At 44.2% G+C, this 131,321-nt stretch overlaps 2 protein-coding genes across 11 annotated transcripts; both read left to right on the top strand.

The window, feature by feature from the left end:
- Positions 1-16,180: 16,180 nt before the first annotated feature.
- On the top strand, positions 16,181-39,493 carry SUOX (sulfite oxidase). The gene is made up of 4 exons (XM_060252906.1): positions 16,181-16,300; positions 27,478-27,544; positions 32,173-32,329; positions 37,648-39,493. Exons 2-4 carry the CDS (start codon positions 27,489-27,491, stop codon positions 39,076-39,078), a joined length of 1,644 nt encoding a protein of 547 aa, XP_060108889.1. The 5' UTR covers positions 16,181-16,300; positions 27,478-27,488; the 3' UTR covers positions 39,079-39,493.
- Positions 39,494-49,693: 10,200 nt separating this feature from the next.
- Positions 49,694-130,865, top strand: IKZF4 (IKAROS family zinc finger 4). 10 transcript variants are annotated; one of them, XM_060252049.1, is made up of 9 exons: positions 49,706-50,113; positions 75,182-75,233; positions 89,187-89,332; positions 94,600-94,704; positions 99,493-99,753; positions 100,698-100,865; positions 120,372-120,521; positions 123,406-123,537; positions 124,373-130,865. In XM_060252049.1, the coding sequence occupies exons 5-9, from the start codon at positions 99,513-99,515 to the stop codon at positions 125,119-125,121; spliced, it is 1,440 nt and encodes a 479-aa protein (XP_060108032.1). In that variant the 5' UTR covers positions 49,706-50,113; positions 75,182-75,233; positions 89,187-89,332; positions 94,600-94,704; positions 99,493-99,512; the 3' UTR covers positions 125,122-130,865. The 10 variants fall into 10 exon arrangements, with proteins under 10 accessions (XP_060108030.1, XP_060108025.1, XP_060108027.1 ...); XM_060252045.1 differs by having other exon boundaries at positions 94,600-94,740; XM_060252041.1 differs by lacking the exon at positions 89,187-89,332.
- The last annotated feature ends 456 nt before the right edge of the window (positions 130,866-131,321 follow it).

Raw genomic sequence — 131,321 nt, 5'->3', positions numbered from 1 at the left:
GCCTCTAATAGGTCTTGTGGAGCATTTAGGGGTTCACAGTCTGTCTTGTTAACATGAATTAGTTAGCACAATGCCCTTGAAGTGTGGGATGGGGGAGAACTGTAAGGTACTCAGGGCAGAAAAAATGCATACCATGAGCCAGCCCTGCACAGAAAGGCTCCATATACTAGGAAGTAGCCGAATAACCAACTCCAGAAAGTACGAAACGGGACAGATTGAATTTGGAAGTGGATTGGCTTCTGTTTATACCCAGATAGACTTATGATCCAGTAATAAATGGAACTAGTTGACTAGGGTAAGGTGGTTGGAGGTATTGGATTCCTCTGGGTGACTATAATCTAGTTTGGTCCTGGTTTTAAATCATGAAGACTGAGACATTAACCCAAGGGTTTCAGTGGGTTTACTCCTACCAAAGTGGGATTCCTTTCACTGTAGGATGGGCAAGGGGCAAGTTCCTCACTGCTAATGGTATGGAAACTGCTAGATTAGGAAAACTCACATGGGAGGGGGAGACCTAACAGCAGCAGTTTTTCAAAAAGTTTAAATAGAGTTTGTTTAGCAAGTGAGTGTTCCCAATGAAACCTTTGCTGAAAAGGTACAAATTAATGCATGAATTTGTAAATGAGAAGCATTTGAAATAGAACCGAGATAATTACATAGCAACCAATTAGCTGAGGAGTGGATGATCGTTGCTCACTGTTCCTTGGTAAGACTTCTAAACTTCTGAAGTAGTGGCGGTAAAGAGACTAAATAAAGCTGCAAGTGATGGGGAGCGAGACTTTTTCACACTGCCGAGCAAGGATATCTCCACAGGTAGGGGTCCTTCTGAAGCTGGACTTTGGCATATACTCCCAAAATGTCAAACTTACAAGGCTGCTACGGAGTGCAGTCCATCTGCAGGGTAAATCCTTGTGTCTCTTGCTTAAAGTGGTTACCATTTATTTTGCTCTCGCATGCTTTTGTAAAAGTGTGCAGGCAATCTTGTCCTAACCTATGTGTGGGGGGTGTCTTCACTAGCTACTATCTGAGACCCCCTACAAACAGCATTTCTTCTTAATGTGTCTTGATCACCTCTTTGCCATTAGAAGTGTTCTTTATACTGTGTAGTCTAAACTGAAACAAACTGTTTCATAATAAGTTTGCTAGATTGTATTTTATAGCTATGTCATATTCTTGATAATAAGATGCTGCTTATATATTTAAATCCAATTACTGATAGCAAGTGGCTGGCCTAAGAAAAAAAGCAAGTGATACAATGAATGGGATAAACTACTGTCTGCTGAAGTATATTGTTCACTTGCTTTATTCCCTAATCAATGGGTTTGGTGATATGTCTCCAAAATAGCCTCTAGAGGACACTAGCGAGCGATCTACCAGTTTTGGAAAGCTGGTGCTTCAGAATCTTTTTCACTTCTCTTTCCACCCTATCCCCCCAGAGGGGTGGCATGGAATTTAATCTGTAAGATTGTTTTGAGCCAAGTGTTTGATGGTACAGGAACAATTTAATCATTTTAGTTAACATATTAAAATAATTAAATTGTTGGATTTACTGTCTCATAGAGGAGACGGCAATCAGTAGTGAGGGCTACCCATGATGGTTAAAGGAATGCTCCACAGTCAGAGATGGTATACCTCTGACTACCACTGCTGAGACACAACACCAGAGGGAGGTGTTGGTCTCTAAGCCTTGTTTGTTTAGCACTCTGGCAATTGGATGGCCATTGTATGAAAATGATACTGGACTAGATGGACTCAGCAGAACCCTTCTTATGTTCTTACAGATTAAATTCCATGTTCTAGCAACACCATTTCTGCAAGAAACCACAGTCCTAAATTGCTTCAGTTAAGGAGGCCTTAGCATGAACACTGAAAATCCCCAAGCACAACTGATCTTTGGAACCTTACCGCCTGGTCTGAGACTACCCCCACCTGTTCAGATATGGAGGTAGTAGGGTGGGTCATACACCAACAGAATTCCTGTTCCATCCTGTAAACTTCAGAGCTGGAACTCTGATTCAGCACCTAGAAGGGATTATTAGAACTTGTTTTCCATGCCTGATTACCGAGTCTAACTTATGCTGCACTGAGGAAATAGCTAAGCACAGTTAGGAGAGATTCTCTACTAGCAGAGTTATGTTGTTGATGTACCTAGCAGGACTTCTGTAGTTGAGGGCAGAACTTTCTTCTGCCTCATCTGGCCCAACCACATCTTCTATTGCCAGAAATGTGACCAAATAGTGTTCCTGTTCCTCCTCTCCCCCATACCACCAAAAGCTCCCATAAGCATATTGGTCCATTTGCATACATACTATTTCTCAGCAACTGGCAAATCCCTTCTCAGTAGGGGTGTTTGGCTCATGCTAGGTCAGTTCTCACCAGGACCTCCAAGCCTTCTCAATATCTCACCATGATTATAAATGGAATACTTAAAATCAACCCTTCTTCTGCTTTACAAGTAATAGGAAGGAAAAACCAAGGGAGTGCATGGTAGAGTCAGTTGGTAAGAGGGTGCAGAATCAGGCTTCTTTTACAGCAAGGAAGCTTTTAAAATTGTTTCAAGGGGTGATTACTTGCAAGGAAGTCCAAATGGAACTGACTGGGGCTGCAGTCCAAAAAAACTTAAGAGAGTGAATGAAATGGGCCTTATAATAGCCTAGTTTGCCTGAGCCCACAGGGGCTTGAGAACTGAGCAAGACTGGGCATAGTCAATACTTGGATGGGAGACAGGCCACTAAGGAAGACTGGGATTGCTATGCAGAAGAAGGCATTGGTAACCACACTCTGCTCAGCTCCTGCCTTGAACACCTAGTGGTTGTCCTGAGTGGGTTGCATCTCAACAGCATGCTATTATTCCCGAGTAGACCTACTTTGATGCAGTGATTAGAATCTTGGACAGGATCTGAAAGACCGAGGTTCAAATCCTTGTTCCATTAAGCTTGCTGCATGACCTTAGCCTAAAATGACAAACAGGTGACAATCTTGTCATCAACTGGATGTGTGAATCACTCATTGCAATTACAATTTTGGAGATGTTATCATGCAAGTGTGTGTATTTCTGTCAGAGGCCAGATTGCTAATGCCTGCCCCATGGACTTATTTACATTGCTATGTATAAATTACAGGCAAGTAGCAACCAGTAAAAAAACACAGATGTGGTCTTTGCTGTAGCACCCGAGGACTCCAAAGAGGATAGTTAAAAAATATATCAGATGTTAGTAGTTGTGAAATAATGTAATATTTGTAAATAAAAACATGAATATTGAGCAGTTGCTGATCTCACATTAAAAGACATTTCTTTGCAGTAACACAAAGTAAACTATTACTGCATTACACTGGATAAAAATCACATAAAATGTGAATCTGTTCTCATGTACCTAACTGCAGCACATCAAAATTAATTTCTTCATGTTGTGCCTCATTGGAAAGACAAAAGAATAAGCAACAATGGATTAAAATACTTTGGATTTTGAATTTTATTTTTATCCTTCCCCTCCCCCCAGCAATTGGGGCTTGAGGTGGTTAACAAATACAAAATATAGATATATATTCTATAAAACAATTTAATACTCTGGCATAACAGCCAAAGAAGCTGGCAGCAGGCCAAGTAAGATTGCCTCAGTGGAATGCCTGTTTCTGTCTTTCACGCCCTGCAGAACATAGCGACTGTTTGGATTAGATAAAGCACCATATACTGTAAATGTGGTAAAAACTGACTTTCCCTCAAAAATAAATGCATTATTAATAGTACTTTATAGGGAGATTTATTAGCTTTCCAACTGCTTTAAAATCTGAAATCAGCCACTCAGTTCAGAAGTTATAGCTCAGATTAGAAAAGGCAGGAAAAATTGGTTTTGGCCATCTTGATGACAACATCAAAAGCTAAACCCAATACACAGACATACATTCACCTTTTGAAAAATGTAAGTTTTGCTGCCTTACCTGATACCAATATCAATTTTTGGTTCATGGTCCACAGACTATTCGTAAAATTCTGAAGAACTGTGAAGAGGTTAGTAGAATTAAAGTTTATGGTAGCAGCAACCAAGAAAACGTAGTCAGTAAAACACACATCTCGGAAGATGGAAATATGAGTCTGGCTTCTAGCTCTTAAAACCAAAGAAAATTTGGAAAAGCTTGGGCTCCAGGAGTGCATGGAAAAATTATGTAGTGTGAATTATCCTCCTCCCACAGAGACGCCAGTCTCAGTGACGCTCCCTTTCAAAGGACTCTTTTTCAAGGAGGGGTTGAGAAGGATCCCAATAGTCCAGTGTTCCTTATGCACTTGCATAAATCAATGAATAATAAAGCATAACCAAACTACAGCACTCAACTCTCAAACCCAAGCCACAAACAGAATATAACTCACTAATATTTCTTATTCTCTCTCCCTCTCTCATACAAGCACTCATTCTTTGGAGATAATAATCTCAGCTAGGAGAACAATGCTTACTCTTTTATCACTGCTTCCCAATCAGAAGCACCTGAGAGCATGTTTAAAGTCATACACACGTATATATTATACAACCAATATTAACGAAGTTGAAAACATATTTAAAGATACGCCAACAATAACATAAACTACAGATAACAAGAGTAGTCAATGCTGTTACTTAGACCCAAAGGAGAGCTTTTAATAAGAAAATCCAATAGATCTCTTCATGTAACAAATTCTTTTGTACTTCAGAAGGATTTTTAAGGAACCCTGAATATTTATAAATAGCCACAAATCTAATTTCTTCTGCTAAATGGGTTTTCTCAGCATAGTGCAGCCAAAGGGGCATCTCACTTGGACCTAGCCACAGCCATGCAATGGTCACCTCCAGACTAGACTACTGTAACTTGCTCTATGCTGGCCTTCCCTTGTGTCTGATCCAGAAGCTCCAACAGGTTCAGAATGCGGCAGTGCGAGTCCTGACAAGACCACCACAGACGGCACATATTCTACCTGTGCTGCGCCAGCTACACTGGTTGTCAGTTGAGTACCGGGTTAGATTCAAGGTTTTGGGTATGTCCTTAAAGGCCTTGAGCGGTCTGGGACTGATGTATCTATGGGACTGCCTCCTCCACTATGTCCCTGAAAGAGCATTGCTCTCCAGTAGTCGATATCTGCTGGTGATCCCTGGCCTGAAAGAGGTCAGGGTGTCCTCAACAAGGGCCAGGGCTTTTTCAGTCCTGGCCCCAACTTGGTGGAACACTCAGCCAGAAGACATCAGGGCCTTGCGGGATGTTTCACAGGACCTGTAAGGCAGAGATGTTCCACCAAGCCTTTGCATAAGGACAGCAACAGTTGCGGTGCTGGCACCTTTTCCTCTCCACCCCCTCTTGGGGGGATCTCTCCACCCCTGATGTGATGTAATGACTAAGAGCACTTTAAAGACATCAGGGTTTGTAATTTTTAAATTTAATTGAATATATATATAGCCTGGCGCTAGCTGGGATAGGGCAATTCATTAAATGTAAATAATAACAATAACAACAACTACCACCACATCACCCTGGACTGATGTTCCATGATACGAATCTTAATTGGACGTGTAGTTGTCCCCACATACATTAAAAAATTGACAGATGACATATATAAGATTCTTAGACTTGCGATTTCTGAATGATTTAAGTGAAATGCTGCCATCCCTATTTGGGGGGGGGGGGGGCGGGATTTTTTGGTTTCAATCACATGAGGGCAGACCAGGCAGCTGCCACAACCAGAGGAGTGGCTGCCTAACATATCAGATCTAATAATCATGTCTCTTATTGATCTAGTGCACCTTAATCCAAAATAAGCAATCCAGGGATATCCTTAAGAAGGTGCCAATGCTTACAAATTATTCTACACATCTTATTTGTGAATGATGTAAAGTCAAAAGCACAACGTATATTATCCTGAACTTGTCTCTCATTACATTGGAACAGTTCCATTCTTCCTTTATCGTCAGCCCTTTCCCTTGGTGCCACTACCAAATTCCTAGGGTAGCCTCGAAATGAATTCTCCTACCATTCTGTCACGACCTTTTATATAACTAGGGTGTTGAGTTAAATTTTGTTTCAGTCTCAAAAGTTGAGTATAGGGCAAGTTCTGTTTAAGATTAAAAGAATGGAAAGATTGAAAATGTAAAGAACTACAATCTGTTTGGTTATGCTTTATTGTTCATTGATTTATGTAGGTGCATAAGGAACATTGGAGTGTTGGGATTCTTCTCAACCACTCCTTGAAAAAGAGTCCTTTGGAACAGAGTGATTTTCATCGTGGTCTCTGTGCAGTCCCACATATGGGTCTTCCCTTCGGCAACGGATCCTAACCTCAGAGACTCCAAAAGCTCGCTTGAGCGTTATTTTTGGCACGCTTTCCAACTCACCCCGGGGAGCAGGCATTGACTGCGCATGCCTGGAGCGAGCAAAAGGCGCCCTCAGTTTCTTCCTAACCGCCACTCGGACAACACCTACCTCGTTGCATTCCTCTCCTTAGCTCGTTCTTCTCTTCATCTCTTTGTTTCCTGTGGTATCGTATCGTATTTTTCTTTGTCCCCTACTATTTCGTCCCTATTTGTTTTTTTTTTTAAAGGACCTTATTCTGCGCTTTCCTTTCCATTCCTTTTCCCCTCCCCCCCCCCCTTGTCCGGAGCGTATGGAAGCGCCGCCACTGTAGAGCTAAAATTCCGTCCACTGATGGTCATTCCTACTGTCTTTTTTGCCTTGGGGAAGCCCACAGGTTTGACTCTTGCACCCATTGTGCTAGTTTCGGCAAGCAGGCGCAAAAGAACAGGGCCGCCAGACTTCAGAGCTTTCTCCTTGAAAAGTCTCTCCGGGCTATGCCCACTTCCAGCAATTTGCCGCCTCCCCCATCTAGAGAGAGATTTGGGTGCGTCGGCTGCTGTGGCATTGCTATGAAAGCATAAGTCTGACAAATCTGCTTCCCGCCATTCTGAGTCCGGTCACAAGTCTAAGAAGTCGAGCCATCACTTGGATCCATCTGCTTCAGCGCCCAAGAAACACTGGGAGTCTACTTCAGCTTCCACCTCGACTCCGATGGCCTTGACTTCAACGCAGCGTACAATCCCAATACTGTTGCCTGTAGAACACATGGCTCTCACTGATGTCATCACTGAGATGCCCCAGCTCGCTCAATCCGCAGATGTGATTCCGATCCCATCCAGATCTCCATCGCTCCACGGCTCCCTGCCTCTGGATATCCTGGAACCGGACCCTGGATATCCTGGAACCGGCATCTTTTGGATCCGAACGCATTCCGGGACATTGGGGTTTCTCCCCTGTATAGAGAACCGAGCACGAATTGAGACTTCGGGGTTTCTCCCCTGTATAGAGAGCTTCATGAGTCATCCACCCAACTCAGCTTTATAGAGAAACATCGACTCAATTCTCAACTCGGGACTACAGGGCACCTCTCAACAGAGAACTTTCTCACTGTTCTCGCTCACCCATCCTCACAGATCTCCGCCATGACTACCACTACCGTTATGACTATTCCTCAGCCTCGAGATCGCCTTCACCTCAGTACCGTAGGGCTTACAGTTTTTTTTCCAGATCTCCTATACAGCACTCTTGGTACCGTGATTATGCTGAGTATAAGCGCTGTAGGAGTCGACATGCTTCACCCACATATGTACCTCGACTCCAAGCCTTGGCCTCGACCTCCACCTCGGCTCAGCCTCCTAGGTCTCGGATCCGAGCTCCTCATTCACCGATCGTGACAACTTCCTCGGCTCCGATCCGAGCCCCTCACTCACCGGTGGTAACCATGCCCTCGGCTCCCATAGCACATCCGATACCTCCAGATGACTCCGACTCAGAATCAATGTGTTCTAGGTCCTCCGGCTCCAATCAACCTAATTCTCCAGCCTCCCCCGGCTCCAACACGCCTCACCCTGACCACCTTTCTCCAGCCGATGGCTCTAAGGCCTATCTCAACCTAATTTCCACCCTGGCGGAGACTCTCAGTGTCACTTTACCCTCTGACACCCTGGTGGTCACTGATGTGGTGCATGATTTAGTGCAATTCGACCTGCCTCCTGGATCTTTACTGTCAATGCTCCCTGTACATTTTGAGGGACTTAAGGAAGCCTGGGACAAGCCAGCCTCCATCACACCTACTCCTAGGAGGTTTGACTTTCTTTATTGAGTCCATGCTCTGGATTCGAAGTTTCTCTCCTCTCACCCTGCTCCCAATTCTATTATTGTTCACTCTGCTTCAAAGGCAAAACCCTCACGACACCCTGCTCCACCCAACCGGGAAGGGCACAAACTTGACACCCTAGCACGAAAAATTTACAACCTGGCTACCACCAACTCTAAGATTAATAATTAATTGGCTTACCTTTCGGCTTATGTTTTCAACCTTGCCAACCAATTCACATCTCTGATTCCAACTTTACCGGACACTTCTCAAAAGCTGGCTCATCAACTGGTTCCAGAACTCTCCAGAGTCAGTAAACAACAAATAAATACGGTTTGGCATGCAGTGTCCTGCTCCTCCAGGGCCTTTGCGTCATCACTAGCACTTCGGCGCCATGTATGGCTTCGCTCAACCAGTCTTCAGACTGACATCAAACAAAAGATTGAGGATCTACCGTTTGATGGTCAAGGGTTGTACCACGCATCCACAGACGAGGTCCTTACTTCCGTTGATGATGGCCGTAAGCGCGTTAAACGCCTAGGTGTCACCCAGCAACAGCAGCCCTAAACTTTCAACTGCTCCTGACCCTGGAAACAGCCTTATCTGAAACGTCAACGTTCCCCCAAGCAATCAGAATACTGGTGTTGGAAGGGACCCCAGGGCAAGCAACACTACCAGTCCTACCAACAAAAGATATGCCCGCTGCCAAACAAGAAGACTACACCACCCTCCAAACAGTCTCTTTGACTTTCCCCTCCTGCTCTCTCCAGGCCACACAAGGCTTTCTTCATTCCTCAGGACTTGGCAGAAGATCACCACAGACACCTGGGTACTCACTATAATTCGAATAGGCTACTCCATAGAGTTAATTTCGCCCCCTCACCATCACCATGTCATCTTAACTTCTCCGTCCCCGTTTCTTCACGAGGAAATCCTAGATCTCCTTTACAAGAGGCCATGGAACCCATTCCCCTCCACCTTCGGAAGACGGGGTTCTACTCCAAATACTTTCTACTCCCAAAACGAGACGGAGGCAGACATCCAATTCTAGATCTCAGAAAACTCAACGAACAGATAACTTACAAAAAATTCAGAATGATCTCCATTCAGTCAATCCTGCCGTTAATCCCGCAGAACACTTGGATGACATCCCTGGACCTTCAGGATGCCTACTTCCACATATCGATAAGGCCTCAACACCGGAAATACCTGAGATTCGCCATGGGTTACCACCACTTCCAATATCAGGCCCTCCCATTTGGGCTATCCACGCCCCCTCGCATTTTCACAAAGTGTATGGCAGTGGTGGCTGCAGCTCTCCGTCTTCAAGATATCACCATCTTCCCGTACCTGGATGACTGGCTCCTGACTGCTCAGTCACCTCAACAGCTCGAACGGGACATTCAAGTCATGCTATCGCTTCTAGCATCCTTAGGTCTGTGTGTGAACTTTGCCAAGTCACAACTCACTCCTACCAGGACTTACAATTCATAGGTGTTCGCTTCTGCACACACCTTCATATGGTTTTCCTTCCTCTTCCACGCAGTCTACAACTCATAGTGACTGCCACTGGTATTCTTCAATCTCCAACTCAAGCTGCTGTTGTATTTCAGCGTCTTCTGGGATACATGGCAGCAACCACATCCGTCATCAAATTTGCCAGGCTTCAGATGAGGCCTCTGCAACTTTGGTTTGTCTGCGCCTTCCATCCTCACAGGCAGCCCCAAACCATGATTCTCACTGCACCCAAGGAGGTCCTCCTCTCTCTTCACTGGTGGACCCTTCAGCCCAACTTGCTTCAGGGAATACCCTTCATGCTGCCTTCCCCTACTGCAAATGTCACCACAGATGCCTCGAAGTGGGGTTGGGGAGCCCACTTGAAAAACAAGACTGTCAGGGGTCTGTGGTCTCCTGCAGAGAGAAAATTCCACATCAACTGCTTGGAACTAATAGCGGTCCACAGGTCCCTTCAATCCTTCCTTCCCTGACGGGTCGTCATGTTCAAATCACATCAGACAACATGGCAACCATCTTCTACATAAACAGACAGGGAGGAACGAGATCTCTTCGACTCTGCCATCTTTCCACTATCCTTTGGAAATAGTGCATCAAGCACAACATTTACATCACTGCAATCCATCTACCCGGAGTGGAGAATACTCTAGCAGACTCTCTCAGCTGGGTTCAACTAGACGACCACGAATGGTCACTCAACCATGCACATCTTCACCGCATCTTCCGTTGCTTCGGGAGCCCCAGTGTAGATGTCTTTGCCACATGACTCAACACCAAATGCCGTCACTTCTACATAAGGGGGAGCAACGATGCATTTCTCCACATTTGGATGGGAGACCTCCATTACCTGTTCCCTCCATTTCCACTCATCACACACTCAATCCTCAAAATCGCCCGAGATCAGACAGACTGCATTCTCATCACTCTGTGGTGGCCGAGACAACCGTGGTTCATGAGGCTTCTTCAGCTATCCTGCCACTCCTATCATCGCCTCCCTATGGCACCTGGCCGCCTCACTCAACATCAAGGTCAAGTCTGGCACCACAATCTTTAGATTCTACGCCTCACAGCATGGAGGATCCGACCATAACACTGCTCCCAGAAATGCAACAGGTTATCCTCAACGCTAGGAAACCATCCACTAGACATTCCTACCTTCTCAAATGGAAGCGCTTCTCCACATATGTACAATCTCATGACATTAGTCCAGACATTGCTCCTATCCCCTTTATTCTGCAGTACTTATTGTCATTGCAAGCTTCAGGACTTAGTTACTCTTCACTAAAGGTTCATTTGTCTGCCATCTCATCGTTCCATGTTCCTGTTGATGATCAGACAGTTTTTTCTCATCGTTTATCTAAAGCTTTCCTCAAGGACTTCTACATCTACATCCCCCAGTTAAACCCATCATTCCTGCTTGGAGTTTATCCTTATTCCTAGCTCAGCTTGTTAAACCTCCTTTCGAGCCCTTAGCATCTGTTGACTTACGTTTACTTTCTTGGAAGACTGCCCTTTTGGTTGCCCTTACCTCTGGTAAATGAGCAAGTGATCTGTGTGCCTTCCGCTCTGATCCACCTTATACAGTCTTCCATAGTTCCAAGGTGGTCCTTCGGACAGACCCCACCTATCTACCGAAGGTCTTCTCCCCTTTCCACCTTTCAAGTGCTACCTCCTTACCAGCTTTCTTCCCAGAACCTAAGGACTCAGGTCAAAGAATACTACATACTCTTGACGTGAAGAGAGCCTTATCCTTCTATCTTGCACGTACACAACCTTTCTGAAAGGACACTAATTTGTTTGTAGCCTATGGCAAGCCCCATAAAAGCTCCAAGATATCCACCCAAAGACTTTCCAAATGGATGTCTAGTGTGATTCGGTTATGTCATGAGACTGCTAAACAACCGTTACCTGTCAGACTCAAAGCTCATTCTACTAGAGCTGTCTCGACTTCTTCGACATTTCTGCATGGAGTATCCTTAGAGGACATTTGTGCCACTGCAACCTGGTCCTCTCCGTCCACGTTCATCGCTCTCATTATGCCCTGGACGTTCGTGCTAGACGTGATGCCTTCTTTGGCTAGGCAGTCCTCCGCTCAATCTTTCACTAATACTTCTCCAGGTGAGTGCAACGTAGTGCAAGGTGAGTGCCATATGTGAAGTAACTATTGTGTTTGCTTACCAGTTGCCAGCACCCATCTCCTATGTTTAGCTTGTTAATCACCCATGTGTGGGACTGCACAGAGACCACGATGAAGATAACCAGGTTGCTTACCTGTAACTGATGATCTTCGAGTGGTCATCTGTGCAGTCACACATGCTCACCCAGCCTTCCCCTCTGCTGGCTCTTTGCTTTTCCTGCACAGATGTCAGTAGTGGCTGGAAGAAACTGAGTGGGAGGGCCGCTCGCTCCAGGCATGCGCAGTCGGTGCCTGCTCCCAGGGTGAGCCGGAAAGCGCGCCAAAAATAATGCTCAAGCAAGCTTTTGGAGTCTCCAAGGTTAGGATCCATTGCCGAAAGCAAGACCCATGTGTGTGACTGCACGGATGACCACTCGAAAATCATCAGTTACAGGTAAGCAACCTGTTTTTACTGGGGCTGGCGTCTCCATGGGAGGAGGCATGAGAAGTTCTTTACTGATTTGAATAAGTAAAAATAAATGAGCACTACAAGCACTTTCTGCTGCAAGCACCTTCCATTACAAGCACTTGCTACTTGTCAAATTTGGAGTTTGGATTGAGTTTCATGAACTGTGGGGTTGAATTTCTTACCTCATGAATTGTGAAACTGTATGTATTGTTTTCATGAACTTTGATATTGTGCATTGATTTATTAATAGTTTGTTGTTGAAAGTATTTGGATTAGTAAATATAAGGTGTTTATAATGTATGTTAGGTGGTAATTGTTTCATCACGGTATCATTACTGTTGTTTTCTCACCTGGGGATTGGCAACCCTAATATCAGTTTTAAACATGAGAGATCTCCAGGCCCCATCTGGAGGCTGGCAACAACCCGAAGTCTGACTCTACATACATGGCATCCATGGCAGCACCATAAATGAAGCAAGTGCTTCCTTGCTCCTGTAACAAAATAAAACTTAGTCAAGGTGATGACTGAACAGCTCTATTTTAAGAACAAACATTTTTTGGTCACCCAGCGTGAACTTCCTTCATTGCCCAGGACTGCTATTAAAGCCAGAAATAGTACTTTATTGCCTGTGAAAGGGCGGGGGAAAAGGGCTTCGCCTAGCATTCAGCCTATAAGGATTATCAGTCTTAGAAAATTATTCAAACAGGTACTACTACTAAATTGCTACTGGCACTCTGGAATGAAATCATAAGGCTCATTTGTTCAAACTGTGTAACCTGACATGATGGTTGTAATCTTGGACTTCTTCAACCACAGCTAGAAGCCTCTCTAGCAGGCCTTGAATTCAGCAAGAGCTCACAGGAGCACAGCTCTTGAACCTGACAGGCCCCCCCTCCTCCCTTGTCCATTGACTACTAGGTGCAGCTGCATAACAATTCCTGGATTAGGAGAGCAGGTAACCAGCCAGCCACTAGGAGCTTTGCCACCCCCCAGCAGCTCTCATTAACCCTTGGAGAAGCCCACGCCACCCTTTCTCTACTTTTTATGTGATTTTGGGTGGCGGGTGACTTGCTGACCTTTTGACAGTGGTGGGGGGGGGTGGCCAAGGGGAGCCCCAGGTTAGAGAGGCCTGCTTAGGTTGGCTGGATCTCTAGCCAGCCCAAGCAAGCTTTGCTTGCCCGGGGCTCTCCTTTCTTGCATTGGGTTGCTTTTGGCTGGGGGGGGGGGGGCGGTATATGCTAATAAGTTATGCTAATTAGCTCCACCACCTATTTTTTTTACAAAACGACCTCTGCTCTCTAGGAATCCATAACTGATTACTTTAATCATTTGAATATACTGAAATAATAGCAAGTACCCACAGCAAGAGTACTCTCATTTTTCACTTGAAACAAGGGGCTAAAACAAAGAGATAATGGATTTCTAATGAGGCTTTTCTCCCACTTTGAGTTTTCTCCTTTGCATTTCCTTACATGGGGTGGAGCAAAACTGCAAAGATAGTATTTTTCCAAGGGCCTATGGTGGCTTTTAGTATCCCTGTGGCCTCCTTCACTAACAGTCTCTTCCACTGCATGAAATCAGTACTACCAACTGTAATTTTGCTGCTTTAGCAGGCCTGGACAGCAGATGATATGAACCCAGTGGCAGTGGGTCAAAAGGAGTTGCTTGTGTTTCTGTTTAGTCAGGATACTATATTGAACAGCCTTATTTCCTCTGTGTTTTGAACTACCTTCCTATGCTACTGTAAGGTCTATGTCCTAGCAGTCATTCAGTATTTTAGGCCTTGAGCAGAGCTGCCAATTCCATCTGTGGGTGGGGGAATTCCTAGAGACTTGTGGTTTGTAACTGGGGAGAGTGGAGCTCAGGAAGGGAATGTTGTGTCACGACTTGGGATGTCACCTCCAGGTCAAACCACCGAACTTCTCCTTCCCCACTTGCGACATCAGCTCCTCCAGCCAAAATTAAAAATCTGAATTAAAACTCCCTGCCTTGTATCACTTATATTACTCCCCCCTGCCTTTTCTTCCCACCTTACATTGCTTATAGGTTTCCTAATAGGCCCCACAGATTGCTGGAGGTAAGATGATGATATTGGATTTATATCCCGCCCTATACTATGAATCTCAGAGTGGTCATAATCTCCTTTACCTTCCCCCCTCCCGCCCCCCACAGAGACCCGTAAGGTAAGTGGGGCTGAGAGAGCACTCCCAGAAGTTGCCCTTTCAAGGACAACTCCTACAAGAGCTATGGCTGACTCAAAGTCATCCCAGCAGCTGAAAGTGGAGGAGTGGGGAATCAAACCCGGTTCTCCCAGATAAGAGTCCATGCACTTAACCACTACACCAAACTGGCTCTTTGGAATATTTGGTGAAAAATGCACAGAAGTTTTAAAAGAATGTTTCATTTGTCAAAAACCAGCCTGACAGGCTGTAAGAATTCCCTCTCCCAGTGCATAGGAATGCAGCCTTTTTGGTGTACTTATATGTGATTCATTTTCCTGCTGACATAAAGGTGGCTTACATAATAGATCTAGATACCAACCTCAAGGAGGGGCCTGGAGGTATCTCAGAATTACAACTGATCTTCATACTACAGAGATCAGTTCTCCTGAAGGAAATAGCACCTGTTGTGTTCTCTCCTCAAACTCTGCCCACCCCCGGACACTGCCCCCAAATATCTGGGACTTTCCCTTTCTGGAGTGTGCAACTCTAATTTCACTATAAAAATCAGGTAAAATAAATACAGACGTAATTCTTCTATCTCCAACATCTACTAGAATGGCAGTTTTCTCCATCCCACAAGCAGGTTTGAACCTAGATTAAAAAGCGACAAGGAAGGAAGGTTTCAATCATGCACAAAAACTTGCCATCACTCCGTGGTTATCTGCTCCTATTATTCCAAATTAGGCTTCAATGAAATGAATGGAAAATTTTCTCATAACAAAATCCTTTCCAGTCTGCCAGCTAAGATCCTCTTCCCAAGATCTGCTCTGTGTGACACCGCCCCCCCCCCCGCCATACCTGTAGAGTGGGAATGGGGTTGTTTTAGTGATACCATGCAGCTTTAAGGTGTGTTTCTAGCCTGTGAACTGCACTGTGGATATCATTTTAGGCTGCTATTTTTAAACTGTTGGCTTGTTTTTATGGCATGTTTTATTATTATACACAATTTCTTATGATTTGAAGATTTTACTGCTTTCACTTCTACCAGCTGCCTCTGGAAGATTTCTTAGAGAGACAGCATATAAAATGTGGTTTCTAACAACACAATAAACCTTGTTGCCAATACCACACTTATCAGTATATTTTACAAAAAAAGAGTCTTGTGGCACCTTAAAACAGATACACTGAAGCATTCGCTTTTGCGGGTTGGAGTGCATGATGTAGGAAACAAATGCAGTCAGCAAAAATATATAAATAGAGGGAAAGAAAATAAATAGGAACACTATGTTAGAAGTCCATTAAAACATATTTTAAAAACGTCTATCCCACACTTCAGTCCCTCCCAACCCATGAGGCAGCACATGGTCATATAAAAGAAAAGAAAAAAGATCCAATGACTTTTAGGAAAATGTTTTGAAAACGCCTTTTTAGTGTCTATAAACTGTTACCCAGGTCCCAGACTATTTCCTGGCTTCTCTTTATTGATGTTAAAGCTCACCCCATTGGTCCAATTCCGGCTAAGGTCCCGAGAGGAAGACAGAGAAAAGCATACAGTAGGGCGGCCAAGACTACAAGACAAAAGCCACGTGCCACGGAACTAGGTATCTGCGCATCAGCAATTCCACGTGCCCACAGAAGCATCTTCCAGGTGCAGGGCAGCAGACACTCTCAGGAGCTACAGTCTGTTCTTAGCGCAGTTCGACTAATTACTGCGAGTGCTCCCCCCTCCCAGTTATTTTGGGACGCCGGCCCTTTAAATCGCTTCCGTTTGCCGGCATCCGCTTTCAAGAGGGCGGGGGGCCTCCTCCTCCGCGAGACTCTAAGAGCCCTTTTATTTGCAAGGCGGAGGCTCAGCTGCGGCCGCGTCACGCTTCGGATTTTTTTCTTGGAGACTCGGCTTGGCTCAAAGGTGGGGGAAGGGAAATGGGGGAGAGGGGAACAGGGGAACGGTTCAAGGGGGACTTACCTTGGAGGAGGATTAGAAAGATGACCCAAGGAGTGGGGCTGTTGCTGATTCTTTCCTTGCCCTTCCCTACGCCTGATATTTTGGGGAGACGGGATCTGAGTCGCAGCAATTTTCTTTTATATAGATTCCAATTTGTTCTGGGCTTCTTCTCGGTTGAGGCAGGTCTGAGGATCTGGGAAGGGAAAGGTTGCATGGACGAGGTGTAGTTATTTTAAAAACCCACAAAATCTCTGGTTGGACTCTTTGAAATGGGGGGGGGGAATCTCTTGATTGTAGGAGCCCGTCATATGCCTTCCTCAGCGTGGCTCTCTCTAAGGTGGCCTTGATTTCATGGCTAGCTGTTGTCAACTTGTCATGCATGGTGTTTGGCATTGGAGGTATGTTCTACTTGGACCTTTTCTTCCTTTGGATGCTGTCTTTATTTTTGCATTAAGTCTTGTTATTCTCCAAAATTGGGAACAAGGTCTCTGTGGTATGGTCTTTTCCACATAAAAACACTTTCAAAACAGTTCAGGATAATACGCAGAAGGTGCTGTTGGTCTGGTAGCACTTGATAAGACAACTGGTGGCACATATAGAGTATGTATCTGGCCTTTTGTGAATTTGATCTGACAGGCTTTTTCCGGCTGTGCAATTAAAGCTGTTGTTCCTGGAAAACGTCTGAGGAAGTGTGTGCGCACACAGAAGCTCACACCTTAAAGAAAACTTTGTTGGTCTTAAAGGTGCCATTGGACTTGAAACTTGTTCTACTGATTCAGACCAACACGGCTACCCACCTGGATATACCTGGAAAGTGTTTGGCTGATGGTGATGATCAAAAATGCATTCCAGCTTTAGCAACCTTTCCCACCAACTCAGCTCTTATATATCTTTTTACAGCAGTCTGACCTTGCAGGAATGTTAGGGAGGGAAACTTTTTAGGACGGCAATATAGTGATTGGGAAATAACCTGGGTCTCAGGCGGCTAAACAGAGTTAGTAGAGCAAAGATACTGTAAGAGAGACTTTAGTGAGAGCTCCTTGAATTTATACTAACCAGGTTTTCCCAAGGCAGTCAGGCCAATCCAAAAGGGGATTTTGTAGCAATGACTCACTCCTTGCTAACGATTAAAGAACTCAGATTTGACTGAATATTATATGTTACATGGCCTGGTGATATTTTAAAGCTCAGCAGTTTCAGCCTTCATATCTTGAGGATTCAAAAACATGCCATTTAAGACTAACCAACATGAAACAAAACAGTGTGCAAGGTTTTCAGAACTCTTGTATGCATACTTTCTTGGAAGTCCCATATTTAAAAGCCCTGGCTTCTGAGTAAAGGAGGATCAATCATGACTTCTTGGAATAATAAAGGGTCCTACTCCAAGGACTGAGCCACAGTATAGGTTAGAAAGAATCTTACTGGACCAGTTACAAGCTGGTCTGCATATACTAACTCTTGAGGGTTGTCTTGCAGTTCCGTCATCGATTTGATAATAGGTGAGTGGTGATAAAGGGAGAGGACCACAGTGTTTTCCACATAGGGACAGGCTTGTGTAGTTTACAGGTTGTTGTTGTGGCTGCCAGTACAGGACAGAAACAGCCATCCTCCTGTGCCCAAAGGCCCTTTTCTTTTTTAAGAAGAAAATTTGGCATTTGTTATAATGATATTCTGTCTGGGTATCAGGTTCTCTGAATCCCCAGCTTTAATTTTTTTTAAACGAAATCTCTTGTTCCTTTTGTTGCGGAGATATGCCTTTCTGGTAGCCCACCTTATAATACAACTGGCGGAGTGTGTAGAGTCAGCAATAAAAAGCCCCCTGAATGGCTAGGGGAGGTAATGGCCACTACAGGGACCAGGACAGGGGGAAATGGCTGCCTTAAGGGCAAGAGAAGGAAAATCTGACTTGCTACATCCACACAGCAGCCATCTAGGCTTTGCTGCAATCTTTCACAAAAAACTGGAGCAAAGCAGGTTTGGGAAAGATTGGACAGACATGGGGGAAACCCTGGGAGGTACATGAATGTAACACAATGCTGTATATAGTTGTTAGCCCTAGGAGATTGGAGGAGGGGAGAGAGATTCACCAGAACAGCATCTAGTGATGCAGTGACATAATTTCTCGCCGTGTAACCAGAAGCAACATCACTGCATAGCAGGATGCACTAACATTTTCTCAAAACTGTATAGTTTTTACCATAGAATTTTGGGGAACTGAAGTGTACCATGATGTGGTTAAGCAGCTAGAAATTATGTTGCATGTGTCACCAGGTCCGGCCCCCCCTTTTCCCCCCCACTAGTATGTTGAGTGCAAGTAGGGAATGGGGATGTTTTGTGTTCAGAAAGCAGCAGATGTACACACAGATGTTTCCTTCACACATTTGCACAGTCAAGATGACTCAGCAAAGACGACTCAACTTGTGCCCACTCTTCCTGAATGTCAGCAGGCAGGAAGATCAGCTGTATAGTGTTGATCTCTTCTGTTTTGTGCTTCCAGGCAATACACCTTTGAAAATAAAACATTATTATTTCCTGGTTGGATGCCAGGGTAGATTGGCACCAAGCCCAAGTGACATGGGCCAAAATGTAAACATGCTTATTTATGATTTAATTACTCCATGTATAATATGGAACAAGAAATGCCAGGTGTCCAAGTTGAATTCAGGAAAGGGCATGAGAGATCATATTGCAAAGTTACTCGAACATACCAGAGAATTTCAGAAAAAAAATCAGTGTATTTTGTAGATTACAGTAAAGCTTTTGACTGTGTGAAGCATGAAAAGTTATGGATGGTTTTTAAAGACATGGGAGTGCCATAATGTCAGATTGTTTTGATGTGCAATCTGTACTTTGGACAGGAGCATATGGTTGGGCAAAATATGGGGGACACAGAATGGTTTCTAATTGGCAAAGGGGTTAGACAAGGATATATGTTATCTCATAAGAACATAAGAACATAAGAGAAGCCATGTTAGATCAGGCCAATGGCCCATCCAGTCCAACATTCTGTGTCACACAGCGGCCAAATATATATATATATTATATATATATATATATATATATATATATATATACACACACACATACATACACACACACACACACATACACACTGTGGCTAATAGCCACTGATGGACCTCTGCTCCATATTTTTATCTAACCCCCTCTTGAAGGTGGCCATGATGGTAACACTGATGGCCATCTCCTTATCTGTTCAATCTATATGAAAGACTTCGAAGGAAAACAGGATTTGATTTAAATGAAGGTGAAATGAAAATTGGTGGAAAGAACATTAACAAAGTGAAATATTTAGAAAAAGCTATGTTACTGCAGAAAATAGGAAAGATTTGAAGCGACTACTGATGAAGTGCCAAAGCAGGATTACATCTGAAAATCAAGAAGACAAAAGTATTGACTGCAGAGAAATTACACAATGTTAAGATTGACAGTAGAGGTGTGCAAGACCTGAACAAGGTTATTAACATTTTGGAGGACTTTAAGTTGCATGGTAGCCCTGTCGGAAGTGGCTTGAGAGCACACAATACACTCATAACATAAAATGCTCACCTAGGCATTTGTAATGTTGACACAACTTTGTGTTAATTTCCTTAATTTCCATACTAATAGAACCTGTATCCTATATCCTTACCTACTACTACGGAGTTTGAAGCTGCCCAACATAACTGCCACTTAAGATAAAGACTCCTTAGGTTGGAAGGAACACCCACTGTAATGAAAAGATGTGGCAGTCGAAGTGCTAGTGTAGCACCCTAATGAAATGCAAATAACTTATTTAGGATTTGAAGAAACAAGCAGTGACTCATGAAAGCTCATAAAGGTAGAGTCCCCTGTGCAAGCACCAGTCGTTTCTGACGCTGGGGCGACGTTGCTTTCACAACATTTTCATGGCAGACTTTTTACGGGGTGGTTTGCCATTGCCTTCCCCAGTCCTCTACACTTTCCCCCCAGCAAGCTGGGTACTCATTTTACTGACCTCAGAAGGATGGCAGGCTGTCAACCTGGAGCTGGCTACCTAAACCCAGCTTCCGCCAGGATCGAACTCAGGTTGTGAACAGAGTTTAGGACTGCAGTACTGCAGCTTTATGAAAGCTCATACCCTGTCACAAATTTTGTCAGATTTTAAGGTGTTACTGGACTCTTGCTCTACAGAGAGATTAACACGGCTACTCATCTTGATTGATTTAGGATTTATTATATACCCTGCTCTGTTTCTCCCAGTTTAACCTCCACACCAAGTTAGCATATGTGTTTTGAAATCTTTTTTTTTCCTGGTTAGGCTCTTCCTTGGCTGTTTTGGAGGAGGACTGCTTCCGAAGCTGATCAGGACTATTCTGTTATGTTTAAAACAATTTTATTGGTAACATATGGTAATAAATCTATTTCTTACATCTTTAATAACTTATTTTATCTATCCCATATATTACTTTCTACCCACCCCTTCCCCCATTACTTGACCCCCACCGGTGTTATTTACTTAAAATGCTAATATTTAAAGTTACCCTTAACTATTAAAACAAAAATTTATATTCTTCTTCTTTCTAAAATTTAATCATTATCAAAAATTGTCCAATGTCCTTTTATTTTCCACTCTTTTTCTACATATCTTCTAAACTTTTTTCACTTCGTCTTAAATACTTCTAAATTATAGTCTCTTAAAGTTCTTGTTAATTTGTCCATTTCACTCCATGTCATAACTTTTACAATCCAATTCTATTTCTCTGGTATTTTTTCTTGCTTCCACAACTGCGCATATAATGTCTTAGCAGCTGAAAGCAAGTACCAAATTACAGTTCTATCTTCTTTTGGAAATTTTTTTCATTTGTAATCCCAATAGAAAAGTCTCTGCAACTTTCTTAAATTCATATCCCAAGATCTTAGAAATTTCTTGCTGAATCATCTGCCAATACTTTTTTGCTCTTTCACAAGTCCACCACATATGGTAGAAAGAACCTTCATGTTTTTTACATTTCCAACATCTATCTGGCATCTTATTGTTCATCTTTGCCAATTTTTAGGAGTCCTATACTATCTATACATCATTTTAAAACAGTTCTCTTTAATACTATGACACGTCGAAAGCTTCATAGAATTCTTCCACAAGTATTCCCAAGTTTCCATCTGTATTTCTTTATTTACATTAATTGCCCATTTAATCACTACTTCATCCTCCGTAGACCATTTTAAAAGTAATTTATATATTTTTGAAATTAATTTTTCATTGTCTCCAAACAGAACTTTTTCCATTTCTGTTTGCTCTTTCCTTATTCCTTCAGTTTTAATATCATTTTCTACCAAGCTCTTTATTTGTTGCATTTGGAACCAATCATATTTATTATTCAGCTCTTCAGCAGTTTTCAATTCTATTTTGCCACTTTGTATTTTTAATAATTGATTATATGACAACCACTTTTCTTCACCTATCTCAGCCATTATTTTTATTACTTCAGCTGGCACTATCCATAACGGTTCTCTCATCTCCATATTTCTTGTATTTCATCCATGTATTTAGCAAATTATTTCTTATATAATGGTGAGAGAAAAAACTTTTTTCCATAATACAAATACGCGTGCCAGCCAAATTTATTTCTGTGACCTTCCAGCACTAAGAGTTTTTTTGTTTAACAGTGTTATCCATTCTTTTATCCACACCAAACAAACTGCTTCCTGATATAATTTTAAATTCGGTAGTTGAAATCCACCTCTCTCTTTTGCATCTGTCAAAATTTTCATTTTGATCCTTGGTTTCTTACCAGCCCACACAAATTCTGAATTTTTTTCCCGCCATTTATCAAATTGTTTACTATCTTTCACAATGGGAATAGTTTGAAACAAATACATTATTCTTGGTAGAATATTCATTTTAATTGCAGCTATTCTACCTAGCAATGACAAATTAAGTTTATTCCATTTTAACATATCTTCATCCATTTTACGCCATAGCTTCTCATAATTATTTTTAAACAGATCAATATTCTTCATTGTTATCTCCACACCCAAATACTTTACCTTGGAGGTAACTTCACAGCCCATTAGTCTCTGTAATTCTTGTTGCTTATTTATTTGCTTATCTTTACATAGAAGTTTTGATTTTTCTTTATTAATACAAAATCCCGCCAACCCCCCATATTCTTGTATTTTAGTTAACAACAAAGTTGTGACTTGTATGGGGTTTTCATTTATAAACATTATATCATCTGCAAATGCTCTGTATTTGTAAGTAAATCCTTTTATTTTTAAACTTTCTATTTCTTTATTTTCTTGGATCTGCATCAGCAATATTTCAAGAGTCATTATAAACAACAATGGGGAAAGCAGACAACCTTGTCTTATACCTTTGCTAATTATCATATCTTCTGTAAGATCTGCATTTATACATAGCTTTGCATGTTGTTCAGTGTATATTGCTTTTATAATACTTATAAAGCTTTCTCCCAGCTCCATTTTCTCCATTACTGCAAACAAAGTCCCAGTTTAAATTGTCAGATGCTTTCTCTGCATCCGCAAAGAATAATGCTACTTCCTTTGCTGGATGTCTTTCATAATATTCTACAATATTTGTTCTAATATTGTCTCTTATTTGCCTTTGGGGAAGAAACCCCGCTTGATCTTCCTTTATAAAATTTATCAAATGTTGTTTAAGCCGTTCTGCCAAGATTCTTGTATATATTTTATAGTCATTGTTTAATAGCGAAATTGGTCTGTAATTTTTAACATTCGTGACATCTCTATCTTTCTTTGGTATCAACGAAATAACAGCTTCCTTCCATGTGTTTGGTATTTTCCCTTTCATTCTTATCATGTTCATCAACTTCTGCAATTTTGGTATTAACTCATCTTTAAGGTTTTAAAATATTTAGCTTTAAAGCCCTATATGGTTGAGGACCTGCCTACCTTAGGGACCGCCTCTCTCCATATGTTCCCCAGAGAGCACTGTGATCAAGTTCAAAAAATCTTCTCGAAATCCCTGGGCCAAAAGAAACCAAATTAAAAACTACCAGAGAACAGGCGTTCTCTACAAAGGCCCCCCAATGGTGGAATCAACTGCCGGAAGAGGTGCGGGCCCTACGGGATCTTAACCAGTTCCGTAGGGCCTGCAAAACTGCCCTCTTCCAGCTAACTTTTAAAGATGGAACTCCTGATAATATCAATAACACCGAGCATATTATAAATTTGATTGTACCATAATGTCATACTATTTTATTGGTTTTACTGTTTAAATTATTAATTACATTATATACTGTTTTATTGTATCATGGTTTTACCATGTCTTGTTAGCCGCCCTGAGCCTGCCTAGGTGGGGAGGGCAGGGTATAAATAAAAGTTTATTATTATAGCTGTATATCCATCTGGCCCCGGTGCCTTTCCATTTTTCATTGCATTAATTGCTGCTTCAATTTCTATTTTTTCAATTGGATAATTTAAAACTTTTCACATATTTTCTGTTAAGGGTTCTATTTTTATCTTTTGTAGATACTCATCCATCTTTTCTTTCTTTAAAACACCTTTAAACAACTTGGCATAATACTTATATTCTCTTTTTATTCCCTCTTGGTTAACCACCTCTCTTCCATTTACCACAATTTTATTAATAATTTTATTTTCTCTCTTTTTCTTCAGTTACCAAGCCAAATACTTTCCAGGTTTGTTTGCTCCCTCAAAAGATTTCTGCTGCAGTCTTTTCAAATTCCATTCCAATTCTTTACTTAACAAATGTCTCATTTGCATTTGTAATATTGTAATTTCCCTTATAATTTTCTTTTTCCCTGGCCTTTTTCTCAACTCCCCTTCTTTTTTCTTTATTTCATTTTGAATGTCCAACAGCTGCTTTTCTTTTGCTCTCTTGTCTTTATTATTCAAAGTAATCAATATTCCTCTCATTACTGCTTTATAGGCATCCCAGACCGTCTGAAATTCTATATCCTCTTTGTCATTCACTTGAAAGAGAGCTTTAGTTTCATTTTCTAGGTATGTCGCTATTTCTTTATTTTGTAGTAAATCTTCATTCAATCTCCATCTTCTCAACTTCTTAGACAATTTTGTAATCAACATTATTGGGATATGGTCAGCCCCAATTTTGGGTAAAATCTCTATTTTCCTTGTTATAAGACCTAAATCTTTAGTGCCCCACAACATGTCAATTCTGGGAAAAGTTTTATGTCTTGCTGAAAAAAAGGTATAGTCCTGCACTTCAGGGTTAAATTTCCTCCATATATCCTCCAAATGTTCTTGTTTGACCAATTAAAAAAAAGACTTTGGCAATTTTCCTTCTTTGTTATTATTTTTCCCCCCAGACCTATCCAGTGAATTCTTAATTGTTCCATTAAAGTCTCCCATTATCAAAACTTGGTCATAAATCAGTTCATCAAATTGTTGTATAATGTCTTTTTAAAAAAGCATCCTTTGCACCATTAGGCGCATACAGTCCCAATAACAACGTTTTTTTTTGCATTTAATATTATTTCTACTGCAACAAATCTTCCATCTTTATCTTTAAATACTAATTTTGGCTCCAATTCTTGTTTAATATAAAAAATCACTCCCCTTTTCTTCTGTTCAGCCAATGAAAAAAATTCTAACCCCAATTGTTTATTCCATAAAAATTTGTAATCCTTTTGTTTAATATTCACTTCTTGTAAACAAACTATATTACAATTTTGCTTTTTAATCCAATGAAACGTTGCCCTTCTTTTTTGTGGTGAATTTAGTCCATTTATATTCCAGGACAATAATTTGTAATCCATCATGGTGCTAATTCTTTATGTTCTTCATAAAATCTATGCAGTCCCTGTGCATTTGTAATTGTGATTCTTTTCCCCTGAAGTTCAAAGCTCAAACCTTCAGGTATTATCCATCTAAACCTCATTTCATTGTCCCGTAATTTTTCTGTCAGTTTTTTGTATGTTCTTCTATAATTTATCACTTGCCTTGGCAACTCCTTCATAATTCTTACTCTGCTGCCTCCCACTATCAATGTCTTTTCAAAGTTTTTGTTCATGATCTTTCCCACCATTTCTTTTGTCATATATCTTACGACAACATCTCTTGGTAAATTATTTTTCTTGGCATAGAGTGAGTTCACTCTATACATATAATCATACATATTTTTAGTCTCTTCAGGATCTTCCTCCAAAAATTCTGCAATTATTTTTATTGTATATTCTTTCAGGTCACCATCTTCCTTTTCAAGTACTCCTCTCAGATGTATCTGAGTCTCCATCAGTTTGCAGTCATGGATTGTCACTTTTTCTTGTATTTTCAACAAGGTGGAGTCATGTACTTTCATTCTCCCTTCTACCTCCTGCACTTTCTTAGATGTTTCCTCTGTCTCCTTTCTGTGATCTTCCATATCTTTTTTAATCTCTTCTATAATTTCTTTTTTTGATGCAGTTATCTCTCTCATGCCTTTCATCATTCTGGCCTCCATTGACTCTAATTGATCCTGCATTTTCTCCAATGAAGCAGCCCTTGTACGGGTTTATTTGTGTTCTGACATTTAAAAACACCGAAAATTTTGATCTTACCAATTTGAAATTTGACTATCAAGTTCAAAAGATTAGAGCTTGCTTTTTACAACAAGCCTAATTTCGCCATCCTTGGAGCTTCCCAGACCAAAATATTAATTTTTAAAGTTTTTAAATCCTTCAAAATGGCCGTCGCGACTTTTTGCTTCTCTCTAAAAAAATTTTTCCTTTTAAAGGCTTCTAAAGTCCATTATAAACAATATGTCCAATAGTATTTATCCTCTTATCTCAATTATTTCCAACAGTTTTTAATGTCCCAAACACTTTAAAAATATTATTTTAATTTTGACCTCCAGTGGCGCTATAAATATGTAATTTGTCTCAATTGCTCTTGACAATTAAGCAAGATACTTTTACACATTTTGTCTCCTTTTTCATATTTATTCTTTGCATATGTCAAAACATCTTCATTAAATTGTATGCTAATTTGCTGTTCACTTGTGTAAAGCCATATTTCTCTATATACAAAATGTTAGCTTCCATTTCTGTGTGTCTGAAGAAGTATGTGTGCACATGAAAACTCATACCTTGAATAAACTTTTGTTGGTCTTAAAGGTGTCTCTGGGCTCAAAATCTGTGAAGGAATAGGAACACTCAGGAATGATGGCAATTGGATTATTAAGTGATCTCCAGACGACAGATATTATTTTTCCTGGAGAAAATGGCTGTTTTTCAGGGTGGAATGCATGACATTATAACCTGCTAAAGCCCCTGCCTTCCTCAGTCTCCATCCTCAAATTTCGCAGCACAGAGCAGGCAACCCCAAAAGAAAGGCAGGATAGAAATAAAACTGGGCTATTGCTAATGTGAGCAAACTGGGTAACTCAGAGCAAGTCACTGCACTGCTAAAATATTCCCTATTTACATTGTTCAGTGCGTTTGCCATGGAGCTCTGACTGCCTCTTGGATAGCCAGGATGGAATAATAAGGTGGATGCAATTTAGCCACAGACCCTGGCAACTGGAGAAAGCTGTTCTCATTCTTTTCCTCATACTATTGTGTGTGTATGGGGGGTAGAAGCGGCATATTATTTCAGCACAATCAGTGGAATCTCTGGGTTGCAACCTAGCAACTTCCATTGTAAGTCCCAACATGATGGCTAATATAAAGCATTTTGTTAATTTCATTAAGTTATAGTAAGGTGAAGACAAGCCCCTTCACTGAACCTTAGACAAGTCTGCCCTTGCTATTGGGGAAGATTATTTCCTGTTCCAGTGGAATGCTATACTTTTTGCAGAAAGGTATCATATCTTTCTGGGAATTTGCCAGACCCTGCACTGGCATGGAATCTAGTCCCTCAAGATGAAGAAACTACACTGTTAAATGTTAAAATACCCCCTTCTGCAACAGGCTCCATAGGTAGTCACTCACAAACGCACCTGAATTTCTCTGTGGCTCATTACTGCTCTTAAGCGGTTGCCAGAAAAATTTGGCAAGATAGTGCATGCTGCCTGATACAAAGCCAAATCTGGGCCTTCACTGTGACTTACTTGGAGATGGCACATGCTTTCTATCTCTGCATCTAATGGTCTGCTCTAAGACTTGCAATATTGTTTGGTTTGACTTTGACACCACTCTGATTCTCTTTCTTGTTTGCAGGCTTGGACAAGATGCTGCCAATCCGAATCAGCAGGAGTGGCTTCTGCACCCTCCAGAAGACTTACTGGTATGGAAAACGTGATTCTATGCTGTAAGGAAATGAAGGAAACCCTTGATTTGCAGCCTGCTACCCATCCCTCTGTTTCCCACTCCCAGTTTATTCCTGCTAACTATCCACTTTCCAAAATCCTAGCCCAAAATCTGCTGTCTAGAGTGCCTGGGAAGATAGATAGGGCCACAAGGGGTGAAAATAATTTTAAATTGCATTAGATATTCTTGATTAATTGAATTGACTTACACCTTCTTAATTGACTTGAATTATAAATTAAACAACTGCCACATTGGTAAATTAGCATGGCAGGCTTTTGAGTTGCCCTGCTTTCACACCTTGTTGGATAATGCACTCTCAATGCACTTTAGTAATTGTTTGCAACAGGATTGCTGTAGTGCATTACAATTGCATTAAGAGTTAAAAATTACAATAATAAGATTTCATATTCAATAGTATGACTTAATCTTTTTTACATAAGTATAATAAAGAACATTTACAAAGTAAAAATTTAAATAAATACATATACACAAAATTATATATGACTATTGGCTGAACTTCAACAGCATTGAAATGCATTACGATCTAATGGATATCTGGTGTTTTAGTAATATTTATCTTGTTGACTGTATCTTTTGACTACAAAACTAAGAAATTCTTCTGTGACAATCACTTCTAGTAACACATATCTACCATCACTTTAAAGAGTATCTTTCATAGCCATTTCTGTAATTGGGATCATCCACCCGATATGAAGTTTTGATTTGCCCAGTATTCCAAAATTAGTATTAGGGAATTGCAAAGATTTATTGATATGATCTGTGATGTTTTCCATTATATACTGGTCCTACAGTTTGCTGTTCCATAGAGACAAGGTTGGTAGATGTTGGTTTTTCTATCTGGCAGTTATTGAGGTCGCTGTTACAATTCACAATTCATTTAGAGCCTTGTGTTTAGAGGGGTAAGAACCATGGGGCCAATAATAGGTTGTTTCCATTTTCAGCAGTGAGTTTAGTTGACTTCTGCAGGCCCAGGAGTACATACCTTGTAAACACAAGTTTACAAGGTGCTTGTGAGGGGTGCAGTGGAAGGGCTTCTAGCTCTACTGGTGGACCTCTAGATGGCACTTGGGTTGGTGTTTTGTTTTGTTTTGTTTTGCCACTGTGTGACACAGAGTGTTGGACTGGATGGGCCATTGGCCTGATCCAACAGGGCTTCTCTTATGTTCTTAACGCCCCAAAAAGGTAGCAAGATTCAGAACAAACATTTTCTTTGTTCCACCTGTATTAGCACTGGGCTTTTCAGAGATGTTTGGGAATGGAACAACAGTATTAAAAAGATGAGTGCTTTGTTGGATAAGAGCTGTTCTTGAGTTGCAGCTTTGTTGCTCATCCTTCTTAAGTTGCTCAGCCCTGGCCTGAGCATCTCAGAAGTGAGTATGCCCTTCCAACACCAAATCCCATCTTATACCTATTGCAAAAGGTGGCACCTGCTGTGACTACCTGGCAGATATTCTCCGCCTTAGCTCTCAGACTAGAGCAGAATTTTTTCAGAACATCCCTGCAATGTTGTCCTCCAATTGTTCTCCTTTTGTGGTTTGACCCAGTGTTTCCCAGCTTTGATCTGATCATTTGGGACAGATTGGAGTCAAAGCAGATTTGTCCACACTGTGGACAGAAAGGTGTGATTTCCAAAACACCCTGTCTGCATCTAGTGCTATTTTCCCTGGGTATCTCCATATATCTGCTGATCACCCCACCCCCATTGATAGGCTTTTTAAAAATAGCACGTTAACAATATACCTACTACAGGGCAAGAGAGTGGGGAACAGTGGGCATAGACGGGCATCATGGAGAACACTGGTGTGGACTTTCCATTGTGAATTGTCCCGTTAATGGAAGCAGCCTCTTAATGTGAGGCAGGAGGGCACTGAAGACACCTCGAGTGAACGTTCCTAAAGAGTCCTTTCTAGGTTCTCTTTCTTGGCTGCTTGTCAAAAGGTATGCAGCTTCTAATCTTATCTCCAGCTGCCTTTCCTTTCAAGTGTGGCTGCTGCCTTTTAGCATCCTGCGATAGATAGGGAAATCCTTTTATAGCTGACAGACTCTATCTCATGCACACCTTGAGTGGAGGCAAGAGTTAATGATTTATCACCAACTGACCCTCAGCTGGGAATCAGGCATCTGTACTGTGGATGTCAGAGAGGAAGTGTAATGTCCAGATTAAGCAGCATACCTGCAAACAGGGATGCTTACATGCCCTATATAACCCTGCTCATGTAGTATCATGTGTTCTGATTGCTGGAAGCGTGTATCCACTCCTTCCCCTTAATTAGATTTTCACTGGAGTGGGATAAGGTTGGCAAAAGTGTTGAATACTTTTTAAGGACAGTGGAGAATATCAGATAGTTCTTTGGGATGTTGATGTTCTGTCCTTAGAGTTACCAGCCAGTTTTATGAGCCTTCAGTGGAGCAGTACAGTTGTTTTACAAGCCATGGGGACTAGAAACTTGCTATATTTGAAATGGGAATTGACCTCGCTTTATCAATTTATAACATTTTTATCTTTCTGCCTCCAAGGAGACCAGGGTATTGTACATTGTACTCCCTTCCAGTGAGGTAGGTGAGGCAGAGGGAAAATGACTGGTCCAAGGTCACTTACCGATATGTATGGCTGAGTGGAGATTCGAATCCAGATCTACCTAGTTCCAGTATTCTAACCATTACACCACACTGGCTTTTAGTGCCAATGACTGCTTAAAAGATCCACAGAAATTTCCAGGTAGTCAGTTTGGTGTAGTGGTTAAGTGTGCGGACTCTTATCTGGGAGAATCGGGTTTGATTCACCACTCCTCCACTTGCACCTGCTGGCATGGCCTTGGGTCAGCCATAGCTCTGGCAAAGGTTGTCCTTGAAAGGGCAGCTGCTGTGAGAGCCCTCTCCAGCCCCACCCATCTCACAGGGTGTCTGTTGTGGGGGAGGAAGGTAAAGGAGATTGTGAGCCGCTCTGAGACTCTTCGGAGTGGAGGGCAGGATATAAATCCAATATCATCTTCTTCAGGTACTTTGCAGCCCATTGTGATTGCAAGCATACAGATCTGCCAAAATTTGAGAGGCCAGTCAGGGAACAAAGTGAGCTGCATTCATTTTCCTGCGCTGGCAAGAATTCCTTAGGTCGCTGGCATGCTCACTCTTTTTTTTGTTGAAATGGAGATAGCAGTCTGGCAAGGGTACTTTGAAGTTAAGCTTTCAGGTCATGCTGCTTGGATCCTGGGAAACAACTTTTGCAGAGCCAATACAATGCTGTAGCAGTCTTTTTCTCTGTGCCCCCCCCCTCCGCCCCATCATTGCAGTTTGCCTGCTTTCCTGTGTATTTTTTACTTTTCTGTTGTATCTCCCTGTCCCCACAACACCTAGTCCTTGTTTTTACATTGCAGCATCACTCTTACAGCTGGATTGCAAACTATGCCACATTCCAGTTGACCCCTGCTCCCCACCTCCAACACTGGGTGACTCACTCACCCATCGATGATGGTCTCCATAGGTCAAGATGGTGCCTATTTCAGGCCAGCACCGGCCTGACTTCGTCTCCTTCTGTCCTAGTCTCCTTAGTATTTACAGCCCATGTTTGGCCTTTAACATCTTCTTTATAGAAGTGCCTTTTCGGGACAATAATGGGCACATCTGGCAGCTTGCATAGTCATGACTACCCTAAATCTCATAAGAGCTGGGAAGCTCAGCAGTACTTGGATGGAAGACCTGGTGCTCCTCGGAGGCAGTCAATGGAAATCACCTCTGCTCATCTCTTTCCTTGTAAACCCCTTGAAGGGTCACGATAAGTCAGATGAAGCTTGATAGCAATTAATGAATGGGGACATCTGGTCAACTGACCTGTCTGAAGGCATTTGAAAATTGTTTAGCCATTGTTGTTGTTTGGGAAGCATTGCAAGGACTGATGGTTCGGAGAAGATGCTGAAAACTCTATAAAAGTGTAAGAGCAGTCTTAATGGTTTACTTTAGACAAAAGATCCAACTAGTGCAGCATTTTATCTTTATATCTGGATGCATCTTAGAAAGTCACAAGTCAGGCAGGAAAGCAACATCACTTCCCTGTTTGTTCTCAGCATCTGGCATCCAGACTATTATGGCTATTAATTTAATTTAATGTAATTTTTCAATTTATATCCCACTCTATCCCGCAAGTAGGCTCAGGGCAGCTACAACAGTAAAACAACATATTAAAATTAAAACCACATATCAAAATTAAAACATCATCATAAAAACATGTACTATCAAATCAGGGGCAGCACAGAAACAATAATTCAGACATTGGCAACAAACTACTAAGAAGCATGTGGATTGGTAGCTGACAACACAAGATAAGCACCAGGATGATAAGGTGGTGGGGGAAGCGGTGACTTAGTTAAAAGCCTGGCGGAAGAGAACCTAGATAAGTCCCGCAGGGTCCGGATCTCTTGTCCATAAGTTGATCTCTCACTTTTTAAAAGTTGTCCAAACTGGTAGTATCTTGTCCACTATGTGAACTATATTAGTCAGCGTCCCTGGATCAGAAGCAATGATTGGAAGCACATGTCTAAAGTGTACCATTTGCTGTCCCTTACTGTATTTGACTGGCTTTCTTTACAGGTTGAAGACCTCCCCTGCAGTCTGCTTGGCTTGGTCGCCCTACCACTCCCATGGCACTTGGAACAATGCTGGAAACACGCGACACAGGTTTCTGGTAGTAGCCGGTGCTGGCCTGGGAATAGGCACCATCTTGGCCTATGGAGACCACCGTCGACGGGTGAGTGAGTCACCCAGTGTCAGAGGTGGGGAGCAGGGATGAGCTGGAATGTGATCAGAGGAGGAGCTGGACAGAGGTTTGGTGGCATTACGAAGAAAAAGATCCTAACCCATGTGGTATAATGATTTGTGAGTCAGGCTAGGAGTGGGGGGGATTCAGGATCAAATTGTGACTCAACTGTGGAAGCTCATTGGGTGATCATGGGCCAGTCTGCGTCTCACCCTAATGTATCCAGAGAGCCAGTTTGGTGTAGGGGTTAAGTGTACAGACTCTAAACTGGGAGAACTGGGTTTGATTCCCCACTCCTTTACAAGCAGCTGCTGGTATGATCTTGGGTCAGCCACAAGTTCTCAAGAGAGCTGCTCTCTCAAGAGTAGGGTGGCCATAATGTCTGAAGGCCAGCCAGGGACACCTTGGGGGGGGGGAAGGCAGGAGTGCGCGCGCGCGAAGCGTGCGCGCCGCCGGAAACAGGAAGTGACGTCACTTCCGGCGACGTCACTTCCGGCGACGTCATACCACCGCCGGAAACAGGAAGTGACATCACTTCCTGTGACATCATTTCCCCCGCGCCACCTGCCGGAAACGGGAAGTGACATCACTTCCTGTGACATCATTTCCCCCGCGCCACCTGCTGGAAGCAGGAAGTGACATCACTTCCTGTGACATCATTTCCCCCAAATGGCATCATTTCCCCCAAATGCCACTGCCGGAAACAGGAAGTGACTTCACAGCACTTCCTGTGACGTCCCCAAAAATCCCCCAAATATCACCGCCGGAAACAATTTTGTTCTCAAATCCTGTATATACTTCATCAGTATATGGGATAAGGCACTTTCTCAACTGTGCTGCATAATGCAGCCTATTTATTTTGTCCTGTTGGCTCTGTTGGCTCTATCTGCGCCACCTTCATCACTTTCGGGGTGTGGATCCCCCAGTGGGGTGGGCTCCCGACTCCCTCCGCCGGCTGTTTCTGATAGCCCTGCGCCCCCTCTTTCATTTGATATGTGTCCCGTGCGGGTGCCACCCTCCTGCCGGGAGATGCCGCAAAATGAGCCCCCTTGAGGCTTATGGCGGCAGGGCTCGGGGGAAGCAAGCTAGACTGCTGTTCTTTTGAGGGGTTATAGAGTGTTTCGAGCCCCTCCCTGTGGCGGTCGGCGGCGAGTCGGGCGGCGGCGGCGGGTCGGGCGGCGGCGGCGGGTCCGGCGGCGGCGAGTCCAGCGGCGGGGGCGGCGGCGAGGCCAGGGAGGCGTCGGAGAGGCCTTCCTTGGCCGGCGCTGGCCCGGGAAGGCCTTCCAGAGCCTCTGGAAGGCCTTCCCGGACCAGCGCCGGGTGCTCCGCGGCCTCCCCGCGGCCTCCGCTGGTCGCTGGGGGCCTTCCAGACACTCTGGAAGGCCCCCAGCGACCAGCGGAGGCCGCGGGGAGGCCTTCGCTGGCCGGCGCTGGTCCGGGAAGGCCTTCCAGAGGCTCTGGAAGGCCTTCCCGGACCAGCGCCGGGTGCTCCGCGGCCTCCCCGCGGCCTCCGCTGGTCGCTGGGGGCCTTCCAGACACTCTGGAAGGCCCCCAGCGACCAGCGGAGGCCGCGGGGAGGCCTTCGCTGGCCGGCGCTGGCCCGGGAAGGCCTTCCAGAGCCTCTGGAAGGCCTTCCCGGACCAGCGCCGGGTGCTCCGCGGCCTCCCCGCGGCCTCCGCTGGTCGCTGGGGGCCTTCCAGACACTCTGGAAGGCCCCCAGCGACCAGCGGAGGCCGCGGGGAGGCCTTCGCTGGCCGGCGCTGGCCCGGGAAGGCCTTCCAGAGGCTCTGGAAGGCCTTCCCGGACCAGCGCCGGGTGCTCCGCGGCCTCCCCGCGGCCTCCGCTGGTCGCTGGGGGCCTTCCAGAGTGTCTGGAAGGCCCCCAGCGACCAGCGGAGGCCGCGGGGAGGCCTTCGCTGGCCGGCGCTGGTCCGGGAAGGCCTTCCAGAGGCTCTGGAAGGCCTTCCCGGACCAGCGCCGGGTGCTCCGCGGCCTCCCCGCGGCCTCCGCTGGTCGCTGGGGGCCTTCCAGACACTCTGGAAGGCCCCCAGCGACCAGCGGAGGCCGCGGGGAGGCCTTCGCTGGCCGGCGCTGGTCCGGGAAGGCCTTCCAGAGGCTCTGGAAGGCCTTCCCGGACCAGCGCCGGGTGCTCCGCGGCCTCCCCGCGGCCTCCGCTGGTCGCTGGGGGCCTTCCAGACACTCTGGAAGGCCCCCAGTGACCAGCGGAGGCCGCGGGGAGGCCTTCGCTGGCCGGCGCTGGCCCGGGAAGGCCTTCCAGAGGCTCTGGAAGGCCTTCCCGGACCAGCGCCGGGTGCTCCGCGGCCTCCCCGCGGCCTCCGCTGGTCGCTGGGGGCCTTCCAGACACTCTGGAAGGCCCCCAGCGACCAGCGGAGGCCGCGGGGAGGCCTTCGCTGGCCGGCGCTGGTCCGGGAAGGCCTTCCAGAGGCTCTGGAAGGCCTTCCCGGACCAGCGCCGGGTGCTCCGCGGCCTCCCCGCGGCCTCCGCTGGTCGCTGGGGGCCTTCCAGACACTCTGGAAGGCCCCCAGCGACCAGCGGAGGCCGCGGGGAGGCCTTCGCTGGCCGGCGCTGGTCCGGGAAGGCCTTCCAGAGGCTCTGGAAGGCCTTCCCGGACCAGCGCCGGGTGCTCCGCGGCCTCCGCTGGTCGCTGGGGGCCTTCCAGACACTCTGGAAGGCCCCCAGCGACCAGCGGAGGCCGCGGGGAGGCCTTCGCTGGCCGGCGCTGGCCCGGGAAGGCCTTCCAGAGGCTCTGGAAGGCCTTCCCGGACCAGCGCCGGGTGCTCCGCGGCCTCCCCGCGGCCTCCGCTGGTCGCTGGGGGCCTTCCAGACACTCTGGAAGGCCCCCAGCGACCAGCGGAGGCCGCGGGGAGGCCTTCGCTGGCCGGCGCTGGTCCGGGAAGGCCTTCCAGAGGCTCTGGAAGGCCTTCCCGGACCAGCGCCGGGTGCTCCGCGGCCTCCCCGCGGCCTCCGCTGGTCGCTGGGGGCCTTCCAGACACTCTGGAAGGCCCCCAGCGACCAGCGGAGGCCGCGGGGAGGCCTTCGCTGGCCGGCGCTGGTCCGGGAAGGCCTTCCAGAGGCTCTGGAAGGCCTTCCCGGACCAGCGCCGGGTGCTCCGCGGCCTCCCCGCGGCCTCCGCTGGTCGCTGGGGGCCTTCCAGACACTCTGGAAGGCCCCCAGCGACCAGCGGAGGCCGCGGGGAGGCCTTCGCTGGCCGGCACTGGCCCGGGAAGGCCTTCCAGAGGCTCTGGAAGGCCTTCCCGGACCAGCGCCGGGTGCTCCGCGGCCTCCCCGCGGCCTCCGCTGGTCGCTGGGGGCCTTCCAGACACTCTGGAAGGCCCCCAGCGACCAGCGGAGGCCGCGGGGAGGCCTTCGCTGGCCGGCGCTGGTCCGGGAAGGCCTTCCAGAGGCTCTGGAAGGCCTTCCCGGACCAGCGCCGGGTGCTCCGCGGCCTCCCCGCGGCCTCCGCTGGTCGCTGGGGGCCTTCCAGACACTCTGGAAGGCCCCCAGCGACCAGCGGAGGCCGCGGAGAGGCCTCCCCCACCGCTGCCGGCCCCGCGCGCGGGCGGGGAAGGCGGGGAGTGAGGGAGGGAGCGTCCCTGCGCGTGCGCAGGGGCCCTGCGCAGGCGCAGGGACGCTCCCTCCCTCACTCCCCGCCTTCCCCGCCCGCGCCCGCGGCCCACCGGCTGCTGGGCTGCCTAAACCGGGACCTTTAATGGTCCCGGTATAGGGAGCCCGGGATCCGGGATTGGGTGGCCAGATCCGGGAATGTCCCGGGAGACCGGGACGGTCTGGCCACCCTACTCAAGAGCAATTCTTAAAAGAATTTTCCAGCCCCACCAACCTCACAGGGTGTCTGTTGTGTGGAGAGGAGGGGAAAGGAGATTGTAAGCCGCTCTGAGACTCTCAAGTGAAGGACGAAGTATAAATCCAATATCTTCTTTTCTTCCTCCTCCTCCCCTCCCCCCTTTGCCACAAGGCTGTTGGAAAGATAAAATTGAGGAGCTTCATGGAGGAAGGACAAGATGAAAATGTGATGGATGGAAGGGCTATTTTGGAAATCTGCCAAAGTCTGGCTACCTTTTCCAAGCTGTCATAAGAGTGGGTTACAATTCATTGTAAAGGAGATTTAGTTTTATAAGTTACCTGAATAGGCCAGGGGTGGGGAACATCTGGCCTGAGGGCTGTTTATGGCCCTCGAGATCACTTGATCTGGTCCTCAGGGATTGCTGGGCCGAGCCAAGCCATGTGGCGGCTCTACAAAAAAAAAGCCCTGGACCTAGGCATTTGCCTAGGGTGGCAGGCCGTGTATGTGTGTGCCAAATTAGGCTCTCCCCACATGACTTCAAATAGAAAAACAATTATCTGTATTAATTTTGCTGGCCTCAGTGGAGCACTGTTTTTAAAGCTGATAATTTTGTATGGCCCACGAATGATGCTATAAATATCCAGATGGCCCTTGGCAGAAAAAAGGTTTCCCGCCCCTGGTATAGGCCAACAGGGCATATTTGATTAGGACAGAATGGGGCTGAAAAACCAAAGGCTCCCATTCCTGCATCTATCTGTGATGGTCCTCCTGGGCAAGTTCTTTAATAACTTGACCTCACCAGACACCACCCTGGGTTTTTCACTCCCCCTGTCATACTGGCAATATCAGCAGAATTATTGTAGGGAATAGAACCTGGTTTGAATATGAAAACCTGCAAGCCTCTGGCTGAAGTAATGACATGGGATAAACATGACAAAATTAGATCAAGAACTAAGTTTATTTGGTACAAATTCACCTGAAATGAGATAATTATAACCTTTAACGTGAAGGCGAAAGATTATGATTTAAACTCAGTAGCAACTTTTTAATTGGGTTTCCAGTCAATACGGTATAAAAGGATTTAATGGAAAATATTTTTCTTCCTCCTCACAGTCTTAGCCCCCTTCAACTGACTTAACTGTGAAAAACCTCCACCAACTCTGTTCTTTCAGCACAGCTCCTGCTTGTCTTTCTGGAACTCTGTTCTCATTGCATTTCTTTAGGGGAAGGGTGTGGGTCAGAGGTAGAGCATCTGCTTGCCATGCAGTAGGTCCCAAGTTCAATCCCTGGCATTTCCAGTAAAAGGGACCAGGCAGTTGGTGATGTGAAAAACCTCTGTCTGAGTCTCCAAAGAACCACTGCCAGTCAGAGTAGACAGAGTTGATGGACCAAGTTTCTGATTCAGTATAAAGCAGCTTCATGTGTGGATTTCCAGGTGGGTTTTCCTCTTACCTGTCATAGTGCCCTTTTCTCTTATTTCTTTGCAGGCTGCTGAGGTTGACCCCTCAGAGTCTACATCCGGGCCTCCATTTCCTGTCTTCACACGGCAGGAAGTGGCTCTCCACCACAGTGAGGCTGATCGAGTATGGGTGACCTACGGTAGCGATGTGTTCGATGTTACAGATTTTGTAGAGTTGCATCCTGGGGGGAAAAGCAAGATTCTCCTGGCAGCAGGAGGTGCTCTCGAACCTTTTTGGGCTCTCTATGCTATGCATAAACAGGAGCATGTGCTGGAGCTTCTTCAAGGGTACAAAGTGGGGGAGCTGAGTCCAGAAGAGCCTCCCCTGCCGACCCCAGGAGACCCTTATGCGGAGGATCCTCAACGACACCCTGCCCTTAAAGTCAACACTTTAAAGCCCTTCAATGCAGAACCTCCTTCAGAGCTGCTTGCAGAGAACTATCTGACTCCCAACCAGCTCTTTTTCAAGCGCAACCACTTTCCCGTCCCAGTGGTGGACCCTGCTACCTACCGGCTGCATGTACAGGATATCTTTGGCCGGACACTGACTCTTTCTCTGCAGGACCTGAAAAGCAAGTTTCCTAAGCACAAAGTGATTGCCACAGTGCAGTGTGCTGGCAATCGCCGCGGAGAGATGAATACTGTTCAGAATACGAACCGGCTAGGTTGGGACATTGGGGCTATTAGTACGGCATGCTGGGGTGGCGTCCGCCTTCGAGATGTCCTGATGCATGCTGGGTACAGGCAAAGTGATGAGGGCCATGTCAGCTTTGAAGGACTGGACAAAGATCAGAGTGGCACTGTTTATGGTGCCTCCATCCCTTTTAAGAAAGCGATGGACCCTGAAGGGGACGTCCTCCTGGCTTATGAAATGAATGGGGATGAGGTGCCTTGTGATCACGGGTTCCCTCTCCGAGTAGTCGTGCCAGGGATAGTGGGTGCTCGAAATGTCAAGTGGCTGGCCCGAATTTCAGTGGGTCCAGAGGAAAGCCAAAGTCACTGGCAGCAGAAGGATTATAAAGGATTCTCTCCTGCCGTGACTTGGGACAATGTGGATTTTTCCAAGGCCCCTGCCATCCAAGAGATGCCAGTCCAGTCGGCCATCACTGAACCATCCCCTAATGCCTCTGTCTCCCCTGGAGAACTCACGGTGAAAGGCTATGCATGGAGTGGAGGTGGGCGAGGTGTTATCCGTGTGGATGTCTCACTGGATGGTGGGAAGAGCTGGCATGAGGCAAAGCTAACTGGGGAGGCACAGTCACCTGGCCGAGCCTGGGCATGGAAGCTGTGGGAATTAACTGCCACTGTGCCTCCTAGTACCAAGGAGCTGAATATTGTCTGCAAGGCTGTGGACAGCAGCTACAACGAGCAGCCTAACTCAGTGGGACCCATCTGGAACATTTTGGGAGTGCTCAACAATGCTTGGCATCGGGTGCACGTCTCTGTTGGGGAAGACTAAGGGGAGCGGCTCTGGATTGTTTTCCTTCTGCTATCAAGGTCCCTTAAACAAGCACAGAACATGAGTGAAGATCTTCAGTGGGATCTTAGGATCTCAGTGCCTTTCTTCTTGCTACACATTGGTCCCAGCTTGTTGCAGTAGCAATTCCTTATCTTTGAACTGCTTTCAAGGGTGTATGGTGGGCTCAGAGGGTCATCTTGCTACTTAACTGCAGTAGGTATCTCTGCCTATCTTGGAAATTTGGCACTGGCCTTTTTTCACAACTTGAAGTCTCTCCGAGAGCATATCGGAACTGCTTGTTGGATGCGCTTAATTTAGGGTTTTGTTTCAGGGTTTTTTGCATTGTGTTTTTCAATCTGGATTGCTGTGTTGTCACATGGTGAGGTTCCTAAAAATATGAATGTTCCTTTCCCTATAACATTGACAAGTTTCTCCCTGCCCACACTTTTACCCCCCCTTCCAAATGGGGGTTTGAGTTCTCAGCTACTTTTGTGGTGCCCAGTTCTGTATAGGGCAAGGGATACCTATGATCCTCTCTATAAGAGAGGATTTTATTCTGGAGCTTCAGTGGAGAAACTGAAGAAATCCTCCCTTGTCCCACACTGGCAGTATGAGCCCACTGATTTGTTGGTTTGGACTTGATTTAACTGCATAGGATTGTCCTACAAGACTGACCAGTGTCTGCATATTCTCCCTTTCTAGTTATGGGAAGACTCTTTCACTACCTCTATCCTGAGCCCTTTGGGGAAACCTCCAGCTGCCTTTTAGAACCTCTGGTACCTTGAAAGGGCACTGCGCCTTCATTGTCTGCTGGATCTGATGCTCTTTTGTGGGTCAGATTGTGTTTTCTCATGCTTACATACAGTATTTCCTGCCATCCCCACTGCTTAGCAGACACATGTGCCAGATGCAAAAGTCAGAGTAACTATACATTTTAAAGACAGAACTTAGCAGCAACTCTTAAAGATATAGGGTATCCATTCCAGCTTTTGCATATAGAATAGTGGCGGCATTCAGAAAGGCTACTTTGAAGGGAATGTATTGGTTAGGTGAGGTCTAGTCCTTGGCAGGACTTCAAATGCTGTTGAGAGCAGCTTCTAAGCTTGTATAGATGCTGTTCCAGGACACTGAGGCATGTGGAGTAGGAGCGGGGTGGGGGTGGTGGTGGAGGGATGACCCCTGTTTTGATTTCCTCAAACATTACCCTCATGCAACTCAACCTGCTGGTCATGACCATCTGGTGAGCTTCAATTTTCTTTCCAGACCATGTTGGAATCTGCTTTGTCTTGAGCACTTTGTGTTCTTAATGCTTGCCTGCTCCCAACTATTTCAGTAATGTACCTTCTTTCTCTAGCTGAAAGGCTTTGCTTTTTGGCTCATTTGCATGCTCCTTTTCTATCTTCCCAGGGAACAGTAGTTGCCTCTCTTCCACTTTGCAGCTTGCATCTAGCAGTTCTCACACCAGGTAGAATGCTGACACTGTAGCACTTTGGGGCAGTTATCACTGTGAGGCTGGAGAAGGTTTCGGAAGGGCTAGGAGTCTCTTCCAGCTCTGCCTCTAAACATCGTGATGCCAAATTCCAGAGTTTAGAAAGCAGACATTCTGGTTCCGCAATGTAATCCTACCTAACACTCCTATACTTATAAGTTGTCTCCTTGCAACATTTGTCAAGCACCAAAAATTTGGGTAAGGGAGAGCTTTCTTTTTTTTAAATTTAATTTAATTTAATTTTTTTATTTTAATGAACATAACTCCCCCCTACACATTTCAAAGTTCCACAATGATCCCATTTATAGAAAGCCTGCAACTAGAAAAAAGGTCTCCCATGCAGTAGCACCACCCTAATGGAAAAGACACTATTAAAGTGCTCAAGTTGAATTCATTTCAACTTTTTAACAACTAAACATAAGACCCATTAACTCTTAATGTGTTTTTGACACCTTTAATTAGTGTTTTGACAATGACACTCATTTAGACCTGTGCCATGAATCAAACAAGGCTGGATTGTTGCCAGAATGCTAGTGTGTATGTTACATGCAAAGGTAGCAGTTTTTCAAGGATTAGAGATTATGAACCCAACAGAGGAAGGAGGGGTCAGTGGAGATACCTGTTGGGCTTCGGATAATGTAGGCAGTGTTGGTGGTCTTTGTGATGGTGGTTTTTTGGATCTAGATCTTGCACTGCCTGTAGGGTTGGTTGCAGATCTCTCCTCTCCAGAATCAAGTATGCCCAAGCCCATTGATTTCAATGACTGTTCATTATTTTGATTCATTATTGTCCAGTCCTTTCCACTGACTGGGGATCTCTGCACTCACCCTCTTCCCCATAGTTGACTCAGAACCAATCATTCTAAACTGGCCTGAAACAAGGGAGTAGCAGTGTCCTCACATTGGCTCTCTGTTACCTCTAGATCTAATAGCTGTGGACTAGCTCTTGCGCAGATGGGCACAGTTGTATAATGGGGCCAGCCATAATTACAATTCACAGTTCTGCAAACCTGAAGGAACCCTTGGCTCTGCAAGGAATATTTTTAAAGCAGCTAATTTTGGGATATAACACCACTGAAAAGTTAACATAATACTTGTGCAGATGCTGTATATCCCATAACCCACCCACCCCCCAGCAGAATTTTTGTGACAAAATGTTGTTTGAAAACTTGATGGCAAAGACCCCTACGGTCTTTGCCAGAACTACATCTTCTAGTCCCCACTATACCATCAGGAGTTGAGAAGTGTGAGGGAAGTTGGATTTGGCTGCAGTAACAAGAAGGGAGAGCAGAAAAGGGAAGATCCCTTCCCATACAGTTCCTCACAGGTCTCTGCTTTCTTCCAGTTATTGACCTCCAGAAGTGCGGGGGGTGTGGGTGGGTGTTTGTAGGGCAGTTACTTAGCACTGAATGAGGCTTCATGTTGCCATGGTTTTTTTCCTTTTTCATCTAGCTATAAGGAAGCAGAAGACAGAGAGGGTCCAACTTGGTACATGTATTTCAGTCTGCATCAGGATAGCCAAACTTGCTTAACATAAGAGCCACACAGAATAAACGTCAGATGTTTGAGAGCCACAAGGCATGGACAAACATTATACACATGTTTTTATTAGAACTCTTAATACTTTCTTTGCACAGAAAGATGAAATACATAGGTATGCACTTTACAACACGACCATGCGAGAAGGAGACTTTTAAAAACAAAAGCTGGGAATAACATTCCCCATATGACCAGCATAGAGAAAGGTTAGGGAATTTTTTTTTGTACCAGTGGGAGAAGGAAACACACATGTACCATATGAATCACTGACCACCATTTGCATCATTATGCATCTTTTTTTGCCTTGATACCAAAGTTAGTAAATACAGCTCCTACAAGAGCTATGAAAGTAAAGGGGAACCCTGCACTGCCCTCTTTAATTCTGTCCCTCCTTCCAGTGGTTCCCTTGGCTCTTGAGCTCTCTTTTCCTGCTCTAGGGCTCCAGTGGAGGCCTTTGGTGGAGGAGAGGAGCTTGCAAGCCTGCCTATTTTCCCATCCTTTCCCGTTTCACACATGGTGGAAATAATCACCTAGCTATGGGTTAGTGCTCAGAGGCTGACTGAGGGCCCGATGCTAAGCATGCTTACTTGAGAGTCAGCCTGCATTAAGTTCCTCAACTTCCAGGAGTCACACAATATGTGTGAAAGGGCCACACGTGGCTCCCGAGCTATAGTTTGGCCATCCTTGGTCTGGATTCTCTTGTGAATGGTAGGGACTGGCACAACCTCTGAGCCTGTAGACTACTGCAGGGCCAGTGTTCCCTCTAAGCTGCGTTAGCATGAGCTAGCTCACAGATTTTTAGCCTCCAGCTCACAAGAAGGATAACCCCAGAGCAGTAACAACTTTAATGCCACTAGCTCACACCTTTAATACCAGTAGCTCACAAAGCAGAATTTTTGCTCACAAGACTCTGAAACTTAGAGGGAACATTGTGCAGGGCCTACTGTTATCTGCATTCTTCACTGTTTATATTTGCTGCAAAGTTGATGAGTAAGTTAAAAAAAACCAAAACAACCCTGACTGCTTCTTGTGATCAGCTGTTGGAATTTGGAAATCTGCTCCATTGCTCACCTGTTTTAATAACTAGTAGGCTGCAACTGAACAGCACAAGAATCTGGATGAGTCTGCATCTCTATATCTATTTCTCAAGTGTGGCCCCCATCTGTGGATACCTAAATCCACAGACTGGGGCCACACTTAACCAAAAGAGATTTTACTGTGAGCTTGGGTGATTCCCTCCCCACTCTGCATTTGCAGAAAATGTGCAAACTTGTGAAAAAAATACATGGTGGGGTGTAATTCCCCCCAAAGTAAAATAGCATTCTCTGTGCAGTTGTAGAGAGTGCACCTACCTCCAGTGATTGTCAGAGGAACCCAGGAGATGCGCTGTGCCCAGTGGTGGCAGTACCAGTGCCCAGGAACTGTGTTGTGTCCAGCAGTCTCACAGCTGAGGAGCCAAATTGGGTCCAGCCTGGCAGTGCACCCTGGGAGTCGCACTGGGCCCACTGAGAAGTGGGGGGAATCCCCTCAAGAGTCTTGTGGGCCTCCACTTGTTATTGTTTCTGGTAGCATACTTTTAACGGCTGTTGTGCAGACAGAAAACACATTGTAATGTCAGACGTTAGATTCACCCAGAAATAGACAATAGTAATATATAACTGTCCCTGCTGCTCTGCTTTTACCAGCTGATACTTTCCCAATCTTTTATGCAATAACGCCCAACATTCTCCAACAGTTCTAAAAGAGGAATTAACAAAAAACCTGATACAGAAATTGTGTTACAAACAGACCCAAGGAAGAGGGAGAGTCAACAAAGTTGGTCATATGAATACCCAGCTTGCTGGGGGGAAAGTGTAGATGACTACGGAAGGCAATGACAAGCCATCCCGTTAAAAAAGTCTGCCATGAAAACGTATTGATGCAACGTCACCCCAGAGTCAGAAATGACTGGTGCTTGCAATAGTACATCCGGAATTACAATAGTACATCCAGAATTAAGGTTGGATAGATACTATTTCCAGAAGGTGTGAATTGAATGTATGCTGGGAAAGTCTGGCTCACTGTAGAAGCTAGTATGAATGGCAGTTTATTAGTCTCAAATTGAATTTAAGATTTCTGTATTGCACAAGATAAATTGCCTTTAACCCCCTCCAATTATAGGAAACTGGGAATTGTAATGCAAATATTACTGCTGTTACCTTGGAGAGCAAGAATCCATTTTCCTAGTAGCTTGTACATAATACATTGTATTAAGTGTAACAAAAATTGACTTGAAAGTACAGAAGCTTTACACACCACCCTGATCCTCCTTGTTTCTCTGTTAAGAAAAAAATCCTATTCAAACAAATTATAAAGATGACATGATTCCAATGGTAAAAGAGAAGGAAATTTTATTTACAAAAATAGAAGCGCATATTTTATGCTCTGTTAATGTAGGTATATTTAATTTATTGTGAACAGATTAACTTCAAAAAGGTTAACTCATTACAGCTCCAAGCCCAGGTAAGAGAAGAGGAGAGGTCCTATATAAGATGAAACAGAAGGCAATCTGGCTAAAGAGGCTCAGCATCTAGCCCATGAGAGGGTGGGGCCACTGCCAAGTGTTACCTGAATGAGATAATTCTCTTAACTCCTTCCCTCCCAGATCCTCTTGCATGCAGGATTATGGTATCCAGCATAACAGAAGGTCTAGATTTTGTTCAGATTTGATGTCTCCTGTTTTTGTTCTCCCTGCTCTTCTTTCTGTACTGCTTCCTCTTTTCCTTTTTATGTAGCTTCTATTTTCTAATTCAGGTATGAAAATCAGGATCAGAATGAATTAGCCAGGCTAAAATGAGGTCCCCTTGGGCCCATGGAGTACTTTTTAAATTAAATGGCATATATGAAGTGGTAGTAAAATGTGACTTTGTGCTAATTTTGGCTCTTTATTTTGTTCTTGTTTTTCCATCTCAAAAGGTGTCCTGACATACTTTAAATTTGAAGTGTGTCAAATTAATTTCGGGGGAACTTGCTTTCTTTTTGTAAAGTGTATTTAAAACAGAAACAGGACTTTGGGGCACTCCCTGTAAAGAACTGAATCCATTCTGAGTAGTATCTTGCAGCCAAGGCCCCTCAACTTGGGCACAGAGCTCTTAAAGCAAGGATCGCAAAATGGGTGTGGCCCTGCTGGATCACTGAAGATCTTCTTGGCTGTGTAATTTTTAAAAGCTGCTTCAGCAACAGCTGCCATCACAGGACAAGAATCCTCACTATATTACCCTGTGTATATACAAGAAAATATTTTCTAAAAGTATATTCATTTTAAAAACCATTCTTTCTGGCAGAACTTCTGCCTGAAATGCTGAAGAGATGCTTCAAGTTATGCATAGGGTTGCCAAGTCCAATTCAAGAAATATCTGGGGACTTTGGGGATGGAGCCAGGAGACTTTGGGGGTGGAGCCAGGAGACATTAGGGGTGGAGCCAAGATCAAGACTATGACTAGCATAATTGAACTCCAAAGGGAGTTCTGGCCATCAAATTTAAAGGGATGGCACACCTTTTCAATTCCTTCCTTTCATAGGAAATAATGAAGGATAGGGGCACCTTCTTTTGGGGCTCATAGAATTGGACCCCCTAGTCCAATCTTTTTGAAACTTGGGAGGTATTTTGGGGAGAGGCACTAGATACTATACTGAAAATTTGGTGCCTCTACACCAAAAAACAGCCCCCCCCAGAGCCCCAGATACCCACAGATCAATTCTCCATGATTTTTTATGGGAATAAATCTCCATAAGGAATAATAGAGTTCCCAGCAGACATTTCCCTCCCCTCCCCCCGCTTTCTGATGACCCTGAAGTGGGGGGAGGGTCTCCAAACCGGGGGATCCCCTGCCCCCACCTGGGGATTGGCAACCCTAGTTATGCATAACCTCACTCTTTGACACTTTGTGGTTGGTTCTTTGTGGTACGCATGGGATAGAGAAGGTAGAGAAAGAAGTGCTTGTCTCCTTTTCTCACAGTAGAAGAACTCGTGGACACTCAATGAAATTGCTGAGCAGACAGGTTAGAACAGATAAAAGGAAGTACTTCTTCACCCAAAGGTGATTAACACGTGGAATTCATTGCCACAGATGGTGGTGGCAGCTACATGCATAGACGGCTTCAAGAGGGGATTGGATAAACATATGAAGCAGAGGTCCATCAGTGGCTATTAGCCACAGGATTTAGATGAAACACTCTGGGGCAATGATGCTATATTCTTGGTGCTTGGTGGGGCAACAATGGGAGGGGTTCTAGTGTCCTGGCCCCACTAGTGGACCTCCTGATGGCACTTTTTTTTTTTTGCCACTGTGTGACAGAGTATGGGATTGAATGGGCCATTGACCTTATCCAACATAGCTTGTCTTATGTTGTCTGCCATCTTCGGTAGCCATTTTGCAGTTACACCAACCACCTCATGTCAGAATTCCAAAGGTGCTCACAGGCTTGAAAATATTAGGGACTCCTCTCCTAAAAGCTGTGCAGGGAACAAAGCCTCTCCTTTGAAACTGAAACAGAATTGCATCTTCCACAAAACAGAGAGGTATTACCATCTTTTGCCCACTTCCATGGAGCAGTATGTGCTTTGGAAGAGCCCAATAGGCATCACCTTTACATCTTAATTTGGCTCTGAGTCTTTGAACCAGTTGTGAACTGTTATGGTCCCCTTAACAGCCATTTTAAAGTGGTGCCCACTAGCTTTCACAACACTGCAAAAGTGGCTGCAGGTTTAATATGGCTAAAGACCCCTGGGTTACAGTCTACTAATAGATCAAGATAGGTAATCGTGTTAGTCTGTCTGTAGCAAGAAAAAAGAACAATAGAGGGGATTATCCAGTAGAACACGGCACTTGAGCCCGAAAGATTCTACAAACCCTAATGATGTTACCAGCCGTGAAAACCTGAAATCTTTGATAAAAAGAACAATAGTCCAGTAGCACCTTAAAGACATAACATTTGTGACAGGTTATGAGCTTTTGTGAGTCACAAAAGAAGTATCTGTAGAAGTGAGCAGTGACTCACACAAGCTCATACCCTGCCACAAATTTTGTTAGTCTTAAAGGTGCTGCAGGACTCTTGTTCTTTTTTATTGCTACAGACAAACAGCAGGCTACCCATCTTGAACTATTATTGTAGACTGTAACTCGGGACTTCAATCATGTTAAACCTGTGGCCACATTTGCAGTTTATATTTAAGAACTAACATACTTGATAGGAAAGAAGAGAGACAGAGGTAAGTTCCTAACTATACCTTTAGCTGAGAGAGGAGACTAAGTATGGCACTTTGGAGAAAGGGCAAATTGCCCTAAGAGTTGCAATCTGGAGAAAGACAAGGCATGACACTTAACAGGAGAGAAAAGGTGCTATCCTCACTATCCTATTTAATTGTCTTTTTGTTGCCCCCTGAAGGGTGGTCTTTATACACCAGACATTGCCTTTTCTGACATCTTACCCTTTTTCCAAGGACCTTGGGGCAGCATCCATGGTTCTCCATTTGAATGTAACATTAGCTTGCTAAAATTCTGTGGTGAGCTACTGAAGAAGATCTAAACAGCTCTTGTCTGTGGCCACTTTCAAGCTTACCATTTTGGAGAAAGGACAAAGGGCTAACACCCAAGTGCTTGTTGCCATGAAAGCAGTAATATCACTGCAGATAATGGAGGGGTGGTATGTTGAAGACAACAGTGATTTTGTTCCCTGACCAACATTATTAGATAGTGTGTGATGTTTTGATGTGCATTTTGCATCTAGATCAAACGGAAATCTCAGCGCCAGACCTAATTTGGATCACTTCGGCATGGACTCTGTCCTATTTACATGTGGGATAAAGGGCTTTAATTAGCTAAATCATCAGCTTGTTACCTCCAGGGAGGACTACATTAGTGCACATGGGGTGAAACCCACCTGATTTAATGTGTTGCTATTACAAGGCTGCTTGCTTCAAAGAGAATTATAAATAAAAATTGTCAGAACAGGAAATGGAGACGTAAATTAATTTTTAGGCATAGCACTAAGCCTGAAGTGCTTTATGTCAATGCCTTATCTATCCTCTCAACAATCTTGTGAATTAGGTCCTAGCTGTTTTCATTTTGTGCAGTGTCTAGGGTTAGGGAGGAATTTTAATCCAAGCCTTCTGAAGTAGGGTTACCAACTTGGCTGGGAGTGGGCAGGGGGGATGTTGTATCCTTTAATAGAGCCGTTATTTATGCAGGTGACGTTGCTTACCTCTATGCTGCAAAAAACCCTTAAAACTTCTCCTTTCCACAGATTTAAATCTCTTCAGGACAGCTGGCAACCTCATTCTGAAGCCAAATATTTTTTACCAGTGAACTAAAGATAAGAGGTGGAAATAGGTGCAATGCATTGCCTTCTTAAATCCCCCAGTTTTTACAGTCCTGCACAAAATTACACCCTCCTGACCCATTGACTTCAATGGACTTTGAAGGGTGTCAGTTAAGAATACTAGTGGGTGGTATATCAGTGCAGTAAATAGAGAGAAGTGGGCTTTTTTTGAGCAGGAATGCAGCTCCGGCTGGCTTGACGTCAAGGGGTATGGCCTAATATATCAATAAATTCCTGCTGGGCTTTTCCTACAAAAAAACCCTGTTAGAAAAAATGGTGCCGCCAGGAGGTGTGGCCTAATATGCAAATGAGTTCCTGCGGGGCCATTTCTACAAAAACCCAGGAGAGAAGATAAACTGTTTGCTGTCTGTTGGTAAAAGACAGAAGATGGTATAGAAAATGTCCACCTTCGATTTTTTTAATCCATGCCACACTGCCAGCCAGCGCCCGCCCCGTTATGGGAGCCTTCCCACGTCGGTTATGGGTTATTAAAAGTACAGTCCTATGAACTTTTAAGTAGTTACACTGTATCAATTCACTGGAATTTATTTCCGAGCAACCTTGCCAACGAGCTGGCTGTAATGTAGGCTTAAATCCTTAACATACTTGGAAGGAAGTTCCATTGATACCAGTGGAATTCGCATCTTAATAAAAATTGCTTTCGGTGTGTGTGTGTGCGCGTATGCAGAGAATGTGTATAGTTTTGGGGTTTTTTTTTAAAAAAGATCTAAATACATTGTCTGATTTTAGCTTTGGAGCGCTGTTGTTGCTGTTTGCGCACACGATTAAAACACCTGTTTAGTTGAGATGAGTTCATTGTTAATACGGTATGCCTCAGCTGTGGTACTATCTAGTTGTTCGTTTCTACGGTTTTTCAAAAGGACACAATTGGAATCAGTGATCGGTTTGCCGAGCAACAATCCAGAAAATAGAGATCAAGGCTGTATTGTTAACATTACTCTGTTAATACTGTTTTATTGTTTGCCAATTAATTTCCCTAGGAATTGACCAAAAAAAACCCTAATTCGTACAAACACTCAACTATTAATCGAATGTTCATCTCCCAGACACGCCCCGTCCCCCTCCCCTTTTCTGGCGGCCGGCGTCGATGCTCTCGATGCTCCACTGTCCTGTCTGTTCTCGCTTTCTCTCACACAATCCAAGACGCCGACGCTCCTTAAGATAGCAATCGATACGCTAGGCGCTCCGATGGCTCCTCTAATTCGGAAGCCTCAGTACAGTCGCCGCTTCTCCCACACCCCTTCGGCTACTACGACTCCCCTGCTTCCAATCGACTCGCTCGGGTTTCAACCGCTTTCCCTCTTCCCAATGGAACGAGACGGCTGGACGGTGCTCGATGCGCTCGGCGCTCGCCCTCTCCCACCTCTGACGGAACGATGCCCTGGGCTCCTTCTCCGACCGCTCGACCCTCTCGACGCTCTTCTCCCAGCGCCTGTCTCCTAGCAGAGGGACCGGAAGTGGTTCGGGGAGGGGGGCTCGGTCCCTCCTCAGGTGAAGGCGCTGCTGATGGAGCCGCCGTTGCGGAGCCATTGAGCCCCCCTCCAGCGCCCCCCACCCCCCTCCCAGTGACTGGGCCGGGGGGGCCCTCCCCATAGTAAAGCAGCTGGGTTGGAGCCCCCCCTTTCAGGTGAGGAGGAAGAGGAGCGGGTGTACGGGGGCCGGGAGGGGACAACGACGAAAGGGATAGTTTAAAGTGGGGAGCAGGATGGCGAGGCGGCACAGTGTAAGGGAGTGACGCTGGAGGTTTAGGCTGACTTGGGAAAGGCAGCCTCGTCGGGGCTGGGAAGGGATGATGTGCGTAGAGGAAAGCCGGTGCCTTTCAGGAGTAGCTATTGTAAGAGGTGGTAACTAAGGAACAACTGGCTGCAGGGAGAAAGGCGTGGAGGAAAACTTGGGCTGTGTCTTGGAGGAGCTTGAGGAAGATACCTAAAGAAATGTCTGGCTTATGGGGAAAGCCGCCCTTGTTTTTATGTGTTAGGAGTTGTCTTGTGGCAGGCAGAAGTACAATTAGTTGTAGACGGTGATGGTGACTAGAGGAGTTGGACAGTTATACATTTGTAGAATCTCCGGGAACTGGTTGCCGAAGCCTGAGGAAGCAAGAAAAGAAAGGGAGGAGCTGTCGGTGTAGCCTACTAATGTGGGGACTTTTTTTTTAAAGGCTGGAAATCTTTGTCAGGTGTATCCTGCCCATGAATGGTTGTGCCTATTTAGGATTGAATTCTTTTGTTTGGGTTTGGAGTATTTGGTGGAAAGTTGCATCTCCTTTGATCTGTGGACACTTTACAGGAATACATTTTCTTCTCCTCTTGTTGTGACCTGTCTAGGTAGCTTCAGAAATATTTTTACCTTCAGGGGAAGGAATTTGGTGGCAGCATCCTTTCTGAATACACTCAGTGCAGCTTCTTTTCTCCCAGTGTCTCTCAGCATATTTTAGTAATCAAAGAGGGAGTGATGGATTTGGAAGTACATTTCTTCCTTTTTGTTTACATCTCCCATTTTGTGGACGGTGTTGTAGGGGTGCAACGAGAGGATTCCAACTAAAGCTGTGTTCACATTTGTAGGGTAATGAGATTATCAGAATCCTGAGTAGTAGAATGGGTTGTACCAGTTCAGACTGCTGGAGGTGGAGTCCGGCTTTGAATGTTCCTTTTCATAAAAGCCTTCCTGGAAATGGAAATCTAGCATTAAAATCGAAGAGACAAGGCAGAACCTTCTTGTCTGCTTTGCTAGTTTTCAACTTGCTGTTTTAATGTAGTAGAACACTAAAAAAAAAGTTATCCTATGTCTGTACTCTGGTGTGGTCCAGTCTATTCTTCCACTTAATATCTGTACTGCTTCATATTACTGGTTTTTATTTTAATCAAGCAGTCTGACTTAGAGTTGCTTTTGGAGAGAAACTTATCTAGGCCAAAAAAACTTTGCTAGAACTGTTTCTCTGATTTCTGACCATTTGCAGATTATATCTCCCCCTAAACTGAATATTGGAAAATGACTAGTTAGTATGTTCTTTCCTAGATGAGAGAGGTGGAAGAAATAACAGAAGTGTCTTTTCTTACTGTAGTGGAAAAATATTCTGTTGCTTTAAGTAAGTGGAAACTGTAGGGGGGATTCCTTGTCACTAATTTATTTTTAGTTAAGTTTCTTGTATCTAATGCATTGGGGTTTGCATGCTGGATGATTTCTTCCTGTGTCCAAACCATCTTAGTGTCAAAGTCAGATATATAAATTAAAGTGGGTGTCTTGTTCTAGAGCTCAAGTTTGAACATTTGATTAGAAATGGTGTCCAGGATTAAATTCTGTTGGGGTTTTTTTAATTATTATGTTTGATTGCTTTGCATATCTGGTTAGAGAGGAGTTAACTTGTTTTGAGATGATGAAAACCTGTGTCCACAAAGTCTAGTTTGCTCCAGGTGACCAACCTTTGTTCCTAAAAACACAAATGCTTTGTATTTTAGTATAACATAGATGTGCTAGGTTTGATAACAGTGCTTTCTGTGTTGTTTTAGCAAAAATGTTTGAAAGGTAGATGGCATGTCTTATCTGGTAGACATTTAAACTGGTAGCCTTAACTTTGTATTGCCAGTTGCATTTGAAGAAGGGCAACTTTCAACCAAGAGATCAGTGTTGAACTGAAGGTACTTAAGAGGTGAGATGTTGGATCCTAGCTAATAAATTATTGGATCAAAGCTGACTTGCAGTACCACAAATGCAACAATATCTGTCCACAGAAAGCAGTATTCACGGGGCAAAATGTTCTCTTTGTCAGCTGGGGCTTATCAGATAACAGCAGGGCTTCATTCATTCTCTAGCATATGTTTAATGCTTCTAAACATGTATCAGGAGTCTGAATCTTAAAAAGGTTTCATGTTTCGTAGCTTGGCACAGTTAAGTCACATGAGCTGGCATTGTCAGTAGGCTTTTTTATCTAAAAACTTGTTGTTAGGTTTCAAGACAAACTTTGCTTGTGCTGTCTTATTCAAATAGTGTAAAGTGCCACAGATCTGTACAGCAGAAGGCATGCTACATTCTGATTCTTTTGTGTGAAGGAGATTTATGTTCCTGTGGCCAGCTATAAGATGCTAGTGTGATAATCATTGTCAGTCACTGCCAATCCATTGGCTACATCGGTTTCTGTTTCTTTGATTTTTGAAATGGAAATAGTAGCTTCAAAAATGCAGAGCTATAGGGTTTCTTCTAAGTGTCCTGGGATTCTCGCTTAATCAGTGCTGTCTAACCACCTGCTCCAGTGCATGGTGATTTGGAAATAAGCACCCCTATGTTCAGTTGAGCAAACTCCTAAGTTATTCCTAAGGGAGTAATACCCATATGTATGTGTGTGTAGATATGTATATTTATATTTTATATATACATGTGTGTGTATAAATATGTATATTTATATTATATATGTATATTATATGTGTGTGTGTATAAATATGTACACACACATAAATATATATTTCACTTACATTATGTTGTAATTTTGAAAGCAGCCCTATAAGGTAGACCATAGTTCTTGTTATTACTTTAGATTGGGGGGGCGGCTGTATGCTGATAGTTGTCTAAAGAGTTCCTGGCAGATGTGAGATTTGAACCAAGGACTTCCTGATTCACAGCTTAGACTCTCGGCTGCTTTTCTGTATCCATTCTTTAGGGAGTGCTTTTCTGCTAACAGCCCTGTGAAACCATAACACTACAGCTGCTATTGTGTTTCAGACTTATCTAAGGCAAAAGCTTTGTTTCTTATGAATAGTACTGATTATACTTTGACAGGTAAAAAAATCTGTAATCAAGATAAATAGATGGTGCTGCCTTTGCCGCTTAACCACTTTTCTTATAGGTATGGTGACAGGATCAGGAGAATCAGGCTTGCACTCTGTGCTACTTAAATGGCTTTGGATTTATGAACTTCAGCAACCTGCAACTTTTCTTAATTCCCTTTGGGGTCAGTCAAGGTTACTTAAGAAATCTTTCTTAGGATATTTCTCCTCCCATATGCCCAGTTCAGAGAGTCATTCCTGAAAGCTGCTCCGCAGTTGTAGAGTTGTTGTCTCCTTAAGGCTTGCCAAAGCTTTGAATGTTGTGCAAGCAGCTTTCCTGTTTGGTCTTGCTTTCAGTGACCTGGGTGAAGCTTGTGTTGCTAGCCTTAGTCCATACTATTACATCATTTAGTAAGAGTTCATACTTTTCATGCCTTTAGCAGTGTTGTTGCATGACATTTGATCTTGGAATGAGTTTGGCTTAAAGCAAAATGACCAGCTATTCAGAAGCCGAACAAAATTCTGTGGCCCTGTAGACTAAAGTTAGCTACAGTTTATATTAATTGGTGATAGAGTCTAGTGGTTTTTTTCTGTTTGGCACAAATGTTTTGGCTGAAATATCTTGTCCTAGAAGTCTTAAAACTCACAACTTTTGATGTTAAAAGTAGATAGCACCTTTAAAAAGTACAAAAATATTAATTTTAAACATCTTATCTCTGTTGCTAAATGCTCAGCCAGATTGAACAGGCTTGATTGCTTATCAAGAAATATGTTCAGGCTAGGATTCTGCTAGACCTCCACAGAAAGGGTGTTCCACAAATGTGGAGAAGCATCTGAGAAACTCCCTCTACATGCCCTTGATGTTCAAATTGGTATCATAGATGGTGATGTTAACTAGTTGTGGCTGGTTGGTTTTAGAATGGGATTAAGGAGGAGGCAGTCTCTATTATTGCATTAGTCAGAGAGTCAGTTTGGTGTAGTGGTTAAGTGCGTGGACTCTTATCTGGGACAACCGGGTTTGATTCCCTTCTCTTCCACTTGCAACTGCTGGAATGGCCTTGGGTCAGCCATAGCTCTCTCGGGAGTTGTCCTTGAAAGGGCAGCTTCTGGGAAAGCTCTCTCAGCCCCAGCTACCTCACAGGGTGTTTGTTGTGGGGGTGGAGGAAGGTAAAGGAGATTGTGACCGCTCTGAGATTCAGAGTGAAGGGCGGGATATAAATCCATTATCGTCTTCAAAACATCTTGAGACTTCTTGAGAGCCAGTTTGGTGTACTGGTTAAGAGTGGTGGACTCTAATCTGGAGAATCAGGTTTGATCCCCCACTCCTTCACATGCAGCTGCTGGGTGATCTTGGGTCAGTCACAGTTCTCTTAGAGCTGTTCTTTGGAGCAGTTCTCAGCCCCACCTACCTCACAGGGTATCTGTTGTGGGGAAAGGAAGGGAAGGAGATTGTAAGATGCCCTTCTTCTTGTTAACTTGCGTTGAAGTTGCCAGTGGACATGTTGCACCTGCTGTAAGGGCATCTCTGCTTCAGATACTAACAGCCTGTGGTTCCTGTTGTAGAATAAGGGCATTCAACCTCAAGTCCTGGTATCTGTTCCCAGTTTTAGCTATAGTTGTGATTAGCAATTAAATCATTTCTCCCAAGAAGATGCAGATGTGTCTGGGACTGATCTAGCCAGGAGAAACCTGTAATGGCATTATTGGGCCACAGATAGTTGGCCTCCTACCCTGAGAGATGGAGGTTATATGAGGTCACTTGCAGGGAGGAAGGCATGAAATGTCAGGGTGAGCTAAATGGCAGAGGAGAGGCAGAGGCTGGGTTATTTTTCTGTTCTCTGGGAACATTTCATCTTGAAGTGCATGTATGCCTGTCGTTACCAATGTTAGCTAAGTGCATTGTGTTTCTGTTCCATCTCTCAAATATTAGAGGCACACACCTTTTTGTTTTAAAGGTCAGCTCTGCACTTTCTCAGGTGGTGGGTGGAAGCGAGGTTGACATTCATGGATCTGTCTAGGTATATGCTGAAGAGGTGAACTTGGTGGGATTTTTTCATTCTTTTGCATGGAAGAGCGATGAGCAAAATGGGTTTTTAATCTTATTTCAGCAAAGCTGCTGGCTGATTGATTGTATGGCAATAGAACCATAAAGCCCTAACTAGGTCTTGAGGCTGTATGTAGTGAGACACTAAGAGGGAGCATTTCTCCTTTGAATTAGAGCTTTCACTCAGCCCCTTGACAGGGACCTCCAGTATTAATCACACTAGCTGCGGTGGTGTGGGCCTAGAGAGTCTTTGTATTGTGCTAGCTGCTGAACTGGTATTGATGATAAACAAGCCTGGCCCAAAGAAGTCACAGTTCTACAAAAAGACAAGAACTGCTCTAGTAAGAATTTGAGAAAGGCTAGCATAGTCCTCCAATAAAGGAGATATCACCGATGCTAGTTTGTGTTCTATAGGATGTTCTTAAAATCATTCTTGCAGTTCTGGTGTTAGTTCCCTTTCTAAATATATGCCTTATGCAGCCCAACTGAAAGGTTCTTATCTACAATTTGGGAACTATGGGGTGGTGAGACAGAGACCTTGTAAGAAGCCAGAGGGGGAGAGAGAGAGTCTCTACAGATCTGCATGTCTTCAGTCTTGAAGCTCCTTGCAAGTTCTCCCATGTTCATCTAATATCTTATGTGGAACCTAAGAATTGTTGCATTATCTTAAGGGGCCTAATTGTTGTTATTGTTTTAAAGCAAGTTTCATGTACTCATGGCTACAGATAACCTAAAAGCACAATGGTGGTTCTTTCTCATAAAAAATAAGGAAGAGTTTGGATGAAGACTTCGGTGCTCTACAGCAGTGTTTCCTATTTGCAGGGTCGTGACCCGGTACTGGGCCATGGAAGCCTCACTACCGGGCCACAAGAAAGGCCAAAGCTAGCCCTGCTCCCAGCAAAGCTAGCCCCGCCCCATCTCTGTGTTGTGCAGAGAGGAGCTAGGCTGCCTCTCCTTCCTTCTCTCCTGCTCCCAATGTTTGAGAGAAAAGCTAGCATTCACTGGCACTTTAGACCTATGAAGTGTTCTTCAAGGTATGAGCTTTCATGTGCCTTGCAGTATGTTCTTTTGGGAAGATTTCCCCGGGAGGCCTAGGCGGCAAAGAAGGGTGTGTGTGTGTTTTTCAGCTGGGAGAGGCGGGGAGTGGGCATTCCAGTAGCTATTTTTTTTTTAATCAAACGACCCCTGGGCAGAATTTTTGCTGGCTGGGGTCATCGAATGGTGACGGAAGCCCCTTCCCTCCTTCCTTCCCTCCTTCCTTCCCTCCTTCCTTCCTTCCTTCCTTCCTTCCTTCCTTCCTTCCTTCCTTCCTTCCTTCCTTCCTTCCTTCCTTCCTTCCCTGCAAGTGATGCTCTGTCTGTATTCTTGGTGCTGGGAGGGGGGGAAGCTACAGTGGGAGGGCTTCTAGTGCCCTGGCCCCACTGGTGGACATTCTGGTGCTTTTTGGGCATTGTATGAAGGAAGTTTGGACTGGATAGTCCACTGGCCTGATCCAACATGGCTCTTCTTATGTTTGTGTTTTTTCTTTCCATGTCTTTCCTTTCCCTTTCCCTTTCTCTTTCTCTCTTTCCTTCCATTTTTACTGGATGAAACTTTTCTGTTCATCATACTGTTGTTGCAGACATAGGAGCTTTGCCAATGAAAAGTTGGCACCCCCAGTTGTAGCCAGGTGGCCTTCTGTGAGATTTCTGTGTGAGTGAGTGAGAGTAAGTGGTGTGGGGAAGAAAGAGATTATTGGAGATTACTGCGGAATATTTCAACAGCACTGGAAGAGATGGTACTATGAACTTGACACCATTTTACTGGTCCTGCTTTTAACAGCTGTCTGATACCAAAATTAAACTCCTCCTGTAGATATTAAAAAGGATGAAAGTCATTCACTGGCTTAGTATCTGCACAACAGGTTGCTTTTAAAGGCATGGGAAACACAGCCAGTAAAATGCTGCAAGCCCCTCATAAATATCCTTTTTGGGATAACTGCAGAAAAGCTTGTATGAACTTCATATAACTTGAAATTAATTCATTAATACAATTCTCTGCTACCTTTCAAAGCAATTTCCCAGTGTTTCAACCAAAGAAATGTATGAAAAATAGCTGTCGAAAGATTTTCTTGAAACCAGGCAAGCTTGGTTGTAGCTTTAGGCAGGGTTCCAGTAGTAGCAGCTGAAGGAAGGTCCTACTAAATGTGTCAGCATATTTTGAGATAGAGCAGCTGCCATGGCCCAGTGTGGGTGGTGCACAGTGCTGGCATTCCTGATGGCAATGGCAACGGCACTCCCAATTGCATACACTGGCCAGTGCTGTTGAGAAAGGGATGTGTAGGTGGTGCAGGCAATTATACATGGGCATTAGGAGTGCTTGCAAGCTGGAGAAGAATACACAAACAGATAGGTGCATGCAGGTGTGGGGGTGAAAAAAGAGGACCGCCCACTTTCCACCCCCATTTTGGCTCAGCATGAGTTTCAGAGATATTTTTCTCAAAATGAATTTACTTCTGAAGAAGAGGCAGGTTTGGGGGAGTGCCCTGGAAGTGACATTACAGGAAAAGGTGGAGTTTTGGTTCAGTGTGCCCCGGAAGTGACATCACTTGGTCCTTGACACCACAGGAAATGACATAATTCCTGTCTCCAGGCTCCACCCCAAAGTCTCCTGGCTCCACTCCCAAATTTTAGTGGGCCACAAAGAAGAAGTGTAAAAATAACTGGGCCACGGGAAAGAAAAGTTTGGGAAACCCTGCTCTACAGGTAATTATTTGCCCTTAAAGCAGCCTGATAGATGCAGTTGTAGGAATTTTTGTCCCCACACACCACTAGTAATTTGTGGCACACTAATGGCTTATGGTAAAAGAGATTCCGCTATCTTCCAGTTTACAAATGCTCTCCTGACTGGTCACCCAGAAGCAATCCTTACAATAAGATGGTAGAAGTCTGCCTTGAAAAGTTCCTCTCCCAGCCGTAGTTACATGGATTTGAACACAGAAAGATTTGTCTGAAAATAGATAAAAGTGTGAATCAAGCAAATCTGCCACATTCACATCATTTAATCCTGTTGCAAAAATCTGATCCTGGGTATTTTCTAGTAGAATATTAGTTGCTGGACATAAGTTATTGTGAAGTTTGCTGTTTTCACAGAGGTGTTCTTCCTAGTGAGGTGTTATAATGTGTATTTATTTATACAATGAAGTTAAAAGTTGTGAGATTCATTGGTTAGGGAGGTTCTGGAGCATCTGCTGTGTGAAGTTGGACAGGTAACAATTGTACCTTTTGAAGCAGGTTACAGCATTGTACAATGTGGAGTCTTGGATGAAAAGTGAACTTGGCCTGAAGGGATGCCTATATGCTAATCTCCTTTCTAACCCCCAATCACCGATCAGTTCTGTTTGCTTTATTGGCTGCATTTCTACAGTGATTAAAAACCAACCAATTGCCCAAATGAATGTCATGGCTATTTTTGTCTGTTATAGGATTGTTCCTATGGGGACTTCCCGGAAAATTTGTTGGGTAAATGGTACAGATGAAGGAATTGCATGCTGTTATTTCTGAGAAAGAGAATTCTCTGGAACGTTAGTTTTCTTCTCAGGATTGCATGCATACCCATTTGCACAACAGATGTCCATGGAAATCCTTGTATGAACAATTTCCTCGTTGGTAAAATGAACAGTTCTACCTTTAGATACTAATGAACACTTTTATTGCATTCCTGCCAATTTTCCATAGTTACCTATTGGGGTGCAGAAGCTTGGGTTATGAGAGTCCTTTTTCATCCTTTCTTTTTGACCACTGGTAATTTTCTCATATCCCTAATAAATGTAGTCCATCCCAAATTTGTCTAACCCAGGGTTTGACTGATGAGAAGTTCCCAGGGGAGGTGAAACTAGCATGAGAACTAGAAAAGATGAACTCTCTGCCTACTTTCCATTCCCAGCAGCATCTTTCTAAGAATTGCTTTGCATAGTTCCCAACCTCAGGCAAAGGACGAGAAAGGAACAAGTAAGAAAGAATATGTATATGCATAGATACCTTTCTGCATGAGTGTACCTTTCTGCATGAGTGGGTAAAGTAATTCTGACCAATGCATCTTTAGCGATGGTCCACAAGCTGTTTTGAAATTAGTATGGACATTATCCTTCCTCTTTGTCTCTTTAGAAGGGCTAGAAACTGTTGCCATATCTGATTAGTTCTTTGAGGAAAGAAGACTCACAGTAGAGGCTATTTAGGAAACATTTACATGCAAATTCTCCCAAAGACTAAAATTAAAGTGTATTAGCCCGCAAAGATAGGCCTAATGGAGACATCCAGAGGCCAATCAGAGTATACATAGTGAATGGCCGTTAAATACTCCTAATATTAAATGTTCGGGTGTAGAAGACTTGGAATTGTCACATAACCTGTGCTGATAGAAGTGCAGACACCTGCTCACTAGACCAGTCTGTAGCAGAAAGAAATTGCAATCTTGAAGGGTACAACTAATGTGCATTTTATTTTTACAGTAATTAACATGAGAATGAAGCATGTGTGCAATATCAGTGGACTTAAAAATGCAACCTTCGGTTAGGTTGTGTCTATAAATTTAAATTGATGTTACCGTAACCAAGACACTGGTAGTCTTGTGTAACAGATCAGTTTTCCTGTAGTTGTTTTTCTTTCCATCCAGTCATAGCTGACTTATGGCAACCCTGTAAGGTTTTCAAGGCAAGAGACGCTCAGAGGTGGTTTGCCATTGCCTGTCTCCATATTGTGACCCTGGTATTCTTCGGTGGTCTCCCTTCCAAATGCTGACTAGGGCCAACCCAGCTTATCTTCTGAGATCTGACAAGGTTGGGCCAGCCTGGGCTATCCAGTTCAGGGCTCCAGGCAGTTAACCAAAATGCTTGTCTGATTTTTTAAAAAATCTTTGAATTCAAGAGAAGCCTTTAAGACCCTTTCAAAAACCTGTGTTTTCAAGCATGAGACCTCAACAATACTTTTGAATGAGAGCTGAAATTTTACATTTCCAGAATATTTGCCAATACCTGGCAGCAAACAGCATGTGGTGGCCATTCCTACACTCCTTCTGTGCTCCTCCTGTGTAGCCAATGCCTGAAAAATCTGCAACATCGAAATATTAGATGTTGACATGTGGAGAGTTGAAATGTTGCTAAACTGTATGTTAATCTGAAGTGTCTTTCAGCACTAATATGGTAGCAGGAGCTATACACAGTATACAGTAATAAAATGGAACTCCAACAGAGGCAGTGTTAAAATTTGTGGTTTCTCTCCAGAATGTATAAATACACTGACTTTACTTCATCCCACCCCCCCCCCTTTTGCCATGTCTGTGCTGTAGCCAGAAACTGTTCAGTATCATCAGCACACATTGGGAAAACACCTTCCTTGGTGTTTAATGCACCACTAGTTTTGATCACTGCATCAGCTTGCATGTTTACAAATTGTTTCCTTCAAGGCTTTCTTTTGAATTGTTTCTAACAATCCAAGCTCTCTTCTCTGTCTCTCTTTCTCATTCCAAAGCACTGGCTCATCTGACTATCTTCTCTTTGCAACAACAGTGGAAAATAGGCCTTCATGGAGAAAAATGAATGACTACTCATGGAAACAGTGGGTTAGGGGGAAAACATTAGTGCCTGTATATACTGGGAATAAGGCCTGATGTGGAGAAAAATACAGGCTCCAGAAAGAGGCGCTGTGTGAGTGCCCCCCACCCTTGCCATCTTAGGCGGCCATTTTCTGTAGGGGAATTGATCTGACTTCAGCTTTCCATCTTCTCCCCCCTCCCTGCAGCTTCTACCTAGGAGAAGCACTCTTTCTCCACAGTGTAGACCAAAGCAGCTTACATCATTCTCCTCTCCCCCTTTGATCTGGACAACAATCCTGTGAGGTAGTTAGGCTGAAAGTCTGTGACTGGTCCAAAATCACCCAGTCAGCTTCCACAGCAAGAACCTGGGTCTGGCAGACTTTGCTCTGGAGCCTTAACTCCTATGGCCTCCTCAAACTCCATCATAAAATCTCCAGGAATTTCCCACCAACCTGGAACTGGCAGCCCTAGTCAGGGCTGGCCCCATTGCGTTCTCCCTTAAAGGCCTTTAGTGATACCTTTCAGACCAACACCCTCTGATAACATTGTTGGTCTTAAGCACAGGACTTCAGTCTCTCACTTTGTCTTGCTCTCCATCCCTCCCTCCCTGTATCTGGTCTGCGGCCACAGAATGCCATTTCCTGCCCTGTTTCTAGCTGTTTCTCTTCCAGAGGAAGAGAGGGAGGAACTCTCAGACAATTGAGGGAAGGCTTTCTCTGGCTATTTCCCTCTTTCTCCATCCCTCAGCCAATCAAGGGAAGGGTTTCTTTCCTTTGTGAAGCAGTGGCTCAGTCCTTGTCTGTCCTGGGGCTGGAGGGTGGGGTTTGCTCTCCATTGAGATTGAGGGACAGGCAGCTCAGCCAGTGGGAGTTCTGGTGAATCATGACCAGTCTGTCTGGAGAATTGTATTATAAGGGGAGATTAAGCTTTACTGTAACTTGCTAGGCTTTAAGATGTTAATTACTGACCACTGGCTTTTACTGATAATAGAACTAAACTAGAGAAAATCCATGTCCTCCCTATACTGAAGAACTCCCTGTTTTAGAATATAAGGACATTGGCTTTTCAGGAAGTTCAGCACTTTTCTGCTTTTGTCTCTGTTGCTTTGAAATAGGTCCTTACTTCGTTGATGACATGTGATATCTCTTCCGCATCTATCTTCCTGTTCATCTTTCCACTGATGCCCTTTTTCCATGATAGTCTCCCATGGTTGTTGATTGATCCTTTTTTTACTGAATCGATGGTACCACTTCCTGGCTACCTTGGGTAGTTTAAATAGAAGCTTGTTGTGGAGTTATTTGGTTGAACCAGGTTTCTGTTAATAGTAGGAAGGTAGTCCGCTCATAATCTTTAGGAATTTTGTAGTACAGTTTTCTGCATATCTAATACTTCACCCTTTGCTTCAGATTTCTGGAATCCTAGTCCTATTACATTGCTTATCAGATGTCTCATTGTATTCATTGCATTGTTCTAAACTGTGTAACCCAGCTTTAGTCTCAAAGGGAAAAGCAGACTATAAATTTTGAGAGCTTCTTGTGACTAGGGGTGTTGGTTTTGTGAAGGTAGAATTACCTGCCTGTAGTTAACAAGCTCTGATCTGATCAGACCTGCTCTTAGTTTCCAAGGCATTGAGCTAAGTTGCACGAGCTGTTTAACATTAGAAGATTTATGGTGGTCTGTTTTCTTTAAGAGAGAGAGAGAACCCACTTACTTCACAGTCGGCACAAGTCCCTCTGATGTTACAGCTCAAACGTGTAGACTGCTTACCTGAACAATTATTTGCACAGGAAGGTCCTGAGAAGTGTCTGTACCCGCTCTGAAAGAGATTCTGCAAGGAGCAGGCATTGAAGAACAGCAGGGTGTATGCTTTCGAACCTGGCTGGTCTTCATGTTTTCACTGTCACCTCCTAAGTTGACTGAGTGTGTTCACTTATTATATTTGCAGACTGCCTATCAGCCAGGATTGTTTGCAATTAAATCAAATTAAAGCAAGTCATAATTAAGATAATCTGTTGCAGGAATAAAATGAGGCACTGTGTGTGTTTGCTAGTCTTTCCCCTCATCTCAACCCCCTCTCCTCGATCTTATAGCTGCTGTGTTCTGACTTCATGGGACATGTAGAAATCAAGCTTCTTCCTAGAAATGGGCTGCAGAGTGGAGCCCTGTAAGCCTTGATCTTCCCAGAGGAGAGGGCCCTGTTTGAACCAGTGACAGTGTGCCCCCAGATCTGCTTAGCAGCATTTACTTACTGTAATTTATTTCATATACTTGTGGGTTTTCTTCCTTCATGGACCGCATCACGGTTCCAAGGAGCTGTCCTCTGCTTTCCTGTCGCATCCCTTGCTATCTACCCTGGTCGGTATTATTCTTATGAAGAGTTCTTCATGAGAGACAGCAGATAATTTGCATTGTATAGTCACTTACTGGATGATCTTGGATCTGGATAACTGGATACCAGCAACATTTTGAAACAGTTCTGCGTTTAACCTTCAGTGCAGGCTTGACTAGATTTAACACCATGTCCTGAAGCATTTTCCTTTTTATTCCCTTTTTAAAAAAGATTTCTAACTTCCAGCCTGAGAGAGAGTTCTGGAGAACTTGGAACACTCACACACTGTTATATGTAATTTGGTTAAAGATATTATTATATGGATTGTGTTCTGGGTTTGGGGATAGTTTTCTTCTGGGACCATCACAGCTGGTGACAACTTATTTGTAATACATGGGAACCTATCATAGGTAGTAATAGCCTGTATGTAGGGCTGGGCATACATTCCCAGTTTTTATTTGACCCTGTGTCCCAGAATAGAATTTGTGTATTAGTGGAGAGAGAAAACCATGGATCACAGTATATATGTGTGATCATTAGTTGAAAGCTGGAATCCTCCCTCCTGCAAAATATAATATTTTAAGTATTGTTTTTTCTCAGTGCTGCTTCTGTAGAGTTTACATGCATGTGTTTAGCATTAGCAGGGCATTCCATGAATTTAAACTTACCGAAGTTATCCATGTGTAGGTTTGAATAGCAGCCAAACTGATTTGAGTCCAGATATATAATACTACAGTTTGTTCCTATGATTTCAGGATGGGGTGGGAAATGCGTGTTAAGTTGACAGAGGCTAACCTCAGCAAGTGGCTTTTTGTTGCCTTGCAGCAGTGACTGAAGAGGGTATATTTTAATATCAGTCGTTGTTTGAGTACCTGATACTTCTCTGTGGTCTTGTTAAACAAAATGATTATGCAAAGCTGTTTCCTGTTCAAAATTGTGCTTGATGCTGTACTATATAGGGAAAAAATTTAGAGGAGCTTCCACAAGGCCATTAAGAATTACTGAAACAGGGAATATGTGCTTTGTTTATAATAGCTAAGATAAACTTCAATACTGCAAAGTGTCTGTATGGCCTTAAGCTTATGTCCTGTTGTGAGTGCATCAGTCCCACTGACTTCTGGCAAACTAACATGCATCAAACTAGGTACCTGGTTGTAGCCACAAGAAGCGGACTATCTGAATTAAGATGTGGTAGATTCTAGTAGGTAGGAGGTTTCCCCCCCCCTGTTAATCATAGACCTGCTGTTAGCACTTAAAGAACATTTGGTTTTTTTAGTCTTCATTGTAACCACCGTTTATGATTCGCTGAACAAAAATGAGTCCGGTTTTTTTGAACAGCCATGCTGAGTATCCTCAGCAATAGAAAAAATCATTATGTAAACCTGTAATGAAATAGTGGGCAGCTTTGACCAGAGGATATGAAATACCTGAGGGAAATTTAGGTCCCCTACTGTTATTACAGTTTTAGCATGTACAATTATATCTGAAATTCATGCTAGTAACAAAAGTGAAAATATTGGGATAACTTAGTACCTGGTCTTTCTTGAGCCACCCAGGCAGCTTTTAGGATTCTCAGTATACCCCTGTCTAAGTCACCAAAAGGCATGTAGAAAACTTCCCCCTTGTTACTTTTAATCATGCAGAAAGTCTTGCTGTTCTATCCCATGAATGAGAACTGTAATATCAGAAGTATCCTGTCTCCTGCATCCACCATTAGTTGCTTACCAACAAATTAATTAGAAGTTAATGTGTATTGTCATCCTGTCTGTTTTCCAGGTAATGCTGTGTGATTTATTTGCAAAGCCAGGTTGTTGTGTGCTGCTGTGATGATGGTATAGAGTAGCTTCCTTGACAGATACTTCCAGATAGGTAGCTGTGTTAGGCTAAAACTGGAGCCAGTGGCACCTTTAAGATCAACAAAGTTTTATTCAAAATGTAAGCTTTCATGGGCACACTTCATCAGACAGTAGTATGGAATGGAATTGGCAGTCCTACATTTATAGAGAGTGGGCAGTGAATTACGGTAGTATGCAAAGTAGTGAAAATGTTTTTAACGTATTAAAAGAATGACATGTTTGGGTCTGTTAATTGTAAGTCTGGTTTCAACTGTGGGGAGAAACAGCAAAGGCAGCAAACATGTCAGAATTGGAGATTGATGTCTATGTCACTAGGTTTCTTAATTGTGAAGAGTAATAAATTTAGAGTGTTAGGTTGTAGTTTTAAAAAAAAAGCCCTGGTTGGGAATATCTTATAAGGAGCAAAGTTATTCACCTGATAAAGTTCTGCTTCCTTTGGGTTTTGAATGTCCAAAATAATGAGGAAATATGCAAATGTCCACCTGGATTTTTCTTCATTAAGACCCCTTTCATCAAAAATCACTGATCTTTATTCACAAAGGATGCTCCCAGATAGCATCATGCTGAGGTGGTTGTTGCTCTGTGTGTGTGTGTTTAAAATAATTGGACTACTTCCAAAGATTTTACTTACTCCCTAAGTCTTTTTGTCACTTGGGGAAAAGCCCTTATTTCAAAAGTTAAAAGAACTTCAAGGGCTTCTGAAGCCACTGTGCTCTACTTTTAGTGTGTTAATGTTCCTAATTCTCAGAGCCTTCAGGGGATTCTAGATACTGGCCCTATTTTTTCTTTTGCAGTACATGAAATATGGAAGCTTCTAGGTTTTCCTCCCAGGCAGCTAAAATGTAGTGTGTTTTGCTACTGAGTTTTGTGTATATAATGTGGGAACACATAGGCCTCAAAAAAGAGATAATTTGATTCAGCTTCCATTACTGTTCTCTATCACAAGTGATGATTCCCCTTACCTCTAAGCAAAAGTAGTGTAACTTTATGTACACTTACTATCATAGGAGGCCTGTTGCTCTCCAGAAGTAACAGGCAGCAGTTTTGTTTCCCCAAAGCATGTGGTTCTACAAATAGCCTGTTTACTTTGTTAATTATGGCTTTGATTATCTTTGTAGTGAACAATGGTATCAGTTTAGACTTGCATAGAAAACTGCTGTGATGTAAAGATATTATATTTTTGTTATTAAATACAGTGAATAACTGTCCAGCATGAAAGGGGGAATTATTGCTTCTTTTAAACCTTGGGGAGGGGCAGTGTTTCAGCGGTAGATAATTTGCTTGGCATGCAGAAGGTCCTTCGTTAGGTCCCTGGAAATTCCAATTATTTATTAATTTATAAATTTGATTTCTAAACCACCCTCCCCCATTTCGCTCAGGATCAGGTAGTAGGTAATATGAAAGATTTCTACCTGAGACCCTGGAGAGCTGCCGTTAGAGAAGACAGTACTGACCTTTATTCTGACCTTTACCATCTGGAATTCTTATGGGCTCTGGCCTCTCTTTTCTCTTCAGTTACATTGTGCTGGGACACTGTGAAATGATTTTTCAGACTATCATCTGTTTTTAAGGCTTAATGATCTTTTATATTATAATAATTGATTTTATTATTGCTAGTCTTCCATGGTGTAACACACCCCGAGCCCACTTTCAGGGAGGGTGGGATAGAAATCTAACTAAATAAATAAGCTAAGGACCAGTGGTCTAATTCAGTGCAAGACAGTTTCATGTATTCCAAACTAATTTCCCTACAAACTAGGCTCACTTCTCACCTTGACCCTGGGTGACAGGAATCATAGAGTTGGAAGGGACCTCAGGGTTATCTAGTCAGCCCCCTACACAGTGCAGGGAATTCACAAATACCTCTCTCCACACACACCCATTGGCATCTGCTCCATGCCTGGAAGATGGCAAAAAAGGAGAAAATAATATATAACCCTCTAGGATCCATGAAAACTGGCCTGGAGAAAAATTGCTGACTGACCCCAAAGTGGCAAACAGCTTTTTGCTGGGTGTGTAAGAAAGAGCCACAAGAACTAGGCACTGATGCAACCCTTCCTTCCTGCCCTCCTTGTCATGATCTGCCTAAATTCACAGAATCAGCATTGCTGTCAAATGGCCATCTAGCCTCTGTTTAAAAACCTCCAAAGAAGGAGAGCGCCCCCCCCCTTCCCGAGGAAGCCTGATCCACTTAGAAACCGCTTAACTGTCTGGAAGTTCTTCCTAATGTTTAGTCAAAAACTCTTCTGATTTAATTTCAACTTGTTGGTTCTGGTCCAACCTTCTGGGGCAACAGAAAACAACTCCACACCAATCCTCTATATGACAGCCCCTCAAATATTTGAAGATGATCATATCACCTTCAGTCTTTTCTTCTCCAGCCTTTTCTCGTAGGCTTTGTCTCCAGACCCCTCACCATCTTTGTTGCCCTCCTCTGGACATGTTCCAGCTTGTCTGTATCCTTTCTAAATTGTGGTGTCCAAAACTGAACGCTACATTCTAGGTGAAGTTTAACCAGAGCAAAGTGACACCATCAGTGGGTGGAAAAACAGAAGATATATGAAAAAGCCTTTGTGAAATACAGCAGCTTTTTAGAAATCCGTGCTCATGCTATTATAGCTAATGTGCTATCTACAAGTGTTGTCAATTGCCCACTTGCTGAGTTGCTAATTTAACTATTTTGTCTGTGTTTTACTTCAGATGACACTGGGACATATTAGCAAAATAATCAAATTCAGCTTTCATTTCTAAGTACTTGTGCATGGCAAAAGCATTTCCTCCACCTCGTGAAACTTCACTTTCAAAGCTGACATAGTTACCTGGTTGTAATATGGGGACCCGCTGCAGTATTTAGCATAACCTAGAAGGGGGAAATATTTTTAAAAAGTTGATCCAAAACACATGCACAACAATAGTTGTTTTTTGGATGATATTCCAGCAGCAGTGTGACTCTGAAATGGAGGGCTGTTAAATATAGAGTTATTTCTCCTCTTCCTGTGCCAGAGTATTCCATAGGTCTTGTAGCCTCCATTTTTCAAGCTTCTGTGGGCTCTTTTACTCAAATTGCAATACACTGTGGTGTGTGAAAGAGAAATGGAAAGAAGGAGACAGGGCAGTATAGCTCCGTTACAGCAATTATCTCCTGTGTATGTTGTGCAGGAACTTTTCCTATGTTCCCTTCGGGTGCCCTTCAAGTATTCTAGCTGGTGGAACAGAGGAAGCCAACTAGTTTCCATTAACAGCTTTCTGCAAAGAACAGATTCTCATGAACAAATGGTGAATTTTCCCCAAAGGTGCTCTCATCTGTTCTGATCTGGGATGTTTACCCAGCATTTTGACTTTTGTAGCTGCATGACTGTGGTGAGCCTGGATATAGATATATATTTGATACAGAATAGTTTGTCTTCTTGGGAAGCTGATGTTGTTTATAGCATAATCTTCTACAGGGAGCTTGCTGAAGTACTTCTCACAAGGTGTAATTAAACCAAGGAACTTGTTGCCACGTACTGCTTTGAATGGCTGCTTGATTGTTTTGTTTTTGAAGCACCATGGAAATATTTAAGGTTACACACTTAGAAAGTAAATACAGCAGACCCATATAGGGTTCGGTGGGAAAACAACACTGTATGCTTCATGAAGATGGAATTGCTATGTAATAGTTGAATGGGGTGTATTGTGCAGTCATTGTATGCCATTCTTACCTGAGGCCATAGATTTAATCCAAGCTCAGAAAGGTCTCGCACTGAAGATCACCCATGTACACAGGAAGCTGCCTTTTGCAAAGTAAGACAATTGGTCCATCAAGTTCAATATTCTCTCTTCAGAGTGGCATTGGTTGTCCAGGGTTTCAGGAGGAGATCTGTTGCCTTACCTACTACTTGATTCTGGAGATGCTGGGGATTGAACCTGGGACCTTCTTTATGTCAAGCATATGCTCTACCAGTGAGCTGTGTACCCTCCTCTAAAGATGGTGGCAGCAGCACTCAGATTATGATAGGAAAGGTAGGGATGCCTTTCATGAAATACCTAAGTTCCATCCTTGTTTTTCCAGGAAGGAAAATACCCCTGCCAAATGCTTGGCTTTCCAGCAGATATTCCCCTGGAAAAGGGAATGAACTGATAATATGTAGGTGGTTAATTAAGGTGAAAGTTGAGCTATTTCAGTAGTCAAAGCCAAAGGAGGTTAGACAGATCCATGGTGGAGAGGTTTATCAATAGCTACTGGTCATAGTGAATAAAGGGAACCTCCATATTCAGAGGTAGTAAACTACAGAAAACCAATGCAAGGAGGCAGCATTGAGGAGTGGGGGCACCTTGGCTTCAGGGCAGTTGTTGACTACTCTGGATTAGGCTGGATTACATGGACTGCTGCTCTGATCCAGCCGTGCTCCTTTTATGTTCTCTAATGGCTGGTGAAATCTCTCTACACTTTTAACAGGATAACATTTATGGGGACTTCATATTGGTTCTGTGCTGAAATTTGTCTTCCTGCCACCAACTTAATTTCAGAAGGATTTTTTTCAGGAAATTATTCATTGCTTTCATTTCCAATCAGAGAGAGCATTTCTTCTGTTGCCTTCCCCTATTGAAGCTGAAGTGTGTGTCCTGCTCCCCTTGAGGCCAGTGGGGGTTCTTTTCGATCCTGACATTGTCCCAGATAAAAGGGCATTGTTTTGAAGCTGTTAGTGAGGCATGTGGCATTGGGCTGGAGAGTTCCTTCAGCTGCTGTATTTAGTAGAATAACAAGGAGCTAGGGCTCTTGGAGTGTGGCAAAAGATTCTGATTGACAGGAAAGAATATCTGACCCAATGAAATTTGTGTGGAGGAGAGGGACAAGCAGGCAGGCAGCTGGCTAAAAAGTGCTGGAATATAGCTGTGTCCTCTGTACAAAGAAGAAACAAGATCCAGAGCTGAAGCCCTACTCAGGCAGACATATTGAGCTGCAAAGACATGGTGGAGAGATCCATGGGTGGCCTTTGAATAAAGGTAGAGAGCAACTAATTCCCTCCTTTGAACCTTTTAAAACAGTTGGAAACAGAGCCAGGTACCCCATGGCACTACTCTAATTGAAGCACTGGGTGCTCTAGGGCTGTTCTTGTTGCAACAAATAATCTCCTGTTGTGGTTCTGCAAATGCTGGAGTTCTGTTCAGTGTCCATGGAGGATAAGTGATGAGGAGATCCTAGACATGGTTGCCAAAATTGTTATTCTTATTTGTAAATGCCCATTCACCTGCTTACTTGTGATGAGCAGTTCACCTTCCTGGTAGGTAGGAAGGGATTGGTTTAAAAAAAAAAATTGGAGTAATTTTTTCTCCTAATACTATAGATGTGCAAGTGGTTGACATTGGAATCTGTGGGCCAATACACCACTAAAAGTATTTGCGGGTTAGTAATGTTTGTGGCCTCAGTTTGAAAGGCTGATCTGTGCCTATCATGTGGAGATTGTAAACCACCTTGAGTCACCTGAAGAATGGTGATTTCGGTGAACCTTTCTTTTAACCTGCGAGGCAATTCCCCCCCCCCCCACAGGGTTTGATCAGGAAGGGGAGCGGTCAAGTGTTGGCATTGCTCAGCTAGCGCTCCAATGTCTTTTAGATGCTTAGGAGCCACTTCTTCAAAAAAAGATCCCAAGAAGCTGAGGACTGTAGTAGAAAGGCACCACCAATGCTTACTGCATCTTGGCCAGGTGACTGCATCATTCAGGCAAAGTCCCTAGCTTTTTGAGGTTCTATAATAAAAGAGGCTCTCATGAGGCTGGTGTTACATATAATAAGCACTTAAGTAAATGGTTCATATGGATTATCAGTCTAGCGTGGCTCTGTCCTCTTTCCTTTTTTTGCCATTTTTTGGTTCATAGAGGCTTATAGCTATGCGTGGGGTTGAGAAAGTGGGTAGAGAGAACTTTTTCTCCCTTTTCTATTGTACTAGCACTCAATGGGCAGCCAGCGAAGCTGATGGGCAATTGATTCAGGATGGACATAAGGCAATAACTTCTCTTCTCAGTGAGAAATGAGATTGTATCAGTAAATGTAATGACGGCCGCAGTGGTGGCTTTAAAGGGGATTGGATTCATGGAGGGATATGTCCATCAGTGAATATGATGGCTAAAGGGAAAGGATAGGACCCGAAGCAGTGGACTCAAATTACAAGCAGAAAGGTACGAGCTGGATATTAGGAAAAAATTTTTTGCAGTCAGAGTAGTTCAGAGGTGGAACCAGCTGCCTAGGAAGGTGGTGAGCTCCCGTTCACTGGCAGTCTTCAACATGTGGCTGAATGATTATTTGTCAGAGATGTTTTAGGCTGATCCTGCATGGAGCATGTGTTGGACTAGATGGTCTGTATGGCCCCTTCCAACTCTATGATTCTATAACCTTCATATTCAGAGGCAGCAAACCTCTGAAAACTAGTTCCTTGGCCTCCATGCCTAGTTCGTTGGTCCTCCAGAAAAATCTTCCCTTAACGTCCCAAGCATGTCTTTTGTTTAGTAGCTGAATTAAAGTCACAGATCGTTAGATTTTTCAAACACCTCCCTCAGTTCAGATATATATTTTCTACAGTTTAATCTATTATGTAACCTTGTTTCCCAAACTTTTCTTATCCATACTACTTGTGATTCAATATTAGTAAACTCAAAAGGATCTTCTAGGCTCTTAAACATTTATTTTGATGCCTGGGAATTTTCAGACATGAAAGTCTCATTGTCATCCAACGAACCATAATAATGTTCTTGGCAATCCCATTTTTAATAAGCAAGAGTCCAATCCCTTGCCTTTCTCTGTTGGTTTATCTTCCTCTAGGATTCCTGCAGCTCCTTTTGCTTTAAGGAGTATATGAAATCTTTTTAGCCAATTTATGTAGTCCTCAGCAGTAAGTTTTGGGATCACCATATATCTGCTTGATTCATCCATCCCTATCACAGTAACATGCAAAAGAACAGGGAAAATTTTTTAAAGATTAAAAAAAACCAAGGGAATATGCTAATCAAAGACTTTGAGTACTTTTTTACATTAAGTTTAATCTAAGCATCTGATAGATTCTGGGTTAAATGTTAAAAAGAAATAATTGGGTTAAATGTTAAAAAGAAATAATTTGACTTGGAACAGCCCCGTAGCCAGGATCTGAAGAATTGGAGGGCCCTGATTTTTTTCAGGGGGCACATAGTGGCCCCAACCTCCATGGCCTTCTCTCCTACCACTGCTGAGGGGGAAAGCTGCCAGTTTGCTAACATACATAGGGGGAAAGTTGCCAGTTTGCTAACATACAGCATCCTCACTTGGGTGGCCATCGAGACCAGGCCAGAAAACCCCTGCAGGCGAACATCACCTCTCCACTGATCCCCAGCCCCGGACTGCAGCTGGGATCTCCACTTGCGTGCGCCAGCCTACCCTACCCTGCCCTGTCTGCAATGGAGCCATCCACCCTTACCCCCGCTGCCCCACTTGAGGGCCAGAATGGTCTCTTCTTGCAGGCGCCCTCTAGCCCGACGTCAGCCCAATGTGGAGCTTAACTTTCAGTCTCGAAAGTGCCCTGTTGTTTTTGCTTGCTGCAAGGTCAGAGAATTCTTCCGGCCCCTAAGCAAGCAGAAGCAAAGGTGTATGATGACGGCAGAATGGAGAAGGATGCAGCTGAGGCACTGGAGGCTGGTTAGGGGCCCCAAGTCAGGAGGCCCTGCCTAGCACAGGCCCCCTCATAGCTGCGGGCCTGACTTGGCAGCACAGAAGCTTTATGCAGTATCTCCAGTACTCCATGTTTCCTGGTTAATGGGAAGATGCTGTTCAAACAAATTACAAAGATTGTAACAAGAGAAAATTTTTACTTACAAAAATAGAAGCACATAATACATGACAAATTCATGTAGGTACATTTAACTTATTGGGAACAGATTGACTTCAAAAAGGTTAACTTGCTAGAGTTCTAAGCCCAGTTTGGAGAGAAAAGGTCCTATATAAGGTGAAACAGATAAAACAGACGGCAAGCAATGGCCAAAGAGGCTCAACAACTAACTGATAAGAGGGTAGGGCTAACTGCCAAGTATACCTGACTGAGAGAATTCTGTTAACCCCTTTCCCTCCCAGATCCTCTTGCATACCGAGTTCCAATATCCAACACTTGGGGGGAGGGGTTACATGACCATATCCTATAAGGCAGCTGCTTCAAAAGATTCTACATGAAAGCAAGGTGGAGAGCCAGTTCTGACTGGTCAAATGAATAGCCAAGTATCATAAACCCATCCCTATTCCTCAGATTTCTGGTTGCAGGGGAATATGGCAACACTCGGCTATTTTCATCTGACTGGAGGCTACAGTTGGTTCTCATCACCAAGCTAGTTGTCTGGAAAGTTTTTAAAGCAGTCACCATTAGGTGGTAGTTGATTCTTTTCTTCCTCTGGGCTGGGCCTGGATATACCCTTCCAGTTTTTCTTCAGTAACGTTCAGGCTTTTTTCTTCAAAGGTCCTTCCTTGAGTAATATCATGGTATACTGTGAATCTGTGCAGTTTTGTACCTTTCATCCTCCCTTTTTAAAATATTCCTCTTCCCAGGTCCTGAAACCTAGTGATACTTCAGGCACTCTTTCCCCATCATGAACTAAATATTTTCACTTTGATGCAGTCCTGGACCCTGACCTAATCCATTCACTGATGAGAGGGAATCTGTGGCCTCCCTTGGCAACCTGTTTTACTGCCCATGCAGTCCTGGTTAGAAGTTACTTCAGATTGATCTAAATCTTTGTGCAGTTTTAAAACCATTCTCCTTTGTCCTATCTCCGTAGAGAATGCATAGCATTGCCTTCCATATTTGGAAGCTTTGTGAACTTCCATCTGTGCTTCAATCCTTCTTTAGATGTAAGTACATCCCTTGCCTTTTCTCCAGGGATCTGGCATTCGCATTCTACTTCATAATATATGCAGACTGTTTTAGTAAATCATAGGTGCGCCACATTTTGAACACTTAAGATTTGGGGTAAATGTTAATTTTGTTTCTATTGTGTTTGCAAATTGCACCCATATTTTGAGCTTAAGGGTCTAATTCATTCCAACAAATTATTGCTTTTGTTTTTTTTCCTTAGTGTTTTTCTGTATCTGAACTTGCTGGCAGGCAATTACGGTGCGAGTTCACAATGGTAAAACTTGTGATTATTGTACTCATTTTTGTTTTTTAAACATCAATTGTTACTGGGAGGGAAATGCCATTTTGAATGTATAAAATGTTCATTATCTCCATGGGGTGCTAAGTAGCAAGATATATATATGACAGGCTTAGCTGTTTTTCTAGCATGAGTTTGGGAAATGCTCATTCCAAATCTGTTCTGTGGTGCTGTGCTTAGTTTTCAGTGACATTGCTGGAAAAATGACCTGTTTTCGCTGATAGAATGAAGCTGCATTTGTGCATCTGGAGTCTAATATACCTTCTATGCACCAGCATCATTTTTCAGTTCAGGTTCAGACAGCGGATGACAGCAGAGAATTAGCTTTGTTGAAGTGAATTACATGGACAGTTGCTACTGTACCTTGCCACTGAAAGAGTCAAAATTAGCACTGGCCTGTGGCCACTTGTGTTCTAGACCAGCGAAGTCTGAGTCAGGTCTTGCCTCACTGGATAGAAGACTGACAGCTGCCCCTTCTGCGCAACATTCAGAAGTGGTGTTAGCTTCCGTTTTGTGAATTTAACACCATTTGACAGCCTCCCTCTCTGTATAAAGGGCAGCTGAGCAGAGACAGTGGAAGGAAAACCTGCCAAAAACTTTACTGTATTGGCCCCCACAAAATGAAAATTGGCTGGTTTGTATGACCAGACCTTTTCTTTCCAATGAAGTGGCATGTGGAAAAGTCGATCTTCCTTGTAGTTTGGCAACATCAACATACTCATATTTATTGCCCATGCATATCTGTTATGCTTTTTCTGTAGGAAACTGATATACTTCCCTTGTTTAAAACACCCTTTGAGTTATAAATAGTAGTTAATATTTTATTGATATTGATGCTTCAGTCCTGCAGATTTACATTTGGGCAACTGATAGTAGTTAATTATTATGTTTTCGGGTTGTGCTATACCCTCCTGCAGCAGAGAAGGAAGAAATCTTAGACCTACTTTGGTTTATGTCTACTGTTCTGACAGAGCCTGTCTCTCTTTCAGCAGAGTGTCTTAAAGATGGATATAGAGGACTGCAATGGGCGTTCTTACATATCCGGTATGTTCTTATTTTGACTTCTTCTGTACTTAAGTTTATGTTTTTATATTCCATTTTCTTTGAGATGCCACCATTACATATACAAAGGGCTGGGTCAGACATCTGTCTTTAGGTCACATTGCGTTTGTACACTGGACCTTTCAGTGTGGCTAATATATTGAGGAGTTATACAAGTTGCTCCCACAGCTATTTGATGCCTTCTGTCTGTACTTGGCAAAGCAACTGGTTCTTGTGCTTAGCATTTAACCAAAGATGTGGGGTGGTGAAATGGGAAGGAAAACCTTACTAATCCCCATCCCCTTTCTAGCAGGATGAGCTATCACCAGAGAGACTACAGAAGCTGACCTTATCAGTTTTGCAATAGCCTCCCCTGTTTCCAACCACATTCAGCTTAGAGCCATGCTCTGGAGTACATCCAAGGGAGCCATGCTCTGGAGTACATCCATGTCATTACACAATGACCTTTGTGGGGTTCTCCCTGGCCACAGTTCACCTTGGATGGTTCATTGCACTTAGTACAGCTGTGAATGGAAGGCGCCTCCTGCCAGATTATTTTTTCAGTGACTTGGTGGGGCTCTTCATCAGGAAGATGTAGAGAAGAGTTCAGTTAATCAGGGGAAGGGAAGGCTGGCATCTGCCCAGATTTAACTAGCATTTCACTAGAATAAGTCTAAGTCATATTTGCTCCCGAGTTGTCTGCATCATTGCAAATGCGTAGCCATGCAATTAATTTCTTTTGTTTGATAATACAGCTAACTGGAAAGTCTTAATACATGTACATGCTTCAGGGTATTGCATTATTTCTGGAAGAGCAAATTTTTGTACAATAAACCATTTTATTTCCATTTATGTTATTTTATTTGCCATATAATCACAGCTGATTTACAGCAACCCCATAGGATTTTCAAGGAAAGAAGTGTTCAGAGGTGGTTTGCCATAGTCTGCCTCTCCTTAGCAACCCAGGACTTGCCAATTGTAAATAACATGGCTTCTGTCTGCTTTCAGCTTGGGTGCCAGAAGTTGGTTTAGCCATAGGCTGGTTTTTCCTGATCTTCTTCGTGGTCTCTGTGCATCACACTTGTGGGATGTACTGCGCCTGCGCTGGTCCCCAGTCGGTATCTGTAAGAAAGCCCGGGAAAGATTTCCGCGGACGGCGCCACTGGGCATGCGCCGGCGTCCCACTGCGCAGGCCCAACGGCGCCACCGCGGCAATCCCACCAGTTCCTTTCTGACCGCTGCGCGAAGAGTTGTGTTTCCTCGTGTTCCCGGTCGGTGAGCTTTGGGTTTTTTCTACCCCTTTTTTCCCCGAGCCTCCTGTAAATATTAGCCTGTTTATTGTTTTCTGTAGTGTAGTAGTTAGTTAGTTCCATAGTTAGTTAGTTTAAAAAAAAAAAGAAAAAAAAGTGCGTTTTCGTTCGGTGGCGTGTCGCGGTGGGGTTTCTTGTCCTCCGGGACTTCCCCCCCCCTCGCCCCTAGTTTTCCTCCTCTCAGAGGATTCTGAGAGGATTTTTCCCAGCGACCGCTGTCTATGGACAGTCGCTGGGGATTTTTTAAGAGGTGCCAGGCCTGCGGCAAGAAAATCGCCCCTCCCGACGGCCACTCTTTGTGTCTGCTCTGCCTCGGCAAAGGACACCGCGTGGAAGCCTGCCCGCATTGCCTCCGCTTTTCGAAGCAGACCAGAAAGAATAGAGCGGCTAGGCTCTCGGCCGCACTAACTGCCTCGGCACTTCGCCCTCCGAAGCAAACGGCGTCTTCCTCGGCATCGGTACCGAAAATGGCTGCCGCCCAAACCCCGAAGGCCCCATCGGCCGATGCAGCCCCGGTCGACGTTGTCCCGCAGAAGGAGCAGCAGTCGGCGAAACGGCCCCCCGACGAGTCGGTCGAGAGGCCCCAGAAGAAACGACGGGAGGATTCGGGACATGAATCCTCTAAGAAGGCGAAGAGCAAGGAGAAGCGGAAACGGCCACGCTCCCCTCCGCCTCCCCCCGACGTGTCGGCACCGATCGGCACCGACCCAGTGAGAAGGGTTCCCCCCTCTCCTCTCCGCACCCCCGCTACTCCAGGGGCTAGCGCGAGAAGGCAGCGCAGCCCTCCGACACCAAGGGCTAGCGGCCATCGACCACGCAGCCCTCCAACTCCGCGGGCTAGCGGCCATCGACCACGCAGCCCTCCAACTCCACGGGCTAGCGCGCATCAACGTCGTACCTCCCCGACGCCTGGACCCAGCGACCATCGGCTGCAGCCCTCGGCACACGACGTGGAGATCGACCTCACCCGTCGGTCTCCATCGGTGGCGTCTCGTCAGCGGAGCTTCGACTCGGCATCGGACGTCGAGTCTCTTCCACCGGTCGACGTGACAACGCCTGCGGCACCCAAGCGCGTGAGGCCAAGGGAGCCTTCGGGCGAGCCACGCCACTACCCATCGATGCCGCACTGGGAGCACCATCGATGGCAGTCGACGTATCCCTGCTGCCCCCAATATCATTGGCATCAGCCACTCGACCACCCGGACTGGGAGCATCAATCTGAGCTATCCTCGCTCTCCAGGACATCGCATCGGTCCAAGCATCCTCAGGGATCGGCCACGGCTCCTCGGGACAAACGCGTCACACCGACGGAGCCTCCGCGCCGAACACCGACACCGACCCGGTCGCCGCGAAGGGAGCCATCACCGCGCCTATCGGAGCGCTCGGGCCGAGGAGAGTCATCCCCGTCGGGGTCGGAAAGCGACGAGGAGAGAACCTGGGAGCCCTCACCGGACCCCAACACGTCAGAGGACCTCCCAGTCTCGCCCTCTGAGGACCTACGCTCCTATGCGGAGATGGTCAAAAGAATGGCAGCGACCATCTCCCTCCCCATCTCTCAACCCAAGCCAACCGTGGACGATAGTGTTTTTGATATCGTCCAGAAGGACACTTCTCCAGCCGTCTCCCTCCCAATGACAAAGGTCATGCTCCAGGCGCTCAAGGATCCGTGGAAGAAGCCATCCTCTGCACCGGTGTCTTCAAGAAAACTGGACCACATGTACAAGGTCCAAGAGGCGGGGGCTGAATTTCTGTTCACACATCCTAGACCAAATTCAGCCATCGTCTCCTCTTCCTCGAGGTCACGTAAGGTGCACTCTACCCCCCCTGACAAGGAAGGGAAGAAACTCGACGCCATGGGGAGGAAGATCTACTCGGCGGGGTCCCTCGGCGCCAAGGTATCGAACTATACGGCCTGTATGGCCAGATACCAATACGCCATGTGGGAGCAGCTGTCCCCCCTCCTGTCCTTCCTACCGGATGACAAGAAAACCACTGCCAAGGCACTGCTGCACGAGGGCCAGAAGGTCGCAAAGCAGCAACTAACAGCAGCCAAGCACCTAGTGGACGTTTCAGCTGCGGCAATCATGTCCGCTGTCTCCATTCGCAGGCACTCCTGGCTGAGATCGACCGCCCTGCAACAAGACACCAGGGCGCTTATCGAGGACCTGCCATTTGAAGGGGACGGACTCTTTAGTTCCACCACGGACACCGCACTGCAGGAACTAGATAAGAACCTTAAGATCTCTAGGAGCCTTGGGGTGCAGCCACTTCCCAGACAACCCAGAGCCAGACAGTGGAGCAGGTCCTGGTCGAGAAAGACTCCGCATAAGCCATCTTCGGACCAACAGTGGCGACCACGCCCTCCACAGCCCGACAAGCAGGCCTACTCGGGCAACAACAGAGGGCGCTACAGTGCCCAGCCATCAGGCAAACCGAAGGGCACCCGCCCCGCCAAGCAGGGGCTTTGACTTTCCTGCACCACGCGTCGTTGCCACCACCCAGCCCACCATCCGCCTTCGCCCTTTCCTGCCTGCCTGGGAGCTGGTCTCCTCAGACAGGTGGGTCCTCTCTGTCATCCAAGAGGGCTACAAAATAGACTTTGCTCAGATTCCAACACAGTCAGTGGTGATCACCACCCCCCCATCCCCACCTCTGCTGGCGGAGGTGGACACCCTCCTACAGAAACAAGCCATAGAGAAATTACCATCGGAAACCAGGACGGGTGGTTTCTACTCCCGCTACTTCCTAGTCCCGAAGAGAGATGGGGGATTAAGGCCCATCATGGACCTCCGGAATCTGAACAAATTCATCCTGTATCGAAAGTTCAGGATGTCCACACTGCAGTCCATCCTGCCCCTCATCAACCAAGGAGACTGGATGGCCACCCTAGACCTCAAGGATGCTTACTTTCACATCAGCATCCACCCAGAGTTCAGAAAGTTTCTCAGGTTTGCAATAGGCTCACAACACTTCCAGTTCACTGCCCTACCCTTCGGGCTCTCCACGGCACCCAGGGTGTTTACAAAGATGATGAGCGTCGTGGCCGCCTACCTGCGGCTGCAGGGGGTGATAGTCTTCCCATACATAGACGACTGGCTCCTGGTAGCCAATTCAAGAGAAAGTCTGTCTACCCACATCACAGCCACACTACACCTTCTCGATGCCCTGGGCCTGCAGGTCAATCTAGAAAAGTCAAATCTCACTCCATCAAGGACAGTGCAGTTCATAGGGGCAGTGCTGGACACAAACCTCCATCGAGCCTTCCTCCCCGCCCAAAGGGCAGAGGACATCACCAACTCAGTACAGTTACTCCAGAACCAAGGCTGGGGCACAGTAAAGCAACTTCAGCGAATGCTGGGACTGATGGCAGCAACGACAAGCGTGCTTCTTTACGCGAAACTGAGGATGAGGGACCTACAGCTATGGTTTCTTCGCCAGTTTCGCCCGAACAGAGACTCACCTCGAAAGAGGTTCACTATTCCCCTTATGACGCTCCAATCGCTCCAGTGGTGGGGATCCAGAGACAATATCTGCCAGGGAGCTCCCTTCCACCTCCCACCGCCCTCAGTGACCATCACCACCGATGCCTCCCAGTGGGGCTGGGGCGCCCACATGGAAGGCCTGTGTGTGGGGGGCCAGTGGCCTCCCAAGCTGGCTGTGCACCATATCAACTATCTGGAGCTACTAGCGGTTCACTTTGCCCTTCGTTCCTTCCGCCCAAAGTTGACAGGGAGGACAGTGGCACTACTCACAGACAACACCACCGCTTTGGCGTACATCAACAGGCAGGGTGGGACAGTGTCCCGCCGCCTCTGTGCGTTGGCGATAGAATTGTGGACGGAATGCATCCAGCACGACGTCTTCGTGAAGGCCGCACACCTCCCAGGGGTCCTCAACATTCAAGCGGACTCTCTGAGCAGGGGGGGGGCCTCCCCGCACGAGTGGGAACTTCAGTGGCGTTTCCTACAACCAGTTTTCCAGCTCTGGGGGTACCCACAGCTGGATGCCTTCGCCACGGCAGGCAACAAGAAGTGCCCTATGTTTTGCTCCAGAGGGGGTGCAGACCCTGCATCCCTGGGGGACGGGCTCCTCATCCCGTGGGAGGGCCGCTTCCTCTATCTGTTCCCTCCTCTCCCTCTGTTGACCAGGGTAATAAACAAGTTAGCGAGGGAGAGGCCACGCTGTATCCTGGTGACCCCCTGGTGGCCCCGCCAGAACTGGTTCGCCTCCCTACTGACCATGTCGGGGGGGAACTTCTACCACTTTCCAGCGGAACCAGACCTCCTGTCGTCCCAACGGGGGCGGGTGCTACACCACAACGTGCCACACCTGAAACTGACGGCGTGGCGCATAGACCCTTAGAGTTCTCGGGTAGGGTCCAGGAGGTCCTGTTGAATAGCAGGAAGCCCTCCACCAGGGCATCCTATGACAGGAAGTGGAAGAGGTTCTCGGACTTCATGGCTGGCCGGCCAGTCGCACCTAGGGAGGCCGGCCTGCCGGCAGTCTTTGATTTCTTGTTGTCCCTAGTAGACGCGGGCTTGGTGTTTTCCTCCATTAAGGTCTACTTGGCAGCCATTTCTGCCTTTCACGAACCTGTGGCTGGGTACTCTGTTTTCGCCCATCCCCAGTCCAAGAAGTTCATGAAGGGGCTATTTAGACTGCATCCACCGTCCAAACCCCCCACCCCACTGTGGGATTTGTCAATAGTCCTAGACAGATTAACCAGGCGGCCCTTCGAACCCATGGCCTCATGTTCCCTGCAGCTTCTGTCCTGGAAGACTGCCTTCCTAGTGGCCATCACCTCCGCACGCCGGGTGGGGGAACTCACGGCGATGCGTTGTGACTACCCCTACCTAGCCTTTAGAGAGTCGGGCGTCTCCCTGGCCCCTGATATCAACTTCCTTCCTAAGGTGCCCTCCCAATTCCACCTCAACCTGGAAGTGTGGCTCCCCGCCTTCTTCCCTAGCCCCTCCTCGGACGAGGAGCGTCGGCTTCACTCCCTAGACGTCCGGCGTGCCCTGCTTTTCTACCTAAGCCGATCCAAGTCCTTCCGTAAGGGACAGCAGTTATTCGTTTCCTACACCGCACCCAGAATGGGTGACAAGATTTCTTCACAGAGATTCTCGAAGTGGTTGACAGAGACCATCAAGCTCTGCTACCTCCTAGCAAAGAGGCCACTGCCTGGACCTGTACGTGGCCACTCCACACGAGCGATGGCGACATCGGTGGCGTTCCTGAAGGGCGTGCCTCTGGCTGATGTCTGCAAAGCTGCTACCTGGTCGTCCCCGCATGCTTTCATGAATCACTACGCGTTGGACGTGCATGCTCAGCAGAGGACCCGGTTGGGGACTGCGGTGCTACAATCTGTCATCTCCGGTTGACCGTCTTCCCACCTCCAGGTATGACTTGCTTGCTAATCTCCCACAAGTGTGATGCACAGAGACCACGAAGAAGATAGACAGGTTGCTTACCTGTAACTGTAGATCTTCGAGTGGTCATCTGTGCATTCACACTACCCACCCTCCTTCCCCACTGCTGACGGTCTCCCTTCCTTAGGGGCTTTCAGCGGTCAAGAAGGAACTGGTGGGATTGCCGCGGTGGCGCCGTTGGGCCTGCGCAGTGGGACGCCGGCGCATGCCCAGTGGCGCCGTCCGCGGAAATCTTTCCCGGGCTTTCTTACAGATACCGACTGGGGACCAGCGCAGGCGCAGTACATCCCACAAGTGTGAATGCACAGATGACCACTCGAAGATCTACAGTTACAGGTAAGCAACCTGTCTTTATAAGTTAAGAGACTATAGGAAAAGGTTGACCAGGATTGGGCAATCTTTTTGACTTGAGGTTCAGAAAGCCCCTGTATCATCTACCTGTGAAGATCCTTGGTATGCCATCAAACAGAAGATGGAAACATGATGGCTGTGATTGGCCAGATATACTAGGATAGGAGCAAAGAATAAGCCCTGGGTGCTGAACAAAATGGTCTGGTGTGCTGCTCTTTGGCACTTATATCAGTAGGTTACCTACTACAGATGTGAGGAAAAAGCCGATGTGACATAACTAGAAATTAAGGGATGTAATCTTATTTTGTTTCTTCATCTGAGACCATGTTAGATTGGAACCACAACAAAATCAAATTAAGCATGGTAGTAAAAGCTACTTGTACTTAAAAAGCATTGATTTAAATGTATTGACCTCATTGGAGTTGGAAGGAGTTATTAGAAGAAACCACTGAGATTAATGAACCAGCTTCATTGTATTCAAGACTCTCTAAATCTGTGGGAAGAATCTGAATTACTAGGGATGAGCACCCACCAATCAACTCTTGGTCAGATTAATTGAGAAACAGTGTTTATAGTGTTAAGAGCACTGGCCTAGCCTCTAGGAGACCCATGTTTGAGTCCTCGCATGCCATGGAAGCTTGCTGGGTGACCTTGGGAGAGTCACACAGTCCCAAAGTAACCCCTCCTCTAAGGGTTGTTGTGAGGATAAAATGGAGGGGAGAACGATGTAAGCCACTTTGGGTTCTTATTGATGTGAAAGGTGGGCAGTGGAAGTGAAGTATATAAATAAACCAGACTCATTGCTCTGCTCAAGAATATATTCCACCTGCAAACACACCTTTTGTCCTGGACAAGGGAGATTGATGAAGCTGTATGGAGTCAGCAGTTATTGAGTAATGGAAGGAGGCTTCATCTGATATCAGTGAAAATTGTTGAATCATTTTCAGAATACACAAACTGTATGGATTGGATCCAGAGATCCAGCAGCAAAACATGGTGATGGACCTGGATTTTAGCATCACTCTTTTTTGCAATCTAATAGAGTTGATCAGTGGAGTCCTGGGACCCATGTGGACTAACAGCTGTATGGGCTGGGGAAGGAGCTACAGTGAGGAGGGCAAATGGGGTGGGTTCATCCCGTTCTTCTCCCTTCTGTAAGCATAGCTGTACTGACAGATGATAGGGGACAGGCTGTGTGGCTCCCTTCCCTCTCTTCACAGCAGCTCCTCTGACCTATAATGAGTGTTAGTCCGAATGAGTCCTCGGATCCCAGGCATCAGGTTTTGCAGGGACCGTTTCACGGAGGAGAGTGCAGCAACAGCCACGCTCTGCCTGATGACTTTGCTGGATCCAACCCGCTGAAAGCAGTTGAATACAGTCTTAAGTATGTACTTAAATTAGCATTGGTGGGATCAAGTAATCTTTGATCCCAGTTGTGTTCTGGAGTTTGAATAGCACATCCCCCCCCCCCCAAAAAAAACCAGTTACTACCAGGTGAAGTGCGGATTATGAGAGTAAAATATTGAACATGGATATTTGGGTAGATATCTAAAGCCTATCGACATGAAATGGTGGGAAACCAGCGATTCACACAATAGAATCAGTAGACTGTAGCTAGCTGATGGCTGGAAAAGAAAATCAAACAAAATGCATGTGGCTATTCCACAGAATGCTGATTAGCAGCAACAAAGAATGAAAGGTTAAATCGTCCAGAGTGGTGAAGGCTAAATTTGTAGTACTCCCAGGAGGACAGATTTTGATAAAAAGAAACCTGCTGGGGATCAGATTCTGAGAACAAGAGGTGAAGCACTAATTGTTTTGGACAAATCAAGGTTTGGTCATTGATTGTTTTGAATCTAGAGGGTTGTGGGAACATCCTGTGACATTAGTGGACTTGAAAAATACATGAAATGTCACTGGTTAAATGTGGTGTGTCTTTCCTTGTAGTACAGGACTTTTTAAAAAAGATACTGTGTGAAAAGATAGGAATATCCTCTTGGCTCTGAAGACTTGTAAGTGAGCCAGTACAGTTTGTTAGAGGAGGGGTGCCAAACATACGGCCTGTCCAGGACTCTTATCTGGCCCTTGAGCAACTGGTCATTACTTTTATTGCCAGATGTCTGAGGCTGTGTGTTGTGACCCTGCATGCTGCCCCAGTGCTAATGTGTAATGGGCAGCAGAAGTGGGAGGGTAGGCATCAGAGAGGTCCTGTAAGGAAATACTGTAAGAATGTAATTATTTAAGAATGTTTGTATTTTGAATGAAAAATATTATTGTTAATTGGATTTGCCTTTGTCCTTTATAAAGTTTGTATCCCCAGTACCTGGCATTACAGTTTATGGCATATATGGCCCGGCCTGACAAAGTGGCATTTATTTCAGATCCAGCCCTTGTGACAAATTAGTTTGACATCCTCTGGGTTAGAGTGTTGAACAAGGACCTAGGAGACCAAGGTTCGAATCCTTACTTTGTCATGGAAACTGACTGAGTAACCTTGGACCAGGCACACACACTTAGCCTAACCTACCTCATTGGGTTGTTGTGAGGATTAAATGGAGGGGAAAATAGATGTAAACAAGGGGTGGCCAGTGGTAGCTCTCCAGATGCTTTTTGCCTACAACTCCCATCAGCCCCAGCCAGCATGGCCAATGGCTGGGGCTGATGGCAGTTGTAGGCAAAAAACATCTGGAGAGCTACCATTGGCCACCCCTGATGTAAACTGTTTGGGCCTCCATTGGGGAGAAAAGTGGGGATATAAATGAAGTAACTAATTCAGGAATAGGTGAAACTCTCCTGCAAACTTGGCAATCTTGAAGGGTCAACAAAAAACTTGTATTACTTGTCTGATCTCTGTAAGGGGACAGGTTCATTATGGGAATATATTCCCTTGTTGGGGTCTATCTGCAGCCTGTTTAGGTCTGTCCAAGACTCCCTTTTCCACTGAGCTCTGTCAGTATTACATTTGTGACATCAGTGTGTCATGCAGAACATGAAGAGGTACCAGGCGGATGAAGGCAGCATGAGAAGAAAGCAGAGGCTTGGCCTTTAGATGGAGATCTGAGAGTCAGTCTACTCCAGTGTGCTTAGCTGCCTTTAAAATAGAATTTGAGTATGGTCCTAGCTGTTACTGCAAGGAAAGTAATCTTGTTTGTTCAGCCTTATGGCTTCTACTTGAATTTGTTTTTGAAAAGCATGGAACAGTATTTCTTCTGCAAAGCGTCCAGAAATATACTGACCAGTTCATCAATGGTAAGTGCATCTCTTAAATCTGGTGACTGATGGGTGGGACTCCACTGAGTCTCACTGCTTCTGCAGTGTCTTCAAAGTTCAAGAAGGCATCTCAGGAAATGGGCAAGTTAGCTGGCAGCCACCAATGTACGTTTGACTATCTGTTCCCACTTCTTTTTAAATTGGCTAATATAACCTGGAAAGTTCTCAGGATTGCTGAGGTCTTGGAATCCCCTTTGTCTTAATGCTGGATTTTTCCTGGAATAGCTGAGCTGTTCTGTGGAATGCCTAGATTGATTTTGCTGCTTTCTAGTGTCCTCCAATTCTTCCAGTTTTTTCAAACTTCATTAAGAATCATATAGTTTGCATATGCTTCCTGTTCTTGAATATGCTTATGATGAAAAATATTATCGCATGGGTGCAGTTGAGTCAATCAAAAAGCCTTCATGAAGAATTGTAAAAGTGCCTGTTCCTTGCAGATATCTTTTTCAGAAATGTTGAAATCAAGGAAATGTGTTTCCCCCCATTTTCTAAAAACAAATTCCTGGAAGCCAAAACAGATTTTGGGAAAAATCGAAACACATGCAATACTTTCTGTAAAATCTAGGCTTATTTTATTGCTTTAATTAGCGTTGTTTGGCATATTTAGGGTGTTTAATACATAATGCTTTTGTTTTCATTAAGCAAAATTGCAGATATATCAATTACATAAGAACATAAGAGAAGCCATGTTGGATCAGGCCAATGGCCCATCCAGTCCAACACTCTGTGTCACACAGTGGCAAAAAATTGTATATATATACACACACTGTGGCTAATAGCCACTGATGGACCTGTGCTCCATATTTTTATCTAAACCCCTCTTGAAGGTGGCTATACTTGTGGCCGCCACCACCTCCTGTGGCAGTGAATTCCACATTTTAATCACCCTTTGGGTGAAGAAGTACTTCCTTTTATCTGTTTTAACCTGTCTGCTCAGCAATTTCATCGAATGCCCACGAGTTCTTGTATTGTGAGAAAGGGAGAAAAGTACTTCTTTCTCTACTTTCTCCATCCCATGCATTATCTTGTAAACCTCTATCATGTCACCCCGCAGTCGACATTTCTCCAAGCTAAAGAGTCCCAAGGGTTTCAACCTTTCTTCATAGGGAAAGTGCTCCAGCCCTTTAATCATTCTAGTTGCCCTTTTCTGGACTTTCTCCAATGCTATAATATCCTTTTTGAGGTGCGGCGACCAGAACTGCATACAGTACTCCAAATGAGACCGCACCATCGATTTATACAGGGGCATTATGATACTGGCTGATTTGTTTTCAATTCCCTTCCTAATAATTCCCAGCATGGCGTTGGCCTTTTTTATTGCAAACGCACACTGTCTTGACATTTTCAGTGAGTTATCTCAATTACTTGAGGGAGAGCTAGAAACTGCTGCACCCTATTGCTACCTTAGCACATGTATCTTAGCTTTTGCTTTGAGGGGAGAAGGCTGATCCTGGTAAACAGTTCCAGTAGTAAACAAAAGGAATTGTATTAGTTGGACAAAATCTTGTTTTAAACGTTTAATTCATTCCAAAATAATATTTCATAGGAGTTTTTTTCAGTGTTCCCTCAGATTTTCCAATGGAAAAATTCCAAGTCCTCAGGAGGTAAAATAAAAGACCCACTTCCACCATTTTTTCCCTTTCCCCCAGTTCCTTCTGCCTCTAGTAGCATTGAGTGGGAAAGGCTGATAACCTTGACATTCCAGAAGCCTGGACGCCTCCTGGAATTACAGCTGATCTCCAGACTATAGCGATCAGTTCTCCAGGAGAAAATGGCAGTTTTGAAGGGTGAAATTGACGGCATTGCACCCCACTGAACTCTCCCCCTTCTCCAGGCTCCTGCCTGCAATCTCCAGGAACTTCTCAAGCCAGAGTTTGCAACTCTACACAAAATGTGTCAAATTTCCATTTAAATCTGTATTTGTAGCAGGGGGATTTAGAAGCAGAGTGCTCTGTACCTTCACTGGTATGAGGGAAGGTTAGGGAAGGAGAATGTTTTTGGAGCGTGCCTACTACTATCTGCTGTCGGTGTAAATGATTCCAGGGAAATCCAAGGAGGATACCTTTTGCTGTTTAAACCTGACAGATTAGAAGCAAATCATTATTGTGTGAAATCAATACTGGTATGGGCAAGGCTGGAAAAAAAACCAAGGTTCTAGTCATATAACTTTGAAAAACATTGTTTAGAATACAAAATATTTCTTTGAGCTATATGCAGAGGTAACAATGAAAATTTTTGTTCTGGAATTTGTCCAGGAATTTGTTAAATTTTTTCTACTCTGAGGGAGGACTAGCACTTTCTCAACTAAAACTCAAGCCTGCCATGAAATAACCAGGTTTGCTACATTTAGTTGAGTAATCAGTTACATTCAAGATAAATCATGTAGCAGACTTTTGGAAAAAAATGTCCTTTTTTAAAACCTCAGAACTTGCCAGTACTATATAGCAGAAGAAACATTCTCTTACACAGAAATACCTCTTCTGTTACACCTAGCTAAGATGCATATGTGTAGCATTTAAAAGTGTAGTGTGCTCTCCTTTCTTCAGAACCATTTTTATTCATATGAAAATTCATTAAAATCCACTTAAATCATCTAATCTGACATAACACCTATTTTTCTTTATTTTAGAATAGTTTTTTTCCAGTGCTGAGCATGCAAACGTATATCATGTTAAAGGGTATATTTTGAATCAGAATATCATTTGTGCTCCCTACCCAAAACACAAAGTATCTTTCCAGGAAGTTATTGAACTCTTAGAAAAGACAGAAGAGGAAAATCTTTTGAGTGGAGATTTTAACAGAGTGCAATGGATTTTACTACTTATGACCCTTTAGATTTTTTTTTAAAAGGAGAAAAACACATTGGGATGTCCTTGGTTGGGAGATATCTTCCAAAAGAGTGAGATCACACTTTTCACTCAGGTCGGTGTTTTATGTATTCAAGAATAGATTTCCCCCCCTTCCCTCCCCCATTTGGTTGCCCTCAGTTTGCACAAGTAGAAATATTCAGATTAAACCTGTCATTTATGCTAATCATGTATGTAAGGTTTTAACCTGGCTACTCTTTGGCTAGGAGAAATCAGTTAGACAAAGGCATATGAATGCTTTATTATTACAGGATGAATCAATTGTGCCAAGTGTGGCGCAATCGCTAATAGATTTTTTTCCTCTCAATGAAACGCCTATGGAGGTATTTCATTGTACTTGTGCAGTTTCTGCTGTCAGTTTCTGGACTGTTAAAAGCTCTTGATGGGAGCTCTTATCTCTCCAGAGCAACATGTCCTTTTAGTGTGCAGCATCCATTTCTGTTGCCAAAGTGATGCAGGGTGGACAACAACAGTGGTGTTTTACAGGGACTTTCTTGCCCTGTCTAGCCAAGTCAGTGTGTGTGTGTGTGTGCGCGCGCTCATTGTTGTTTTTTAACCTTACTAAATGGATGCCACCCAGTAGCTGATGGCTCTATTTTAGGACAAGAGGCACAAAGCAATAAGGGAATGAGCCTGAATCTCAGCGAAAGGGGACACTGCAGCCGTATGGATTCCTGCTCGAACAGTGCTGCTTGACTGTAAAATGACGGCCGTTTCTCTCACTTCCAGGAATCTCTTCTTCCTGGAAGGTGAGTGGCTGAGTTCACCCTACTGCCGAGATGCAGCCACACACACTCACAGTCTGTATTCCAGTGCTGTTTCCAAGGAGTTGGCTGTGATAGCACTCCAGGGTATCTTCAGCAAGGTAGAATAATGTAAGTTAAACGGGGAGGGGGTTGCGATCTGAAATAACTCCATGCTCTTTCTGTTTTTATTTACACTTGGTGGCAGTTGGGGTGGGTGGAGTGTTTCTTAATGCCTTGCAGAGCAGCAGAGGTAGTCACTCACTTTAGATGCAGATAAATGGATCTCTAGAACCCCTTATCTTTGCAAGGGGGGGGGGGAAATAGAGGCTGTTTGAAACATTGCTGCAGGTTGCTGGATATGAATGAACAACAAGAAGGGCAAGATAAGAGAGTGAGCTGCGAAGCCCCTGATAAGGGCTCCCCCTTTTTCTGCTCCCGTCCTCTTTACTGACTATATACTGTATAAGCCTGTGGAGGGGCAGGGGCCATAATTCACAATGCATGCTGAAAAAAAATGCTTGGTTCTAGTCCCTGATGCTTAATTTGCTGTGATGAGGCTTGTAGTTACTAGCTTGGTTTTGGAGGGGGGTTTTTTGGGGGGCTTAACCGTGTTTATCATTTTAACTTTTTAAAAAAATTACTTAATACCCATTTGGAGAGTGTCTGCTTCTGGTCGATCACATAGATACATATGTATATACATATTCATAGGTTTAGTATGCCTGAAACTTTCCTGTTTAATTGTCTAATAGATGGAAGGGTAAAGAGAAAGGCTGAGAGAGGACCTTCAGGGTCTCAGCTTCTGGCACCTGAGAAAGAAGAGGGTTTGTCTTAAAAAAAAAATTAATAAAAGGGTCAAGCACGTCATGCTTATGTTAAACTTGAATCCACCTGCTTGGGAATGGTGGTTTTTTAAATATATATTTTAATAAATGCTGACAAGATCATTCAGATTAGGAAGGAAATCGCTGAAGGGTCACAGGTGAGACTTTCTCCAGATATTGTTTCTGTTTTCTGGAGCTTATATAGAAGTGTGGTGAACAGAAACTGTACACGGGGAGGTGCTTCCCAAGCAAGTACCAAGCAGGGCATAGGAAGGTTGGTGCTACATTGTCTTTTCTTCACTGCAGTTGTATTACCTATGCTGGTCTTGCTAGTCTGAATCCATCCCCATGCATATGTCTTTGCTCACAACAGCTGCCCATCTAGAAGTTATGTTTAAGCTCACTTACAGGTGACCATAGACTGCAGGAAAAGAAACTGGCATTCCTTGTGTGCACATACAGAGTGTCCCGCTTAGCTGACATCCACATTACCTTTCCTTGCAGTTAGAATGCTGAAGAACATCTAATTCAAGTGTGTCAGACATGCAGTTCGGGGGCCAAATCAGGCCTCCGTAGGGCTCCTATTAGGCCCCTGAGCAACTGGCTGTCATCTGCTTCCTTCTCCCTATATCTTGCTTCCTTCTGCATAACAGCTTGCTTTGCAAGGCTTACTCAATTGCACAGGAGTTACAGAGCAAAACCTCTATTTTCTCCATTGACTAAGGTTCCTCCCTTGGGGAGGAAGCGGGGAGGAATAGTTTGCTTTGCTAGGCTCTCTCAATTGCACAGTGGAGCTACTGAGCCAAGCCTCTCTTCCTTTTATTGGCTGAGGCTTCCCCCCAGGCCCCTGGGGAAGGAAGGAAAGCGCCAGAGCTTCCTTTGCCCAGTTCCCTGGATCCCATGGAAGAAATGCAAAGAAAGCATCTTTAAGACTAATGAGTGCTAATGTTTTAAGCATGTTTTTTAAGTTTTTTAAAATATATCTATATTGTGTTCATTATAAAATTTGTATCTCTGCTACCTAATCTTAAATAGGTACACACATGGCCCAGCCTGACATGGCTCGGTCCAACCTGACATGGCCTGGCCCAACAAGGTCTCATTTATGTCAGATCCGGCCTTCATAACAAATGAGTTCGACACCCCTGATCTAATTCATGTGCTGAGACTAGATTTATTCACAAAATAAAACCCTGTTTCTGAGTAGTACCATTTCAGACTGCATACAGAGGCTCTTATGACTGAATGTTTTGTAATACAAGAAGAGGGAGGGGGTATGTTCACATAAATTCGAGGTTGATTATATGAACTTTCACCTGAAACCTGTAGTAGTACAGCTCAATTTACCATCTGGGTGGAAACTAAGCCCTCCTTACAGTTTTTTAAAAACCTTCCATGAAGAAGGCTCAACAGTTTCCCAGGTAATATACTAAAACTGCCTTCAGTTTGATTTTCCATGTACTTGCTGTGCTCCCTGGCAACTTTCATGCTTTGTTCCTTATTTTCTGTAAGGGTGAAGAGCCCCTGGCTTTACCCTCTGTCCCCTGCCCTAGAGTTTCTTGCTAACGATCTTTAATTGGCATTTTATTTGAGCTGGAAGTGCGATATTAGAATACACTTGATGGGGGATGTAGGGTTGCCAGCCTCCAGGAGGGGCCTGGAGTTCTCCTGGAATTACAGTTGATAGCAGAGTGTTAAAGCTGCAGTACTGCAGTCCTAAGCTCTGCTCACGACCCGAGTTTGATCCTGGTGGAAGCTGGGTTCAGGTAGCTGGCTCCAGGTTGACTCAGCCCATCCTTCCGAGGTCGGTAAAATGAGTACCCAGCTTGCTGGGAGAAAGTGTAGATGGCTGGGGAAGGCAATGGCAAACTACCCCATAAAAAGTCTGCCTTGAAAACGTGAAAGTAGCATCACCCCCGAGTCGGAAATGACTGGTGCTTGCACAGGGGACCTTTCCTTTTTCCTTTCCAAATTACAAATATCAGTCTACCCCCTGGGAGATGACTACTTTGTAGGAATTCTACAGGGGCCTCTGTGGCATCACATCCCTGCTGAGCTCAGTCCCCAAATTCTCCCCTCCTGAGGCTCCACCCTCAGATCTACAGGAATTTCCTAACCTGGAGTTGGCAGTCCTAGCTGTGTCCTGCTCAAATTCTGTGCAGGGAAGCATGTCATGTTTCCCTAGTCCTGTTGCATCCTGAAATGACCCCTGGAGTGCTGTTGCTGGGGGACAGGGATCCCCAAGAGCAACATGGGGGGAGGAGATGAAGGGCTGCTGCAAATGAGTTGGAGGGGATTGTGGAAAATCACCTCCTCCCCTTGCACATGGGGATCTTTCCCACAGGATTCAATTATTTTAACTTTCTTTAATATGGAATGCTTTTCAATATGCTATTGAATCCTAGGTGTACTTGCTCTGCTCAGCATTTCACATCCTGATTCCTGTCCAGCCTTTGTTTGAGTAATGGAAGAGGCAGCCATGTTGTCAGTATCTGTGTGAAATTTAGGAAGATCCATAGCTGATCTCTCTCTTCTCAAAAGTGCCTACTTTAAGCAAAGAGCACCCGACTGAATGTCAGCATTGACTGTCAAACAAGCATCCCTAAAGCACTCTGACTGAATTACAGAAGGCTCTTGCACTTTTCAGTTATGTAGGCTGGGGGATTTGGGTAGGTTCAACTTTTCATGCCACAGTACTGCAGGGACTTGAGAACTTAACATAGTCCCTTGATACCAGACCCCAGTGCTGAGAAACTGGCAGGTATTCCTATGTACGTTACTCATTTAACCTCTTATGACCTTAGATCATTAACATTTCTGCTTGTCTGGTGCTCTTGAAAGTTTGTTCTCAGACTGAGGAGCATAACTGTAACAACACTCATAGGTCACCTGTAAATTCATGTGTGTTGAGTAAGACAGGATAATTCCTAAGATGCCTTACCCCTGGAGAGCCTGACAGTTGATATATCCATTTGATGAACTCTCTCATATGAACGGTTTGAAGGGAATTCTGTAGCACTGAGCACATGCAGGAGAATCACAGATAATGCTCAGGAAGCCTGAGTTCCTGTAAGCATTTCTTAAGACATGGGAAAGAATGATGAATTCAAGACAGTCAAACATTTTAGAAAGCATTGAGTGTACATGCCATAAATGAAAGTGGACCTGAAGTCTGAGAAAATTTGGAAAGGTTTTTTTAGAGTCTTCATGCTAAGGGTAGGATAGGCTCTTGCAGCTAAACATCCTGTGTGTCTTGGAAGATGAAATGAGAGTAACTGTGCCTAAGCTTAAGACTTACTGTGCCAGAAAGTAAGGTTTTATAACAGAATATGTCAACGTAATTTTGCATCAACGTAATATTGCAAGGTGTAATTACATCAACACTAAGTGGGTAGAGTTGCAGACAGGTACATCAGTGCACATATCTAAGGTAGGTTTTGTGCATAAAGCCAAATCCATTTTTGTAATGGATATATTTTAAAAAGAAAGGTGGGAAAAAAGGAATGTTCAAGATAAGCCCTGGAGTGACAAAATGGGGGAAATAGTCGCTAAAGCTTTGCCATGTACATACTTTGGTATATATGTGCTTCCTGAGGGAAGCAGCAGCAGTGAAATAAGAGTTATCCATATTCAAAATATACTTGAAATGAATGTCATCCTGAAGCTGGATTTGGCAGTCTCAATCTTTGTGAAAATGATTGTGTTAGCTCCTCCATTAGAGTCCATGCTGATGAGTCCTTGTATGTCGGATTTCTCCAAGAAGCTTTGTTAACAGCACACATTATTTATCTGTACAGCGTAAAGCATCCCACAGCACAACCATATGCATACCTGGTCTTGTTTATGGTGACTTAGTAATTTTGAATGAAAGATCGCTTTATCCTGCAGCTGCCTTGTAAGGAGAGGTGCTTCTGCTTCATTGAGCATCCGCAAGTGGCGGTGCTGATGTTATTCAGGAATCTGGGTGCTCTAGTCTAATTTTTGGCAATTCATGTTCAGCCAGTACCACAGTCCTGATGGTGTTGTAATCTTAACCTCATAAATGTGAGAGAAGTTCCACCTGAATATGAATATATTAGTTTTATCAGTCCTCTCCTTAAAAAGTGTATCTGGCATCTTCTGAATCCAGATCCGCTTCTTGCTCCATCAGCAGTGAAAGATCCTGTTGGTTCTGCAATCTGATTCCTTCTGTGCCAGCTGATCTCAACATGGGGCTGTGCTATCATATAGTGTGATTACTTTGTTCAGGGAAAGGCAACCCATTAAACTGTTTGCTTCCAGTTACATGGTTTAGAAATAATGCCTTGAAATTGTTGTTTTTTTTAATGTGTAGTTTGGATTCTTCTTTCTATGTTGTCATTTGCCAGGAGCCCCAGTGTGTAATTTTTCCTTCCAAAAAAGCAAGCCACAGTGGTTGGATCCTGCTTAGGTACCACAGAATAGCTCCCCGTGCCCACTCCAGCCATTCATTAACTCTAGTCACAGGGGAAATAAGCTTATTTCTTGTGACGAATCCTTACAACAAAACACCCAAAGTTACCTGTGCTCCCTGCTTCTTTTTATTTCCTAAAGGTAGTGGGGATTCTTCTTTGGAAAAGGAGTTCACCTCCACAATCGTGGGGCCCACAGTGAGCACGCCAAACAGCCAACACTCCTCCCCAATCCGCTCCCTTAGCGGTGAGTACATGACCTACCTGCTCCAGATACCTTCAGGTGAGATTTTAGTGTATGAGTCTCTGTATAATGCTTATTGGAGAAGAATGCTTCTCAAGATCAGATCATCTACTGAATGCAGGGAATTGGGATTGTTTGACAAAGTGGAAGCATCTAGGCCACATGAACACAGCCTTTGGGGAAAATAAGAGTAGGGCCCAAGGGGGGAGTGGTGTGGGGTGGATGTACTTTATGAGACACTGTTGTGGGTGATCTGGACCAGATTTTAACCTGTTACGATTTATGTAACTTCAGAAATAGTTTTAGGGTTTTTTCTTTCAAGATTTGAGATCATACAGTCATAATGGGGAATGGATGAGTTCTGTTACACATTGGTGCTAGCCCCAAAGAAATTATACTTGGATTCTGCATGGAGTTGTTGGGGGAAGACCCATAGATTTGAAGAGTGTTGAAAAGGGGCATGTTTGTACTGATGAGTTTTTGGATTTGTTGCTTTGTGCAATCTCAGGCATGTCCTCTTGACATTAATGTCCTATTTTAGCCTATTTCTACCATATTCTTCAAAAACATACGAAGCCACCAAATTGCAGAATCAATGCAGGGTTCTCAGGCTTGTCTCCAGTAACGCTAGTCATATGGTGTTTCTAAAAATCGTAAACATAAAATAGTTATGTCTTCTGGATCTTAAGTGGGGGGAGGGGGCAGGGGAGAGCAAGTCCAGAATTGGGTTGGAAATGCCAAAATGGAATCCAGAGTTAGCTGTTTGGAATGGAATGTTCAGAAGTCTGTGTAACATACCCACTGTGTTTAAAAAAGCTAGTTGGTCCAATTGTAACTTGAAAAGAATTTAGCACATGGGCTGAACAAACAGGAAATGAATATCTTCCCCTTTAACAGGGATACACTGGTTGATGCTGTTGCTTCTGATCAGACTTGATTTCACAGCTGGTTCCTACAGCAATCTCATGCCCCAGTGGAATAGGCACATTACATAACCTGTTTTGCCAGCCCAACCAGACTGCTTTTGGTCCTGTTAGGAACCTTGCAAAACAATAGCCAGCTCTGCCTTCTCTGGCCAGGAAAAAAAAGAAACTCATTCCTAAGGGGATGGAAACTCATCAGAGTTCATCCAGCCTCAATGTTTCTGGGCAGCTCCTGCCCTGACGAACAGGCTTTCACTTCATATTTGTGCACAGATGTGTCAGCATGTCCTATATCTTCACGATGGTCTTACGGAATAGGCTTTTTACAATCCCTCTAAACTCCTAGTTCTCTTTCCACCCCAAGAATGTGTTCTGGCCACAGGTACTGTTCTGAGCCTACACTCTGGCATGTGGCATGACAGATTTGCTTCAGTGGTGTTCCGTGTCAAAGGCTTCCCACCCCCATATTACTATGAATCAGGGTAGCATATTAGGAGTCAGTTCTGTGTCCCCCTCTTGGCCTGTCTAAGTCCTGACGTAAAAGCAAAGGCTAAATCTTGACTTTCAGTGGGTTTGTTTTCGAACTCAATAAACTTTTCTAAAGTATTCATCTTAGATCTTTCTATTGCCCCCCTTTCTTTGAAGTACAAGCAGATATCCCCCTTGAACAGAGAAGTGTTAGCTGGACAGTAGCTACAAAAGGAGTGAGTTGTTCTCTGACCCTCCTGTTAACTGCTTAGGAGACAAGATGCTAAGCTCCCCTGAGTGTCATGTGGACCCACAAGTGTTGGCTGGCAGGCACTCTGGGCCAAGAGAGCAAAATTCCTGTCTCTTCAAAGGGTTTGTAATACCCTGTGTTGTTGAGATGCTTAAGGAGAAAGTCAATGCTGAGATCTCCAGCTGATATGTTAAGTTGATTTAAAGTAAGGAGACTGTGACTGGCCTTTTTTTACCAACTGAGGGGACCCACATAGCCTCTTGTGATTCTGAAGAACCAGGTTTGTTCAGTACTGTAAACCTTCCCTTCAGTTATGAGATGTTCTTAGGGCAGCTTTGGGTTCGCTGCTGTCGGGTAAGTTTTGTGGCAAGCGAGTAAAACACAGAGATCACTGAAGCAGGAGTTATATGTAAATAACTAGGAATGTTTATTTATACATTAGTTTTAAAGAATAGATCAGCAGCACACATTTCCAGGTAAAGGAGAAACTTGGTTGAGGCACATAAATTTAAGCTAGTTACAGCTTCAGAGTGTGGATGAATACTCTTTAATGCTTTCAGGTATACTGCCTAGCTCCACTGGGTTGGATCCTTTCACCCACACCAGGCTGCCCGTTTCCAAGAATCAGACTAAATGGTACAAGGTCTGCTTCATCATCAGACAGGCCTCACAGCTGGGTCCTCTGTTGTCTCCCCAAGGCAGAGTTAAAGCCCTCTGCCATGCTAACCAGGCAGAGCCACCCTTCAAACTGCTGTCTCCCTGAGGCAGTCCCAAAAGGATCATCTGAGACAGATCTGAACTAACTCCTACTGTGCTTCCCTCTAACATACCACCCCCACCCCCAGGCGACTGGATGCCGGAGCAACACTCCCAGAGGCTGAGATGAAACAGCCTGTCTATCATAGATACCTTTTGCCTCCATCAGTTCAAATGTGTAATAAAAGGCTTTCTGGGATTAGGGGCCAGCTGGTTGCAGCACTAGTGATATCCATGGATGCCTAGTTATACTGAGTATTGTATTCAAGTCGAGTAGCAACTTAAGAGACCAGCAAGATTTTCAGATTGGAGAGTCAAAGCTTCCTTCTTCAGATACTCTGACTTCTGCTTCTTGAAAGTTCATACCCTGAAAATCTTGCTGGTCTCTCTAAGTTGCTACCAGATTAAACTCCAGCTCTTCTGTTGCATATCAGCACAGCTATCCTATGAAAGTGTCTGCATTGTGTGTTTATTGTGAATAGCAAAATAAATGTAGCTGCTTGCTTGTTGTATCTGACCGTGACCTAAGTTACTGTTTTGTTCCATCTCCCTTGCAGAAGATATTTATACCATCATGCCCCATTTAAGTATACCTTAACATTTATGTGTGTGAGAATGAAAACAATTGGGGATGCTTTTTGGTTTGTGAACAGTTTGTGTCTAAGCAGCTTGAGTCAATGCCAACCTATTCTGGGAGCATAGGTGCATTCTCTGACTACACAGCATATCTTATATCCGGCCTCCTCCCATGGCTGCAGGCAGTGAATATGTGTGCCCATCACAAGGCTTCCCAGTAGCTACATTTTCTTCTGTTCTGTGGCATGATATGGAAGGAGAAAAGATATGCCTGTGATGACCTACATTCTTAACTATTCTAATGCTCTGTGGAATACCACAAATCAAACAGCCTTAGGAGTGTACACTGCAATTAAATGGTAAGTGTCATGGTCTTGCAAGGGCTATTTCATGGAGAATCAACAGGCTTCTATTATCCTCCCTCCTCCCTCCCTGAACCAACATAAAGTACAGAAAACGTTTCATCCTTGAGGCCCAGCTAGGTATGATGGAAGCAGTCACCTTTGCTTTCCTGCCCTAGCCTGTTCACATACGGAGCAGGGATGGTGGGTTACGTTTTTTTTAAACATGAAAAGAACATGTAGTTGAGGGGAGCTGAATCTTCACCCAGCCTGCCTTCAACACCAGAAGTACAACAAACTGGGAGAAAATTCCTGGAGGGATGGAACACAGGAAGGATGGCGACAGAGTGGCTTTAAGTTCCTCTTTTTCATGTTAAAACAGGGACGCTTCTGTCTGATTTGGACCAGACTTGCAAATAACAAACATGGCTGCCCTCTCATGGTTCTGTTTGGCTCTTATTCCTATGGTTCTCCCATTTAAAAAGAGGAGTAGTTAGAAGAGCAGCACAGAGAAGGGATCTGAATGTGTGAGCCCCCTTTTTTCTCTCCTGGTATAGAATGACTAAAACTGGTGATGAACCAAAGGTTCAGGAGTGCTCTTCTGTATGGCTTTTAAAAACTGTTATAATGAAGGTTTATTCCATACATCAGCTATGTCAGAAAGTGAAGATGGGAAACATTTCTCAAACATATTTACATTAGCCACTTGAAGGGGCACATCTAAGGTAATTGATCTTTGTTTCCCAGCTTCCACTACCTGACTCAGAGTGTGTTATGTTTTTCTGCGTGTGAAAAGCTACTCCATGTAGCAGTATCCTGGTATCAGTTGCCTAGTAGTAAAATAAGTAAAGTAAAGGTAGTCTCCTGTGCAAGCACCAGTCATTTCTGACTCTGGTGTAACATCACATCACAATGTTTTCTTGGCAGACTTTTTGTTATGAGGTGGTTTGCCATTGTCTTCCCCAGTCATCTACACTTTACCCCCAGCAAGCTGGGTACTCATTTTACCGACCTTGGAAGGATGGAAGGCTGAATCAACCTTGAGCCAGCTACCTGTCTAGTAGTAGTTGTGTACTTTGTATGTCAAACAGGAGAGCATTATTTTAAATCCCAGGATTCTGCCCACCATTGTAATTATTGAAACTTTCATATATTTCAGAGTGAGAAGTTAAGAGAGGGTTGGCCAATGTTTCAGTAACTGGCTGATGTAGCTGTGCTTCAGCGCTAAAGCAGCTGCAGCTCTGGTGATAGGATTTGTCTTTTGATGCTAATGGAGAGAGGTTTCTTCATTCTTTTGCTAGTGCTCAAAATGGAAAAGGTTTGGTAATCACTTGCACTGATAAGTTTTGTTCCCCCTCCCCCAGGGTTGTAGCAGGTTGTTGTTGTTTTTTTAAATACAGGGGAGGGGGGTTCATCGTTTAGAAATCCTTTAATAGGAGCCTTTTCAAATTGTTGTTTTTACCTTTTTCTTCTGTAGCAAATTCTATCAAGGTGGAAATGTACAGTGATGAAGAAGCAAGCAGGCTGCTGTCGCAGGACGACCGGCTCATTGAAAAAGATGACAGCGTGATTGTGGAAGATTCTCTCTCTGAGCCTCTTGGCTATTGTGATGGGTCGGGGCAGGAACCACACTCTCCTGGTGGCATCCGGCTACCCAATGGCAAGCTAAAATGTGACATCTGTGGGATGGTGTGCATTGGCCCAAATGTGCTGATGGTGCACAAACGCAGCCACACTGGTGAGCAGGAATGGCTGCTAGTAACCAGTAACAGTGAGGAACTCCATAATCTTATATATAATGTTATAAGCCTAGACCTTCATAGTATGAGATTCCACTTGTCAAACTAAAGTGTAGCATGAGCTGTCTTATCATTAGACTGCAGTTCTTTGCAGGGTTGAACTAGTAATGATACTTAGCTTTTACAGTGCTTTAGTGTGTTCAAAGCACTTTATGTGATCTCTAAAACCCATATGATAGTGCTGCAAAGTAAGTGCATATTATTGTCCCCATGCTGCAGATGGGGTTGAGGAACAGTGTCTTGTCTGAAGTCACCTAATTGATTTTTAGCTGAGCCACTATATCATGACAGCTGTGACAATAGGTGGACTAAAGCTTTTCCAGCTACAGTGAAAACAGTAAGACATGTTTTCTGGTCAACAGATAGAGCAGGGTCAAGAAGAAGATAAACTTAAGGATCAATGGAACCATACAGAGCAATGCATATATCAAAAGCAGTAAAGCAAGTAGAAGCTGAGGTTACTTAGAGGCTCCAGAAACTGTAGAACAAATGCAAAGACCAAATCATTACGCAAGGTCTGATTTGGCAATGCTAGCCCTATACTAATCTGTTCCTCCAGTTCCCAGTTATTCCAACGGGTAAGACCATGCTGATTTTCCCTGCGATAAATGTGAAAATATGTACAAAGAATTAAGTTTTTATGCTGGATATATGAGTTTTTAAGTTCTGAAAGCAGATCCTGTTTAAGATCTTCTGTGACTGTTCATAACATGGATTATGGAATCTTGAGCTACTTTGCAGCAGGGATGAAATGGACTGGAATAAGCTGCTTTTCTATTAAATGGGATACCATCCCAAAGAAGATAAAAGCTGGGATGCCGCTTGGTGAAAGCAAAGTATCAGAGTTACTCTGAACATTCACTAATGATACTCTTCTTTCTAGGTGAGAGGCCATTCCATTGCAATCAGTGTGGTGCCTCCTTCACCCAAAAAGGTAACCTCCTGCGCCACATCAAGCTTCACTCGGGTGAGAAGCCCTTCAAATGTCCATTCTGCAACTATGCCTGCCGGAGAAGAGATGCACTCACTGGCCACCTCCGCACACACTCAGGTAGGTCACAGGACACTTTTCCTTCTTGAGAGCTCTAATAATGGTCTGAATGAGGCTTGGTGAAATGAGAGGGGATTGGTAGGTGCTGCTTCTTCCTCTGTGGCCTTGGACCAAGCTGCTGTTGGTGGGAACTTGCCTGGTGTAAAACGTATGAAAAGTCTCACCATTCACAGTTTTCCAGACATCGGTTATGTTTTCAGCTCTTGTTTATTTCTGTTGCCTCCAGTATCTTCTAATTTAGCTCCACCAATTCATGGTGCCTCCCGTTCTGATGACTGGTGTTTATATTTGTATGTCATCTTTTCTCCAAAAAGTTCATAGTGGGGCTGGGGATGCTCTCACTGCAGTTTCCAATTTAGGCACTGGCCAAGTTAAGTTCAAAAATTAAGTGCCTTTGCAGCTTTGTCAATGCTACCTAAGCAGAGTTGCATGTTTGGAAGCCCATTAACTCAGTGGACTTAGAAAGGTGTAACTCTGCTTAGGATAACTCTGTTTCCATCTCTTTCAGACCATTTCTGTGGTTAAGATACTGCAGGCTTTAACTGATCCTGGAGAGCTTAATGCCAACAACACCAAACAGGGCTGGAATTCTAGCAGGAGTTCCTTTGCATATTAGGCCACAGCCCTCTGATGTAGCCAATCCTCTCAAGAGATTACAGTAGACCCTGTAAGAAGAGCCTTGTAAGCTCTTGGAGGATTGGCTATATCAGGGGTGTGTGCCTAATATGCAGAGGAGCTCTCTCTAGATTTCCACCCCTGACACCAAATAAGCAAAAACAGTTACCACTTTGTGGGTTTTGTGCATCATACCGATGGGGTTTTGTGCCTATGCAGAGCTACATAGAGGCAAAAAAAAATCATCCCAGTGCAGAGACATGTCTTTAGACTGTGTATGCCCAAAGGGAAGGACTTGAACCTTCTTGCTCAATTCATTTCCTTTTAGTCTGCTGTTGCAGTGTTTAGGAGTCCTCTTCTCTTGAACCTGTCTTGTTTGTTACAGGAAAATACTTTTTTATAGTTCTGCTTGTGTCTCAGTGTGCCCAGCAGTTGTGTAAATAGTGTATTTCTCTGTGTTCTGAGGGTGCTTGGTGCTTGTGTCACTGCTAACTACATTTTAAGTTCTGTTGCTTGTGCAGAAGAGATATTCCCTTTATGGAGAAATACAACCTTGCTTTACTGTGCCTTGATGAAGGCTGGTTGTTCTTACTCGTGCCTGAAATTCTTAAAACATTGGCTATGTATGTGGCTGACATGAGGAGTTGGCAGTTGTCTGCTAACTGGCATTTGTGTTGCAGCTTTTCATTTAGTTTGAAGTTCTGTGTTGTAACAGCTGGCTTGAGGGAGGGAGAGTAAAATCTGCCCACCCGCTGAGCTTTTATTGTTTTTCCCTTGGTTTTAGTTTCTGCAGTGGTTTTAAGCTTCAAAAAGTTCACCCAGGTGTTCACAGCTGTCTGTGACCCTTCTCCCTGTTAACATTTCAAGCACGAATGTGGTGGAGATTCTTTAAGTGGTTGCTACATGTTCAGTTAAACTGTGGCTTCTGTGGGTGGTCCCAATAATGGTACTGGCACGTTCCTTGTTAAGGGAAATGTGTGTTAATAGAATAATGAGTACAGAACTGTTCTTCATGTTGGAGCAGTGAAGTTTGCTTGACTGAAGCAGGAGATGATGTGAAAGACCTTGGCCTGAGACCCTGGAGAGCTGCTGCAGGTCTGATTAGACAATACTGATTTTGATGGACCGAAGGTCTGATTCAGTATAAGGCAGCTTCATGTGTTGCAAAGTTGCGATGGAGTAGATCCAGTAAAATTTACTGTCTGTACTATTTTGAATGCTGTAACATTTTTGCATCTACATTAGCAGCAATTTCTCATAAAATCAGAGATTAACAGTGGCAGACGCCCTTCTTTCCTGCACCCCGTGACTTTATTTCTGACATGTGTTTTTAGTAGAAGGCAACATACTGCTTTGCCTTAGTTAAAGCCATCCCTTAGGTAGGGTGAATTGGGACAACTGTCCTAAGGCCCCACATTTTAACATCATGGTGTTAGATGCAATCATTCACAGGCGTCCTTCAGATTATCTTCTCCCAGCAGCTCTGCAGAATTGTTAAAATTAAGTCCTATATTTGCAGCATATGTACACAGAGCCAGCTGCTGTGTGGGTGGACTATGGCTGGCTGAAAGTGGTATGAGCTGCAGAGCCTGTCATACAACAGAGGGGGGCAGGAGAAGCAGCATCAGGGCACAGCGGAACTTGCCTTCTTTACTGGATCCTCAAGGAGAGTGGGGCTCTTTCTGGTTTGATTAGTCCCAGGTCCAGCACCCTCCTCTTCCCTACCTCCCCTTAAGAAAAATACTTACTTCCCCTTGGCCCACTTCCTGGGATCTTAAGATGAATCTAGGTGTGACAGTGGGAGAATTAATAAAAAAACCCTCTTTTTTTCCACTATATATTCCATATAGATATTTCATATAGAGAGCCAGTTTGGTGTAGTGGTAAAGTGCACGGACTCTTATCTGGGAGAACCAGGTTTGATTCCCCACTCCTCCACTTGCAGCTGCTGGAATGGCCTTGGGTCAGCCAAAACTCTCACTGAACTGTCTTTGAAAGGGCAACTTCTGGGAGAGAGCTCTCAGCCCCACCTTCCTCACAGGATGTTCATTGTGTGTGTGGGGGAAAAGTAAAAGAGATTGTAAGCCGCTCTGATTCAGAGTATAGGGCAGGGTATAAATCCAATATCACAGGGATGGCCAGCCGTAGCTCTCCAGATGTTTTTTGCCTACAACTCCCATCAGTCCCAGCCAGCATGGCCAATGGCTGGGGCTGATGAGAGTTGTAGGCAAAAAACATCTGAAGAGCTACCGTTGGCCACCCCTGCAATATCACCATCACCATATTGAATAGCAGTCACAGAGTGGCCTTGTTATGTTTTGAGAGAAGGATAAATCATATAGCTGCCAGTATGATAATCGTCTCTTTCCCCTTCCCAGTCAATGTGCATAACAAATAGCGACTAAAGGGAATTGATTGGGATTGCAACAAATGGCACTGGAAAGTGGGGGAGAAGAAAACTTGTAAAGTACTAGAGATCATCTCATCCAACTACCTGCTCAGTCTTATATTTATAGTTGTTGAAATTACCTTTGGAGGTCTTTGCCCAGTCTTCCAACTTGTCAAGATCACTTAGACTCTTAGCTTGGGTTCCTTTGTTGTTATCTGTTCCTCCCAGCTTCATGTCAGTATCCCCTCATCCAAGGTATTTATAAAAATATTGAAATCCTCAGAGCATAGGACAAAGCTTCATGCCAAAGCACTCAAGACCTCCCGCCATGTTGGCTTGAAGCCATTAACAAGGACTCATTGGAAAACAGTGGTTCATCCTGCTATGAATCCACTTAAGTAGTATTTTCCAGCCTATATTTAGTCATTTTGTCCATTAGGATATCATACATTTTGTCAAGGGCTTTGCAGAAATCAACCTGTGTTATGTCCATGGCATTCCCAAACTAGCTGCTTTATCAAAAATGGAGATAAAGTCAGTCTGGCATGACTTACTCCTGATAAATCATTTCTGGCCCCCGATGAACAACACATTCTTTCCTAGATGCTCACCGATTGGCTGCTTAAGAAATTTGCTGAAGAATTTTAACATCAAGCTGTCTGATCTGTAATTTCCTTTGTTCCCTTTATTCAAGATCTCAACAACCATTGCTGGTCTTCTGACATCTCTCCTATTCTCCAAGAATTTTCAAAGATTAGAACCAGAGCCTCTGCAACAACATCTTCAGACTCCTTCAGTATCCTGGGATTTAATTGATCTGGCCCCAGAGACTTGAACTCATTTGAATCAGCTAGATGTTTTCTAACATTCTCCTTACCTATGTTGCACTGCAAACTGCTCCTCATATTGTTTTGTTTTGCTTTACTCAGGTTGGACACAATTCCCTTTGTGGGAAAAGAAAGAGGTCAAATAGGAATTAAGTAGTTCTATCTTGCTTCTATCCCCTATCAAGATTTCATCATCTTTCCCAGACACTGGGCCTCTTTTTTGCTCTGAATGCAGCCGAAGAAGTAGGCTGTTTTGTTTTTCAACATGCTTCCTAAGCCTCGGCTCGTTCTAGACTTTATCCTTCTTGAAATGATCCTCACAGATTCAGGCTACGGTTCTGTGTTTGTCCCTGTTTTATATTCCATCTCTTATATATTTTCCTTTTAAGTCTCCGCTTTTGCAGCCACACTGGCATTTTTGGTTGTCTCCCATTTTTCTTTCTCAATGGAATAGTTTGCAGTTTTTCTTTTTCATTGGAATAGTTTGCAGTTACTCCTTCAGTACTTTCTTCTTCAGAATCTCTCTTCTCTGCCTGGAGCTCTTTTCTCCCTTAGGGCTTCAAGCCATGGGATCCTATCCAGTTTTTTTTTTTCTCAGCTCGTAGAAATCAATTTTTCTAAAGTCCATGGTAATGCATCTGACTGTGCTCAGTATGCATGGCCCATTGTTATCATAGATTCCCAGACAACCTGGTCATGTTTCCTCAAGGCCCCTGCCACTTTTATTTCATCCATCAGTTCTTCCCTGTTGATCAGATATAATTCCAGGATAACAGATGCCCCCCTTGCTCCTTTCTCCATCTTCTGGAAGTTGAAAGTTGTCTACGAGGCAGCTCAACAATTTATTTGACCTCCAATCGTAACAGAAGGCAGGATGGTTGAAATCCACCTGTTACTCAAGCTCTTACAGTTGTCATCAAGCTCTTACAATTGTTTGAGCCAGAGGTGGCCAAAGTTGCTTATCTTAAGAACCACATAGAATAAGTGTCAGATGTTTGAGAGCTGCAAGACATGAACAAATATTACACATACATCTTTATTACAGCTCTTAATACTTTCTTTGCACAGAAAGATAAAACACATATTTATGCATTTTACAACATGACCATGCTAGAAGGAAACTTTTTTAAAAACAAAAGCAGGGAATAACAGTCTCCGTAAGACCAGCATAGGGAAGGAATAAAGTTAAAGTCCAGTAGTACCTTTAAGAGCAACTAGGCCCATAGCTATGGGGGGGGGGGGCTAGGCCACTCTATTAAATCCCCCCCTTCCATCTGGAGGGCCTCCAGGACCTGAGGAAAGGGAAGCAGGGGAGAGAGAGGGAGAGACTGAGAGAGATGGACAGATTCCAGCCCTGCCCTGTGGTACACAAACTGCTGGTGGGAATTCTGAACCCCAAGCAGCTGGCCCCCTGCCCATCTTGGCTGCTTCAAAGAGACGCTTCCAAAAGCAGCACCTCAGAGCAGAAGAAGAGCCTGAGCTATGCACACCCACCACGGGAGCTCCACCCTGCTGCTCTCCTCCAAATGAGTAGGCCCAGCCAGAGATGGGTATGGGGGGGAGGGGATATCAGATCCCAGTGAAAGAGGCAGACTTGCTGAGCGGCTCCCACCACATAAACCACCTCTGTGCTCCCTCCCCCCCGTTTTTGCTGCACCACCACAAGGACCCTGCTCCCTCCCTGCACTCATTGAGGGGACTGAAGGCGGCGAGCAAGAGAGTGGGAGAGACAGCTGGGGAAGGCGGGGGGGGGGGGTTGAGCCTGAGTGGTGCCCTGGCAGCATTCCCCCCCCGCTGCCGCCCGCAGTTGGATCTTGTGGCAGAGGTTTCTCGTGAATAGTTAGGGGGAGTGACCATTGCCTGGGGATGGGGGGGAGGCTGAAAGCAGAACCGAGAAGAAGCAGCCAGGCCTCACAGCCCCCCCACCAAATTTTTTATGTCCCAGGCCCCTCCACCCAAAATTTTCTAGCTATGGACCTGAGACCAACAAAGTTTTATTCAAGGTATAAGCTTTTGTGTGTACACATGCATTTCTTCAGATATACACAAAAGCTTATACCTTGAATAAAACTTTGTTGGTCTTAATGGTGCTACTGGACTCTAAATTTATTCTGTTGCTTCAGATCAACACAGCTGTCCACCTGGATCTATAAGCATAGGGAATGGTTAGGGATTTTTTTTTTTTTTTTGCACCAGTGGGAGAAGGAAACACACAGGTTCCATATAAATCACAGACCACTGTTTGCTTCATTATGCATCTTTCTTTGCCTTGACACCAAGGTTAGTAAATACAGCTCCTACAAGAGTGATAAAACTAAGGGAGAACCTTGTGCCATCCTCTTTAATTCTGTCATTCCTTCTAGTGGCTCCCTCAGCTCTTGCACTCTCTTTACCTGCTCTATATGGTGGGGGAGAAGAGCCTGCAAGCCTGCCTGTATCCCGCCATCACACACGGCAAAAATAATCACTTATGGATTAGCACTCAGAGGCTGACTGAGGTCCTGATGCCAAGCATGTTTACTTGAGAATAAGCCTGCATTAAGTTCCTCCTCTGGGAGCTGCAAAATATGTGTGAAAAAACTGCATGTGGCTCTCATGCAGTTTGGCCACCCCTGGGCTGGGCTATCTGTAGCACAGTGCCACAATTGTATCAGTATTGGTTCTTCATTTCGATATCCTTACCCATATGCTTTCAATAGGGGTTCCACTCTTAGATTTGTGGATTTCCATTCAGGTGTATATGTTGTTTACATGTAACGCTACTCTTCTGTTTCTGCTGGCTGCTTATTTTGAACAGATCACTCAGTTCCTGGATTCCAGTAATGAGTTTCATTCCACCAAATCTCAGTGATACCTATCACCTCATACTTACCTTCCAAGTTTTCAGGTTTTGAGTTCACCTTATTTGTTTCCTGTACTCTATGCATTTGTAAATTGACGTTGGAGGCCATGAGCATTACACACTGTCAGTTTTCACATCATATTTTTCTGCAAATGGCCTGGCACCTCCTTTAGCATCCTGCTTTCTCTTTTGCCACACATGTTCCCGTTTCTAGTACTTGGCTTTACTGCTTTGCTCTGGGCCTTTTCCTCCTTCCCCGGGAGAAAATGGTTTACAGCCATCCTGATCAGGCCTGCAAGACTCTTGGCAAACCTAGTCTTCCTAGTGGTTGTAAGGTGCACCACACCTTTTGCATTAATTTCCTGTCCTCCTACATTACTGCCCTCATCTGAATGGGGGGGCGGGGTGCAGCTACAATTCAACTTTAAAACAGCCGAATATCTCTTATGGGTAGTCTTTGAGCACTTAGAATTTGTCCCCTTAATACCCCTTGTGTGGCTCATAGTTGTAAAATGTTAGCAAGACTTGAAGGAATGTGAAGTTTCTCTGGATGGCCAGCCATTATCAGTAGTTAAGCATATTAACACAGCTAAATTTTGGGGAAAGCACAGAAGTTCTTGCTTTCTGGGCTAAAGACAATTTATAGGTGCTTTGTTCTTAACTGGACAAATGATTGCATGGGGCCAGTTTATCTGACCTGCTGCCGGGGTCTTGCATCCTGTAAGAGTGAAGAGATTGGCTCTAGAGAAATATGGGTTGCCTTTGATTCAAACCTTCTCAGACTTGATTGTAGTGAGCCCCACTGAGTCATGGAAAATCATTGGTCTTCCCTCTCTCTCTCGGCTTGGCTTCGCAAACGAAGATTTAAGAAGGGTGCAATAGTCCACGTCTGCTGCAAGCTCTCTGGTGGCTGACAAGACCAATGTGGGACAGGCAGGTCCGGCCACAGTGGCTGCAGGGAAAAGTCTGATTTAGGGTTGGTGCTGTAGCAGTGCGATTCTTCCTCAATCTCCTTTTGTCCTCAAGACCAGCTATGCGTGCGTTCTCAAAGGAAGAGACAGCCTGGTGGATGGTGTGCCTCCATGCTTTGCGATCTGAGGCTAGGTCAGACCACTGGTGATGGTTGATGCGACAGGTGCCAAGGGATTTCTTCAAGGAGTCCTTGTACCTCTTCTTTGGTGCCCCTCTATTTCGATAGCCGGTGGAGAGTTCGCCATACAGGGCAATCTTGGGAAGGCGGTGGTTTTCCATCCTAGAAATATGCCCTGCCCAGCGCAGCTGCGTCTTCAGCAGCAGTGCCTCGATGCTGGTCTTCCAAAATATAATTAAAATGCTTAGATTTAAAATATATGGCTTACCTTGACCGTATTGCCCTATCTGGGAACAGGAATGCTGTCTTAAAAGGAGAGAGCAGCAGTATGTTGCCCTGTGGCATTCGTGAGTGAGAATTCTATGAAAAACAACAGGTTGCTTTGCAGGCACAAACATACACACACACACACACACACCATCAGACACTTGTCAGAGGGCACAAACACTTCTTGAATAAGAAAGAGTGCAGAAATGTACCACATTCACCCTAAAGAGGGACAAAAAACTGGGTCTGGGAAAAACTTGCATCCCTCTTGCAGTTGCCCGTGTCTCCTTAGGGCCTGTCTGACCCTTTGTGACCCATTGCTCTGATTTGAATAGTGGGGACCTTTTTTCCATTTCTGTACTGCTACTGATTATTTTCAGCTGCAGATAGAAAAAGTGACCAATGAGCAAGGTGACCAATGAGCAATGTATGGAGATGCATACATGCTTCCGAGCCCAAATCAGAAGGATCTCTGCTGCTTGAATCAGAAAGCCTTAATTAACTGCCATATGAAGGGAGATCTGCATGGGGGTTTGTTTGTATGGAGCTTGAGGAAAGCCGTGGAACCATGACAGTTCTCTTCACAGATCACTGTGCATTGCCAGGATGCTCTTGCTCTCTGCCTTGAGGCTTTTGGTCTTCCTGAACAGTCCTTCAGTCTAGAGCAATCAAAATCAGTTGTCAGTTTTCCCCAACCAGCTTTCCGCTTGGGTTGTTCACGGCGACAGTTAACGACAGCAGCTCATCCGATTCCGGCCCTTCAGGGAACACATTGGTGGGTACCTGCAGTGCTTAGTATGACCTGGGGACTCTTTTGCATGTAACATTTTGAGGCCCAGAAAGAACTTGCAGATCTGAAATCTGTTCAGTAGGAAAACAAAAGGTGTTAGCATTTGCCACCTAGTGTGATGCTGCCATTGCAAAGAGCACTTACAGGGTCGGTGTACTTCGGAGCGTCAGAAAAGGCCCTGAAGGATAACTAATTGGATTGTGGGAACTGACATACAGTTTCAGCTAAGTCGAGTGTTCTCTCTGCAAAAGAGGGAAACCAGCTCACGGGCCGAAGCATTAGCCAGGCCTAGGAAGAACCAGGTTCTCCACAAGCCTCTTGAAAAGTTAATTGTCATAAGAGAGGGGTGTTGTCTTGGCATTCTTCTAACATGCTTGGAAACAGGCTTCTGCTGAGCCCAGTTGTGATGGAGATGGGGCAGTTAGTAGCCTGAATACTGAGGAACTCTTAGCAGCAATCCCATGCTGCCATTTCATGTGACTGCTAGTGTGTATTTAAACTTGATTATATCATATAGGATGAGGCTTGCTTGACTGATGTACTATTCCTCCATATGAAAAGGCAAGTCTTTTCCTTGACATGCTGGTCCTCTGTGGGCAGGAAATTTAGTTGGGGGATTCTTGCCTGCATTCTGAAGTGGTACATTCCAGACAGGCTGAGCTCTCAGCGAAGCAGTAAGCATATCTCACATGCACTTATTATGGCATCCAGGAAAATGAGTGAAAGCTGTATCTGAAGGGCAAGTAACATGATATTTTTAGATCTGGTTATTTTAATCATTTTTAATAATCTATGATTTATCTTCTTGTGGTCAGTTTGTAATAGCCTTTAGCTACATGCAATAAATGCCATTATATTGAATTATTGGACAATGCTACCACTTGCCTTTTTTCTGTCCCGAACTGCACCATTTTCAGCGTATTGAAAAGTAGCACCCAGTAGTATAGAAGTAGATAGGGTTGCTGTTTGCATTAAGGGCCTCTGGTTTTATTTTATTTATTTTTTTCGTCAATAGATTTAGATGGAGAGAGAACTCTGAGTTAATATACATGAAGAAGCTGTATCCCAAGCATAAAATGAAAGATGCATCCTAATTCTGATGGCTCAAAGTATAAATTTATTTTAATTGATAAATGGTGCCAGTGCAGGAACAAGCTTAACTCTGCAAAAATGTATTAAATGGCTGACCTGAGGGGGAGGCAACAGTGGAAGAAGAGCTAAAGGGCAGGACAATGGGTGGCTGAGCTGCCACAGCTCTTTCTGCTCAGTGCATTCATGTGAGTTCCTTCCAATGCTCTGGTGTGAGTGGGATCAGGCTAGATTTGCCAACCTCCAGTGAGGCCTGGAGTTCTCCCAGAATTGTAATGGATCAGTGTCCCTGGAGGAATTGACAGCTTTTGTGGCAGGCTCTGTGTCACCATCACACATACAAACCCCACTAAATCTCCAGGAATTTCCCAAAGTTGGCAACCCTGCGTCAGACCACTCTGTAAAAAATACTAATGCAGGGGTGGCCAAACTTGCTTAACATAAGAGCCACACAGAATAAATGTCAGATGTTTGAGAGCCACAAGACATGAATGTCAGATGTTTGAGGGAGGGAAGAAGGAAAATAGGAGGAGGAAGTGGTGGAAAGAAAGCAACTTTAAATGCATTCTCCAAGCCATTTGATGGGATGGTGGGGGCCACATGTGGGTCTCAAACTATAATGTGGCCACACATGTACTAATGTATGTTTAGGTGGATGTGGTCCCACAATATGTGGGGCAGCAAATCTATAAGGGTAAGGAGGAAAGAAAGCAGAAGCTCTGGGGGCCCAGAATTTATCACAGGAGCAGCACTCCTAGTTATGGTAATTTGAGAGTTAATTGGGCTACTTCAAGAACCTGATCTTCCATTGTGCTATGTAGGCCTGTTATCAACTTAGAGCGCCTGCTCATAATCTAATAAGGAAGATGTGTAGGTAGTGTGTGGAGCCATTCCCCTAAATTTTACCAAGACCCAAAACCCCATATGGTGCTTTCTTCTGGTGACAAGGAATAGAATGATCACATTTCTATGGGTAGCTTGTCCAGCCCAAAGATTACAAAATGTACACAGAGTATGAAAGTATTTACACCTTTATATGGTGGATTTAGTGGGTTATGGAAAGTTGTCTCCAGGATAGTAGGTAGTAGTAAGTAGGGATAGGCACAAACTGGCTCATGAGTCAAAATTCAACATGAACTTGGACCTTCCCCACATATTTACCAGACTTTTAACTATTTCAGTTCTGCTGTTTGGGGCCATTTAAACCTAACAGCTGAGCAGCATGGGTTCTGCAGCTGAGCTTTCAGATTTAAATGACTGCGAGCCATTTTACTGGTCAGTTTGAAGCAAAATCAACCAGTGAAATGGCTGCGAGCCATTTAAACCTAACAGCTGGGCAGGTCTGCCCATCAGCTGTTAGATTTGAATGGCTGTAAGCCATTAAATCTGTTGCTTTTGCTCCCCTGGGCTTCGAAGCTCGGTTCCCCCTTTGCCTCAAAGTTCTGTTCTCCCTTTCCCCCAGCAAGGGTTAAATGGCTGACAGCTAGTTAATCCTTGTTGGGGGGTGGGGGAAGGTGGAACTGAAATTGCCAGACTGGCTTGGTTTGGGGGGCTACCCTGAACTGAGTTCTTTAGTTTTGTGCCCATCCCCTGTAGTAAGTTTAACTGTCCTGAACTTTCCTCAAGGATTTCTAGGAGCTGTAGACCTGTGGCTAGAAAATACAGAATATCATGGGTACCCCTGTCAATCTGCAGGTTTCTAAAAATACTTGATAACTTTTAGACTTGATGGCATAAGATACCTGCTGAGTCCTGTGGTTCTACTTATATGAAATATAGGACTTCTCTAATATTCCATTTAGGTCCACGTGTACCTTGTATGTTTTTAAAACTCATCATTGGTTAGGATGTGTAACCCCCCTCTATCCCTTCATCAAACTAATATTGTTTGATTCCATGGATAAAGGATTGTGAAACAAATTGTTAATGTTAAGCATGCACAAGGTAAATGTTTCCAGCTACATCTCCTTTTTGATTATTGCTGGGTTGGAGGTGGGGGAAACATGGGACTTCCTCCCTTCTGAAAAGTATCCTGCTTTCTCCATGTGCCTTGAAGTTCTTGTTATCCTTATCACTGGTTCACCCTTCTAACTCCTGCTTTGATTTCCTGAGGCTATGAGATCTGTAGGAACAACTTTGCATTATGCAACAGGGAAGCAAAAGATACACATACAGACAGTGGTATGAGTCCGTTTGCAGAGCTGCATTTCTAGGCTGAGAGTTGTCAGAAACTAAGAAGCATATAAAATATTAAAAGTAAAAATTAAATATAAAACTATTGAAACCTGATCTTCCAACTTAAGCTGTGTTCTTTGCAAACCTGTTCAGTTAAAATGATTTTACAGTACGTTTGGAATATACTTGGACATAGCGAGTCTCCAGGAAGAAAAGGCTAGCATAATTGGGGGCTGCCTGTACCGAGAAAGCCGTGTCCTTGAAGAATGAACTTGATGGGTGCAGATACTATAACAGATTATGCTCTGAAATTGATCTTAAGAGTTCGTAAATTGGCATAGGGAAGGACACAGTCTCTGGATGTGTTTCCACTTTTGTGCTGTGACCTAGAAAGGACTCCAGATTCAGGGCTGGGTATACTCTGTACAGAGTCTCTGTCAAGGATGTATTCTGTGCTTAAGATTTCTGTGCTTAAATGATTTTGCGTATGTTTTCTTCTTCACCATTCTTCAGTGGTGGTGAAGAATGAAATAAATCTTATGTCAGGTCTAGGGAACAGTGGAAGACTCAGAACACATCCCTTGCACAACCTCCCAAGGACCCATTTTAGTCTGCAGACATTGAAGATGCTGGTGTTAACATGTTTCCAAACTCTTCTTTAGCAGAAAAGTAGCAGAATTCTTGAGAAACCAAACTTGGTGTCGGATCCCAGTGCAAACTGATTGCTCATACAATCTACTTAAGTGCAGTCAGATCTTTGAAAGCATACCCTGAGACTCCCAGCTTTATATTAAGTTATGACCAATGCTCCCTCTAAGCCATGAAGTCTTGTGAGCAAAAATTCTACTTTGTGAGCTACTGGCATTAAAGTTGTGAACTTCGACATTAGTTTGCTCTGGGGCCATTTTTTCTGAGCTAAGACAAAACTGTGTGAGCCGGAGGCTAAAAACCTGTGAGCTAGCTCACACTAACTCTGCTTAGAGGGAACACTGGTTATGACTATGGAAAATAAGCTTGAGTGTGAAGCTTTAGAAGGTGGGGCGAAAGAAGTTGTGTTTCCAGTGCTCATGGAACAGCTCATAATTGGCCGCACATTGTTCCTTCTTCCCTTTGACAGAAGCAAAAGAAATTATTCAAGTGTGCATAAGAACTTAATCTGCATGCTTCACAAAGGCTGCAAAATTCCATTTTTTTTTCTTGGCTGAAGGTTCAAGTTTGCTCATGAAGCTCATGCATTCCAAGCCCTATTCAAGTTTCCCTGTTGTTGATTGGCAGGAGTAATTTCAGACAGGTTCAGAGTGGTAAATGTGCCAGCATAGAAAGTGCAAGTAAAACTGTTCTGTAACCTCTGCAATGTCAGAGGAGGAGCTCCAGCCCTTTATATAAAGGTGAGCCCTATGTTCAGAAGGTAGCAGCAGCAGTCTTAGGTTTGCAGCGGTTTGTTTTCTGTGTCACTAACCCTCAAATCAGATGTAATGCTTGACTGGTATATAAAATGTGCTAAAATGCTAACGTTTATTTCGGAATTGTTAAGATTATATCTGCACAAAAGCAGATTATTAATAAATGGCAGTGGGGAGTGATACTGTCTTCTTCCATGTTTGGATTTTGCAGCTGTAAAAATAGTTTCACCCACCTGGGGAGAGTGAGTGGAGGATGCTTCCTTCTCTCCCCCCCTTAACCCGCCATGTATGTTTCATGCTATCCCCATGGGAGATGCCGTTGCTTTCATCTCTGAAGATCTGCCTCCCAAAAAAGTGAAGGTTTTATAACCTAGATCAAACACATCACATCAGTTAGAAATAGATCAGAAGCTGCATCTACATGTGGGATCACGAGATGATTTTCCTCCTGTGGGACCGCCTCTCTTCAGTGCATTTCTCTTGCTCCGTAGCCCAGTAAATAAATGAATCAGGAAACTAACTGTATTTAGCAGATTTTACACTCTCTTCCTCCCCACCTTCCCCATAGACATTTTGGGGAGTAGGTTGTTAAGCTTTCTTCCCTATTTAAATGTAGTTAAGTTTCAGAGGGGTATTCTGCCAATACAGTAAATGAGGTTGGAAGGCTAAGCAGTTTAACAGCATCATTTCTTGAGAATATGGTTGCATTATTGTTAACTTATATATAAAGACTAAGTTATGTGTGGCTCTGAAATGGGAAGAAGCAGGAAAAGAAATGAAGGATAGAAATCAATAAGGTGAGAGGGTTTATTTGGGAGAGGAAGAAGTGAAGGAACTGGCAAAAAGCCATCAAATGCTACAGATATTTGGATAATTCTGGTCAGGATTGAATTAACAAGCTTTAAAAGTATATATTATCAAGCAGAATGACTTGCTTTTCAGTGGAATTTTCTGAGAGCATGAGTTAAAGTAATTCTATCCCACCCCTTTTCTGATTTTTTAAAGAACCTCCTTAAAGCTTGGCATATATCTGCTATCTTATCACCTGGAAAATAGTGCACTATATTATTAGTTAGAAGGAAACAAAATACTACTTTCAGTTTCTCAAAAAAGTAAGAAAACAAAATGATCATATATGCCACGCCACAGAATAAGTGCGTCAGAAGTTGAAAGTGCCTAATTCATGTCCACGTAATTGTGGCAGCAGACCTGATCTGAGTCAATGTAGAAATCGTATGATAAATTGTTTAGCTGGAAAATGAAGATGCAGGATAATTAAGAAATCGCATTGGTGTTGTCCGGTGTAGAAAGTCTATGGGGGTGTCAAACATGCAGTTCATAGGCCAGATCACGCCCCTGGAGGGCTCCTATCAGTCCCGCGAGCAATTCACTCTCCTCTGCTGCCTTCTTCCTCTCTTGCTTCCTTCTGTGTCGCAGCTTGTTTTGCCAGGCTTGCTCAGTCACACAGGAGCTACAGAGCAAAGTCTCAGAACAGCTTACAATCTCCTTTCCTTCCTCTCCCCACAACAGAGCCGCCCTGAGCCCGCCTTTTGGTGGGGGAGGGCGGGATATAAAAATAAAATTTATTATTATTATTATTATTCTGTGAGGTAGGTGGGACTGAGAGAGCTCTTGAGAGAACTGTGGCTAGCCCAAGGTCACCTAGCAGTTGCATGTGTAGGAGTGGGAAATTAAACCCGGTTCTCCAGATTAGAGTTTGCCACTCTTAACCACTACACCAAACAGGCTCTGAGTGGTTTGCAAAATATCCATGTTCCATGAGGGAAGGGTTGAAGGGGTTAGCCCTCATGAGGAACGGCATATAGCTGAGTCGTTGGCATATAATTCATGTTCCGCTCATGGGGAGGATCTTAATCAGAAGAGAAGAGAATGGAAAATAAATATGTTCATAAGTAGGCTTGGCTTTTTCTTAAAAAAAAAAAAACTTAGCCCTCCTAATCAGCAACTTCATTTTTTCCCATTGAATTTGATGAGAAGGGATAACATTCAAACTGTTCTTCAGCATGGTTCTCAAGGTTTGGGAAGGACTTTCCTAAAGAGAGATGAACAGTTGCTAGAAGAGGTACAGGGCTCTTTCCTATACCTCTCCCCTGCTTAGCTTCTTTGAATCTTGGTTCGGTCAACCCTTGCCCTTTCAGTCTTGCTGGAGGGCTGTGGGCTGCTATAATATTTGTCAGCAGACCTGCTCCGTGATTTAGCTCGCTGGAATGAATCTATTCTTTTCCAGGCTGTGTGTCAGAATTCCCTTAATGATATGCTTCTAGTTTGTATAGTTTTCCTAATCCCCCTGTCTCCAGTGTTTATAAGTGGCGGACTCTAATCTGGAGGACCGAGTTTGACTCCCCACTCCTCCAATATGAAGTCTGCTGGCTGACCTTGGGCCAGTCATGGTTCTCTGAGCTCTCAGCGCCACCTGCCTCACAAGATGACTGTTGGGGGGGGGGAGGAAGGGAAAGAGATTGTAAGCTGCTTTGAGATTCCTTTAAGGTAAAGGAAAGCAGGGTATAAAAAACCCAACTTTTCTGGAGATCCTTTCTCTTGGGCCTGGAGCGAATGAATACACTATGAGCTAGTCTGCTGTAAAAAGTTCAGTGTGGTTTTCTTTCTTTTTTTGGCTTGAATAGATAATGATGGAGAGAGAGAGAGAGTCTTACTTTCTAGTGCTCTGTGTACCAAAATCTCTGAGGCTTTAAAGTCCAAGGAAGGCAGCAGTGGGGAAATATTGTGCCCTCTCAGTTCTCAAGGAAGGTGAGTCTGGATAGCAGCTTTCCTTATGTTCTAACTGAAAAGCTTTGGAGGAGCCAAAGCAGATCTCCAGGCTTTTAAAAAAATACAACCACCACATTTCCCGTGTGCGAGGTTTTTTTTGTTTTGTTTTGTTTTTTGGTGACTGCTTTTCTGCTGCTGTTCAAGGAACAATTTACAGGTCCTTGGAGTACTCACTTGCAAATAACGAGGCTTAGTGGAATACTTTTGTCATTTTCCTAGTGGCCAAATTGCTCCTGATTTGAGAATTCTACATGAAGAGCTGTCTTCTTGCAGATTGTGTTATATTAGAGCCCCTCCCCCTCCAAGTAATGCGGAGCTGTTTATAGGAGCTCCTTTCTGTCTGCAACTAACTGCTGAGATTAAGTGTTCTTGAATATTGCCCCATCCCCTAACCAGATGCTTTCATTTCAGCAAAGCAGGACATAAGGTTAATGAAGCACCAAAGCTAGGAGTAGGAAGCGTGTCAGTTGTATGGTATGTTTTCAGTGCGGGTACTATTCACGTCCTACATGTGGAATTACCTGTGCCATCTTTCATACCTGATCCTCTAAGGATGTCAAGGACTGAACACATCTTTGTAACAACTGCCAAGACCAATCTAATTGTTGATGCATTGTATCCAGCATCCTTTCTCTGACAGCGGCCCTCTGTGGCTTCTCTGGCATTTTTCCCATGCCATTTTTCTCCTAGGCCCCTTTAATTCAATAGATGGCATAATCTCAGCTAAGAGCTCCTGGTCTTTTCTTATCCAGGTGTCCAAAGCAGTCACTGAGCTGAACCTGCAGGATTTTCAGCTTCCAAAAAAAATTCCTTCTCACAGCCATTTATCATGTTTGCTGTCAACAGCAGCCCTGAGAAAGAGAGAAGCCACTCTTTATATTCCCATGTGACAAATGGAGGATAGTGGATAAGAAGAAGGGTGCTCTTGAGGCCCCACAAACTATTCCCATGCAATGGAAAGGTGTGAAGCACAGAACTATATTATCTTAATCTTTATGGCTAAATTTTTTAGGACTCACCAAATATTATTTAATCTAAAATATTCTTCTGTAGTACTTCCTGAAGAGATTACTTAGATAATTACAACAGCCCTGCAAGGTAGATCACTATTGTTAATACTGTTGTTAACACCCACTTCACACACACATTGCAGATGGGCCCTGGGGTTGAGAGGTAACAGCTTGCCTTAAACCCATCGAAGAAACTTGAAGTGAGATTTGAATTTGGCACAACTTATTTCTCACACTTTGCTACTGCACTGCACAAAATACCGTCTTATGATAGGTTGCTGGGGTAGGTTGCGGATAATTAATACAGTGGAAGGTGCAGGATTAGATCATTAACTTTATCTCAGTGGTTGTAGTTATATTGGGCTTTTAAAAAAACAATAGCCTCTGTGAGTTTAGCAAAGAACACTTGACACTTCCATTGAAAATGAATCTTTGCCATGTAGGCTGCCGTCAATGCTAGAGATGCCCTGTCAAGGTTCAGAGGGGGATCCCCAGCCTTTCCAGTGCTTTATTATTATGGTTCACTAGCAGGCAAAAGGCACATAAATGGAGAAATATCAGTCTTGCTCCCTGTTTGACAAATGATTTGAAAAAGCTGCATACGGGTGTGTATTCCAATCTATCAAGTCAAAATATACCCTCAAAATGCCTTATTTCAGCATCCCAAAGATATCTGGGATTTTTTGGGAAAACCAGAAATAAATCCCCCCCCCCCCCCAAATTCTGGACATATTTGGGGTAGATCCACAAAACAGCAGAGAGGCTGGAGCGCATTGCTCTCGTCTCTCAGCTATTTGTCAGGCTTTCTCCTGCAGTCCCTTTAAAGTTTAAAGAGTCCTTAGAAGCCAGCCCAAGGATCAGTTTAGCCTGCAGGGAGCAGAATGCCAGCCCAAACCTCAGCTGAGCTAGCAGGAAGCAGAGCACTCCCTGCCGGGTCAGTTTTGGGCCAGCTTCTCCTGCAGCTTCGTTTAAACAGGGCTGCAGGAGAAGTTGGTCCAAAGATCAGCTGAGCCCACAGGGAGACTGCTTGCCATGGATCAGGTGTTTGTCAAGCTGTCTTCTGCAGTCCCTTTAAACACCACCTGTTTAAAGGGAATGTAGTAGAAAGCTAAAAAAAACTGCTGACATGAAGCAATCTGTTGCCCGTCAGGTTTTTTTTTTTTTTTACAGCTTTGCCGCCACTCCCCCATCCCCTTTTTCTCCCCTTCTTCTCAGTAGGTGTGAACTCCTCACTCTTCTAATAAATCAAGCACTGGGGTGGGCCCATGAGCTCTTCGCCATGGCCAGAAATCCATTTTTGGTTTGTGACAAGTAATCTCAGCAGTTATGTTGAAACCCCCTGGGGTGGCTCAAATGTTCAGAGGTAGAGATTCCACACAGCATCTCTGCGTGTTAAGTGCTGTCCAGTCACTTTCAGTTTACGGCAGCCCTATGAATTAATGACCTCCAAAACATTCAATCAACCCGTTTCAGGTTAGATCTTCCTCTTTTCTTGTTGTCTTCAACTTTTCCTAGTGTTATTGCCTTTTCCAGTGTCTTCTCATAATGTGATCAAAGTACAGTAGCTTCAGTTTAGTCACTTTAGCGTCTAGAGTTAGTTGAGGCTTGATTTGGTCTAGAACCTACTTCATCTAGCTGTTGGCAAATTAATTCATCATCAATCAGGATTCTTCTTGCGTACCCAAAACTCCCTGATTTCTTACGATGCTGAATCTTTATGTTTATTTTTCATTCATTCAAGCTAGAGTACCATGGCAGTCTCTTTAGTACATCAGCCAATGGTATTTTCAAGAATCATAAGCAACCTATCACTCTGTCTTACAATCATCTTGGGTGTTTATGCAGGCTGTCTTCTTATAGGGATGGGTCTTGGTATCTTCAGACCAAAGCCATAACACTGTATCCTACCAAGGTCCTTGCCACCATTCTGATTTTTCTTTCTCTGGCTTGTCTTCTCCTGTGGTTTTGGGGAGCGGGTGAAGAGCTGGACATGAAAGTGCTTCAGTTGTGTTTTTTCTAGCTTCTTCCTGGTGGGGAGAGATGGGAAGAAGAAAGCAGATGGTTCTTCGAAAGGCGTTTGTGCCAGCCTCTTTTTAACCTCCTGGTTGCAGGCAGATTGTCAACCCTTCCAGTTCCTTGCTGGATCCCCAGGTTGCTGTGATGGCTCAAGAACTGTGTGAGTTCTGTTACTGGACTCTTTTGTGTTTGTTTCTTTTTAGTCTCCTCCCCCACGGTTGGCAAGCCCTACAAATGTAACTATTGCGGCCGCAGCTACAAGCAGCAAAGCACGTTGGAAGAGCACAAAGAACGCTGTCACAACTACCTGCAGAGTCTTAACACTGAACCACAGTCGCTGGCTGGCCAGCAAGGTAAGTCTAGTGTCATGCTGCAGCAGACAAGCCCAATCAGGATTGGTGTTAGGATTTGCTGTCCCAATCACATACTGGAATGCAAAATCATTATGCTGTTGGTATATGTACTTCAGAGGGCCCTGTCCCTGACCTGTTCTTATGCTACATTCCCTGTAGAGAGCTGCCCTGTTTCAAGAGCAGGCTGCTTATTGGTAATGGGGACCAGAATCCCATTCCTAGGCCAGGTAAATAGTACTGGGATCTGGTGGCTAGGAAATGGGAGGCTGGTAATCAAGAGAGCACAAGCGTGAAAAAAAAAATTCTAAATTGTTAATTAGATGATCATATTCTAGAGCAGTGGTTCTCAACCTTTTTTGTGTTATGCTAAGTATGTGTATTAAGTTCTGTGTGTTAAATACCTGATTGGCTGTCATATAGAGGATGGTGGAGAATTGTTTTCTGTTGCCCCAGAAGGTTGGACCAGAACCAGTGGGTTGAAATTAAATCTAAAGAGTTCTAGATAAACATTAGAACTTCCTGACAGAGTGGTTCCTCAGTGGAACAGGCTTCCTCAGGAGGTGGTGGGCTCTCCTCTTTCTTTGGAGGATTTTAAGCAGAGGCTAGATGGCCATCTGACAGCAATGCTGACTCTGTGAATTAGGCAGATCATGAGAAGCAGGGCAGGGAGGGTTGCATCAGTGCTTGTAGCCCTTTCTTACACATCTGGGGAAATGCTGTTTGCCACTTTGGGATCAGTCAGCAATTTTTCTCCAGGCCAGTTTTGGCAAGGGATCCTGGAGGTTTTTGCCATCTTCTGGGCATAGAGCAGGGCCCACTGGGGATGTATATGTAGGGGTAGGTATTTGTGAAGTTTCTGCCTTGTGCAGGGGGTTGGACTAGATGACCCTGGAGGTCATTTCCAACTCTATGATTGTATGTTCCAGCACTTTCTCAAAACACTTGGGTTCTACCATGATAGAAAGAAAAAGCCTACTTTTCCCAAGAGGGTCATTTGCAGGACTTCTATTATATTTATCATTTATGATAAATTTTATGTACATAAAAATTGTAGAAGCACAATGGTTAATCCCTCGCAGGTAGAGTCAACAGGAAGTAGCACATCAGAGACACTTGCTGATGGGCATCAGGAATGGGAGATTAGGAGGAAACACCCAGTTTCTTCAAGGTTATTACTAACCAATGCTCCCTCTAAGGCAGGGGTGTCAAACTCATTTGTTAGGAGGGCCAGATCTGACATAAATTGGACTTTGTGGTGCTGAGCCATGCGTGTCCTAATATGTAATGCCAGATAGAGGAGATACACTCTTTATAAAGGACACAGGCAAACACAACTGAAAATATTTTTTAACTTAAAATACAAACACACTTCAAACTCTTGCAATATTTTGCTTAAAACAAAAAGTTAGGGGAATAGTGGGATTTTGCAATGCAATTAAAAAAAATCAAGGAAAAGCACAAGGATCACACAGCAGAAAACTAAAAATATAAAATGCTCTCAGCCTGGGAAAACATGAAATGGCAAGGCATTGCAAGCTTCTCTCCCCCCTCCCCCCCACTCCCTGGGTCTACTCAGATTAGCAATGGCTCTCCAGTGTAATAGCCCCCTTAGTCTGTGAATTCCCAAGTCAGAGTACTCACTAGGCACTAGTCCCCATATCTATTAAGAGACAAAGCTGACTTAGAGCATCTACGCTTGATTTGCAAGGACATAACTCCAGGAAGCTTCAGCTGTCCATAGGAACACTGGGAAGTTAAACCTCTCCATTGAAACAAAGTTGCAAGGAAAACGTGGAGTGGATTTCCCATTCCAGTCTGCTCTGCCCATAGGCCTCAGTGGGAAATCTATTCTGCATTTTCTCTGCAGCTCTGCTTCTGCTTTAGCCTCTGCAAAGAGAAGGCAGAAGGGGCTGGAAACATCAGCAGCATTAAAGCTTTGCAGGGTGGGGACAGGAGTGGTGAGGGGGGAGAAGAGAGCCCGTGAGCCTGATTGAAGCCCTCCAGGGGCCAGTTTGGCCCATGGGCCACATGTTTGACACTCTTGCTTTAAGGTGTGGAGTCTTGTGAGCAAAAATTGCGCTTCATGAGCTACTGGCATCAAAGTTCTGAGCAAGTGATTTAGCTGCTGCACAAATTAGTTTGCTCTGAGGCCATCCTTCCTGAGCTAAGACAAAAATGTGTGAGCCAGAGACTAAAGAATTGTGAGCTAGCTCACACTAACTCAGCTTAGAGGGAACACTGCTACTAACATGCTACCCTGACCTGGATAGCCCAGGCAAGCTCAATCTTGGAAGCTAAGCAGGGTCAACTCTGGCAAGTACTTGAATGGGGGACCTCCCTGAAATACAGAGCCCAGAAGCAGGGGCAGGCTGCATTCAGCCACCTCTCTGAATATCCTCCATGCCCCCCAGTAAGGGTCTGTCACCAGAGGTTGCCAATGCCATGACTTCCAGGTGCACACTCACGCACACAGACACACACACATAAAAGCACAAAAACAAGGTTACTAACACGCCAAAACATCACAGATGGATAATCTGTGGCAGGCAGGGTTGGCAGGAGATGGCATGTAACACTTTTATGTGAACGTAGGGTGAATTCTTAGTAATTGCTATGAAAATGCTGCTTACCACCTAGACTATTCTGTGTCCCATCAGTGGCACGCATACCACTGGTTGAGAATCACTGTTCTAGAGGAATGGGTTGGATCAAAATTAGAATGGGGAGTCCATTCTCTCCTCAACAGTTTTGCTGTGTGGGTTCCCCCCCCCCCCCAGCAAGTTCCTTATCAGCATCATGCATCATCAATAGTCCTAGGTCTTTTCTAGGGAAGAGATGGGATGAAAATAGCCAAAACCAAGCACGAGTTTCGTTTTCTTGCTAGGTGACGAGATGCGAGACTTGGAGATGGTGCCAGACTCCATGCTTCACTCCTCAGCCGACCGGCCTGCCTTCATTGACCGACTGGCAAATAGCATCACCAAACGAAAACGCTCCACACCTCAGAAATTCGTGGGTAAGGCGTTTCGTCTGGATTCCCAGAGATAGTGACAGAACAGTGAGGCAGCTGTTTCCATCTGTGAAGTGTAAGGCCTTTTGGAGTGTCCTTCTCAAGAAGGTTTTTGGCCTCTGTTCTTTTAACACCTCTCTCTGCTGGAACACAAGGAAGTAGTCCAATGAGTGTCACAGCCAACAGTGAAATGGTAGTAACCACAATTATACTATTTGATAGCCATTTTGTTTCTCTAAAATTTCTGCTGTTAAAGAGATTTGGCCATGTTTGGACCAGAAAAAAACAGTACTAGATTGTAACAACGTTTGAGTTCAGTGGGACTTTTAAAACCAATAAAATTTAATTCTGGGCATAAGCTTTATGCTTAAACCTAGAATTAAACTTTGTTGGCCTTAAAGGTGTCACTGGACTCAAAATTTGTTCTTTTACTTCAGACCAGCACAGCTACCCACCTGAATACTAGAATGTGACAGATATTAGAAATCAATACATAAATGTTTACAAAACAGAGTCACAACCCCCTTGAGCCAGTTAAAGTAAATTTGAAACAATTGTCTAGCATGTCATAATACATTACTCCATTTTTGAAGAATTTACCTGCTGCTGAGAAGAATAAACTATTCTCCACCCCACATCAGTGGTCTTGAAATGCAGTCCTGTACAAAAATTTCAGTGATGTCAGCTAATGATCACATCATCCAAGGGTTTTCTTTGCAGGTTTCCTGTCCAAATATTCCCCCCACATGACCTTTTTCTCTTGTGTTCTTACTGTTTCAAACTCAGACTTTAGACTATAGGTGTAAGTTTTCATTTCCATACCTTCTATCCTTCACCCTAGGAGAGAAGCAGATGCGGTTTGGCCTCTCTGAAGTGGCATTTGATGTCAACTCCAGCTTTGAAAAGGACGTGGAGATGGTGTCTGCCCACCACCCCATGGACCCTGGCTTTGGTGGTTCGCTGTCATTTGTGGGGGCAGAACACTTGCGCCCCCTCAGGCTCCCGCCCACAAACTGCATCTCTGAGATCACGCCTGTTATCAGTTCTGTCTACACTCAAATCCAGCCCTTGCCAGGTCGGCTGGAAATAGCAGGAAGCCGAGAAACTGCTGAAGGCCATGAGGACCTCCCCGACGGGACGCAGATCGTGTACCGGGCATCGCGGGAGCCAAGCATGGTATCACCTAGCAATGGCTGCCAAGATTCCACAGACACTGAGAGCATCCATGAGGAGAGGAGCTCACAGCAGCCGCTGCTGCCGGGCATTGGGAACTGCACCAGCAGCCGGCAGAGTCCGGCCTACGCCAAAGAGGACCTGAAACTACAGGAGGGCATCATCCCCACCACTACTCGGTCAACTCCTAGCTCAGCCAAAGAAGCCCTGCGTGTGGTGAATGATGAAGGGGAACAGGTAAAAGCCTTCAAATGCGAGCACTGCCGGATCTTGTTCCTGGACCACGTCATGTTCACCATCCACATGGGCTGTCATGGCTTCAGAGACCCTTTTGAATGCAACATCTGTGGCTATCACAGCCAAGACCGGTACGAGTTCTCCTCTCACATAGTGCGAGGAGAGCATAAAGTAGGCTAACCCCAAATTCTCTTCCCTGTTGTCCCTCTTCCTTAGAAATCTCCCTCCCCGTCTCTAGTGCTCCATCCTAGTTGGGTATGGAACTGTTTTGTTTCTTTTATAACTCCTTTGCACTGACTTTGGCTAAAAAAGAGAAATATTAAAAAAAAAAACTAACTAAAATCCATCAAACTTGAGACGGGGAGGAGCTCATATTGATTTGCCTTTTTCTATGCTGTGTTATTTAAATATTGTTAACTGATTCTAAGAGTTGTTCCTTTTAATTCTCTCCCCTGTTGTAGTTATTTATTAATCTTTATTTTGTTTGTAACCCTTTTCCCTTAAAGTCATTTTGCCAGGGACTTTCTCCACTGAGGGACGCGTGAGCCTCTGCAAAGTCTTTGTGTCTTTTGAGGTCTAAGTCTCTTCTTCCTCCTCCATTTAAAGTTTGTTTGGGCTATGTTTGGTTTCAGTTCAGGTGTCTCAGTCAATCCATCATGTTAAGACATCAAGAACCTCAGATCAGGTGCTAAACTATTAAAGAACTTCCCCCCACCATTTGAGGGGTAGGAAAGCAGCAACTTGTGCTAGCTCAAGTTGATGTCAGGATGAACCAGATATGCCCTCTTTTCTGGGTGCTTGTGTGTCCTGCTAGGAATTCTGTGATCCCCCCCACAATCACCATTTGAGGGGCTCAGAAGCTGCAACTTGTGCTAGCCCAAGGTGATTTCAGGATGAACCACATATGCCCTCTTTTCTGGGTGTTTGTGCATCCTGCTAGGAATTCTGCGATCCCAATAACTCAATACCTCTGTGCTTCTGCTTACGACAGCTTGTAACTGAAATGTGCTATCTTCCTCTATTGGGGCATTGAAGGTGTATGGCAGATTTGTAACCAGTAAAGATGAAGGAGCTGCGGTGCCACCTAAGTTGAAGGAAGGTGGTGAGCATTTTGTATGTGAAATCTGCCAGGGTGCTGCCTTTACGTACTCAAATCAAGAACTAGTGTTCAGAAAGCAAATGCTGTTCCCAGGATGCAATAAAGGAACTTTAGCATCTTCTCGGTAAGACTGTGTTCTGCTTCCCAGCTATTAGGAATTTGGGATGCTGCCCTGCCCAAGCTCATGCTTCTCTCCATTAGTGTTATTGAAAGCTAACCTTCTCTGAGCTTCCTTCTGTTGGCTCTAAAAAAGCCATTCTTGCTAGAATTCTTAGAAGGTGCAAGTCTCCCCCATTGGAGCAGCTTTCCACTTGACTGCTTTCCAAAAGCATGCAGCTTCCTTTAGGATGAATAAACAAGCGTGACCCTGTTGTCCAGGATGTAATCCCAAAGAGACATCTCTGAGGAATTTTCAGTTGGAGGGAGGAAAGATGCTAGCTACGGTCTCTGTGGGATTAACCCAACAGCCTCCCTAGTAGCAAGTAGAACTAGGACAGTCCTCCAGAGGTGGGAATATGAGCCCTGCTTCTTCCTCTTATACCTGTACCTGGTTTTATCTCTGTATGTAGTCAGTTTCCCCAGAATTGTTTTCCACTGAGCGGCTTGGGCTTTGACTACATAGCTTCCCCCCACCACAGTGAATGTGACTGCCTCTGTCTGCTGTGACTCTTCAGATAGTCTGTAAGCCTTGTTGATCTGTAGTCAGGAAGCAACTCTTTTTTTTTTTACCCACTTGTGAGATCACAGCCAGAAGACTTGCATCTGTGGCAAAGCAGATTGATCATTTACAACCAGGAGTGTATGCTTTACAATATCACCTAACTTCTTTTAAGAAGAATCTCTCCACCCTGGATTAGAGAGGTGAATCTCTTTTTAGGCCGGTTTGCTTCAACAGCCTAGAAAGAGTGGCAGAGAACAGCTGTCCCAGTTTCCTTATAGGACATATTGTGGGAAGGGCAGCCAGCTTGCCTTGATGCGGTTTCAGTAGGGAACTCTTGCCCTGCTCTGTGTATTCAGTGTCTTAAAGCCGCAGTAAAGGGCTGAAACTTCCATTCCGTAGCTTGGTTGAAGATGACTCTTGTTAGTGGACTGCAAAGGAAGTTGGTAACTTCACTTGTCAGGTTTATGCAGTCATTCCTATCAGCCAAGACACACCAACTGCATATTTCCAAAAGCTGTGGTTCCGCCCCCCCCCCCCCCTTGGTAGTGCAATTTAAAAAACAACAACACAGAAATCCTGCTGGTACTTTCTCTTAAGAGTATAGTAGTATTTGCCAAATACGTTATGGCAAAATAACTTGGGAGTTTTGCCTTTCTCCAAGGATTGGTCAACTGTCTCAGAGCCTGACTCTTCTTGGCTCTGGAAAGCGGGAGATAAGCTGCCTCTCTGATCTTAGTTGGGCAGAGACCAGGACAAGGAGGCTCTTGATTTTTACACAAATGCCCGTAATGCATAAAAATAACTTGCTCAACAGCAACCCAGTAAACTGTTTCCTTGTGGGATAAACCAAAGGCTGTTCTTTTTTCTACAAAAGAAAGAAAGAAAACCTCAAGTTAGAACACTTTGTTTGTTCCCTTTTATTGTTTTGAGATGTGGAACAGTGATGTTTTAGAGTTTGTTTGTTTTTTTAAAGGCCAGGCAAAGGTGCTTAGGTGGAAAGGTCTTGTCAGATGGGACATTTAGGAGAAGTATTCAAGGCACTGAGGGGGGTGGGGTGCCTTTCTTTAAATAGTTGCCCACTATTACCACACTTTAGAGGTAGGAGCTCTTAGCCATTCTGGTACAAAACTGCCTCCCCCCAGTTCTCTTTTTCTTGATTTTAGCATATGCATGGGATCCTTATAGGCTCTGAAGGCCTTTTGAATTGGTCCAGCAATGTGTAGTGTAGCTTCAGCAGATGATGGGAGGATGGGATGTTACAATCCTTGTCATTCTGATTACCACTGTGCGATACAAATGAATTACACTGGGAGACTTTGCCAAATTGCTAAGGGGGCAGCATAGACATCCAATTCTTGTCTTTCAGTGACGGCTAAACTTCTAAATCCCTGAAGTTCTCCAGGCCCAAAGGATTTTTTTTAAAAGCACTTGCCTTTCCTGTTGATGTCCCTATAAAATATTCAGCACTTCTTATGACTGTTGCAGCTAAAGAGTCTGCTCACATGATCTGCTTTTCCCCAAAAACAATTTCCATGATTTAGATGCTCATTAAAATGTGCTGTGCAAATTATTTGGCAAAAGGAATAGGCCACTGGCAGCTGAAAGAATATTGGTTCTGGGAATTCTTTGGGGAGAGAAGGGAGGCTTCTCCTAGTGACTGGCAGACAAGATTGTGTGAACGTCCTTAGACTCCGTACTTTAGAATGGTTTTTTGACCTGGTTATTCTAAAGGGGTTTGGATTTGTCCACTGCAGATCATGCAACATGAAGGTTTAATTCAGATTCTCACAAGTAGTTTGGTGACAGAATTGTGTAATGAATGAACTAGAGATGATGTTCAAGATGTTCCATTTGTGTCCCCAGAAATCTGAGAGAGCAAATCTATTAAGTTGCTTCCCATGTTGCTCCAAAAGACATGGGTGGGCTCTCAGGAAGACTTCTCTAAAGACATGTAAGAACATCAGAAATCTAATTCTTACTATTATGATTACTTGTAATAACCTCAACGCTGATTTCCAACATGCTGCTTGCCAAATAATGTCTTTGGCCCGCCCTATGAGTGACCATCATTTTTTTAAATGCAACTTCAGAGAACAGCTATTCAGGGGGCAGCTCTAAAGACAGGACTTTACATTGCACTTTGAGCCTGTTTGTAGAGTTTCCCCTAGAAAAGTTGCAGGGTTGCACCAGCACTGTGATGTGAATGCCCACAGAGGCCAAATGCCACAGTGGAACTGGATCTCTAGAAGATGCATATCTTCATATCCAACCAGACCTATGTTTTATTACATATGGAAGCAGCCCACAGAAAAGCTGTTGTATACAGAGTGACTCTATGCCTAGAGAGAAAATGCAGATACTCCCAGTATATCACAAGCAGATCTTCCTGTCAAACCTCAATTTTTCTTTAGGCTCATGCGACTGTATGGACTCCTAGTCATGTCACTTATGCTGTGGCTGTGAGATCCTTGACCCAGTATGAATAAAACCAAGAGGATATTCTTTTTCTGTAATACCAGAGCAAAAGAAAAAGGGGCATTGATGAAATCCTTCAGCCAAACTTAAGAACTGTCCAGTCTTGCAAGGAAGAGGTGTGATTTTCTGCCTAGGCAAAAAAAAAAAAAGAGCTCATTAACTCTGCAATCCTAAACAGAGTTTATACCCTTCTAAAACCACTGACTTCAATGGATTAGATGGGTGTAACTCTGCTTATTACTGCAGTGTAAATCTATGTAGCCAGTCTTCTCAGTGGAACTGGAAATAAGGCATAGAGCAACAGTTCTATCTGCCGTCTTTCCACTTCATACACCAGGGGCTAAAGTGAGATACGGACTCTTAATAGCAACAACAACAAAAAAGGGTTTAGCTTGAAAACTTGAGGTTGCTTGAGAGAATACCAAGAACATGGAGTGAATTTCACTTACATCTCTCATTTTGACTTCCAGATTTCTAGAAATGAACTTCAGTTCCCTTATGTTTTCCATGTGAGAGTTTTCCCTGGGTCCCATAGACAAAGTTCTGTTGTCTCCTTGTCAGTGCAGAGACTAATATTGTTGTCAAAGAAACTGTGTAAAATGTAAAGCAGTTGCCCTGGTGCATTTTGGAAGAAACAGAGGCTATGTATCAGCTTTCCTGAGACATAATGTTGCAAAGAGAATGTACCTGCAGTTGTCATTACATTTTTTTACACAAGTTTTTTTCCCCTGACAATAGTATAAATCTGCCACAAGAAAATCAGCTTTCACAGTTGGGATACTGACTTCATGAAAGCCAAAGATGGCGCTTGGGTGCTTGGCTTAAGTTGATAGCCACGCTGAGAAACAAAGCATCCACAGTGTCATTTTTACAGCTGGTTTTTAAATGAGAAAGGAAAAAAAGTTACCCCTTTGTGCCTCCATAACAAAACCCACATTCAGAATTTTGCTGCTTCCTGTTTTTAGTGGGAATAGACATGCTCTCTGTAGGAATTTTTTTTTTTTTTTGGGGGGGGGGGCGCGGGTTTGGGGTTTTTTAAAATCGGAAATATTGGGTGGTTCTGGAGCAGAATGTCGGCATCCAGAACATCACTATTAAACCCTGTTTACTGCACTGTGGAATGGTACGACTCTATTAACCCTGCTTCTGTTATGAATCAGGGAACAATTATCCTGTTTTGGACTTCACACCATACCTCCTGCTCTCCCCTTTGGTGAAAACAAAAACAGGCCTGTTTTTAGAGAAACAAAACTCTGAAATTTCTAAGAAAAAACAGTGTTCCGTTTTATTTTTTGCTTTCATCTATATGAAGAGCCTAAAAAAAAGTAGGAATTTTGTAAAACTCCAAGTCTCTTTAACTTGTGTAAATATATATATTTTTTAACCAGATGTATGAAGAACAAAAGAAAGATGTGCAATATCCCCAACCCGCTACAATATTCTTCTCTTTCTAACAAGCTTTCATTTGTATATTGTTATTGGACTTGCTGGTGTCTTTTTCCCCCTTTTTTTCTTTGGTGGGGTTAAACTCGCTTTTAAATGAAAGAAAAACCTCTTACTGCAAAAGCTTTTTTGTATCTGTAATATATTGTAAGTACATATTTGTGTAATGGAGATTATACTACTGTTAAGTTTTGTACTGTACTGGCTGAAGGTCTGTTATAAATAAACATGAGTAATTTAACAGTCTGGTCTTTCCTCTGTATGTTGTTTGCCTACCCTTTGCTGACTGTCCAGTCCTGTATCAGCATCCTGATCTTTGCATACCCAAGTGCACATACATGCTTAGGCTCCTCATTCATTTTCATGGCTATACGACCAAAGGGATATGTGTGCAACTGAGCTACCTCAGAGCCATGTGAACAGTGTGGCTTTTACAGAAGACAGCCTCATATTTATTTCTGGGTGACCACAGAATGTGTGTAAGTTTAGCACAATGTTTCTTTCTGTCTTTGGGGAAAGGGGTAGAATATCAACAAATACTACCTGTACTGTGAAACAAAATTAGACCTAAGGTCTCTTTCATAAGCCGGTTCTGTCTTGTGTTAGCCTTTCCCTAGGCCTGGAATGAGTACTGATGGTCATCTACTAGCTTTTCCTTTTCCTGTAGCCTGTCAGGTATGAAGATGCAGAATGACCAAACTG

Source organism: Heteronotia binoei, chromosome 13 (assembly GCF_032191835.1).
Source record: "Heteronotia binoei isolate CCM8104 ecotype False Entrance Well chromosome 13, APGP_CSIRO_Hbin_v1, whole genome shotgun sequence".
Lineage (NCBI taxonomy): Eukaryota > Metazoa > Chordata > Lepidosauria > Squamata > Gekkonidae > Heteronotia > Heteronotia binoei.
This window is presented reverse-complemented; position numbering and strand designations above follow the sequence as displayed.

What these genes read in the sequence shown, in the direction of transcription:
- SUOX (XM_060252906.1), top strand. Translation starts at nt 27,489, where the DNA reads ATGCTGCCAATCCGAATCAGCAGGAGTGGCTTCTGCACCCTCCAGAAG. An exon ending in ACCCTCCAGAAGACTTACTG is followed by an intron (nt 27,545 to 32,172) that starts GTATGGAAAACG and finishes CTTTCTTTACAG; the next exon opens with GTTGAAGACCTCCCCTGCAG. An exon ending in ATGGAGACCACCGTCGACGG is followed by an intron (nt 32,330 to 37,647) that starts GTGAGTGAGTCA and finishes ATTTCTTTGCAG; the next exon opens with GCTGCTGAGGTTGACCCCTC.
- IKZF4 (XM_060252040.1), top strand. Translation starts at nt 75,194, where the DNA reads ATGGATATAGAGGACTGCAATGGGCGTTCTTACATATCCG. An exon ending in GCACAAACGCAGCCACACTG is followed by an intron (nt 99,754 to 100,697) that starts GTGAGCAGGAAT and finishes TCTTCTTTCTAG; the next exon opens with GTGAGAGGCCATTCCATTGC. An exon ending in CACACCTCAGAAATTCGTGG is followed by an intron (nt 123,538 to 124,372) that starts GTAAGGCGTTTC and finishes CCTTCACCCTAG; the next exon opens with GAGAGAAGCAGATGCGGTTT.